General features: G+C 40.7%; 1 long non-coding RNA gene and 1 pseudogene across 1 annotated transcript; one reads left to right on the forward strand and one right to left on the reverse strand.

Moving 5' to 3' along the window:
• Positions 1-17,641: 17,641 nt before the first annotated feature.
• LOC113923483 lies at positions 17,642-102,017 on the reverse strand. The gene is made up of 3 exons (XR_003520341.2): positions 101,930-102,017; positions 89,145-89,233; positions 17,642-18,264 (listed from the first exon to the last, which is right to left on the reverse strand). It is a non-coding gene; the product is annotated as an uncharacterized LOC113923483 (long non-coding RNA).
• A 32,538-nt stretch (positions 102,018-134,555) lies between these two features.
• Positions 134,556-135,276, forward strand: LOC113923480 (annotated as a pseudogene).
• Positions 135,277-144,179: the final 8,903 nt, after the last annotated feature.

Genomic DNA, 144,179 nt, shown 5'->3' on the forward strand with positions numbered 1-144,179 from the left:
TTGGGTAATGTGAGTCTTTCAACCATATTCTTTTTCTCCCCAAAAATTGTTTTGGCTATTCTAGTTGTTTGCTTTATCATACAAGTTTTAGAATTAGTTTTTCAACTCTTATTAAAAATATATATACTTCTGAGGTTTTGATCAGGAATGTATTGAATCTACTCATCAATTTTGAGAGAACTGACATCCTAACATTACTGAGTTCTCAAACCCATGAGAAATTTATCTCCTGATTTACTTCTGTTTGCTTTAATTTCTCTCATGAATATTTTGTGATTTTCAGCCTGTAAGTCATGTACATATTTCTGATTTTGCCCAAGTATTTCACGGTTTTTGTGCTATATTGTACATGGTACTGTTTCTAATTTCAATTTCCAACTGTTCATTTCTATTAAATAGAAATACAATTTTAAAATTTTGATCATGCACTTGAAAAGAATTTTGCTGTTATGTGGATTGTTCCATAAATGTCACTTAGATCAAGTTAGTGGATAGTGATATTTAGGTTTTCTACTTCTTTACTGATTTTCTGTCTACTTGTTCAATTGATTATCGAAGAGGAATGTTGACATCTCCAACTATTAATTTGGATATGTCTATTTCTCTTTTCATTTATATCAATTTGCTTCTAGTATTTGAAGCTAGTTTTAGGTGCATATGTGAGTTTTTATGACTTCTTTGTCATTTGACCTCTTTGTTGTTATGTAACAGCTACCTTTATTCTTGGCAAAATTCTTCATTGTGAAGTCTACTTTGTTTGATATTTATATATCCACTCTGTCGTTTTTTTTTTTACTAGTATTTTCATGGCATCTTTTACCATTATTTTATTCTTAAAACACTGATACATTTACATTTAAAGTGTTTCTTGTAGACAATATATACTAGTTCTTTCTTCTTTATCCTATCAATCTCTTTCTTTTAATTGTAATTGGAGTATTTATATTTAATGTAATTATCCACATGGTCAGATTTAAATCTACTATCTTTTTAGTTATGTTCTATTTCTTCCACACTTTGTCCCTTACTTCTGTGCTTTTCTGTGTTCCTTATTCAAGTGAGCCAGTGCTCACCTCTCCCTAATGGCTCACCTTCTCTATCTCTTTTCTTTTCAAGATTCCCTTTTACTTTCTAGTAGCTGTGATCAACCCAAACCCTTTCCCCAGTAAGACCAGATTTCTCTCCAATATCTAAACTTCCTACACAGAGCTGACTACGGCCTCCCCTCACGATAAGAGCTGTAAAACAAACTTAAACTTCTCCTGAAATCTTTTTCTTCCAAGTAATCAACCTCTCCAGTATGACTGTTTTCGTTCACTCTCTAGTGTCTTCAAGGACTCATCTTGCTTCTTCCAGAGTCTCAGTGGAAATATTGGTCTGACAGAGCTTGCTTGGCCATGACTGGAAGTGGAAGCATATCTAATTCAGACAGGTGCATATGTTCTTTTTTTTTTTAAGGTCTTATTTATTTATTTGACAGAGAGAGACACAGCGAGAGAGGGAACCCAAGCAGGGGGAGTGGGAGAGGGAGAAGCAGACTCCCTACTGAGCAGGGAGCCTGATATGGGGCTCGATCCCAGGACCCTAGGATCATGACCTGAGCCAAAGGAAGATGCTTAATGACTGAGACACCCAGGTGCCCCCACACAGGTGCATATGTTCTTAAACAGCCTGTGTTTTTCATGGAATCTTATTATAGTTGTTAGAATTTATTCATTTTAGGTTATAGTCTTTAAGATCAAGGACTGATACTTTTTACTTGGCACCACCTTAACTGTTGCATGCCCTACAGTGCTTTATAGTGGGTCTTTGGTAAATATTTAAATGAGGAATAATGAGTAAACATAGCATAAATTTTTCCTTACCTATACAGAATACATTCAGAATATATACAAAATATAGTCTTGTTGAGAAAAATTCTTCTATACAGAAACATTTAGTTAATAATTGCTATTTTTTCATAAAAATTGCCATTGGAACTGAAAGAAAACACTGAAATTTCTTTCAAAAACACAGAACCCAACTTTCTTGTATTTTAAAATGGAGTTTTAATTTAATTTATCCAACACTGATTTAATATCTATTAGATGCAAAGCACTGTGGGAAATACTGTTTTAGGATAAAAGGGAAGGATAATTACATAAGACAGATAAGACATGGTCTCTGCCATCCAAGAATCTAAAAGCTAGTAGGGAGACAGACAGATGTAAATAACCTTAATATAAAGCAGACAATGGTAAGGGCTATTTTGAGATTAGAACACAGTGTTATATTGCAATAAGTAGGAGACAATGAAATCAGATAGGTATGGCAGGTGAGTTTCTTGGTAAAGGAAGGCTACCAGCTGGTCTTAGGAGGGTGTAAAGAACTTAATAGGTGTATCTGATAGGAAAATTATACTTTAGGGAAATTTAGGTCATGCTCAGGGAAGAGTAACATGGTGTAAGAGTAAGACTTTGGACTTTGTAGTCACAAAGATACCTGCGACTAGGTTCAACGTCTTAAAGTTCTTAAACCTGAACCTGTTTCATCATCATTGGAAAAAAACGGGAAAGTTGAGTAAAGATCAAACCGTGAAGACGGGCTGATGGAAGTGTGCAGGCTGCTGTGGGGAAGCTGGTGACCAGGTTGTACAATGACCTAAGTGACAAGTACTGGCAATAGCCAGAAACAAAAACCATGTTTTCTGTTTCAAGAAAAATATGAAAAAGAGGTTACAAACATACAGGATTTGGCAACATATTTTATGCAAGAAAGAAGTGAAACACAGGGAGTTTAATGGAAACATCCAGAACCAGATTGTAGAGGACAGTTATTATGTCAGTATGGTATATGCTTTGGGTTCTTTGTTGCTGATATAAAGGCAATTATCTGACATATTATATTTTAATATAATCATAAATGGTAATGGAACTTTAAAGATGCCGAGACAAAAAATAATTTTTGAAGTGTTCTAATTTTTCCCCAACAGGATTTTTTTTTTTAAGATTATTTATTTATTTATTTGACAGAGAGATAGAAGCACTAGTAGGCAGAGAGGCAGGCAGAGGGAGAAGCAGGCTCCCCGCTGAACAGGGAGTCCGATGTAGGGCTCGATCCCAGGACCCTGGGATCATGACCTGAGCCGAAGGCAGCCACTTAACTGACTGAGCCACCCAGGTGCCCCGTCCCCAACAGGATTTTTTAAATTAATTAATTAATTTATATATTTATTTATTGTCCCAATATTATTCTTATGTATGTGGGAATTGGTCGAGTGGGAACACTTGGGGTTTTTTAGGTTTTTATATGAAAGCACACAGTTATAAACTGGTCAATTTCATCCCGGAACCTTTTCCTCTTTTCACTTATGCTAGATGCCCTCTCTCTGTTCCTTTTAATTGTTTTATTCTGATCCTGTTGCTACTTTTATATTCTTCTCCTTGTACTGCAATTATATGTAGCATTGTGAAAATTTGCCATATAAAATTAAAACTGATTTTCCTTTGAATATAGCAGTTTTGGTATCCCTTTGATTGTTTGAAGAATGTGTCCTGAGAGGCAGAGAAAAACTTGCATAATAAGTTACAAAAGGCAGGAATTCCCTCAAAGAAAAAGGAGCTGGCCTTTCTTTAGGGAGTTTCAGCAAGTGGTGTCAGCTGCTTAGAAGCGACCATTGGACTCAAAGTTTTCTGATTTTTTTACTTAAAAAGAAACTCAAGGAACTTTTGTCAAAATTTTGTTTCAAAAAGAATTTCTATATTTTCTTTCTTCTACATTTTTGTCCATTGAAGTCTTATTAACATATGCTTCATACTTTCCCATATATGAAAGCTTTCTTCATGATAACCACCTACTCAGCACCTCCTTAGTACTTCACTGGAATGTTTTCCTCAAATAATACTAGTGTGGTTTTCGGGTGTTGTTTGTTTTGGATAGTGGGAAAATATTCACATAAAGGAGATGGTATTTATGGTTCATAAGCCTGGAAACGCTTACTATTTAAGTGCAAACGAGCTACCACCTTATTTAGTTAAGAGACTGTGAGAGGCAATTTAATACTTAGAAAACTGTGCTGTTGACTTCAAAGGTATGTATGTCTTTTGTCTTTATTGGCATCAACAGCAATAATTCATTAACGCGTGTCTGCAAAACACCTTGTTAAGCACCACATATGCATTCCCTCGCTTAATATAACAAGATGAGATACTTGTATAATCCCTATTTTATATGAAAGGAAATTAAAGTTCAGAAAGGTTATGTGCCCACTATCACATAGCAGAATTGAGATCTGAGCCCCAGGATCACCTCATTTCCAACCTCTTCTCTGTGTTTTCTTCTCTGCCATGTGGCCTCCCCCAGGAAGACCAGGAGGAAGAAGAGAAAGGGGAGAAGAGCATCTAAAAAATGAACAGAGGACTTCCTAAAGGCCAGCACCATTCCAACCACTTTTACACATAGTAACTAATTTAATCATCACAGCAATCGTATGAGATTTGTTACCCTCATTTTGTATATGAGTAAGCTATTCCCCAAAAAGAGAGTAAGTTGTCACATGGGCCAGGAAAGGAAGCAGATCTTCCATATGGCATTCAATAAGTCTACAAGTAAAATATCCCTAATCACCAAGAACTTTGATCTAAGTCACATTACTTGATGGTCCCTGGGAATGTTTACGTGGTCTCTAAATATTTTTGCCAGGAGTTGTCCCACTCAAGATGAAGATAATCTTGGGAGTGAAAATACAGGAAGCTTTATTAGTTAACTGCACAGCTTTGTGACTGAAGGACCAGCTGGTGTCAGGACAGGTGGCTTTCGCAGGGGAAGGAGGACTAGCAGGCCACAGGAGGAAAAGACAGGGCCAGGGGAACAAGGATGGGAGAAGACACTCCTGGGGAAGGTGGAGGCACAGAACACCAGCCTTGCCTACTTCAGGTTTTCCTGGGCTTGGTCTTGTTAAAGCCAAACCCACATTTGTGATCCATAAATGAGACGAGGCAATCGGGTGGAATACACTCTGTTCCAAAGAAGATGCTGCATTAAAGTGCATTTGGTTTTTATTAACTAAAGAACATATGACACTTAGTGTGAGATTAGATGTTAGGAGCTGACCATCTGGCTTTGCCACATACTAACTCAGGCTAACGGCAGGCTGCCCAATCTAGCATTCGTGTGATGGTTTCACAGTGTTAAGTGACACATTAAATTGTTCCTCTAGGTGGATGCTCCTCCCATACTGAATGTCACATGTGCTATGCCATCCTAACTGCTTGGGTGTGTAATGCTGTGAGCGGCCCCGTGGCAAAAAGAGAAGAGCAAACAGAGTGAGGAAGGTTCAGATCTAGCCATGCTACACCCAGGTGTGATACTGAATTAAGTTAATCTGTGAGTGTTTTCTTAACTGTGGACTAAAGATTCTCATTCTCAAGGAGTTGTTTTGACTTTTAAGCAAAGGATACTATAAAAGGGAGACTCTTACAAACTCTCCCGAAGCAAAACACTGTATTTGCTTCATATAAATAGTCTTCTCAAGGTAATCAATAATTAAGGAGACTCAAAATAAAATAATGTATGAAGCTCTGAATTTCTAGCCAAAAAAGACTTCCAAAGATTTACCTTTGGAAACGATCTGTCTTTAGGGAGAAATATTGAAAACACACCAGGCACCCTAAGTCCCAATGCCACTGGGGACAATTAAGGGCAAGAATGGAAAGGAAGCACGCTTTGTTCTGGAGTCACATAGACCTGGGCACTCATTATTTTCTCACAGGCAGGTTGCTCTTGGACCTTAGATACTCTCATCTGTGACACAGGCATAACAGCACCTGCTCTGCCCGCTTCCTCAACCGTCGTGAGGCTCAAGTGCAGAGGCAGCAGCGAATGAAGGACAGCACCCATACCAGTAGGACACTCAGGCATACAAAATATGGCACCGTCTGGTACAAGAACCAGCCTTCAGACCATGCCTGACACTCCTGTGCCTTGCTGTACTGTTTGAAGAAGGCTATTTTGGAAGATGGTAATCACCAGGAGCCACTTAGAGCTAAAGCCAGATAAGAACTTGCTTGAATGTTCTGTTGAGGAAAAAGGGGTTGAAAGAGGCAAAGAGCTCAGCACCTGAAGCTCTAGGAACCCCTCAATTTTACAGGAAGACAGCACATAACATTCTTCAAATGGGTTTAGTCAGAGACGAGGGCAGATGTCCTAGAAACTCTGATTGGAATGCGTTGAAGAGAAACGCAAGACTAGTTATTTTTTTTGCCATCTTGAGGGTACATAAGTACTAAACTTGACTGTAAAAATAGACATGGACACTTAGCTGTGGTTGTCACTGGGTGGTGGGACCATGGGTGGGAACGTGTGTGATTTTTATTCTTTTGTTTTACACTTTCTAATTCTTCCATAATGAAAATGTGTTATTTCTGCAACAAAAATGTTATTTATATAAAAAGGAAATATAGACTTTAAATTTCATATTATATGTTTAAAAAAAACTAGATTATTTTCCCAATTACCAGACACATTATTTTATAGGCACCCTCTGTGAAGAGAGAAAATGTGCTTCTTGACCACCAGCAACTGTCGATGGTAGGTAACCAGTCCCTCGACTCTCTTTTGGTCATTACACTGCCTACTTCACTTGGGGCGTGTTCTGCTAAGAAGGAATTGGTTGCGTGAAGGGGTGTGGCGCAAAGAACCCTCAGAAATATAGGCCACAGAGCTAATGAAGTGCCCCGAGGAAAGAAAGTCTTACCTATAGGCTATGAATTCTCCCTCCGCCCCATGCCAGAAACCTGAGGGCACGTGACCTAGGAATGTGCATCCCAAGATAATACTACCTTCAGAGAACTCTACTTATAGGTAAGTAACTCTCCTTTATAGGAGGTATCTTTGTGTGGCAGACTGTTTATGGGAGCAATTTGAATTGAACTTTAAATGAAAAAGGCATATCTCTGTAAGTGGTAATAATTTTAGTCATCTCGCTGTGGCTAGGGGTTGTGGAATTCATTAGCACAGATTAACATATAAAGTGGGTGAGATATCTAATAGCAAACGGAGAGGTTTAGGGGCCTTAATTCATCACTGAATGAACAGCGTGTACAGTATTAGGGACTATGAAATTTTTAATTTACACAAAGTGTCCAAGAATATAGGGAATAAATTTAAACCCAAAACAGATAATGGAGCTATGCCCTGCCTGGCTGGCAAGTTGAATTGTTTTTACACTGAGTGAAGAAAGCTAATTATCCCAAGCACAAGGAGACTGCTAAAAATAATAAGATTATAAGGAATAATTTGCTGATATAATTACAACAGAATTGGGTACACACAATCGTCAGATACATGTATTGCTTGACCTGGGTGAGAAAGTGAAATAAATCCTTCTTCTATAGCCTTCGTAAATTTGTTTTTATCATCTCCAAGTGCTGTTTGCACAGGCAGCACAATTTGCATGTGTAATGTGGCTGTACAAATTGACAACAAGTAAATTATTCAAGGAAATAGGCTGGTCGCGGGTCTGAACTATCTCGCAAAGCCTATTCATTTTGAAGAATCACTGAGACGTGAAGCTCATACATCAACCGTTTCCTGACAATCCTCAGACTTATTGTCTCCTAAAATGTCATTATGGCTATTATTTATGAAGCTAATTCATTTATTAATATATATTTAACTCTGACTTGTCATGCACCTTAGCAGACATTCTGTGCACTGCATATTTTTGAATAGATGAAAGACTTTGCATGCTTTAATGATTACTGTAAGCTGCTATAGATTTATAGAATGCAGCTTTATTATCTACTTGCATTAATACCTTTATATAACTTTTTTTTTTTTGCTTAAGGCCATCAAATATAAATGGCAAATGACATATTCAAAAGATTGTATGGAATAAGATTTTCCAAGAGTTTGTTGAATTGTAGAACAAAATGGCTTATCTGTCTGTTAAGGCCTAATTCACCTAAAAAGATGGGTATACACCAATTATGTTGAATTTTTCTGAAAAATATAGGTGGCAGTTTTTCAAGAAGAAAGGAAAAGATGCATGATTCTTTGAGCTCTTTCCTTCTGAGAAGACAGCCCACCCTTTTATGTGCTGAGGTTGGGCAACACTTCCCAAGAAAGCTGAATTTTAAGTGTCCCTTATTACCTGGGGCCTTGCACTGTGCGCTTTATATTGTCTTTAATCAATAAATAGGTGTTGCAAGAATGAGTGAGTAGAATGAGCTCCAGGTTTTCTGATAATGCCATGAATGAAATCAGTAGAAACGAGCATCGACTTAGAACACTATTTTATACATTTCTGCTTTCTGCGTTAGCATTTCCAACCTCTACAGAATGCTCTGTGACTCCCACTATGATTTGGAAATAAACCATATGTATATGCGATCAAAATACATGTTATTTTTATAGCATGCGTAAGAATATATCAATACTGGATGTGTATTACTACTTCGGGTTGTCACTGAATAAAGTCACTAGCATCTTCCACCATATATGACCATGGCTACTCACGTGTGTGTGTGTGTGTGTGTGTGTGTGTGTGTGTGTGTGTGTGTTGGGGAAGAATTGGAGAATGAAAAAGAAGAAAAATACAGTAATCTGAGATATTCTTCTCTGAATGTGCCTCATGCTGACTATTTAAGTATTTGCCTTTTTTTTTAACTTAGCATTTCTACATTGGTGCAGGTAGAGATATAGAACTCTTACAGTACCAACCGAGAGGAAGGGCAGCACAGGTAAACTTAATACTACCAACAGATCTGAAATTACCGCAAACCAGACAGAGGCTTTGTTTTAAAGATAAAGATGATAAGAAGATAAAGAAAAATGCCATTAGCTGAGGATTGTGTTGACTGTATGAGCTTTAATAATGTCTCAAAATCAGGTGCCTGGGTGGCTCAGTTGGTTAAGCAACTGCCTTCGGCTCAGGTCATGATCCTGGAGTCCCAGGATCAAGTCCCGCATCGGGCTCCCTGCTCAGCAGGGAGTCTGCTTCTCCCTCTGACCTTATTCCCTCTCATGCTCTCTCTCTACCATTCTCTCTCTCTCTCTCAATAAATAAGTAAAAATCTTTAAAAAAAATAATGCCTCAAAATCACCAAAGTTTTTAGATAATTTCGAGTTGTTCTAAAAAAAAAAATACTACATAATCTATGGAGACAGAAAATAGATTAGTGGTTGCCCAAGGCTCAGGTGAGGTGGAGAAAAGGAGGAGTGACTGCCAGTGAACACAGGATTTCTTTTTTGGGGTGAGGAAAATGTTTTAAAATTGCACAAGTCTGTGAATTGACTAAAAACCACTGGGTTGTGCACTTTAGATGGGCAGACTGTGTGGCATGTAAATCAAATCTCACTAAAAGTGTTTAAAAACTATGGTTTGACATATGCCCAAATTAAATATTTTACTGTATATAACCTACATCATGAACTATAAGTAAGAGGAAGTACCTACTTAGGAGAGTGGCTCACGAAATGAAACTAAACAGAGACATAAAATCAGTTATCTATCCACAAAAGTATGGGAAAGAGGTCTGCAGCCTTCAAAGAGAATGGTATTCACGTCAAGTCATCTGACCAGAGGGAAAGATTCTCTGCATCTCACACGCTGACATAAGCCGCCAAATGTAGTCAAGAAAAATCTTTAGTAAATGCGTAGGGAGATGCTATATTCCATTTAGAATTATTGTATAAAACCAGCAAAGCATCAAGGTCCTACTTTTAAAAGTAATTTTCTTATCTTAAGTGTTCTCTTAAAATATCCTGTTAGATATGGAAACCAAACAACACGCACATATACAAAATGTCTTTCTAACTGCATGACCCTGGCAGGGAAGGTCGATGACATTTTTATTAGTCATATTAATCACATGCTTAAAAGAAAAAAGTCTCACTTTTCCAGGAACCAAAATATTTACCTATTTATACATTTTAAAATTTCAGTAACTCCAACTTAGAACCCGTAACTCCCATAACCTTTGAAAAACAGGGAAAATGAAAATTAATAAATGTTCCCTAGTGTGCTATGAACCATTAATTGTACAGACTGAAAAGCTTTAGCCTAATAAGAAACATGCCTTCCGCAAAAATGTGAAAGTCATCTGTGATGCTCATGATTTAATGATAAAAATGTGCAGTCAATTTTCAATGAAGTTAAGACCTGTAACCCAAGAATATTTTCACTCACAAATTCTCACAGATACCTGAGGAACTTTGAAAGATGAACAACCTGAAGTACTGAAATGTTCTCAGCATGAATTAAATAATTCATCTCGAAAGTGGTCTGAAGATAGAGGCAATAGAATTTCTAGCAATAACAGATGATCAGAGATGGATTTGGCCCATGCTCCAAGAAAGCGCAGACATTTCACTAATCTAGCAACAAAATGATTTTATTAGCAAATTTTTGAAGAAGTATTATAATATTAGGAATAAAGACATGTTAATAACATCATTGACCATAAATCTCACCTAAGTTTTGAAAATCAGCTCTTGGTTTAGCTATAAAAATGCTAAGCATAGGAGTAATCATTCAAATAAATATTTACTCTGTTTTTACTATGAATCGGGCCTGTAGTAGGCATTCTGAAGGATTCTGGGGGATATAGAGATGACTAAAACACAGTCCTTGTCCCTAAGGAACTTAAAATCATAAGAGGATTGTAACATGTTTATAAAAATTTTGCCATTATTGTTTGAGTTATTTACAATGAGCAATGTCTTATTTTTGTAATCAGAACTGAGAGCATTAAGATGGGGTTTTTAAAGGCATTTAAATGCTATTGAATGAGGTACAAAGTTTCACTGGTGTTATTAAGAGAGATCCTTTCTAAGGAAAATTTTCAAGGAAGGGTTGACACACAAGCTAGGCCTGGAAGGATGGCCAGCATTCTGATAGACTGAGTTGGAAAAGGCAATCCAGATGGAAAAGACTGTGCAAGGTAAGGCTGGAAATAAAAGCAATATAAGGTAATGTGTTATAGCTTCAGATAAGAGGAGAAAAAATTGAACCTTATGTTGGGGCTGCATCATGGGAAGTCTCCACCATCACACTTGAGAATTCAGATTCAGTTGTAAGGTCATGTGTGTAAGGTACTTAGCACACAGTACCGGGTGCATTGTGAGTGCTCAGTATATATGAGCTGTTATTATTATTGTCCAAGGTCTCCAAAGGAGCTGGGGCCGAGCAAGGGTTGACGGTCTCTTGGGTAGCCAGTTTAATGTTCTTCTTTCCATCCTGTGGGTAGACTCTAGATGAGTGCTCTTCAAGGGGTAGGTCTATATTGGGGTGCAACCCACTTTCAGATGGCCCCTGACTCATCTCCACCTCACACTCCTCACATCCTTGAGAGGCATGCAGTGACCAGTCAAAAAGTTCATTTAGGCAAAGGCCATGTCCTCTTTCCTATCTCTGTTCCTGAGGCCTTAGCCCATGTTGGGTATTCAAGAAATGATTGTTGAGCCAACTTTCCTCTCCCATTGGGTGTGAATACTCCCAGATAAGTGAATAAATTGACACCTCAGCCTATGTGTCAGAGCAAATGGCCTATTCATTTAGTAGCCGACTTTGTCATCACTGGACATACTAATGATATCTTGTTTCTAGGCGTGCCAGGTTCCCAGGCAAGGTATTGTCCTGAGAGACCCTTGCCTGTAACCATCTGGGTTACAGGACAACCAATAGTTCTCCTCCACCCCAGAATACCACACTTACCCACATAAGGGTATTGTGAGTGAAATAAGCCTTGCCAAGTGCCTAGCTTTGCGCCTGATACATACTAACATGTAGAATTCCCCAAACGTCAGAACTTCTGACTTCTCCACCCACTGGCTCTGGGTGGCTCTAGCCACTCCTTGTAGCTGAGCTCAATTCTTGAAAACCCAGAATTATAGATTTCAGAGCCACAACGTCAGCCAGATTTTTCTATTCCCGCAAAGAACGAAGGGATTGAGACCCAGAGTAGTCAAACAACGTGCCTTTGACGAATACTGTTGTAAGCAGGAGCACGGAAGAACTTCCAGTTTTCATCTGAATCTTTGCCATCGCAAAGGCAGTAGAGCCTGGTGCTTAAGAGTAGGGACGGGTCAACTAAGGCCTGTAGGCCAAATCCTACTTTTATAAAGTTTTATCAGAAGAGAGCCATACCCATATGTTTATATCTTGTCTCTAACTGCGTTCACACTGCAATAGCAGAACTGAGCAGTGGCAACACAGGCTCTATGGCCCACAAAGCCTAAAATATTTACCATGTGGCCCTTTTCAGAAAAAGGGTTCAAACCTTCATAGGGTTATTGTATTACATACCCCAAAGCAATAACACAGGACCTGTAACACGGTAAGCTTATTAAATGTGAGCGGTGATGAGGGTGATGGTGAATATATGGATAAAATCACCATTCACGGAACACTACACCTCAAAAAGTTTTTAAAAGCGGCTTATTGAAAGCCTATGACATAATATGATGTAATATATATAGTATACTATATATACTATTACATATTATATAACAGATTATATATGTATAAAATGTACACACACAATATGTAAAATATATACATATAGGTATGAATGCAAGTAGAACACACACGCACATATGCATGTATATATTACATGTAATATATGAAAAATGGAAAAATAGGTACTAATGAAAATAAAATACATATACATAAACACAAACACACACACACACACACACATAAAATCTGGTGCCAAAGAAAAAACCCACTCTTTCTCAGTTTCTAGGCACCAGACAACCACCCTGTGATGAAATTGCTCCACCTGATTATGTGACCTTGGCCCTAAAGGTAAAAGAAAGATCTCGAGGAGAGTGAGACTAGGTGAAATTTAGCAATCATTGAACACCAGTTCTTCCTTTGCCTTCTGTCCCCTTGCTATCACTCTCTGGCTCCTTTCATTTTTTTCCCACCTGGTGGTGAAGGGGAATCCCTGCGGCAGTTAGCACCAGGTGCCGTTCCTTCAGGGCTCACTGCCTAATTCTTAGTTCTGGCCAAACAACTCAAACAGGTCTGTAAAGTTAAGGGAAATGAAGATGTTGAAATGATTGTGATTCCCAAGAGCCAAAACTGCTTGGGGGTGAGAACTAGGGTGACCACTTACCCCTGCTAACATACTATCCTGCTTATTTATTACATCTATTGCTTATTGTCTGTGTCCCTGTTCATAATGTTACTCCCCCAAGGGTAAGGCTATTTGACTGTTTTGTTTATCAGTGTATCCAAAAGGCCAAAAACAGAGCCTTGCACCTTATAGACACTCAGGAAATATTTGCCGAGTTGAATAAACAGCTCCAGGTCCACAGACTATGCCGCTCTGAAGAAAACACTAAAGTGTGGCCTAAGACAAGGTCATTGATCGCTTATCCTCATCCTGTCTGGCTCCTTGAATTGGATTTGAGCCTCTGGAACTTGAAAGATGAGGTCTGTTGGAACTGTTTCAGGAAAGACTGTGAGACTTTGGACACCAGAAGAGCTGCCCTGGGGCCCAGGGGGAAAAGTGATAAATAATAAAGAAGAAGAAGAAGAAACAACCCATGAGATACAAGCAAACTCAAAGAAATGGAATGGGCTCTGGCTTCTGGTAATCCTCCTGCACATAACAGCTATAAATCTGGACAAAATATAAAAAGCAGCTGTCTAAAGCACTAGAGAGCAACCAAGCAGGCAAATACAGGAGTAGAGTCTGCATTTGGAAGAAGACAATGACCATGGGCAAGTTTCCCATTGTTACTGGGTTTTTTTGTTTTCTTTCTTTTTTGTTTTGTTTTGTTTTGTTTTGTTTTGTTTCGTTTTTACCAGAAAGCAAGACTCAATCTGTGCCAAATAGGGTAACTAAAATTTGGATAGAAACCCTGTTGTCTTACTGTCATGAAGAGCCAGGAGATAGAGTTCAAGGTAATTCTAGTAACTGGAAAGTGAGGGGGAATTGAGCAAAGAAGAGAGCCAAAGAAGGGAGACAATTGGTTCTGTGTATAAATTCTACACAAATCATTGCTGACACCCCAACCAGGCATGCAAGCAGCCCCACTAAGGCTAAAAGAACTGAACAGAGATTTCTGTTGCTGCTAACTACAAGGAAGACAATTTGGAGTTTGAGGTCAGTTAAGAAAGCTGACTCCTTAAAAAAAAAAAAAAAAAATCAGTGCTCTTTGGAGGAACACAACAGAATCCACAGGCTTTGCAATATATCATTCACAATTTCTTGGATGTCATCCAAAACACTTTTGGCTTAGGTCATGATCTCAGGGTTGTGAGATCAAGCCCTGCATCAGGCTCTGCAATCAGTGGGCTGCCTGCTTAAGATTCTCTCTCTCCCTCTCCTTCTGCCCCTCACCCCCCATCTCTCAAATAAAGAAATAAGTCTTTAAAAAAAAAACTTTAAGGAAATTTGGTATATGTAGATGTAATATATATGACAAATGCCATGGGGATATTCTAAAATAGTTTTAAAGATTTCATATATATTACATATGAATGTATATATTCAATTATAGGTTACATATATATTATATCAAGAAGACATACTCTTGTTCAATATATGTGTGTCTTATAAAAGAGTTTCAAAATACATTTTTTTAAAAAAATTAACAAGTTAAAGGGGGAAATAGGCAAATCCACAATCATAGTTGGAAACTTTAACCCTCTCTTCTCAATTATTGATTTTTAAAAACTGATAAAAAAATTAATAAAGATATAGGTGATTGAAATAACACTGTCAACCATCTTGACTTAATTGATGGTTACAGAATGCTATCCCCAATATTAGCAAAATGTACAATTTTTCAAGTGCTTATAGAAAATTCAGCAAGTAAACCATATGTGGATTATACAAGTCTAAATAAATATAAAAAAACTGAAGGCAGTGTATTTGCTCTGACCACAAAGAAATTAAATTAGAAGTCAGTAGCAAAAATACATCTAGATCCCTTCCATCTAATATTTTAAAATTAAACAACACATTCTATGTAATTCATAGGTTAAAGAAGAAAATATAAGGGGAATACAAGGAACATACAGGGAATTAGAAAATATTTTAAACTGAATGATAGTGAAAATATATCAAAATTTGGGGGATATAACTAAAGCAGTGCTTGCAAGGAAATTTATAATTTGGAATGCTTTAATTAGAAAAAAGAATGAAATAAGATTAATGACCTATGCTTTGGCCTATAAAAATAAGAGTAAAGTAAGCCCAAATTAATTAGAAAAAGGGGGGGGGAAGAGCAGAAATTAGTGAAATTAAAAAAAAAACCCACATACAAACAATACAGGAAATTAATAGGGCCAAGAGTTGGTTCCTTGAAAGGATTAACATTCTTGCATACTTTACTGATACCTTGTCTTTGCTATGCTGCTTTTTTTTATTTTTTTAAACCCTAAAGCACTTTTTTCTCCTATCCCCACCTGTCTACAGGCTCAGGGCGAACATCCAACCTATTTCCCAAAATTCTGCTAACTGGAAATAACCTTTTCATTTCAAACAAGTATTTCTGTATTCACTTTAATGTCATTTTGTATGATAAGAATGAAGAACATTTGATATCTTATCATGCACCTGAAATCCCAGCCTGATTCACAGAATGAGCAGAAACTATGATCAGGAATTAAAATTTTAGCCTTTAATTTTTCTTTTCTCAGTGGAACAAAAATATCTGGATATTAATCAGAATCTAAACCAAGAAACTGATCTGTGATACCTTGTTAGGATAACTGTAAAATAAAACAAGATTCTTGTCAATAAGGAAAATTTAAAAATATAAACAAGGAAAAATTGAGGGAGTAGCAATTAATAGAAAAATGACTTGAGGCAAATTTTTTTTCAGCATAAAAAGAACAGAGTAGTTCTTAGAATCAAACATTTTCAGTCACATTCCACTTTAAAAAGTCTGACAAAATTATGGATTTTTTCCCCAGATTAAAAAATTAAAATCATGAACATAAATTTTGTGTATGAATTCAGATGTTTCATGGGTCTCAGTTAAGAATCCCTGGCTTAGAAGTAATGTCTGCCATAGATTTTTTTTCACGGCCAAACAAAATTGAAATGGCTCAAATCTAGTTGTAAATAAGTTGAAAATTCTTATGAGATGGATGAGGCTAGAGAGTACAACAAAGAAATAAAAGATAAACTTAAGAAATATATCTGGAATGTGATAGAAAAGAAAAATTCAGAAAAGATGACTGATATCGAAGGATATTAATGTGGAGACCCAAACTATGTGAAAAATAGGTGTTTGCAGATCAAGCAATAGCAAAGGCACAAAAGATAAAGTCACATAAGAGTAAAACTATCCCCAACTAAAAAAACAATTAAATCATAAAATAAGAAATATTCTCATACCCACTTATCATTAAGACACCAGCTTTTTCAACTTTCAAAGAGAAAGATAAGGTTTGGATTCCTTTTAAAATGTAATATATTTGTTATTTCAAATTTACTTTGAAAATTTTCATATATCAAGAAAAATTTCAAACTAATGTGGCAAACATTTGCATATTATCACTTACCTTACCAAATGCTTAAAGCCTTACCAAATGCTGTTAAACTCCACCATCCGCCCTTCTTTGAATGTATTTCTCTACACATGTCCCCAGTAGTAACAACTATATTGAGGTGGGTTTTTTTTTTATTTTTTATTGTTATGTTAATCACCATACATTACATTTTAGTTCTTGATGTAGTGTTCTATGATTCATTGTTTGTGCATAACACCCAGTGCTCCACGCAGAATGTGCCCCCTTTAATACCCATCACCAGGCTAACCCATCCCCCCACCCCCCTCCCCTCTAGAACCCTCAGTTTGTTTTTCAGAGTCCATCGTCTCTCATGGTTCGTCTCCCCCTCCGACTTACTCCCCTTCATTCTTCCCCTTTTGCTAGCTTCTTCTTTTTTCTTAACATTTGTTGCATTATTTGTTTCAGAAGTACAGATCTGTGATTCAACAGTCTTGCACAATTCACAGTGCTCACCATAGCACATACCCTCCCCGATGTCTATCACCCAGCCACCTCATCCCTCCCACCCCCCATCACTCCAGCAACCCTCAGTTTGTTTCCTGAGATTAAGAATTCCTCATATCAGTGAGGTCATATGATACTTGTCTTTCTCTGATTGACTTATTTCACTCAGCATAACACGCTCCAATTCCATCCACGTCGTTGCAAATGGCAAGATCTCATTCCTTTTGATGGCTGCATAATATTCCATTGTGTATATATACCACCTCTTCTTTATCCATTCATCTGTCGATGGACATCTTGGCTCTTTCCACAGTTTGGCTATTGTGGACATTGCTGCTATAAACATCGGGGTGCACGTACCCCTTCGGATCCCTACATTTGTATCTTTGGGGTAAATACCCAGTAGTGCAATTGCTGGATCCTATGGTAGCTCTATTTGCAACTGTTTGAGGAACCCCCATACTGTTTTCCAGAGTGGTTGCACCAGCTTGCATTCGAGGTGGGGTTTTTTTTTTATTGTGTTATGTTAATCACCATATATTACATCATTAGTTTTTGATGTAGTGTTCCATGATTCATTGTTTACGTATAACACCCAGTGCTCCACGTAGAACGTGCCCTCCTTAATACTCATCACCAGGCTAACCCATCCCCCCACCCCCTCCTCTCTAGAACCCTCAGTTTGTTTTTCAGAGTCCACAGTCTCTCATGGTTCATCTCCCCTTCCAATTTCCCCCCTTCATTCAGACTATATTGAGTTTTATCAACACCTTGACTTTCTAATATAAGTCCACTTACTGTTAAGCAATATATAGCTTAATTTTGTATGCTTTTGAACTCTAATAAATTGTATTACACTATACACTTTCTTCTCCAACTTACATTTTTTACTCAATGTTGTGTTTTCTGATATTCATTCAAATGGAGGCACCTCCCTGCTGTTCATTCACTTTCCCTGCTCCAGAGTATTCTAGAAACATATTTGCAGTTTCTTTTTCATTCTATCTTCCATGACTGTTTGGATTACTATAGTTTTTTGCTTTTACCAAAAAATGCTTCTGTGAACATTCTTGTACATAAATTCTTATTTGCGTGCTTGAGGGTTGCTCTAGAACAGTGGTTCTCAAAGTGTTGTCCTGCATCACATCTTGTGCATCAGAATTTCCTGGAGAGCTCAGTAAACATGGATTGCTGTCCCCATTCCCAGAGTTTCTGATTCAGTAGGTCTGTGATGGGGTCCAAATATTTGCATTGCTAACGAGATCCCAGGAGATACTGAAGCTGCTAGTACAGGACCTCTGTAACTGAAACAAAAAATTTTTATGAAGTTTCAAATAACTTTTGATCAGTTTATTCCTAGATATCTTATATATTTAGTAGCTTTGTCAATAGTATCTTTTAAAAATAAGATTATATATTTTTTCAAATATTTGCTGCTGGAGTAGAAAAACACAACCAATTTTTGTATGGCAGTCTTTTAGAAAGCAACTTTGCTTAATTTCAAAGGGGTAACAGCCGGACTATCTCCATATTTCTCTACTACAGCAAGAATTACAAAATGCTGGAGTATCATCTATGGATGATATGGAACCCTTAGGAAAAGATATGGGCCACTTGGTCAAGTTGTCACTCAGATATAAGAGCCAAAGGAAGGATATTCTCAGATCACAAAGTTTCAGACTCTCTTTTCTGCAGCTTGCTGGAGGCCATACTCCATAATATTAGGACATGAGTTAGAATAAAAAAAATATTGAACGGAGTTGCTACTGCTAAGATGAATCTGAGACAACCACTGTTCAGTAAGAAGTAAATATGAGCTCAAACAAGAAGGCTGCTTCTGCTATCTGGTTCACGTGTCTAAAAAAAATAGTAGTGCACAAAATAGATAAATATTCTGGAATATTTAGAACCTTAGATTTAAGAAATGAGGGAGGAGATGGGGCGCCTGGGAGGCTCAGTTGGTTAAGCATCTGACTCTTGATTTTGGCTCAGGTCATGATCTCACGGTCTTGAGATCGAACCCGCAGTCGGGCTCCGAGCTCAACGGGGAGCCTGCCTGAGAGTCCCTCTTTCTCTCCCTCTTTTTCTCCCTCTGCGCCTCCCACTCCCACCCCCTCGAGCTTTTGCTCTCTAAAAAAAAAAAAAAGGAGGAGGAGGAGGAGGAGGAGGAGGGGAAAGTGGAATCCAGTACGCAAACCCTCTTGTCTTTCATGCAAAGTAACGAGCCTATTGTTTGTAAGAGATACACTTATAATTCTAGAAACCGGGAAATGCTGTTACATTTAACCAATTGAGAAGAAATGTAGGTTTAAATTCAACGTGTTTTAAAGCATCAAAGGAGACAATAATGTACATGGAATAAAAGGTGTATAGAGAAGAGAAGACAAAGAAGTATTTAAAAAGGGGGGAAATAACTATATGCAATGATTATAATGAGTATAGTTATATAAATTCCCCATAGGCTCGTACTGAATTAAAAACTCTAATAATATTTTACTTAGAATTTTTTAAACCAAAGTGCTACAAACGTGATTAGAAATAAAATGATGGTGACTTCATGCACAGAAACTCTACTGAAGAGAACAATTTTACTAGGGAAAATGTTTCTGAAGATTTTGCTTTGTATGGCAGACCACAAAAAGGTATGCTTAAATCGACCACAAAAAAAAAAGTTTCTAAATCTCATTTATTGTATTTATCTATCAAATACTTGTATCGTGCTTATCATGGGCCAGCTATTATTCTAAGTGCTTTACAAAGAGGAACTCACTCTGTTAGTCAGGATCCTGGCAGGAAACAGATGGCACACTCAAATTGGATAAATCGAAGTGAATTGAACAAAAGGAATATTTACAAAGGTGTGAGTGGGATTTAGAAAACTGCAACCGGCTGCACTGGCTCACAGCAGCAGGGAGCCTTTCCACCCCTAGGCCTGCCTGAAGGCACAGGCAGAGAGCATGGTTAGAGGGACCCAGAGAGTAACCCCCCCCAACCATGGGTGGGTTGCAGACAACCATAGCCACCTGGCAGGGAGGGCACGAGAACAAACACCCAGACCTCACATTCCTCCTGCCTCCCATCGGCACACAGGACAGAAAGCCAGAGGGCAAAGAGCTCAGTGTTTCCACCTTTATGGGCCAGCCTCCCAGAGTCAGAAACAGGATGGAGAAGGGTCAGAGAGGGATCTGGGGAGGCAAAGAGAAGACACTCAGAACATTCATAATAACCCTACACATTAGCTACTATTGGTATATTTTTTTTAATATAGTAACTGATGCACAGAGAGGTTAAATAACTTGCTCAAGACTGCACAGCTGGTAAAGAATAGATCCAGGATTTTAACCCAGCCAGTCTGGCTCCACCGTACAAGGCCTATCTCTCTTATCATTATTATACTGTAAGCTTATATATCTTATTATAGTCATGCTCTATTTTTTTTATTTCTCCTAATGCTGTCAGATATACTGGGATTTAAATGGATGAAAAAAAGGCCATTGTAAGAGTCACTTCTGACTTCTTTCTACCACCTGTTAAAGGGCTGGGAGGCATTTTTATGTTATTGTAGACACTTAACTACCAAGACTCCCATTATGATTCATAGATCATTTTGAAAATTGAGCAATTTTCATGATAGGCATACTTCCCAGCAGCTTTTTAGTATACTTGGGAAGATTATAGCCAGAGGAAACACAGGAGGTGAAAATTTGGTCTCATTTATAAGTATTCAGTTGTAAATGTGGATTGTGGTTTCATTAAATTCATATACTTGAAGTCTTTTTAATTTTCCAATAGAATTGTAAGAATCTGGCAATTCTTTTTTTTTTTTTAAAGATTTTATTTATTTGACATAGAGAGACACAGCGAGAGAGGGAACACAAGCAGGGGGAGAGGGAGAGGGAGAGGCAGGCTTCCCACTGAGCAGGCAGCCCAATGCAGGGCTCGATCCCAGGACCCTGGGATCATGACCTGAGCTGAAGGCAGACACTTAATGACTGAGTCACCCAGGCGCCCCAAGAATCTGGCAGTTCTTAATAATCAAGATATAAATCCTTCCTAGGTTTTTTTTGGTAAATAATTTCAAATTAAAATAACAATCATGAGTTTAATATGAAATAAATGTGTTCCAGCAAATAAACTAAAGCATATTCCGGGAGAGAAAAACATGTTTTCCTGCTGATTTCTATCATTAGCTTGGTATTCTCTTGAATAAACTACCTACTAGAAGGTTCAGAATTGGGAGCCAGCACAAGGCTAAAATGATTGCCAGACCCAATACTGTTTTCCTGGAGGTTTTGTGCTGTCAATGCTTTTTTTATTTTTCCCCCCAAATTTTAGTGCTTCTTTATCTACCCAGCTGCCACCTTGTACCGCTGCCTTTTCCTCCACTTGTCTGCCACACACTCTGTGGCCAGGGGCTCTAGCCATCTCCCTCCTCCCTGTTTCTTTTCATTTTGGTCTTTCTTCTGCCTTGAATGACCTCTTATATGTGGTAATTCCTGCTTTCCATTTGGGAGTGCAAATGCTACTTTCTGTGGGATGGCTTTCCCACCTCCCCTGCAAAGAAATCTTCACTCCCTTCTATGAGCTTCTAGGACCTTGTGTCCATGTCTTTTCTAAGTCCTTACTATATCTTATTAACTTTACTTGTTTGTACCTCTCTGTATCCACCAAACTGTGACTTCTCAAAGGCCAAGACTATAGACTGCTAAGTTTTCAAAAAGTTGTTGAATGATCAACTGTTACTGAACTGACTAAGAAGAATTAGTTCCAAGACTCTTGACCATCATACAAGAACCAGAAATCCCTTCAAAGTCTATTTATGCTTTTCTGCATCTGCCATCTGCAGGAAGAAATTTAGAGGATAGCCAAATAGCATGAAAAATCATATCCATCCTGCTTTCCATTTAATAATACTAGGATGTATGGCTGGCACTGAGAGGCGGAGCAAGATGGCGGAGGAGTAGGAGACCTGGATTTTGTCTGGTCTCAGGAATTCAGCTGAATAGGGATCAAACCATTCTGAACACCTACGAACTCAACAGGAGATTGAAGAAAAGAATAGCAACAACTCTCTGAACAGAAAAGCGACCACTTTCTGGAAGGTAGGACGTGCGGAGAAGTGAATCCGAGGCGAAATTCCGGAGGATAGATGGCGGGGGAGGGGGCCTCCGTCGGCCGCTTCTGGCAAGTGCTAGAGCCGCGGAGCACAAAATCGGAACATTTAGAAGTCGGCTCCGCTGAGGGGCGTCGCTCCAGTGGCTAAGTTGGGGGTGAAAACCTTGTGGGACAGTGTGGTCCCAGGACGCTCAGGGTCACAGAAAGACCGGGGGTGCCTGAGTGCGGCAGAGCTCCCAGGCATCGGAGCGAGGAAGCCGGCTGCAGAGACAGAGCCGAGGCGCGGGCTCTCAGCTCGGGGTGGCCATAAACTGTGATTGGTGACAGTCGGGCCACTGCTCCTCCAGTAGGGACCCAACGAGCAGCAGATCCAGGGAGACTCCCCTTCCTCCCCCGGGAGGAGCGGCGCAGGAGTGCACCACAGGGATCTGCTGGGTTTGGTGACTCCACACTGAGTCGGGTGCCAGAGATAGAAACGCTCGGTCACAGGCTGGCTGAGCACGGGGTGCGGCCAGAGACCAGGGAGATGGGAGTGACTGACTGCTTTTCTCTGGGGGCGCACTGAGGAGCGGGGCCCCGAGTTCTCGGCTCCCCCCAGGCAGAGATTGGGAGGCCACCATTTTCACTCTGATCCTCCAAAGCTGTACAGAAAGCTTGCAGGGAACAAAAGCTTCCAAGAGCAAACCCAAGCAGATTACTTAGCCCGGACTCACAAGGGCGGGGCAATTCCGCCTCCGGAAAAGACATTTGGGAACCACGGCAACAGGCCCCTCCCCGAGATCAGCACGAACAGCCAGCAAGCCAAGACCAAGTTTACCAATCAATGAGAATGGGAGAACTCCAGTGCTAGGGGAATACTGCACATAGAATTCATGGCTTTTTTACCATGATTCTTTAGTCTTTCAAAGTTAATCTTTTTTTTGAACTGTTTTTTTTTGAATTTTTCTTTTTCCCTTTTTCAACCAACATCTTATCAATCCCTTTTTTAAAAAAACATTTTTATTTTTCATTTTTAGAGTCATATTCTATCCCTTCATAGTAGTTACCCTTATTTTTGGCACATATATATAAGTTGTTCTCTCTTTAAAATTTTGAGATACAGTTTCTTCTACCAGATCAAAATATACCCTAAATCTCTAGTGTATGGCTTTGTTCTAGTCTCCTGCCTGATGACATTCTCTCCTTTTTTTTTTCTTTTTTTTAATCCTCTTCTTTTTTTTCAAACACCGTATCAATTCCTTTTTTAAAAATTTTTTAAAATTTTCATCTTTACAGTCATATTCCATCCCTTCATTGTATCAACCCTTATTTTATACATATAGAAGTCTTTCTTTCTTTAAAATTTTAGGAGGCACTTTCTTCTAACTGACCAAAATACGCCCAAAATCTAGTGTGTGGCACCAATCTATGCACCAGCCTGATCATATTTGATCATATTCTGGTTTTTTTTGTTGTGTTCTGTTTTTGTTTGTTTTTATCTTTTTCTTTTTTTTTTTTTCTTTCTTTTTTCTTTCTTTCCCTTTCTTTTCCCCTGGTTTCAGGTCTTTTCTAATTTGTTTAGAGTATATTTTCTGGGGACGTTGTTAACCTGTTCACATTTTGTTCTCTCATTCATCTATTCTCCTCTGGACAAAATGACAAGACGAAAAAAATCACCTCAACCAAAAGAACAAGAGGTAGTACCATCTGCCAGTGACCTACTCAATACGGACATTCGTGTAATGTCAGACCTAGAGTTCAGAATTATGATTTTAAAGATACTAGCTGGGCTTGAAAAAAGCCTGGAGGTTATTAGAGAAACCCTTTCTGGAGAAATAAAAGAACTAAAATCTAACCAAGTTGAAATCAAAAAGGCTATTAATGAAGTGCAATCAAAAATGGGGGCACTAACTGCTAGGATAAATGAGGCAGAAGAGAGAATCAGTGATATAGAAGACCAAATGATGGAAAATAAAGAAGCTGAGAAAGAGAGAGATAAACAACTACTGGATCACGAGGGCAGAATTCGAGAGATAAGTGATACCATAAGACAAAACAACATTAGAATAATTGGGATCCCAGAAGAAGAAGAAAGAGAGAGGAGGGCAGAAGGTATATTGGAACACATTACAGCAGAGAACTTCCCTAATGTGGGAAAGGAAACAGGGATCAAAATCCAGGAGGCACAGAGAACCCCTCTCAAAATCAATAAAAATAGGTCAACACCCTGACATCTAATAGTAACACTTACGAGTCTCAGAGACAAGGGAAAATCCTGAAAGAAGCTCGGGACAAGAGATCTGTAACCTATAATGGTAGAAACATTAGATTGCCAACAGACCTATCCACAGAGACCTGGCAGGCCAGAAAGGACTGGCATGATATATTCAGAGCACTAAATGCGAAAATATGCAGCCAAGAATACTATATCCAGCTAGGCTATCATTGAAAATAGAAGGAGAGATAAAAAGCTTCCAGGACAAACAAAAACTAAAGGAATTTGCAAACACGAAACCAGCCCTACAAGAAATATTGAAAGGGGTCCTTGAAGCAAAGAGAGAGCCTAAAAGCAGCATAGACCAGAAAGGAACACAGACAATATACAGTAACAGTCACCTTACAGGCAATACAATGGCACTAAATTCATATCTTTCAATAGTTACCCTGAATGTAAATGGGCTCAATGCCCCAATCAAAAGACACAGGCTATCAGATTGGATTAAAAAACAAGACCCATCAATATGCTGTCTGCAAGAGACTCATTTTAGACCCAAAGACACCCCCAAATTGAAAGTGAGGGGGTGGAAAACCATTTGCCATGCGAATGGACCCCAAAAGAAAGCTGGGGTGGCAATCCTTATATCAGACAAATTAGATTTTAAAAGAAAGACTGTAATAAGAGAGGAGGAAGGACACTATATCCTACTTAACGGGTCTATCCAGCAAAAAGATCTAACAATTGTAAATATCTATGCCCCTAACATGGGAGCAGCCAATTATATAAGGCAATTAATAACAAAAGCGAAGGAACACATTGACAACAATACAATAATAGTGGGGGACTTTAACACCCCCCTGACTGAAATGGACAGATCATCTAAGCAAAAGATCAACAAGGAAATAAAGACTTTAAATGACACACTGGACCAAATGGACTTCACAGACATATTTAGAACATTCCATCCCAAAGCAACAGAATACACATTCTTCTCTAGTGCCCATGGAACATTCTCCAGAATTGATCACATCCTAGGTCACAAATCAGGTCTCAACCGGTACCAAAAGATTGGGATTATTCCCTGAATATTTTCAGACCACAACGCTTTGAAACTAGAACTCAGTCACAAGAGGAAAGTCGGAAAGAACTCTAATACATGGAGGCTAAAGAGCATCCTACTAAAGAATGAATGGGTCAACCAGGAAATTAAAGAAGAATTTAAAAAATTCATGGAAACCAATGAAAATGAAAACACAACTGTTCAAAATCTTTGGGATGCAGCAAAGGCAGTCCTAAGAGGAAAGTATGTAGCAATACAAGCCTTTCTCAAGAAACAAGAAAGGTCTCAAATACACCACCTAACCCTACACCTAAAGGAGCTAGAGAAAAAACAGCAAATAAAGCCTAAACCCAGCAGGAGAAGAGAGAAATAATAAAGATCAGAGCAGAAATCAATGAAATAGAAACCAAAAGAACAGTAGGACAGATCAACGAAACTAGGAGCTGGTTCTTGGAAAGAATTAACAAGATTGATAAACCCCTGGCCAGACTTATCAAAAAGAAAAGAGAAATGACCCAAATCAACAAAATCATGAATGAAAGAGGAGAGGTCACAACGAACACTAGAGAAATACAAACAATTATAAGGACATATTATGAGCAACTCTATGCCAGCAAATTAGCTAACCTGGAAGAAATGGATGCATTCCTAGAGATGTATCAACTACCAAAATTGAACCAGGAGGAAACAGAAAACCTAAACAGACCTATAACCACTAAGGAAATTGAAGCAGTCATCAAATATCTCCCAACCAACAAAAGCCCAGGGCCAGATTGCTTCCCAGGGGAATTCTACCAAACATTTCAAGAATTAATACCTATTCTCCTGAAACTGTTCCAAAAAAAATAGAAATGGAAGGAAAACTTCCAAACTCCTTTTATGAGGCCACCATTACCTTGATCCCCAAACCGGACAAAGACCCCATCAAAAAGGAGAACTACAGACCAATATCTTTGATGAACATGGATGCAAAAATTCTCACCAAAATACTAGCCAATAGGATCCAACAGTACATTAAAAGGATTATTCACCACGACCAAGTGGGATTTATCCCTGGGCTGCAAGTTTGGTTCAACATCTGCAAATCAATCAACGTGATACAATATATTAAGAAAAGAAAGAACAAGAATCATAGGATCCTCTCAATAGATGCAGAAAAAGCATTTGACAAAGTACAGCATCCTTTCTTGATCAAAACTCTTCAGAGTATAGGGATAGAGGGTACATACCTCAATATCATAAAAGCCATCTATTGAAAACCTACAGCGAATATCATTCTCAATGGCGAAAAGCTGAGAGCTTTCCCCCCTGAGGTCAGGAACGCGGCAGGGATGTCCACTCTCACCACTGCTATTCAACATAGTATTAGAAGTCCTAGCCACAGCAATCAGACAACAAAAAGAAATCAAAGGCATCCAAATCGGCAAAGAGGAAGTCAAACTCTCACTCTTTGCAGATGATACGATACTTTATGTGGAAAACCCAAAAGACTCCACCCCAAAAATTCTAGAACTCATACAGGAATTCAGTCAAGTGGCAGGATATAAAATCAATGCACAGAAATCAGTGGCATTCCTATACACCAACAACAAGACAGAAGAGAGACAAATTAAGGAGTCGATCCCGTTTACAATTGCACCCAAAACCATAAGATACCTAGGAATAAATCTAACCAAAGAAGCAAAGGATCTGTGCTCAGAAAACTATAAAATACTCATGAAAGAAATTGAGGAAGATGCAAAGAAATGGAAAAACGTTCCATGCTCATGGATTGGAAGAACAAACATTGTGAAGATGTCAATGCTACCTAGAGCAATCTACACATTCAATGTAATCCCCATCAAAATACCATCCACTTTTTTCAAAGAAATGGAACAAATAATCCTAAAATTTGTATGGAACCAGAAGAGACCCCGAATAGCCGGAGGAATGTTGAAAAAGAAAAGCAAAGCTGGCGGCATCACAATTCCGGACTTCCAGCTCTATTACAAAGCTGTCATCATCAACACAGTATGGTACTGGCACAAAAACAGACACATCGATCAATGGAACAGAATCGAGAGCCCAGAAATGGACCCTCAACTCTATGGTCAACTCATCTTTGACAAAGCAGGAAAGAATGTCCAATGGCAAAAAGACAGTCTCTTCAACAAATGGTGTTGGGAAAATTGGACAGCCACATGCAGAAGAATGAAACTGGACCATTTCCTTACACCACACACAAAAATAGACTCCAAATGGTTGAAAGACCTAAACGTGAGACAGGAGTCCATCAAAATCCTAAAGGAGAACACAGGCAGCAACCTCTTCGACCTCAGCTGCAGCAACTTCTTCGACCTCAGCTGCAGCAACTTCTTCCTAGAAACATCGCCAGAGGCAAGGGAAGCCAGGGCAAAAATGAACTATTGGGATTTCATCAAGATAAAAAGGTTTTGCACAGCAAAAGAAACAGTCAACAAAACCAAAAGACAACCAACAGAATGGGGGAAGATATTTACAAATGACATATCAAATAAAGGGCTAGTATCCAAAATCTATAAAGAACTTATCAAACTCAACACCCAAAGAACAAATAATCCAATCAAGAAATGGGCAGAAGACATGAACAGACATTTTTCCAAAGAAGACATCCAAATGGCCAACAGACACATGAAAAAGTGCTCAACATCGCTCGGCATCAGGGAAATCCAAATCAAAACCTCAATGAGATACCACCTCACAGCAGTCAGAATGGCTAAATTGAACGAGTCAGGAAATAACAGATGTTGGCGGGGATGTGGAGAAAGGGGAACCCTCCTACACGGTTGGCGGGAATGCAAGCTGGTGCAACCACTCTGAAAAACAGTATGGAGGTTCCTCAAAAAGTTGAAAATAGAGCTACCATAGGATCCAGCAATTGCACTACTGGGTATTTACCACAAAGATACAAATGTAGGGATCCGAAGGGGTACGTGCACCCCGATGTTTATAGCAGCAATGTCCACAATAGCCAAACTGTGGAAAGAGCCAAGATGTCCATCGACAGATGAACGGATAAAGAAGAGGTGGTATATATACACAATGGAATATTATGCAGCCATCAAAAGGAATGAGATCTTGCCATTTGCAACGACGTGGATGGAATTGGAGCGTGTTATGCTGAGTGAAATAAGTCAATCAGAGAAAGACAAGTATCACATGACCTCACTGATATGAGGAATTCTTAATCTCAGGAAACAAACGGAGGGTTGCTGGAGTGGTGGGGGGTGGGAGGGATTGGGTGGCTGGGTGATAGACATTGGGGAGGGTATGTGCTATGGTGAGCGCTGTGAATTGTGCAAGACTGTTGAATCACAGATCTGTACCTCTGAAACAAATAATGAAATATATGTTAAGAAAAAAAAAAGAAGAAGATAGCAAAACGGGAAGAATGAAGGGGAGTAAATTGGAGGGGGAGACGAACCATGAGAGACGATGGACTCTGAAAAACAAACTGAGGGTTCTAGAGGGGAGGGGGGTGGGGGGATGGGTTAGCCTGGTGATGGGTATTAAAGAGGGCACGTTCTGTGTGGAGCACTGGGTGTTATGCACAAACAATGAATCATGGAACACTACATCAAAAACTAATGATGTAATGTATGGTGATTAACATAACAATAAAAAATTTAAAAAAATAACACTAGGATGTATGAGTTAAATACATGTCTGATATAGTTCTTCAATAGGTAGATTTAACACTTCTCATGAGAATTGAGATTCCCAAATTATTAATAGCTTCTTAGTGTTCAGCTTCTTATAACGATGCCCTCAGTAAATTCATTTAATTTTAAACACACTAAAAATTAAATTCATGCTCAAAACATTAAAAATGATTAGGTATTATTTCTAATTACCTTCCTCTGAGTAATTTTTAAAATTAGAATATGAGGTGGGCCCCTATCATCACAAATGGGGATGAAATTTTGTTTTAAAAAATATTTTCCACACCCTGAGTGTTGTAACAAACACGTCTTTGTTTTAAATTTGTGTGTGAGAATTGATCTTTTTAAAAGAATGAGTGAGCCTCTTCCTGGATCTCTTTTTGGGTCTCAGGTGCTTCATCAATAGATGTTATTTCAAACTGCTCCATTCTGAGCTTCCTGTGGGGGTCCCCCCACCTACCCACCCAGTTTCTCCAATTATCATTACCCACACTGCTTCCTTTAAGTTCTGCTTATATTGAAGCAATCATTTCTTTCCTTTCATTCCCTCTACCACTGATTCCTGACCATTTCTCCCTCTAGTTTATCTGGGAGTGGAACAGAGTGAGGCCAAGTTGACACACCACTTAGCTTCTGCATGTGGTATTGGAGCTGGAGAAGTAACAGAAAGTACAGCCCTTCCCTTTTCCCATCTCTCCTGAGTGCACCATGGTGGATATGAACTCTCAGCAGTGTAGGATAACTTTAGTCCACTTGAGATGTAGTTCAGTGAAGATCTTTCATTGAGATAGCCTTTTCATCTTTTCTCTCTGTGACCAGACTTGTCCCCAGCATTACTCAGCAGCTGAGATACTGTACATGGAAGAGTATTATTATCTATGGAGCATAGGAGGAAAGCATTGTCCTTACCAAAACTATGAGTAAGCAAGGACATGTGTAAATGTTTTTGAAACTAGAATTAGTTCATTGTAAAGAAAAGTGTTTCATCAAGAGAGCTCAATATGCAATTTAAGGACTTAAAACTCAGTAATATTTTTCTTGGTTTCCAGAACTACATTCTTCTTTCCTGAGAATCTGTGGCTTAAAAAGTGTTATCTAAATCCTCACTTAATTGGGCTGATGAATTGGAATCTTTTGCTAAGTTATGAGTTTGACTTTCTAGTATTTTCTTTCCCCTCATCTGCCATATGGTATACACTTATTTTTAATATTAATGTAAATTAAAATTAATTTTGCTGAGGCAGTTTGGAAGAATTTTATACCATCCCTTGAGGTAGCTGGAAATGCCCTGGAGTGGAACAAACTAGGGCTGGGAGACACTAATCTAGATTAATGTTAAAAGACACCAGGTCAGGGGGCGCCTGGGTGGTTCAGTTGGTTAAGCGTCTGACTCTTCGTTTCGGCTCAGCTCATGATCTCAGGGTCCTGAGATCAAGCCCCATATCAGGCTCCACACTCAGTGTGGAGTCTACTTGAGATTTTTCTCTCCCTCTCCCTCTGCCCCTCCCCCTGCTAGTGCTCGCTCTCCCCCCTCTCTCTCAAATAAATAAATAAATCTTTAAAAAAAAAAATAGACACCAGCTCAGGATTAATCATGTGTCTCTATGCTTTCTATCATAAAATAGAGTGCTACCGGAGATTGGGTTGCAAATAATAGTTAATCCCAATGTACTGAAACTAATATTTCATTCCTTAATATATCTCTGAAGTTAATTCTTGCGATGCAACTATGACTCACTTTTTTCTTCTGGCTTATAGCTTTTATTTGGATGTTAATAGTATATGAATTATAGTTCATTTGGTAGCTTTTTAAATTACAGGGAAAAAAATCTACCTCATGGTTTACTCAAATGAACAGTCCTAATATTTTAAAGAAGTAATTTACAACTAATAATTTACAACAAGATAGGTTTTGCTGTTAAAGAAAAAAGCGTAAGATGAATGATAAGTGCTTGGAGCTTTCCTTTGTTCTTAGCATGTTGGCAATTCCTGTCATTAATAAAAATACTTGGCTTTAATGTGGCAAATTTCATTTTGGACATTTAAAAGACTTTAGAAGCATTTTTTTTCTTCTTCTTCTTTTTTTTTTTTTTTTTTTTGGTTATTCTGCACAGCATTCCAGAACCATGGGTGCTCCACCTCAGAAGGAGAAAGAGAGTTTTATTAGGAATTAAAAGTAGTTTTAGGACCCAATGTAATTCAGCAAGCCTTTTGGAGGGGAAATAAAGATTACATCAAATTGCAGTGGATTCTTCTCTACCAGCTCTCAGGGAAATACTTCTCTTTGAGCCTAGAGGTGAAAGAAACAAAGATGACCCTTTCTTTACTGCTTAGGAATGAGATGAATTATTCCACCATATGCAAACCCTCAAAATCCTTCTGTCTATGAGTCGAGGGTAGGTCAACATATGAACTATGAGCTGGAGATTGTTGCTCAATGAGTCATATTCTCAAAATGGTCTTTTTTTCCCCGTGCTGATAACTTGTGTTCTCTAAGCTACAATTGTCTACTGAGAAAACTGGGCCATCACCTCTGCTTGAATGAGGGCTTCCTGAAGGCTGGAGTTTTACTTTTTCATCTTCATATATTCAAGATCTAGAACCTGGCACAGGGGAATTCTCTCTCTCTCTCTCTCAGATACACACACACACAAACACACACACCAACTAAACCAAATGAATCAATGTCAGTAAGTTGTAGAGAACTATAACCCCTTCAGCCCTGTAAATAACATTTAGTATGCAAAGTACAGCAATAGATTGAATCAGGGCTAGTTACCTGTTTCTTCCTAATGGTTAATGAATGATACTGCTTATCATCTCAAACAGCCTAATTCTTTTTTTTTTTTACTTAGTCTTCAACTCATTTACTTTTCTTCTTCTTTGAAATTTTATTTTATTATGTTAATCACCATACATTACATCATTATTTTTTGATGTAGTGTTCCACGATTCATTGTTTGCGTATAACACCCAGTGCTCCATGCAGTATGTGCCCTCTTTGATACCCATCACCAGGCTAAGCCATCCCCCTATGCCCCCTCCCCTCTAGAACCCTCAGTTTGTTTCTCAGAGTCCATAGTCTCTCATGGTTTGTCTCCCCCTCTGATTTCCCCGCCTTCATTTTTCCCTTCCTACTATCTTCTTTTTTTTTTAACATATAATGTATTATTTGTTTCAGAGGTACATGTCTGTGATTCATCAGTCTTACACAATTCACAGCGCTCACCATAGCACATACCCTCCCCAATGTCTATCACCCAGCCACCCCATCCCTCCCACCCCCCACCACTCCAGCAACCCTCCGTTTGTTTCCTGAGATTAAGAATTCCTCATATCAGTGAGGTCATATGATACTTGTCTTTCTCTGATTGACTTATTCCTCAAACAGCCTAGTTCTTGCTATTACTTGGGAACTCACTCCAATTTTCCCGTACATCTATCTGAACCTTAGCAAGAAAGCAGTCCCTGTGATTTAAGGCACAGTCCCAGGGAGCATGTCCTGTAGAGTCTCTACGCTGGGTTCAGCAAAGACGACTGATACTTTCTCAGTCCCCTTATAGTCAACAATTCTGTGGCTTTCCTACAGCCTTGGCAGACACTGAAAAAATGCTCCAGGACAGAACCTAGTTTTATTTTTCCCCTTGTAGCTAGACATGATCTTGTCATTGTTAGTAGCAGCTTTTGAAAATATCGGGAATGTTGAAGATTAAGGATACATGTGGTGATGAAATGGAGGGTAGGGTTGATCCCACACCTTGCAAGTGGATTAGATGCTAAAATCAGATGTTGCCAGATTATACTGTATCTTGAAGGCATTGAGCTGGCCAAACAAAATAAAAAGAACCCTGCCTCTGCTCTTGCCCATGTAATTTATTCCTGTTTAGTTAACAGAAACATTGCTCTTCCAAATTTCCAGGTTAATCTTCAATTTTGTAATTACATTAGTAATTAGTATAAATTACCATAATTAATTGAGAATTAATTAACACAGCTGAGAATTCTTTATTCAAGAATTTTAAATATTGGGGTGCCTGGGTGGCTCAGTTGGTTAAGCATCAGACTCTTGATTTTGGCTCAGGTCATGATCTCAAGGTCGTGAGATCAAGCCCAGCATGGACCTTGCTTAAGAGTTTCTCTCCCTCCCTCTCTCTAAAAAAAAAAAAAAAAAGGAGAGAGAGAGAGAATTTTAAATATTATAGTGTTCTACATACAAAAGCTAAAGATGATGATCAGACCTGAAATTATCACAAATGGTAGAAACCATTTATCCTTGGATATACCAAGGATATACTATTTTCTTTTATTCCTTTAAGGAGAGACAAAAAGGTTATTTCCAAGCATTATTTTGTCATTCTAAATCTATATTTCTTTCCTACATGACAGGACAATTATTAGTGATTAGAGTCATAGCTAAAAATATTCCCAATAAAAATACATAGAAATCCTAACTATTGCCTTAATTACCTCAAGGAAATGAGACTAAAGATGGCTCTTCTTTAGTAGGATATAATTCTGTGTCATAAGTCCATATCTGGGGTATAACACACAGGCTTAGATTCAGGGTGTAATAGGGATGCAGGACATGAATCCCATTAATGACAACACAGTAAACAATTTGATGTCAGTTATTTTAGGCTCTGGATATGCCCCAGATTGAACATAATTTATTTAGTCTTTCTAAATAGATTTTCTTCGGTTTGGCTATAAAAACCATAGTTTATTAATGGGATTCCTATCTAAAGAGATGTCTTCATATGTATTAGCACACTCTAGAATTGCATCGAGTTACCTTGAAACCTATGCTAAAGATCCATTCTCCTTTTTTTGGTCTACTTGAAAAAGTGGAAGGGATAGTGAGGTCCCGAATGCTGAGACTGGCTAGGGTGTCCCTTTCTCATTGATCCAAGAAAGATATGTTAGCATCCCAGAGAACAATGTTAAGGCAGAAATCACACAGAGGGAATTATAAGGAAAAACCAGACCAGTGAGAGCCTTGTCATCCATCACAAAAGACTGCTCAGCTGCGCTAAGAAACAAGGATGTGGGGGAAGTTCTAGTTGGGTCCTCCTCCAGCCCCCACCCCCAACACACATTCTTTAAATACACAGTAAGTTGGGAGGCTTTGAAATCTGGCTAAGTTGAAGCAAGCAATAGCAGGCTACTCACACCAGGCTCCTAGGTCCTCCAGATCCACACAAAAGCCAGCCAGGTGCCAAGTCCCAGGAACCAGAAGCTTTAGATCTTATAATCCAGTATGTTGACCAGAATGGAGAATGAAAGGGGACAGTCAAAAGAGGGTGACCATTCAGGGTGTCACCGTTATTTCCGATGAGGCTAACAGCTTGGGTTTGGAAGCTGTGTTTAGATCCTAGCTTTACCACATACTAACTATGTAACTTCACCTCTGTAACTTTGAGTTTTATCATCTATACAATGGGCATAATAACAGTACCTAACTCAGAGTTATTCTCAGAATACAAGTAACAATAGCTAACATTTACCAAGCATCTACCGTGTGCCTGGCATTGTGCGACTCTCCTGACGTTTGTTATCTGTCTTCATCCTGTTATTAGTCTCCTCTTATAGACGAGGAAACTAAAGCTTAGAAAGATTGACGACCTTACCCAGACATTTACTTAAAAGGTGGCAGGGCCTCGAGGGGAAAAAAAAAATCCGTGTAGTATGTGACACAGTGCTAGTATCGCTAACCAGTCAAGGAATGACAACCATTATTATGCCCACATATCTACCTAAAAGTGTTATGACATCAAATATTCTGGCAAGAGCAGAGGGAGTGACAAACCTGCCATTGTCTTTGAGAGCCAGCAACCCCAGCTGTGGATAAGACGATACTAGCATTTTGCACTGTGCTGTAGAGATCAGTCCATGGGACCTCTTTAGCACAGATCTCAGGTTTCTGCATTTTGTCCTAATAAATAAAGCACGGGACCGAGATGGAGGAACATTGTGTTCTAGCCCCGTTGTTGAGTACACCTTGATTGCATACCCAAGCGGAGGTATGTCAGCCATGTGACATCCTGGAAGACCAACAATCAGGGCATGGTCCTACCTGATGAATTTTCTCTCAGGGGTGGGCATCACTGGAGATAAGAATCTCTGCTCCAGGACACGCAGGTGAGTGTAGGACACAATGGAGCGGTTCCGGTTCTCCCCCCAGCTGAGACATTATCGGAACTGGTATAGGCACAAAGGGAAAAACCAAGAATATTGATCTTATTTTTAAATTCTCTTCATTTCTTTAATTGAGATGAACAACACGTTCAGCTGAAACAGCCAGTGGAAAAAAGAGATTGCTCTCATAAATTGAAATTATTTTAAACAAATGAAGTGTAGAATGCTCCATTTCCCAGTATGTTATTTTTGCCATCATTTCTTCCTCAGGGGCCGGTCCCCAGAAATTCAAACAGAAAAAAGCATTCTTGTGAAGATGGCTTGTCTCATATCTTCAACAAAATTACTACCACCCTCTCCGAATGATTCCACAGGTGAGCCTTTCATCGATGACAAAAGAAATTCAGGACGCCAAGAGGATGATATTTTCTTATAGAATCTAGCAAGATGATGTGTAAGGATTTCAGATGTGTAGTTCCTATTAAAGTTAACAAGAGTTGTGCTGTTAAAACCTCCTCGTGACACTTTGCATTATATCCTGAGAAGTCTGAAGAAGGTGCCAAAGAATCATCAAAATACCAGCCTCGCTTTGATAAACTTGTCACCAGGTAAAATAAAATACGTGTATATTTGCTTCTTTTTCTCTGAAATATAAAGTAATTATGACTATATAAAAACCTTTTACCATAACTAATTAACTAGAAGCTCCTCATAAACTATGTGTCGACAGCACTGTATGCCTAATTATCTTTTTTCGCTTCAGAATTGTGATGTTGAATAATGAAGAAAACATTACCTGATGAAGTCTTTTATTTTATGATGGTATCTCTGGAGACAGAGGAGACACAAAGGCTTAAATGCCAGCTTCAATTACATCTTGGCCTTGGCAAGCTTTCAGCTGGTTTTGATTTGCATGGAAACCACATTATTTTTAAAATCTTAGAGAAAGGGGGTGGAGGGAAGGGGAAGAAGGGGAAGGAAGGGGAAGAAGGGGAAGGAAGGAAGGAAGGAAGGAAGGAAGGAAGGAAGGAAGGAAGGAAGGAAGGGAGGGAGGGAGGGAGGGAGGGAGGGAGGGAGGGAGGGAGGGAGGGAAGAAAGGAAGGAAGGAAGGAAGGGAGGGAGGGAGGGAGGGAGGGAGGGAGGAAGGGAGGGAGGGAGGGAGGGAGGGAGGGAAGGAAGGGAGGGAGGGAGGGAGGGAGGGAAGGGAGGGAGGGAGGGAGGGAGGGAGGGAGGGAAGGGAGGGAGGGAGGGAGGGAGGAAGGAAGGAAGGAAGGAAGGAAGGAAGGAAGGAAGGAAGGGAGGGAGGGAGGGAGGGAGGGAGGGAGGGAGGGAGGGAGGGAGGGAAGAAAGGAAGGAAGGAAGGAAGGGAGGGAGGGAGGGAGGGAGGGAGGGAGGGAGGGAGGGAAGGAAGGGAGGGGAGGGAGGGAGGGAGGGAGGGAGGGAAGGGAGGGAGGGAGGGAGGGAGGAAGGAAGGAAGGAAGGAAGGAAGGAAGGAAGGGAGGGAGGGAGGGAGGGAGGGAGGGAGGGAGGGAGGGAGGGGGGAAAGGATTGTAGTAATTATAAAATGGTCTCTATAGCCGTTCAAGCGCTCTCAATCCTAGGCCTGAGAAACACTTGTCATATGTAGACAGTCAGACTATAGCTGTTTACTTCCAGTCTATTCTGTTGGGCACTGTGGCTTGGGTTTCGCCAATTCCATTAAAATGTCTCTTCTCTCCCTGCTCCATAATGAACCACTCTAACTAACTCAGACCAGACAAGCATGAACTTATATGACAGAAACAGGAAGGTGGGCATTTTTTTTTTGGCATGTGTGTAATTTTTTTTTTAACTTTTGAAAGTGATGGCTCAAATCCATCCCTGCAGGCCCTTATATGTAGGACCAGACAAGCTAGAGGGCATTTTTAGTCCTTCCATATTCCCAAGGCTGTGCCCACCTTCCAAGTATTTCTCCATTTCTGTCAGAGCTCAGGAGTATATTTCTAGCCAAGGGTTGGCTATTAAACAGCACTTTCCTTGCACATGAGGCCAACCCTGTCTTCGGATACTCCGTGCAAGGTCCATTAAAGTCTAGGAGATCTGCCAGAGGGTGGGATTTCAGGAGTACTCAGCTACAGTTGGGGTTCCTCACAGGCTTGATCTCTTCTCCCAGTGGTCCATTTGTCTGATGTTCTCATGCTTGCATAGTTTGGTTGGAGTCTTCTAACACAGTGTTTCCTACACTATGATGTAAATATGAATCACCGGGTGTCTAGTTAAAAAGCAGATTCTGCTTCAGGATCTCTGAGATGAGACCAGAAGTCCTGCACTTTTATCAAGCTTCCAAGTGATGCTGGTATCACTGGTCCGGTCCATTGCTGGTATTACTCCGAGTAGTGAGGGTTCCACTCCTGCAAGCAAGCTCCAGGACTTTCTCCCCCAAAATAAACCCTTTCTCTTCCTCCTCAGTTCTTCTCTGAAATCTGGCAGCATGGAGCGGCAATACTTGGTATTGATCTTGGTACTTAGGCAGCCTCATTCTTGTCTGATGGATAAATGCTTCCCATGTGTAAGGTTCAACTTCCCAAGTAGATTCCAAGCTCTGCTTCCTCCTTCCTTTGCCTCCTGACAGCTGCAACAAAGATGACACCAAGAGCACAGAGACCATATAACTACTTGTTGAAGAGAACTGAGCTTGATCAGATTGCATTGGCTATGATTTCTTGTGCCATCTCCAAGAATACATTTCTTTCCAAACAGTATTCATAGACTACATCAGAGCTTTATGGGAGCTTTCGTATTTTAAAATGTTTAGAGCAGTAATTCTCAAATAAGCTATCAAGTTCTAGCAGTGGATAGTAGACCTTACCCACCACCCCAATCCCACCTCCCAGCCCTCAAACAAACAAGCCAAAACAGGAACAAAAATACAACCAGCAACTGACTCTTTTTTTTTTTTTGAAGCAGTTTTTCTTTTTAAGATTTTATTTATATATTTATTTGAGAGAGAGCATGCATGTGTGAACAGGAGGAAGGGCAGAGGGAGAAGGAGAGAATCCAAGCTGACTCCACGCTCAGCACAGAGCCTGACATGGGGCTCAATCCCATGTCCCTGAGATCATGAACTGAGCCGAAACCACTAGTTGAACGCTTAACCAACTGAGACACCCAGGTGCCCCTGGCAACTGATGCTTTATTTTCCCCTTCCCTGAAGAACTCTACCAACTTCCGCATCATTGCCTAGCCCATCTTAAGACCCTAAGAAAAATGAAATAGTATCTTTTCCTCATAAAAAGAAAATGGAGAATCTTATTTTGATAAATGTGTAATGAATCCCTACTTATTATCCCTTATTATCCTCTTCCAGCTAAATGGGTTGAATTTAGATGCCTCTCATCCAACTTCAAAGAAAAATAAGTCTTCTACATAAAGTATCATGTCATCTGTGAAGAGAGAGAGTTTGACTTCTCCTTTGCCAATTTGAATACATTTTATTTCTTTTTGTTGTCCGATTGCTATTGCTAAGACTCCTAGTACTATGTTGAACAATAGTGGTGAAAGTGGGCATCCTTGACGTGTTCCTGCTCTTAAGGGAGAGGCTCTCAGCTTTTCCCCATTGAGGATGATATTCACTGTGGGTTTTTCATAGATTTTATGGATTTTATGAACTTGAGGAATGTTGCCTCTATCCCTATACTCTGAAGAGTTTTAATCAGGAAAGGATGCTGTATTTTGTCAAATGCTGTTTCTGCATCAGTTCAGAGGACAGGATATGGTTCTTCTCTCTCCTCTTATTAATGTGTTCTATCACATTGATTGATTTGCAAATGTTGAACCACGCTTGCATCCCGGGGATAAATCCCAGTTTGTCGTGGTGGATGATCCTCTTAATGTGTTGTTGGATCCTATTAGCTGGGATTTTGTTGAGAATTTTGGAATCCATATTCATCAGGGATATCGGTCTGAAATTCTCCTTTTTGGTGGGGTCTTTGCCTGGTTTGAGGATTAAGGTAATGCTGGCCTCATAAAATGAGTCTGGAAGCTTTCCTTCTGTTTCTGTTTTTTGAAACAGCTTCAGGAGAACAGGTATTATTTCTTCTTTGAATGTTTGGTAGAATTCCCCAGGGAATCCATCAGGCCTTGGACTCTTGTTTTTTGGGATGTTTTTGATCACTGCTTCAATCTCATTACTGGTTATTGGCCTATTCGGATTGTCAATTTCTTCCTGTTTCAGTCTTGGCAGTTTATAGGTTTCCAGGAAGGCATCCATTTCTTCCAGGTTATTTAATTTATTGGCATAGAGTTGTTGATAATAATTTCTAATAATTGTTTCTATTTCCTTGGTGTTAGTCGTGATCTCTCCCCCTTCTTTCATAATTTTATTAATTTGGGTCCTTTCTCTTTTCTTTTGGATAAGTCTGGCCAGTGGTTTATCCATCTTATTAATTCTTTCAAAGAACCAGCTTCTAGTTTTGTTGATCTGATCTACTGTGTTTCTGGTTTCTAATTATTTGATCTCTGCCCTAATCTTAATTATTTCTCTTCTAATGCGTGGCTTAGGCATCATTTGTTGCTTTCTCTCTAGTTCTTTAAGGTGTAAAGTTAGTTGGTGAATTCAGGATTTTTCTCTTTTTTTGAGTGAGGCTTGGATGGCTATGTATTTCCTCCTTAGGACCGCTTTTGCAGTATCCCATAGGTTTTGGACCGATGTGTTTTTGTTCTCATTGATTTCCATGAATTGTTTAAGTTCTTCTTTGATTTCCTGGTTGAACCAAACATTCTTGAGCAGAGTGGTCTTTAGCTTCCAACTGTTTGAATTTCTTCCAAATTTTTTCTTGTGATTGAGTTCCAGTTTTAAAGGAACATGGCTGAGAATATGCAGGGAATAATCTCAATCTTTTGGTATCATTGAGACCTGATTTGTGACCCAGTATGTGGTCTATTCTGGAGAAAGTTCCGTATGTGCTGGAGAAGAATGAATATTCTGTTGTTTTAGGGTAGAATGTTCTGTATATATCTATGAGGTCTATCTGGTCGTCATTCAAAGTGTGTCATTCAAAGCTCTTGTTTCTTTGTTGATTTTCTGCTTAGATGATCTATTGCTGAGAATGGAGTATTGAGGTCTCCTACCATTGATGTATTATGATCAATATGACTCTTTATTTTGGTTAACAGTTGGCTTATGTAGATGGCTTCTCCCATGTTGGGGGCATAGATATTTACAATTGTTAGATCTTCTTGTCGGATAGACCCTGTAAGAAAGATATAGTGTCCTTCTGTGTCTCTAACTACAGTCTTTAGCTTAAAATCTATTTGTCTGATATAAGAATTGCTACCCCAGCTTTCTTTTGAGGTCCTTTGGCATGGAAGATGGATCTCCATCCCTTCACTTTTCTCTAACACCGTACACAAAGATAAACTCAAAATAGATGAAAGACCTCAATGTGAGACAGGAATCCATCAAAATCCTAGAGGAGAACATAGGCAGTAACCTCTTTGACATCAGCTACAGCAACTTCTTTCAAGATACATCTCCAAAGGCTAGTGAAGCAAAAGCAAAATTGAATTTTTGGGACTTCATCAAGATAAAAAGCTTCTGCACAGCAAAGGACACAGTCAATAAAACAAAGAGGCAACCCACAAAATGGGAGAAGATATTTGCAAATGACACCACAGACAAACGTCTGATTTCCACGATCTATAAAGAACTTCTCAAACTCAATACCCAAAAAACAAACAATCAAGTCAAAAAATGGGCAGAAGACATGAACAGACATTTCTCAAAAGAAGACATACAAATGGTTAATAGACACATGAAAAAATGTTCATCATCATTAGCCTTCAGGGAAATTCAAATCAAAACCACATTGAGATACCACCCTACACCAGTTAGAATGGCAAAAATTGACAAGGCAAGAGACAACAAATGTGGGAGAGCTTGTGGAGAAAGGGGAACCCTCTTACACTGTTGGTGGGAATGCAAGTTGGTACAGCCACTTTGGAAAACAGTGTGGAGGTTCCTCAAAAATTTAAAAATAGAGCTACGCTATGACTCAGCAATTGCACTCCTGGGTATTTACCCCACAGACACAGATGTAGTGAAAAGAAGGGCCATATGCACCCCAATGTCCATAGCAGCAATGTCCGCAATAGCCAAACTGTGGAAAGAACCGAGATGCCCTTCAACAGATGGATGGATAAAGAAGATGTGGTCCATATATACAATGGAATATGACTCAGCCATCAGAAAGGATGAAAATCAACTTTTACATCAACATGGATGAGACTGGAGGAGATTATGCTAAGTGAAATAAGTCAAGCAGAGAAAGTCAATTATCATATGGTTTCACTTATTTGTGGAACATAAGGAAGAGCATGGAGGACATTAGGGGAAAGAAGGGAAACCTGAAGGGGGGGAATCGGAGGGAGAGATGAACCATGAGAGACTATGGACTCCGAGAAAGAAACTGAGGGTTTTAGAGGAGAGGGGGGATGGGTTAGCCCGGTGATGGGTATTAAGGAGGGCACGTACTTCATGGAGCACTGGGTGTTACACGAAAACAATGAATAATGGATCACTACATCAAAAACTAATGATGTATTGTATGGCGATTAACATAACACAATAAAATTAAATTAAATTTAAAAAAAGAAAAATAAGTCTTCTGATTTTTCCTGCTATCATTCCATCTTTGTGTAATACCTTCCAACCTCCCCACCTCTTCTTTGCCTACCCACTTCTACATGCACACACAATGAAGGGGGTCCAATGTAAACCCCCTTCTCAGTCAGATTTCCCTCCTCACTACCACAGCCTGAGGAGCGTCACTCTCCTCACAGATTGTAGAGCTGCAATTATATGAGGAATGTATTCAGCCATTCATTGTGTAGTATCCTGTGCCATATTTTTCTTTCTTTTCTTGGCCTGCTATTTATATATTTTATTGTTAGTTAACTTTAAACATATTTATACCTTATCAAAAGATGCTAGATTAGGGGCATCTAGGTGGCTCAGTCAGTTAAGTATCTGCCTTCAGCTCAGGTTCTGATTCCAGGTCCTGGTATCGAGTCCCACATCGGGCTCCCTGCTCAGCGGGGAATCTAATTCTCCCTCTCCCTCCTCGCTCCTGCTCTCTGTCTCTCTCTCTCTCTCTCTCTCTCTCTCTCAAATAAATAAATAAAATCTTTAAAAAAAAGATGCAAGATTAAAATTTGCTAAAGAAATTCCATATGACCTATACCTCTGCCCCACTTTGGGTCTAGCATTCATTCATCCACTCGACAATTAATTTTGGAGCAACATAACAGTGGAGTGATTGATTAATAACTAAAATAAGGTGAAATATACATACATAATTGAATATAATGCTGGATATTTCACAATCCAAGTACTTTCACATATAACATCTCATTGCCCTTGTGACACCCTTCTAAAGCAGATGGAAAAAGGTAATGTGTCTTGCAAAGCATTTAATTAGTAAATTCACTCTGACAGTGTTTAAAGTTAAGATGTGGAAAAAAAGATATGAAGTGGAATAATATAAAATTTAACTATGACATGTCAAACAAACTCTTGGAGCAGATACATAAAAATACCAAAGAACAATGATTCAAAAACTAAACAACAGTGGATCAATTTATGGCTTATTTAACCAAATCAGCAATCTGGAAAGAGTACCTCTTAAATTTCAACTGAAAGCTTGACAGAGAGTAAGACAGCCTGGCCTCCATGGTTAATAAATTCCATAAGTAGAGAGCAAACATTAAAAATGCCCCGTAGCTCAATGTCTTCAGCCAAAAAGAACTAATCCAATTGACTGAGACCAAAGAAGACGACAGGGATGTATGGTTCCAGAATGTCTCTGAGGTATTCAAAACCAAGTCAATTTAAGGACTTGTAAGTTAATAACTAGGACTTTACACATAATCCTGTACTTTACAGGTAGCCAGTGAAGGTTTTTTACAACCAGAGTAATGTGATTTTCATGCCTGATGTCAGTCAGAATGTCAGAAACTGAGTTCCAGACCAAGAGAAGTTCCTTGAGCAGTCCATTAGGAGAGTCCCCCAGAATCCCTGCATGTGGGCATAGCACAGAGCCCTAGTAAGACGGGAGGTCCTAAGCACATGTCGAGATGTGAGAGCAGTGGAGATCAGCCACAGGAAAGGCTGGTTTCTAGGGCCTTTAAAAGTGTATTTGGTAAATAATTAAATAAGAAGCCTAAAAGATATGTCAGGACCAAAGATTAAGTGCAAATTCATAATAGAAATCCTGGGAGCTAACAACCTTCAAAGCTACAGTTCTGGGCAATTTACGGATTTGCAGTAATGGTGAGAACCCAGAAGCAGTAAGAGTTTCTTCTTGGTGTGATTCATCATTGGCTTTAATAGTTAGGCAGAGAATATCCGGAGGTTAGGTGGTTGGAGAATGAATTTAAGTTTCAAAGGGTGAGAGTGACTACTTTTTTTCATACTACATAATGTCAGATGAATATTTTAAATGCATTGATTGGATTCCTTTTTTTAAAAAAAATGGTCCAAGAGCTCTGTGTGTGTATTTTAATTTCTAGTGCAAGTATTGTAATGTAATATAAGATCGTTACAGATTTGCTATTGACATGTTTCAAAAAATAAAATAGGAAAAGAAGAAAGCCATTAATTGGACATCTAACCTGTTCCAACAATAGGTACTTAACACACATTCTTTTATTCTCATTTAATATTACAATTTAATATTTTAATATTTAATGGTATTAGCTGCAAGCATAAACCAGGAAAGGGAAGCTCAAGGAACAGAGTATGCTGCGCTAGCTCCCAGCCCCACAAACTTCATCTGCGGACCAGCAACGCCAACATCATTTGGGAAGTGATTGGAAATGTAGAATATACAGCCCCACCCCAGACTTACTGAACTGAATCTGTCTTCATCAGTAACTGTAGAGTTCCGAAAGATCCCTTCTATGTGTCACTTCCATGTGTTCCCATAGAAAACCTGGGGGAGGAAGCAGACCAGTGATGTGGCCAAGCTCAGGGCTTGCCAGCCATCCCTGCCTCACAAATGAGCAGCAGGCGAACGGCCCCAGAAGTGTGTACATACCTGTGTGTGGCATACAGAAGTGCCATGTGGGTGAAAAAGGAAGAAATGAGATGACTTTGCCTGGCTCTGGCAAGGAGCACAGGAGCTCATAGGCTCTCAGGAAGAGTCACTCCACAAAAATTTACTGAACAACAATCATCTACTATGAAAAGAGGTTAAGATGGGAGGTTCTGGAGCCAGACTGCCTGGATTTAACTCCAGGCCTGCTTCATAACCTTGAGTAACTTAATCTCTTTATCCCTCAGTTTCCCCACTTTTAAAATGGGAGCACTAATGGAGCTGTGGGGAGGCATACAGAAAGAGCTCAGTGGATGCTAACGGTCATCATTACCCACATTGTGCTGTGGACCTTGGACAGTGTGGAACAAGACTCATGCGCCTTTGCCCTCCCGTCAGGGAGCTCAGCTTACAGAGGAGGAGGCAGACTCTGTTAGACGCAACCATGAGAAGTGCTTTGCAAGAAAAGTTTGGAGAACTGTGGAAACACAGGTAAGAGAGGAGCCTGATTTTATCAGAGAAACCAGGGAACATTGCTATGTAATTGACCTTTCATCGTGGTCTCAAGTTTTGGTCGGGAGGGTCTTCCCAGTGGCAAGAACAGCGTTAAAACCCCTAGCAAGGAAGTGAACCCCAGAGACCCGAGAGTGGCCTGGAAGGCGAGTGCAGAGAGCCAAGTGCTTCTGGCGCCAGGAGGTGTAGGCAACCTAGCACCACCCCTGCTAAAGCACCGGGAAGTGCTGGATACAGAATAGAAATGTTCTCTTTACTGTAGAGCAGAAGTCATACGAGTGAGAAACCCTCAGTGGCTGGAATTGAAGATGAAACTGGGAAAAGCAGTGAGCTACGCAGAGGTTGCCCCTCTAGGGGTTACTGATCTCAGTAACCCCAAGGTTTGGCTAACAGATGATGAGACCTTGGGCCAGAGGAGGTGAGCTGTTGGAGCTGGAATGCCCTCCGTGAAGCTGAGACATGCAAAGAATGGATAGGAAAACTCATTCACTAGCACACCAACAGAATGAGGAAGTAGTCTGCCTTTTTGGATGGAGAAAAAATGACAGACCAATGGATTCGTATTTCAAAAAGATCATTCTAGCTGCAGGTTGGAGGAGAGCAAAAGCGAGTTAAGAAGCTCAACGTCCAGGTAAGGCAGTCTGGTGGCTTGGACAGGGGCAGTGGCAGGGGAGCCAGTCCACGTGACTGGTAGCATGATTAATTCCAGGTTCAAAATTGTCACCATCAGTGAAGAATAGAACTCAACAAGCAGCTGATAAAATGACTCAGAAAAACAAAAGAGATCAATTACAAGGGTTGGGTTTCCAGAGACCACAACAGTAGAGGCCAATAGGATCCAGGTTGTGCAAAATTTGGCAAAGTCAGTGCAGGATAACCCAGGCCAGGAGAAGAATCACTGGGGTTAGACAGGAGGGATGCTTTGCACTTTGGAGGACAGCCATCATGGCCAACCTTGCACGGGAAAGCACTTCAGAGTAGCCCAGGGTAATGAGGGTGGTCTTTGGGCTCATCGCTGGAGGGTAAGACTTCAAAGAAAATTTTGGAAGGGACTGACAATGCCACCAAAAGTGCAATGTCACTGACACAAAATTGTTTCAGGCTAGGAGACCAAGTAGTTTAGCTGAGCCTCTCATATATCCAGACAGCCGGAAGAAATGAGAGACATAAGACCCCAGTCTGCTCCTCAATGTGTGGTCTGCGGACCAGCAGCATCAGCCTCACCTGGACATCCCACCCAGGCCTCCAGAGTGAGAATCTGCATTGTCACATGTTCCCAGGGATTCCTACACACATTACAGTTTGAGATGTGCTGTTTTGGAAGACCATGTCATTTGAGCCATCTGTGACCGAGGATATGGGATATGTGTTCCAAAATGGAGTATGTGAGGGTAGTTTTGAAATATTCCAATTCACCTGAGGCCAACCAAGAACAGAAGAGGTGTGGCCACATCTAGTCCAAGAGAGCCAGGGGTATTGTAATCTTCCTACGAGTAAGACTGGCTAGGGGTGCCTGAGTGGCTCAGTCAGTTAAGCCTCCGACTCTTGATTTCAGCTCAGGTCATGATCTCAGGGTTGTGAGATCAAGCCCTGCATCTGGCTCCATGCGGAGCCTGCTTAGGATTCTCTCTCTCCCTCTCCCTCTCCCTCTGCCCCTGATCCCCCTCTCTAAAAGAGAGAGAGATTGGCCGAATGCAACAAACAGATCCCCAGAAAACTGAAGGGGAATGAATGGAGAGAGATGTAAACTTGAGAAGTAGTTAGGGTTGTAATTTCTGATTTCTTCCACTCCCAGTTAGATGAGCAGCCAACTTCCAATTTATGATGTAACCCTAGGATGTTTATAGATATTTTAGATTTAAATTTTCATCGCTACAATATTTTTGCCCTGAAGCAACACGTTTTCCCCTGTCAATACATTAAAACTCTCCCATACTACTTTGATGCCACCATCTAGGGTATTTTTTACCAATAATACAATTAGAGTGATCACATGACATCACTAAAGTCAATTAGTGGTATTACCATCACTCCACTCAGTGAAAATACATTGAGCAGCAGTGCTAGACACTGGGATACAATGGCAGACATAACTGATGTGGTCACTGATCCTATGGTGCTTCAAGAGTATAAGGTTAAATATAATCATCACATTTCTAGACACTTTCCTAAGTGTTATTAATATGAGAACTCTGATTTATTTTTGTAATAACACCATATGTGATAGACCAATAAACATTTATATTTGCATGTCTCTTGTTGTTTTGCTATATAAGAACATGATGATTGGATCAGAAACCTCTTCTGTGCTATATTTTTAGGAATATTTCCCTTTAACTTCAATATACTCCTCCCTGTAGTGAAAAACTTTGAGAGTCCTAAGGGATGGCAGTTGAGTGCATAAATATGTAAAATTCTCATTGAATTAATAGACCTGCTTTGTTGTGGTTTTTTGTTTTGTTTTGTTTTGTTTTGTTTTGTTTTTGCTTTTGGGCTTGTTGGAATATAAAAATCTGGCAAGTTATCTAAAACTTTATCACTTGGGTCTCTTGGGGGAAAATGTGAGACCCGAGGAGTACAGCATAAGCTTCAGCCGTCTTTGTGTCTCTAGATAGCTCTGCCCTGTCTCCAAGGGCTGCAAAAGATGATTTGTCTACCTTAACGTCAGCTGTAGGAGCTATGGAAGAAAACTGGCTTCGCTTCTAGCCATAGATGTGCAGAAATAGCATGCGAAGCCAGAGAACAGAGATGAGTGGAAATTTAAGCTCCCCGCCCCCTTCCTCACCAACACCACACACACAACCATCTCCTACTTCCTGCTCCGTCACCATCCTGTCCTGGTCTTACGTTCCCTTCCTTCTCTGCCACAGTCACATGCACTAAGAGGTACTCAGCTATTTTTATGTTATAGTCCACTTGTAAAAGCAACAACAACAAAACCCAGCTCCTTAGCCAAAAGGCAGGTAGAACTTTGAACTTTGTGCCTAGGAAGATAAGATAATAAAACTAGGTGTTAATTACCGCTGGATTAACTCGGGTGGAAAATAGAAAAAATAACATCTTTCGTGTCTTACCTTTGTCTTCTCCCTTCCCCAGTGCCCATTGTGGATTAGTCATTGTCTCTGTGGAAGGGAGATAGTCCACAGAAGGGTTTGTGTTCCTAGCTCCTGGTGCCCAGAAACCAATATTGATGAGCTCACTTTCGTTAGGGCCTCCAGGGTTCATGTGATTGGGAAATGAGAACACATTCCTGAGCACATGAAGATGAGAGGCTTTTTCAAATACCTCGTTTCTGCCAACAGCTGCACTCCACTCTTGTCTTTCCAAGGTTGACCTTTTGTGTCCTTAATTGTCTATTTCCAGGCATTGTCAAATACTCTCTGTTCTTCCCTTGAACTTTATTATCCAAATCACCACCTCCCTTTCCATTCTCATAACCACGCTCCTGGTCCAGACTAGTTCTGTCTCCACTGTATTACAACACTAGCCTTCTAGCTATTTCTTGGGGTCCACTCTTATCCACAATAATCCATCCCATGAGAGTGATCTTCTGCAAAGGCCACCTTGTTCTATTATTTATTGGCTCAAAAATTCTAAATGAAAGATGGTGCTGCACAGTTTAATCTAGCTCTAATATATGTAAGAATACGTAGACCATAGAATCAGAAAGACCTGGATTTGAATCCCAGCTCCACCAATTACAAGTTCTCCAACTTTTCCAATCTTTAGTTTAAAAAATTGTTTTTGCTGTTATTAATATGGTAAAATACATATAACAGAAAATTAGCCATTTTAATCATTTTGAAGTGTTCATCTCAGTGGCTTTTATTGCATTTATCATCACCACGACTCCCAAAATTTTTTGTCACCCTAAACAGAAACTTCATACCCATTAAGCAATAACTCCCCATTCCTTTTCCAGGAGTGCCATTCTCCTTCAATGTGTTGGCCAACTCAGAAGCTCCCTGAATCTCATTGCTCACAAGTTTTTACAGAGTTCAATCTCCAGCTATTCTCCCCTCCCCAGAGATATGAGCATGGGGGTGGGAGGAGGACTGGGGAATGGGATTGAAGTTCCAGTCCTCTAATCATGGCTTAGCCTTTCTGCCACCAGCCCCCATCCTACAGTTGTCTGGGAGCCCCACCCTAAGTCACTTCATTATCATAAACTCAGGTGTGATCAAAAGGGGCTTGTTATGAATAACAAAAGACACACCTCACTCAGGAAACAAGGGTTCAGTTGCCCTGCACCAGGAACTGGGATGAAGACCAAATATTTCTAATTACACCACAGCAACCATCACCACTATCTTTTTCCAAAACGTTTTCATCATCCCAAACAGAAACTCTCTACTCATTAACCAGTAATTCCTCATTCCCTGTCCCACCAAAATCTAATCTACTTTCTGTCTTTATAAATTTACCTATTCTAGATATTTCATATAATTATAATTGTATTATTATATCATAATTATTACATCATAATTATATCACAATTATATTATAACATAATTATAATACAACATGTTATAATATCTGTCCTTTTATGTCTGGCTTATTTTACTTGGTATAATCTTTTCAAGATTCATCCATGTTGAGGGGTGCCTTGGTGGCTCAGTCAGTTGAGCATCCAATTCTTGATTTCGGCTCAGGTCATGACCTCAGGGTCATGAGATCAAGCCCCACGACAGGCTCCACGTTCAGCGGGGAGTCTGCTTTTCTCCCTCTCTCTCTCCCTCTGCCTCCCCCCTACCTGAATCTCACACAGGCGCACGCTCTCTCTCTCAAATAAAAAAATAAATCTTTAAAAAACAAAAAAGATTCATCCATGTTGAATGTTGTACCAGAACTTCATTCATTTTTATGGCTGAATAATATTCCATTATATATATATACATATATATATATATAATGTGATATATATATATATATATATATATATATATATATATATATACCACAAAATTATTTATTCCTTTATCTGTTGATGGATGCTTGGATTGTTTCCATTTTTGGCTATTATGATACAATGAATATTGGCATACAAGTATCTTTGAGTCCCTGTTTTCAATTCTTTTGGGTACATACCTAATAGCAGAATTGCTGGGTCATGTGGTAATGGCATTTTTAGCTTTTTGAGGAACCGCCCAATTGTTTTCCCAGCAGCTGCGCCATTTTGCATTTCCCTTAAGCAATGCACAAGATTGCTTTGGCTATTTGGAGTCTTTTATGGTTCCATACAAATTTTAGGATTATGTCTTCTATTTCTGTGAAAAATGCCATCGGCATTTTGATAGGCATATCACCGAATCTGTAGATTGCTCTATATTCTGGACATTAAATTTTTATTATGTTTATGATTTGCAAGGACTTTCTCCCATTCTGTAGGCTGTCTTTTCACTTTCTTGATGCACAGAAGTTTTAAATTTTGATGAATTCCAATTTAGCTATTTTTTTGTTGTTGTTGTTTGTGCTTTTAGGTCATATCCAAGAATCTATCACTAAATTCAAGGTTATGAAGATTTACCTCTATGTTTTCTCTAAGAGTTTATGGCATTGGTTCTTCTATTTAAGTTGTTGATCCATTTTGAGTTAATTTTTGTATATGGTGTGAGGTGGGGACTCAACTTCATTCTTTTGCATGTGGAAATTCAGTTGCCCATTACCATTTGTTGAAGAAAGTGATCTTTCACCATTGAATGGATTTGACAAAAGTCAATTGGCTATATATGTTTGGGTTTATTTCTGGACCTTTAATTCTATTCCATTGGTTTGTCTATCCTTATGCCAGCAGCCCATTATTTTGATTACTGTAGCTCTGTAGTAAATTTTGAAATTGGGAGATGGGAATACCCTGGCTTTCTTCCCCTTCAAGACCAATTTAGCTTTTAGGGGCCCCTTACAATTCCATATGAATTTGAGGACTTGTCAAAAAAATTAAAAGGCTCTGGAAATTTCATAGGGAGTGCACTGAATCTGTAGATCACTTTAGGGAATATTGTTATCATCAATGTTAAGTCTTCCAATCAATGAACATGGATGTCTTTCCATTTATTTAGGTCTTCTTTAATTTCTTTCAAGAATGTTTTTTAGTTTTTATTGTGCAAGTCATCTGTGAATCTTCTACTTCTTCCTTTCCAATTTGGATGCTTTTTATTTCCTTTTCTTTTCTACGTTTTCTGGCTAGAACTTCTAGTAAAATATTGAAGAGCTATGGTAAAAGTGGACATCATTGTCTTGTTCCTGATCATTTACTTTTAAAATACCTATTAAGTTGATGATTTTAGTGCCCTCATAAGAAGAGACAAGAGAGAGCTTGCTTCCCCTCTTGTTTTCTCTTCCCACCACATGAAGGTGTGATAAGCCACTGTCTACAAATCAGGAAGCAGGCTTTCACCAGAACCAACCAGGCTGGCAAGGTTTTGGGAAGTCCTGGTCTTGGACTCCCCAGCCTCCAGAATTGTGAGACATAAATTCCTGTGAAGCCACACAGCCTATCATATTTTTCTTACAGACCAATTCCTACCCAGATTACCATAAATCCTTACACTAAAGGCCTATTTACCTCAATTCCTATTACCCAATACAGTATGTTCAACTTTTAACAAAAAGGCATGCTAAAGGCAAGAACAGAAACACAGTCTGAGGAGACAAAGCAAGAATCAGAACTAGACTCAGATATGAAACATATTAGAATTATCAGAGAGGGAATTTAAAATAACTATGATTAACATGTCAATGGTTCTAGTGGAAAAAGTAGACAACATGTAAGAACAGATGAGGAATGTAAGCAGAGGAGATTTTTTAAGGTGGTAAAGTTCTATCATATGATACACTAATAGTAGATACACAGCACTGTGCTTTTGTTAAAACCCACAGAACTTTACAGCACAAAGAGTGAATCTTAATGTATGCAAATTTTAAAAAATAATTTAGGAGGTCACAATGAAATATGGAATATGGCCAAACAAATTACAACAGTATGAGACAAACTCACTATCCCAGTAGAAGGTTACAGGTCATCAACGGGAAGAGCCTAGGGCGAGCAATGTAGTAATGGATTAGACATGGAGACGTAAGTGTAAATTCATGTTTAGCTTACTATAGGTACAGATGATTACACATAGAAATATTTACAGGTATACATATATACGTGGTTTAGTATACATACATATTCTGTTGCTCTGGCAACAGAGAGGTGCCAGAAACAATGACACCCCCATAGCAATGAGCTCACCAAGTGCCTGGATTTGTGTTACATTCTCCAATAAAAGGAATCAGGGCTTCTTAGAGAAATGCCTGGTCCTAGACCTGGGGCAGGAAACATACAAGATGACTCCGGAGCATCTCAACATTCTGAAAAGGTCACACACTTCCTCTGCCTAGTATATCTAGGGTCAGCTGTTTCCTCCAGGATAAAGCCAGCGGGAGCACTGGTTTCCTAGTCCCCAGAAAAAGAAGTAGGTTCCACACTCAAGCAATAGATCCATGGGCCCTTTCCCGCTTTCTATATTCTCTTTGGCAAGGATTTACTCTTTTTTTTTTCTCTCTGGGCAGTGTGACCTAACTTTCCATCCTTCCCTGGCTCCATTTAGAAGCTCTCACTGAGACATCTGCTGAGAACGGCCCTCTGAATGTGTTTCAGATTTGGTAGTTGAGCACTTGGATATCTTACTCTCATTGCTGGCTCTATCCACAAGGGGAGTGAGGAACAGGCCTCTCCATCTCAAATGTGAGATGAAAATAACAGTATGTTGGGCAGAGCCTGTGGGAGACTATAATAATAAGCCCCCTCGATTATAAATAAGTAAGTGCCTGGTAGTGTTCTGTGCATTGGCATCATGTCCGTATACAGACTACTTACAAGGGAGAGAAGATTTCAGTTCTAAGGCTCAAAGTCTATTGTAAAGTTCATAAGTGCAAATTTACTTTAAGCTATTTTTCCTACCTGCTGGGAATGATTTATAACCACATGATTTGAGAGTTATTAGGTACAAAATTTTTAATTCTTCACTTTGCAGATAAAGAAACTGACATACAGAGCTGCCTGGTCATTGCATTAACATTATACAAAGATTTCATAAAGATGTCATTTATGCAAGATAAAAAACCTTATTGTAGCTGAGAAGAATTATGTAGTCTTTTAAAAGTCTTAGTAAACACTGGCTTGAATAAAATTGTACTATAGAGCCTTTGGATTAGAAGAGATCTAGAGTGATCTATAGTTTCTCCACAGTTAAGCAAGGAAAGAAAGATATCTTCATCCTTTCGCCATCTCTGTTTAACTGTTGATTATAAAGAACAGGGATGTGATATTGAAGCTTTGTGACATATTTGGGTCATTCTAGGAAAAGATAATCCATGAAAGTCCATCCTTCCAAAAACAGGTACATTAAGGAATGATTCTTTATGCTGCAAATAAATCCTCTGCCTTACAAAATTAATCATTTCAAGACTTATTCGCATAACAATCTATCTGGTGTATATAAAAATTATTTGCATCAAAAAATTCTAGGTAGGCTATATGACTGAATTGAGAAGGGAAGTATGCTGGTACCTGGTTATAAATGTAAACGTTATATGTAAACGAAATTCATTAACTTGATATGATGCAAATTCTCTTCTGATTTATACAAGTTTCCTTGAAGTTTAATTATTTTTTAAGAAATTCTTGAGTTGTTTGCTCAGCAAGTCATACCTGTGAACTTGTTTGGTCTGAGAAAAGAAAGACATAAAACTAGAGTTTCAACAAAGTGTATTCGTGAGCCACAGAGGAAGCTGAAATCTGTATTTTACTGTCAACAGAGTTAAGCAGATGCATGATTTTTACTGTACAGAAACTCTTTCCTCAGATCCTTGTCATCAAACTGTCATGAGACCTGTTTCATGCCATTGTGGGTCAAGACAATTACTGTATGTTTTTCCTGAACTTTGATGAACTAACGGTATTACAGACCTATCAAGTTACATGTATATTATCAGGGGCATTTCTCAAATATTTTATACTTAAAAGAAGCTTCTAGAAGTCCAGAGGTTGACAGCAGAAGGTCAGTACTCTGCTAGACATCTCATTTCCCCGCCGTCTCTCAGAGACCACAAACAGAGGTCTACTCTCCCAGGATTCGGGACAGATGAAGTGATGGGCAACAGGCCCTGTCCCAGATGAGGCGTTTCCTTGTGAGACTCTAGCGTGAAGATGATAAATGGGTGTACCATCTGGCTTCAAGCAAATGACAAAGAAATTTTACAACTCATGAAAGAGTGTGTTCAGTTTTGTTTTTAGGTGTTTACTCTAGACCCTATAGATATATGGATAAAGGAAATTTATACTATTTCTGTCATTTCAAGATAAAAGTTCTGAGGACACTTTCTGTACTGAACTTCCTACTTTTGTAGCCAGATAGGGTGTAGTTTTACAAAACTACGGAAGGCTTGAATGCATGACCCAAACTCTCCACTGCCCTCCTTGTCTATCATAAAGAGTACGTACAACCAGAGTCCAGTGAAGTCACTTCGCTTGGCGATGACTATTTCTCACATCTTCTTAGCAGATTATAGGTATTACTATTTTTGGTTTTGCTCTTCCTCAATTACATTCACCTGTTTGGAGAGGGACGGGGGACATTTTGAATGCATGCAACCAGGTCTGGGGCTGGAGGTCAGAAATGTGCTACTACTCCCACCCCAGTCTGCAAATAGCTGGCAGGCTAGATGGGAGGAATAGCAGCTCTTCATATTTTCATAACTGCATTATGGGAGATGTTCGCTGCTTTCCTCCTCGGTGAGTTTAATTCACACCAATACTTTAAGGAAGATTAGAAAAAGGGGAAAAAAAAAAGGAATGAAAGAAAACATTTATGACAGCCCAGAGCTGGGTTTTCATGCTCCCATCAAACAAAAAAATTCCAAGATAATTATAGCTTATAACAGATCTTTAAGGCTTATTTTGTGAATCAAATCAACTATGTATTATTTTCTGTGCTGAAGCTCAATATGCACCACAAAAATGCTATATTTTTAGCCCAGATATAGGTTTTATGTTTCTCCTCCAAAATGATTTTCATCAGTGTAAGAGGTTTTGTAAAGCCAGCTGAAAATGAAACAACATAGGGGAGCTGCTTTTTCTGTTCAGTGCTATCATTCAGCCTCTCTTGAGATCCTGACATGAAGAGATGTCCTAGCTGTTACGTCACCAAAGCTTTCTAACAGCTGCACTAAGGAGTAATAGCCGTATTTTATTTCCTGCCTCTTCTCTGAGATGATTTTTCTAGACTATTGTCCAGATTTGCACAAGTAAACAAGTCAGGGACTCCCACGCAGACTGTCAGCTCCTGACTGAAAGCAGGCCTCAGGGGGTGAGCCACAGAGTCACTGATCCAAAGCTGGACAAAGCCTAGAGTCACCAGGATAGTCATGTCCATTTGCGGAGGTTGAGTGAGGGGCAGAGTCAGGTCTCACCTCAGGACTAACGATGTTGCGTTCCTAGATCACCTCATGCAAGTGCTGTGAGCAGTAGGGTTTTTGTCCCTTTTGTTGGTTAATGTGTCCATAAGCATCTGGGATAGTGGCTGGCACATAGCGGGCACTCAGTAAATATTTATTGATGAATGAATAAGTATCACTCCCGGCTTCTTGATCAAGATCGTCAGCCAACTAGGAATCATACTTGACTTTCTTGCGCGACCTCCCGTCACCAGGGTGGGCAGCATGAATTAGCGAGAAAAGCACTCAGATCTAGTTCACAACAGTCCTTTTTCTCAGCCTAGTAACTTTATGGCTCTATTTCCAAGACCAAATAACTAAGAGTCTTCGCTTTCTCATCTGTAAACAAAGATAATATTGGACCTACCTATTTCATGGGGCTTAATGCATATCAAAGTAGATGTGTATGGTAAACTCTAAAGTGTTATAGAAATATTGTTGCTGTCAGCAGACAGACTGAGATGTGGCCATTTTACTAACAGAGATGTTGGCTGCAGGAGAGTTTAGGCAGGAACTCTGTGGCAAAAGCAACTACTCCAACGTGATTAAAGGTGCTGGCCAAGGGCATGCTGGGCCGTGACCTGGACTAGCTCCTGCACTAGACCCTGCCTGGCAGAAGCCAGGGAAATTTATGCAACCCAAAGCTTGTTGGGGAGCTGCCTGTAAGAAGTGGAAGAAAACAGTGAGCTTAGAGGAGACGCTGACTCAGGAACAGCCCGCCAGGCCCAGCCATGCCCAACCCTCACATTACCTGGAGTGTTTGACTTTCATTTTTTATTTTCTTTGAAGAATCATCCTTTTGAAATATGCAAACAATTTATGGAAAGTTACAAAATGGTCAGTCATTCCCATTCTACTGCAGTTTTATGCAGTTGTTCGCCTCCCAATATCTAGCACAGAATGGTGATAAGGGTGAATAGGCAGTTCGATGGGATATGGTGGGGGTGGGGGGGCAAAAAAGTCATATAATCAAGACCGTGGAGGCCAGGGGCAACTTTCTTCAAATAGATGGGTGCTCCAGGGGGGAGAGAGGTGAAGCTGTAAGGACACCTGGGCCCTGGACTCAGGGACACCAGGGGGCAGAAGAGAGGTCTAAGGAAGAGAAAAAGCAGTTTCTTGTCACTGCTCCCCCAAATTTTACGTAGGACGGGTTGTGAATCAGGAGGGAAGGTAAAAAGCTCTTCCTTCTTCCTCTCATTTCACTTCCCATTCCTGAGATCACAGCCCAGGAATGATATGATTATTAACATTTGTAAGTGGCCTTTCCTTTTTTTAACTAAAAAATTCAGAATCACAGACCTGTGCCCCTGAAACAAATAATACATGTTAATAAATAAAAGAAAAAAGAAAAAAAATTCAGAATAGATAACATTTCCAATGGTTCAAAATTCAAAAAGTCACAAAAGGCACCAGAAAGCCCACATCCAGTTGACTGGGGATCCTTCTGGAGCTGAATAATCCATATACAAACAAGGACACACTCTCACACAGACTTCCTCTTTTCCTTAGGCTGCTATTTTTAATGTTGAGGAACATTAAATTAAATTGGCTCTGGGGCCTGCCTGGGAATCTGACAACCACTTATGACATTTTTTTTTTTTCCTGAGAGAGACTGTGTTCTCAGATCCACATAATCAACCTAAAGGTAAATTTCTAGAACCAAGCACATTCGTAACTTGGAGACTTCCTGTTTGGATCTATATTAAGCAGTGCTGAATAAGCAGAGATATGAAGACGAGGAGGTGAAACCTGAAAACTGCCTGTCTATGCCAGATTAAAGTTTGCCGTGATTTTTTTTCCTCCCAAAAATACCTTCAAGATGGGCATTTTAGAAGCTGACATTTATTGGGCTAAGGGTTGACAAGAAGTGAGAGCAGGAAGAAACCCTCTTATGTTATCAAAATTCTCCTTCCTTGGGCTAAACAGAAGAGATCTCCATGCAAGGGGTTCTAAGGCTGTCCTCAAAAACCCGTTCCAACTGGCTGACAGGTGTCAACAGTTTCTGCATCCACGGATGGAAATCCATTAATTCCAGGCTCTCATATGGGAAATACCTTAACAAAATAAGGAGCTGAATGTATACATCTTGCTTAATGTCACTAGCTGGTATCTTCCGGGATAAAGTTTGTGTTGATTGTTTCTATGGGACAAAGTCACACAAGCGTGGCCGTGTGGATAATCATTTCCGGAAACATCAAGGACCACATTGCGTTTGCAAACAATCCAGTGTGCCCAGGTTGAAAGTGTCTCGTCTTGGGGGACATTGTGGTAACTCACTACACTTCACCCACACAAATAACCACAGGTTTATTACAAAGCCTGTATATGGACTGTAATGAACACCCTTGAAAGGATAAACATTTAGATTTCTTGCCAATAAGAGGAAGTAGTTCAACAATAAAGGGGAAGTGTGTAAACTCCCCTTTCAAATTTGTTTGGACCTAAAAAACCAACTCTTCCTTTCCTGACCAGAACCTACAGCTCAGTTAGTTTTTGCTGAAAGACAAAACAAAAGAAAAGGAACATTGGTATTGATATCATGGATTGATAGTTTTGTGCATAATTTTCTATCCTAGCAAATTTCTCGAAGGCAGGACTGCTGCATCTCTCAGGCAGAGACACAGAGACAGAATAGACACAGGACATTCACTTACATTTGAGTTTCATACCATGTCATACTCATTATTTTACCCTCCACCACATTTAGAAAATAGATTGCACATGGTAATATTCTCCCAAGTTGTTAAACTGAATTAAAGATCATGTCAACATGCCAATTTATTTTTTATTGTTATTATTGATTCTATTAGCACTAACTACGTGTTAAACTAAGCACTCTTCTAGGGGCTTTACAAATAACTTATTTAATGGGCAGCTGAATAATAAATATTCAAAAACTCAGTATTTTCTCTTTAGAATTTTAGATCCTATGCTATCTTTATTCACAGGGTCAACATGATCTGAATTTGATTGCTGTCAGAGTAAAGTTTTGTTTATATAACTTTTCTTTGATTATGAAAGTAGTACATATCAAGTAAAATAAATAGGACAATACAGAAAAGTATAAAAAAGACAATAATAAAAAGATAACCTCCATTAGCATTTTCATTAGACATACATTTTGAATATCCCAGAAGATAACTAGCTGCAATTTCTGCTCATTCTGTCAAAAGAGCATCCCAGCCCCCGGTCTTTCTCTATCCTGTCATCCTCTTTTTTTTATGGCTGTCATTGCATTGATCACTGTCTAAAATTATTTAGCTTTCATTTCTTCTCTGCCTTCTGCTACTAGAATTGAAGCCCCCTGTACATCCCAGGTGATGGGTATACTGTTGATGCTCAGTAAATGTTTCTTAAATGAATTAATATTCCTCCTCTGTTGTATACAGGATTACTGTGATCAGTTCAGTGTGACATCTCAGCATTGTGTTTTTGGTGCATGCACATCTGAAATTATTTTACTCAAGATTACTTAGCTCAACATTGAAAAAAGTTAGAATTTTGCCTAAAATTTGATGACCACAACATCCAGAAAAATTCTATACAGAGTAAAGTAGTTATAATAATGCCATAAAACATGCTTTCAGAAATGCCAGTGAGGTCTTGTTCATTTAGGATTTTAATGGATTAATCCTTTCCCTCCTGAGAATACTATGGGCAGAAACTTAACAATGTACATCTTTAATGAGAACCTATTTAACAAGTCAATAGAAAGTGTCATCTTCATGTGCCCTATAAAGCCAAAGTTTTGATATTTCCCCCACATGTTTATTTGACAGAACACATTGTTAGGTATGAAAAATTCAATATGCCAAAGGAATTCAGAATACTAAGGGAAAACATAAATAGGAACATCTACTTAATAATAATTTGTTTCTGGAAAAATTCCTTATCATGGCCCTAGGACGTATTGGGACCCCAAAAAAGGGCCTGGTTTGGCATATGGATTTTATTTTTCTTTAAAGGAAATTTAATATCTTCATATATATTATCACAACATGGATATAAAGCAGATAAGTAAGAGGCTTACTTATGCTCCCATACTACAGAGTTGGAAACCTCCAACTCAATCAGTGTTTCTTTCTTTTTTTTTTTTTTTTTAATTTATTTGACAGACAGAGACAGCGAGAGAGGAAACACAAGCAGGGGGAGAGGGAGAGGGAGAAGCAGGCTTCACGCTGAGCAGGGAGCCCAATGCGGGGCTCGATCCCAGGACCCTGGGATCATGACCTGAGCCAAAGGCAGCTGTTTAACAACTGAGCCACCCAGGCGCCCCTCAATCAGTGTTTCTTAAGCATCTATGGCTTACCCAGTTCTGGGCTAAGTAAAATGTGCCTAAGAGAGAGTTTGGCTTAAAGGAGCTTTAGATATAGTTTGTAAGATAAAATGAAATGTCTCAAGCAATTAGAAAAAGAGAGCTAACCAAGCAGCGCTCAATAATTATGGATGTCCGAGTTTGGGGATGCGAGAGGAGGATATGGGGAACCTGGAGAAGTGGCATTTACAAAGATGGAGGGGAACCGGGAAGGTAACAAGAGCAATGACCATTACATTATCACTTGCATTGCATGCTTGCTATGGGCAGGTACTGCTCTAAATGCTTTGCATAACCTCACTTAAAATCCCTACCAACCCTATGAAGTTGATTCTATTATGATCCTTATTTTGCAGATAAGGAAACTGTGAGCTGCAGGATAAAAGAATTGCCAAGTCATGAAGCTAGTAGGACTAGGGAGAGAATGACACAAGCTAATCATGAACCTGGCCTGGAAATCGGGAATGGAGACTCCCTAGACCAGCTGGAAAAAAGATTCCGGTTGAGAATTGTGAGAACAAAGCCATCCGAGTTATGCAGAACTTTGAGTTTTAGTTTGCAGTTCTTAAAGCCTTTGGATTCAGGACCCCTTTATAACTCAGCAATAATTGAGAACCCCAAAGTGCCTTTGTTTACATGGGTTACATTTATTGATATTTAACATGTAGAAATTAAAACTGAGAAATTTTTAAACATTAAAATGTTTAACATTAAAATATTAAATGGCAATAATAAGCCCATTCCCTACAATATAAATAACATTTTTATGAAGAATGTCTGTATTTTCCAAAACAAAAAAAAGAATCTAATGGGAAGGATGACATTATTTTACATGTTTACAGATTTCTTTCATGTCTGTCAATAGAATAGAAGGCAGCTGGATTCTCATATCTGCTTCTGCATATAATCTGCCTTGATATGTTGTTTTGGTTGAAGCATATGAAGTAAGTCTACTCCATATATCTGTATATGTGGTTGGAAAAGGGAGGAGTAATTTTTTTTTAAGTTTATTTATTTTTAAGTAATCTCCACACCCAACAGGGGGCTCGAACTCATGACCCCAAGATCAAGAGTTGCATGTTCTTCCAACTGAGCCAGGCATCCCAAGGCAGGAGTATCTTAATAGCCTTTTCAGATAATTGTGGATAATCTTTGCTACCACCCTAAAACTTGAAAATCTGTAGTTTCTTTTTCTCTTTTTTGTTTGTCAAGACATTATTTATAACCAGAAAAATTAATCAGATTTACATGTCCAGCATGATGAAATTTAGTACTGGTATCAAAATACAGAAAACCTCACCCTAAAAAATTCCTTCATGCCCCTTTGCACTTCCTTCCCCTCATTCCTAGCTTCATGTTACCAGTGATCTGCTTTCTGTCCCCACAGTTTGTCATTTCTAGAATTTCATATAAACAGGATCATTCATAGTCTTTTATCTTTGCCTTCTTTCATTTAGCATAATATTTTTGAGATTTATTCATGTTGTGTATATTACTATGTTGTTCCTTTTTATTGCCAAGTAATATTTTATTGTACAGCTATACAACAATTTGCTTATATATTCACCAACTGCTAAACATTTGGGCTGCTTCCAGTTTGGGGCTATATACAATAATGCTGCTGTGAACATTCACATAGACATTTTTATGTGGATGTGTATTTTTTATTTCTCTTAGGTAAATATCTGTGGGTGGAACTGCTGGATCATATCACCATAAATATATGTTTAATTTTATAAGACACTGACATACTGTTTTCCAAAATGGCTGCACCATTTAGCATTCCAACCCCAATTACATGAGAGTTCCAGTCACTCCACATCCTTACCAATGCTTGGTATGGGCAATCTTTATTACTTTACCGTGCTGTAAAGATCTGTAGTGGTTGCTTGTGGTTTTTAGTTTGCATTTCTTGTATGACTAGTGATGTTGAACATATTCACATATGCTTATTGACTATCTTCTTTTGTGAAGTTTCTATTCCATTCTTTTGCTCATTTTTAAATTGGGTTATTTTACTATTGAGTTCTTAGAGTTTTTTAGATATTCTGGATACAAAGCATTTGTTGGATGTATATGTTGTGAACATTTTTTTTCGCAGTTTGTGACTTTCCTTTTAGCTTTTTTTTTTTAAGATTTTTTTTATTATGTTATGCTAATCACCATACATTACATCATTAGTTTTTGATGTAGTGTTCCATGATTCATTGTTTGTGCATAACACCCAGTGCTCCACGCGGAACGTGCCCTCCTTAATACCCATCACCAGGCTAACCCATTCCCCATCCCCCTCCCCTCTAGAACCCTCAGTTTGTTTTTCAGAGTCCATCGTCTCTCATGGTTCGTCTCCCCCTCCAATTTCGCCCACTTCATCCTTCCCCTCCTGCTATCTTCTTCTTTTTTTTAACATATAATGTATTATTTGTTTCCTTTTAGTTTTCTTAATTATGTCTTTCAAAGAGCAGAAATTTTTAATCTTGATGAAACCCATTTTATCCATTTTTTTCTTTGATAGTATTTGTTTTTGTTGTCCAGTTTAAGAAATCTTGACCTAATCCAACATCACAAAAATTTTCTTATATATTTTTTTCTAGAAGTTTAATCACTTCAGAGCTTACATTTCAATCCATGACCTTCTTTGAGTTAAGTTTTGTATATGGTGTGAGATAATGGTTAAGTTTTGTTTTGTTTTGTTTTTATGCAGATATCCACTCGTTCCAGCACCATTTGTTGAAAAGACTATGTTTTCTCTATTGAATTACCTTGGTATCTTTGATGAAAATCAGTTGACCACGTAATTGTGGGACTATTTCCAAATTCTTTAGTCTGTTCCTTGATCTATTTTTATATTAGTGCCTTGTCTTCATGATTGTAGCTTTGTGGTAAGTCATGAAATCAGGTAGTAGGAGTCTTCCAATTCTGGTCTTCTATTTCTAAATTGTTTTAGCTATTTTAGGTCCTTTGCTTTTTCATATAAATTTTAAAAAAAAACTTATTAATTTCTTTTTAAAAGCCCATTAGGATTTGGTTAGGACTGCATCAAATCTGTAGATCAATTTGGGGAGGACTGCCATTATAACAACATTGAATCTTCCGACCTAGGGGTTAGCACACTATGGTCCGCTGGCCAAATCCAGCCTATTCTTGTATGCCCTCAAGCTAAGAATGGTTCTTACATTTTGGAAGGGTTGTTAAAAAAATAAAAAATAAAAAAGCAAAAGGACTATTCCACAGCGACCTATATGGCCTGAAAAGCCACCAATATTTACTGTCTGGCCCTTTATAGAAAAAGTTTGTCAACCTCTGTTCTAACCTTTGAATATGGCTCATCTGTCCATTTATTTAAGCTGTTTAATTTGCCTTCAAACTGTTTTGTAGTTTTCAGCGCCTGGGTCTTACACATCTTTCTTTAAGTCTAACCCTAAGTATTTCTTATTGTGGACCACCCTCTAAGAACCATTGCCATAAGCAGTAGGGGGCAGAGGGCACTAACAGTTTGCTTTCTTTTTTTTTTTTAAGTCTACATGGTGAAAAATACCAAAGTATTATTTTAAAGACACAGTCAAAGGACCCAGAGAGGCCAGAAGCAGGGAAAACAAGAGGAATCTGCCATATTTAAAAATGAAAGGGGCTAGAGACATGGGTTAGAGTAGAGGGAGAGAAAAGTGAGTAAATTCAAAAAAACATTTCAAAGGGAGGAAAAGCGGGGTTGGTAATGGATTGGATGAAGAGGATGAAAGGAGGGGAAGAGTCAAAGACAACTTCAAGGTTTCTAGCCTGTGATGTTAAATGGCTCGCCCATGGTGATTTTTATTTGCTTTACTTTTATCATCTGGATGCACAAATGGGATTTTCCCACATCTAGCTATTGTTGCTCCCTACATTCAGATTTACCATTGAAATTACCTGCTATCTCTTCACACCCTGTTAGTGAACAGGTAGTATTTTGATGGATGTTATATGATCAGAGAAATCCCGGGGCTTGGTGGCGTGTGGAACACAGCTCTCTCTAAATCCTTGTTTTAATTAATTATTCCTTAATATTCAAAATCTTTCTTAGCTATGCGGTAACCCAAGAGAACATTATTTTTCCCACCTTGTTTGTTCAGAAATCTTCAGCCCTTGAAGATATTTATATTATTTATGACATTTAAATTTGGTTTTTTTCCTCCATCTTCCATCCTTGGGCTTTCTTTTGAAGTCACACTATTAAACCTCCTTAAAAATATTTCTGTGTGTTTAGTTAACAAAAGCTCCTGTAAGTTGAATCCATGCTGGGAAAAGGTTCAGGTAAGCTCTCTATATAAGCTTACAGACAATTGTGTAAATCTTCAGCCATTAAAGAGAAAGGAGAAAAAAGCTACCCTCATTACACTGCTGTCATTTACTCTTCATCTCCTGTCCTCTTTAGCAGCATTAAGATGGGATGTAAATTTGCCAGTTAATGCTGTTAGAAAATGGATGGTTCAAGAAGGGCAGGAATTAGAGATCAGTATTAGGTGCAGATAAGCTCCTTTCCCTCTGCAGTGGCGGCTGTTTAACATTCATGGGAAAATCATCATCAAACAGCGTTATCACAGCTCTGTTGATGGCTGAGGAACTTCATCACTATGATAATTTTTTTTATAGCTGTGAGCCAAAAAGCTCCCTTTTATTTCTGCTGTCTAGAGCTGTGATCGAAGCTTGTTTGTATGGGGAGGATACAGCCAACCCTGGGCTCCTGGGCTGGGTTTGATTTCTCCTCCCTCCTCCCCAGCTCGCTCCTTGTGCTTGTTGCACTAAACAGTCCTACTGATAAATTATATATATATATATATATATATATATATATATATATATATAAATGGAAGTCCTCCAACAATCCTTCAAAGCATAACAGATATTTTTATGATCAGTAATTCAAAGTTTGACAAGTGATGCCCTTCTGTAATGAAACTGTCATCCATTTTATTGGGAGCAAAATGCTAACTTGATAAATGGAACGCAGAGGGGAGGAGAGCAGAGGACTGGGAGCAGGCCAGCGGCGGGAAAGAAATGCCCAAGTCTGAATACCTGGAAAGCAAACTATTCAAAACAGTCAAAGTATCCCTCAATAGCCTATTTCTCATCAATAGGCTGAGTCCTCAAAGCTCCTTGCCTGTAATTATTCCTTCCTGAGTCTCAAGCAAAGCACACTGAAGACGGGGTCCTCCGTAGACTTTTCTTGGCTCCGTTCTATTTTTACTTTTGGAGTGTGTGGGGGACAACATCGGTTGTGTTATTCTAAACTTACTGAGTTTGCTGGAGAACACACAATCTTCGCACGTGATGTTTCCCTGTCATGTTTAGACATCTTCGAGTGTATGAGAGATAAAAGTCAGGGTTGTCACTTGCAGCGTAGACGGGGCAAAGATGTGAGGTATTCTGAGGTAGATAAGGAAACTATTCAAAGAAAATTTAAATTTATTAAGGTGCTCAAGCTGATGCCTCTTTGCAGCTTTGACCTCATTTTTGGAGGCTTAACTGCTCTAAGTGACTTCCTCTGCCTTTTGGGATGCCACTAGAAAGCGTGGTGCTGAAAAGCAGTTTTGTAGTCTGAACAGAAAGGGACTTTAACTTAAATCATTGGGATTTGAATTCAGGATTGATTTAACTACTTCAGTAACTGACTTTCAACCACCCCCCCCCCCCCCCCGCCCCGCTCATTCCTTTTCTTTCCCCAAGAGCAGAATTCCAGGCCTGCCATGACGGGCTGGATGATGCTTGAAGTTTGGAGATAAGGACTTTTGTCCACTGGGCTCAGCTTAGACGACCAAACTCATTTCCCGCAAGACTAGAGTTTGAATCCAGTTAGGATCCTGGAGGTGAAAGGCTGGCGCCTTATCATTTAAGTATAGCTATTTAAACATGAGTTTAAAAGAGCTACTGCAGGATGGTGGGACAGCATTTTTCCTATAAGGATAATCTTTGGGAAAGCTGCCTGACTGTTCTCTAAAGATCAGATAGCCCTCTCCAACCCTAAATAGCTTTGGCCACCTCTGACTTCTCAAGATCAAGAGCCAAAAGATGCTTCCTCACTCTAAGATGTTCTGTCCCATGGTTTCTTTTTTGTTTTTTTTTTTCAAGATTTTATTTACTTATATGAGGGGGAAGAGCCAGAGGGAGAGGGAGAAGGACAAGCAGACCCACCGCTAAGCTCAGAGCCAGAAACGGGGCTCAATCCCAGGACCCTGAGATCATGACCTGAGCCAAAGTCCAATGCTTAACTGACTGAGCCACCCAGGTTCCCCTTCCATGTTTCTTAAAAAGAAAGAGAGAGAGAAAGATCTGAGGAGGTGCTTAATTTCCATGAGCACTCTGCTTCTTGAGCTGACTATATAGGTTTAAGTCTTTACTCTGTGAGCTTCTCTTTGTTGGTGAAAAATAATCACAGGGGCCCTTATGAGGGAGCTATTGGATATGTCTGATGAGCATTGTTCTCACCGGACACCTGAAGCACATGGGCCACGGATGGCCCCTGCCCTGCCTTCTAATGTCTACTCAGCGAGTGAACGCCCTCTGTGAACCCCCTCTCCCCACAAAGGCTACCACATCCAAAAGGAATTCCCAGTCTTTCTCCTCTCAGTTAATGGAAGCTCCACAGCACTTGCCACCACTCTTTACTTACTCATTGCCTATCTCTCTCCACTATAATGGAAGCTCCATAAGGGCAGATATGTGTATCTTTTCTTTCTTGGTTTCTTTTTTGTTTTTGTTTTATTTCCTGCTGTATCTCCAGTGCCTCGACCAGCTTGACGTGTGGGAATTGCTCAAGAGATATTTGAGGAATGAATGCACTCTTGTCTGGAGCTGAAGCAGGACGAGCTTCAAGGCGTTGTAGCACAAACACAAGGGGATAGACCTGGTTGGTCGAGAATTGCCAAGGGCAGCAGAAAGTGATCAGGAAAGCCCTTTGCTTCCCAGGTACTTGAAAGAAAGATGAACATTTGTTCAATTCTGAAAAGAGACCTAGAGAAGCAGACCCATAGAGAAATATGTTTTGCCGTCTCCTATAATGGTACAACTGGGGAGGGAGAGAAAACTAGGAGGTGGGAAGAGGGAGTTTCTTGTTACCAAGAATTTCAGGAAATAATGTTTATTGCCAATGGCCCTTTCTAGCCTTTTCTTTCTGTGGAAACACAGGTAATCAATTCTCCATATTGGTTATAGAGGCTGTGTGACTATAAGCCATGAGTCATAAGGGACCTTCACTCAGAGTAGATGAAGAAAGGGCTCCTGGGGAGGACAGCAAGAGGGAGTAATGGCGCCAGAAACCCCCAGGAGGGGTTGGGGCCATCATCCTGTCAACCCACAAAAGCTTGAGCACAGAACCTACAACCCACATAAAGGGGGCCAGCTACATCCAGCAACCACTGCAATCACACTTTCTCTAATTTAGTTCCTTTTACACTAACAACTACACGAAATGGCCTTAAGTCCACAAGAACAAAAGACAATGATGGTAATTTCATCTGGCTCATCTGCCAAGACAGGAACAAGTCTCTAGTCTTCAACCCCCGCCCCCAATCCTCCCATCTATCTCATTATCTGGAATTCGCCTTATTTTTTCTTGGAAATACAGAAAAAAAATTAATTAACCTTTTAGTAACTAGAACCCATTACAGGGATAGCTGGTATTCACTGTATGTAGGTTATGACTCAGTTATTAATTAAAGTATTTTTTACCTAATTTTGACTTTAGAGCTAAGAATATTTCATCTCATAAGAATTTCATTTCAACTTCACTAAACATACCTGCGTGCGCATGCGTGTGTGTGTGCGTGCGTGCGTGCGTGTGTGTGTGTGTGCGCGATGCGCATGCATTTGGCAGACCTATAGCATGGGTCGGGTTTGACGTCAACCCGAGTTTATATAAATTTTTATATTTTCAGATTTCTTGTGGATATCAGGACTTCCTCTGGAAAGTGTAAAATTAATCTTACTCCATCAGAGCTTATGCCAATTAATAAATAAGAATAATAGCCTCGTTGTTTTCATTGATACTATCTACTATGGTGTGGGGGAGTCCCATCTGAATCTATTTATCAACGTTTTGAATCAGATCAAAACCAGAAAATACCTTATAACACAGAAACCGCTCTTTTGTCTCAGGGGCATGGGGAGGGAAACAGATGATTCTGATAGGAAGGGCTGGTAGTATTTTAGGCCGAAACCCACTTTCCAGAATGCAATGCTACGTGAACCATCTCTTCACCTGCTTCCTTGACGATGCAGTTTTTTAGGAAGAATATCGGCATTAAGGAATCATAGGCGTTCATGCTTGGTTCTTCACCACAGGGTCCTGAGCCAACCGTTTGTTTTGTTAGTCAGGCTAATGGGTATTAACAAAACTAGCTCTGTGGCTCCCCTGATATTATATGAGCATTGCATACCCCCACCTCCCTACCAGCACACACACACACACACACACACACACACACACACACACATACACACACACACAATGATGATACTGCTGAATGAATGCCTTGTAGGAATCTATTCTCTTGGTAGAAGTGATGGATTTGTTCTGGTCTATTTATACTCTCTCCAGCTCCACTAACCCAACACACAGCTGTGAGGTAGGTGACCAACCCATGGAGGCAGCCAGTGGTCAATGACAAGCCAGTCGACCCATTTAGGGTCAGCTCCTGAATGCTGGTGCTAAGTCAATTAGCCACAGACTCCAGGGGCCACACAGCGATGACACAGGAAAGTACACAGGTTCTCTTGCATCTCAGAGCTGCTGGCTCCCCCACCTGTTACCTACTGGGGCCAGTATGAGGTTGCCTGCCCTTCACACTGCACCTCATTAGTCATAGACCAGCCGGGCCATGAGAAAACATCAGAACCTATCTGTCTCATCTAACAATTCACCAAACAGATTTTTCATTGCCTTTGTTATGCTATGAATATTCTGCAGCTTCTCCGGTTTTATTAAGAAGCCTTTCCTCCGGTTTCTCTTTGTTCTTCTCATCTAATCTCTTAATGGAAGTTGCTAATTAAATTCCTATAGCCATTTTTTAACAGTGTTTTGAATAGCAAAGTCTGTCAACTGCAGAAAGTGTATATTCTTATCAACACGCCTGTTGCCTGGAGGAGTGAAGGCCTCGCTGACAGATGGCTGCCGAAGAAGGCCCAGCAGGGCTCACATCTGCAGCACCTGTCAGCAGGAGCATACACAAGAGTGGGGCTGCACAGAAGGGCCCGTTTGGGTTCAATAAATAGAATCCAGGTTGCCAGAGTGTTTCCATGAATCTCAAGTGGAACTTGGCAAATTTAAGCCAAGTGTTCTGGGCATGTACTTGTTTTTAAGCATTCTTTGATGCTGTCCCATTCACGGTCACATATCCCTTTAAATTTCAGTGGGATCAACTCTCTAAAGGAAAATTTCAAAGCAGCTGTGTGCATGACATGTATGTCAACCGTCTTTTATCGGACACAAGTCATCAAACTGAGTCCCGCTAAAATTACCTGTTGCTGTCCAGTAGGAGGTTTCAAGGCCTTTATGAACAACATGGCATAGCCTTTTATGCTAAATTTATATGAAAATTAAAGATGCAAATGCTTTCCCTAAAACGAATCCCACTTTGACTCACATACAGGTAGTTAGCCACACAATAACTTATAGTTGTGAGGGGCTAACTGAAGGGTAATCCACCAACACAGAAATCAGTACCTTTGAGGAGACATTTGTCCTTGATCAAATGTTGGTACCTGCCTAAAGCAAAAATTCATTTGTTCTCTCAACGTGGACTTTGTCCACGCAAAGCAGGTATCAAGTCGTGGGCGTGGGAAATAAGGTAGTTATCATAACCTGGTTCAAAATCACGGGCTAAGCACACGTGTCTATGCCCTCCCATCCCAAATGCCACAAGTCAGAAAAGGTGTGTGTGTGTGTGTGTGTGTGTGTGTGTGTGTGTGTGTGTCTTCATAAACAGCGCTGAAAAATAAAGGCTAACCAGAGATCTTGAGGCATTTCTGAAAAATAGAAAGAAGGGATCAAATAAAAGGAGAAATAGACCTGGGACCTAGCAGAAACTACAGCTCAGAAAGGGAACGTTACCGCTGACACGGAAGCGACTCTGGGCGAGCTCCAGCTACAGGGGCAAAGGACAGAGGGAGGAAGAATCACCGGTATGCTTGAAACTTAACTGAGGACTTTATCTATCTATCTAAGAAATACTTCCATGTGTGTACCAGTCCATATGAACGAGGAGGGGCCTTGCTGCCTGACTCATGGCAGTGAAAAAACCTAATGGTCCCTCTACAGGTGAATGGGCTACCGTGGCATTGTGTGGATTGCTATGTCCTGACATGAAAAGATCTCCAAGACATGATGTTAAAGGAAAAAGCAAGTTGTATAAAAACACAGAATAAAACTCAAGATTACGTAGGTAGGTAGATGATGGATTGATGGATGGACAGATGGATGGATGGGTGGGTGGATGGTGGGTGGATGGATGGACAGATGGATGGATGGATGGGTGGATGGTGGGTGGATGGATGGACAGATGGATGGATGGGTGGGTGGATGGTGGGTGGATGGATGGATGGATGGATGGATGGTGGGTGGATGGATGGACAGATGGACAGATGGATGGATGGATGGGTGGATGGATGGACGGATGGATGGGTGGGTGGGTGGGTGGGTGGGTGGGTGGATGGATGGACGGATGGATAGAGTACGCGCACTCATGTTTGTGAATGCCACGATAAAGGTCTGGGAGAAGACTTGCCAAATGGTTATCAGAATGTACCTTTGGGACAGAGAGTGATGTGATGGTACAGTTAAGGTGAGGGGCATGTTCACTTTGTATCATGTTCATGTAGTGCCTGAAAAACTCTTATGGGGCCATATTAACATGTCATGTATATGATTATAGACACATAAAACAAAACGAAACAAAATGATAAAAGCACATGTACTTGAGAAGCTTATGTGGGAGATAAAGGCAGGGAGGAAAAATATGTTGGCATTTCAATGAAACAGGTGCCTTGATAGAGAAATTTCACGGTGGCTTAGCAACCTCCCCCAAAAGGCACATAACCCAGTCTAAATCACAGAGGGCTTCCCCAAAGCAGTGGTTCCTAAGCTGAACTCTGAAGGGAGGGTAGCCTGGTCAGATGGATGAGATCCCCATGGGCTGTGAGGGTCTGTGTCAAGGTTCCCCACCTCCCTTCTGGGTCTGCTGGGCAACAAAGCAGTCAGCCTCTCACTTGAAGAAGTGGGGTGTCACAACTCCAGACCTGAGGGTGAGGAGCCATGGGAGGAAGTGGCCCCTCCAACTAATTCATCCCTCCCAGTCTCCCTTCTTCCAGTAAGATCCTGGGAGTTAGGAGAATTGGTAAATTGTGTGGAAGTGACTATAAAAAACCTCTCTAAAGATTGGGTCACCAACCAGAACTCTTCCCTCCCAGGCTGGCCTGTTGAGCAGCCCCATGACACCTTCACTTTTCCCGTCTGAGCAGATACCCAGATGCTCCTGGCAGGTGGCCGAGAAGACACAGGTAACAAGAACAGAGTGGGCATTCCTTTCTTCATCCTTTTTCTCTGCTTTCCACAGAGATCAGCTAATATCAGCCCCCGCCCAGAAACCTTCACCTCCTGAGGTCTAAAACCTTTCTGAAAATTCATAAGTGGGGGGCGCCTGGCTGACTCAGTCAGTAGAGCACGTGACTCTTAATCTCAGAGTCACCAGTTCAAACCCCACATTGGGTGTAGAGCTTACTTTAAAAGAAAAAGTGCAAGTGGGCCGGTCATTCCTTCAAGTAACATGGACTTGAAGCCACATGCGTGAGGTTGGCAGGCTGCAGTGGGAAGGGAAAACATGGCAGTAGAGGCAGGAGAGATGATTTGCTTTCTCTGGAAGTAGTAGCTCATACATACCCAGAAGCAGTATGACTTTCCTATATGCTGCTCTTTCCTGAGTCAAACACTGGCATCCAAGGAGAAGGGATGAGGCCCTCTGTGCCTGGCACAGCCCTGCGGAATACAGACGGCCCGTGCCTGCGGCCCCTCAAGAGAAAACGGGGAAAAGCCCCTCTGGTGTATGTTAGTTTCCTAGAGCTGCCATCAAAGTTACCACAAACCAGTGGCTTAAAATGATGGCGAGTTATTCTCTCCCAGTTCTGGAGGACACAAGTCCTACGTCAAGGTGTCTACTTCGTACTTGGCACTTTCTCGATTGTGTCCCAGCTTGTCCTAATTCTAGGGCAGAATTCTTCCCTGTGTCTTCCAGCCTCTGGTGGCTCCAGACATTCCCTGGCTCATGGCTACATTGCTCCGATCCCTGCTTCTGTCTTCATCTTGCCTTCCCCTGTTGTTTGTGTCTTCTCCTTTTCTGTCTCTCCTAAGGACATTTGTCATTGGATTTGGAGCCCACTTAGATAATCCAGGATGATCTCATCTCAAGAGCCTTAGCTTAATTATATCTGCAAAGACTCTTTTTCTAAATAAAGTCACAGTCGTAGGTTCTGGGCGTTAAGATGTGGACATATCTTTGGGTGGGGGCATAATTCAACCTAGTACAGATGCTCAGCCAGCTTCCTTGGTTTGCCCAAGTCCTTCGTTCTCAAATGTTTCCACCAGGTTTGAAGTCAATCTTAAACCTCCCACGTGCCTTGCCATCTAGCTAGAATGTTGTTTTGGGTAGAAGGGGAATGGTGGAGATAATAAAATGGTGTGGTTTTAGAGATGAGATTCAGTATCCTCATTATTTTGATGGAAAAAATGGCCAGAAGAATTCAGTTGCTTGTCCAAGGTCATGGTTAGTGACATGCTGGGACTAAAATCTGGAGGCTCTTTCCATTACTCCATGCTCTTTGTATAAGGTTCTAGGTAATTATGTTTGACCTCGGTTACACATTGGGTATCAGGCTGATCATAGGTGCTTTGAGGAGGAAATGTTAAAAGTAGGTATCATTCATCTTGCAACCCCCTATCCAGTAGCAGGACCTTGGAAATCCACTCCTGTTAGATAGTACATAACCAGACTTCCTTCCTTCCTTCCTTCCTTCCTTCCTTCCTTCCTTCCTTCCATCTTTCCTTCTTTCCCTTCTTCCTTCCAGGGTTAATCTAACTACATAGTACTTTCTCCTTAGGTCTTAGCTTGTCCCAAAAAAATGAATCTGTCTCCTTATTTCAGTTTAGCTTTGGTGTACTAAGCTGTGCTTTGCACCAATGAGAGAAAAAAACCACCCCAAAGGCTGTGAAAACAAAACATTTTAGCTCAGTTAGTTCACCTGAAGAAGTGTTACTGAGGCCTTTAGTTCAGCCTGGTAAGCCAAGGAATAAGATAGCACACTTCAAAGACTGGGCACTATTTTTCTTGGGACCTGAATTAGGGAAGAATGGAGGTGGGTGGGGAGGGGGGGTGCTCCCTTTGGACTCACTTACAAGGTTTGGCTTGATAGGAGCACTGGGTGCCTGTGAATATCTGTTATGTAATACATACCCCAAGCAGTTGTAAAGTCATTCAGACAATTGTCAAACTTGAGAAGTTCCCAACTCATGAATATTGCAGATAGCCCATTTTCTTCACCTTCAGTTGAATCTGATACTTTTGAATAGGCTGTGAGGTGTTCAGGACTTTATCTGAGCCAGTACCCCTAAGCTGAAAGGAGGTTTGAATGGGTGAGGGAGTCATTCAAAAAATGCTTTTATTTGGTTTCAGAAACACTTTCTTTGTTTTGATGTGCTCAGAACATCATCTATTTGAAGTCTGGCTCCACTAGAGTTTTTATCTCCAAAGCAAGAAAAATATGGTAATTTTAAATAAATAAGCCACCACAACAAAATGCATTTTCTTTAAAAAAAAAATGTTTCCAAGAGATATGTGCATTTCGAACATGGGTAATACTTATATAAAAGTCTAAACGAATGACTCTAAGCCATAGTCCCTCTCTCTCTTTGTTCTTTATGAAAATATTCACATCTATCCAACCAAATTAACATATATTATCACAAATGTGTCATTCTCAAATTTCCTGAGCTCGGCTTATCACTCGCCGTTCTTTTTTTTGCTCATGACTGTCTTTCTGAAAACAAAACAACATTATTCACACCAATAAGTGTAACAGGCACAATGGGAGAAAGCACTGGAAGCAACTTTTTTGTACTTATCGGGGGTGACCTCTCACTCTTGGCTTTTCCTTTCTTTGCTTCCCCAGAGTCACCTCTCTGAGAAGGAACTGTAGGACTCTATGTTCCATTAGTGAACCCCACACTCATTTGTCCTCTGCAGCCCCTTTGTGCTCCAGAATTCAGCGTCCAGGAAAAACCTAACTCCTGCCTTTATTCTGCAGTTGAAAACAATATATCTTGTTTAAAGGGAAATACTCAATTCTCTTCGCTATCTTAATTCATATGTGGTCAAAATGGCTAGGGGGGGGAAAAGCCTCAGTAGATGGTGTCCTGATACTTAAATAAAAAATAAAACAAACTATTTACTTCAAGTCCATTTGAAGCCAAGCCCCTTCAGAGAATTTGGCCAGACTGAAGAATCATGTGTAAGATTGGAGATAATTGTATTTGCATGCATTCCCGTATCTGGGAATGAATGTGTATAATAAACACCCTGATGTATACCAGTGAGAAACACAAGATGGGGGTGTCTGGAGAGATAGGGGGAAAATATCTCAGCCCACTCTGAATTCTAATTCAGGCCAGGAAGACAGTCTCCTGGAAAGATTCCTGTTATGTCCAAATTTAGGACTCAGAACCAACTGCAAAGAGATATGTTTCAGAATGTTCTAATGTCAGTGGGATACTAAGAGTCCAGACCTTCCTCAACTTATAATGGGGTTATATCCCAATAAGCCCATGTAAGTTAAAAATATCATAAGTCAAAAATGCACTTAACACACCTAGCCTCATAGTTTAGCCTAGCCTACCTTAAACATGCTCAGAACACTTACATTAGCCAACATTTGGGTGAAATCACCTAACACAAAGCCCATCTTAAAATCAAGTGTTGAATATCTCACATAATTTATTGACTACTGTATACTGAAAGTGAATTAGAGAATGGCTGGATGGATCCAGGATGGTTCTAAGTCTGTCGGTTGTTTACCCGGGAGATTGTGTGGCTGACTAGGAGCTGTGGTTCCCAGCTGCTAACCAGCAACACAGAGTATCATCCAGCATATTGCTGACCCCAGAAAAGATCAAACTTCAAAATTTGAAGTACAGATTCTACTGAATGCATATCGTTTTTGTTCCATTGTGAAGTCAAAAAATTGTAAGTCGAACCATCATAAGTTGGGGACTGTCTGTATTACTTTTAGACTCACAATTTAAGGCAACTCATTGCTAAAAATATCTTCTGATTTAAATGAGACCTCTACCAGGACATTAGGAAAAATACAGGAACAGGTTACAGTTTTCTGTCTTACTATGACAGATTGCTTTGTGTTACTCAAGTGGCAAATACCATTTATATAAGTTGTCAACCACTCAACCTACTCAACCCACTATTGGATTACAATAGTGACATGGAATAGCTTGACCCTTGCCATTTTTGCAATAGAAAAACTTAGGTCCGCAACAACTTACTCATCTTTGCCTGCTGCTTACATTTCTTAAAACTTTTCAGTAAGTTCATTTTTTAAATCAATATATTACCAAGACTTGGAGGCTGTCCAGGCCAAAAATACATTTTAAACATGACTATCATAGACGTATCAGTGACCAAAAATCCATTTTCACCATGACTACCAGAAACCTGAGCTTTGTCAAGTATGACTGAAACAGGAACTTTGATGTGCACTGGATTTTTATTTTGGGTTTAAACAAACTCCCTCTTTCTCCAGCATCTTAACAATATGTGCAGATTACTTACCATGAGCCTTGCATACTCATTTCTGTTCTAAGAGAAATTCAAGATTTCATCATCCATTTTGGCTAGGATATTCTGGTCCATTCCTATCTTTGCTAGAGGTTGGCTTATAAATCATCTATGATGAAGAGAAGGTGTGTGCAAACTCCCTCCAGAGCAAGCAGGTAAATTATCTCTTAATTCTGCTCAGTCACCACGGATCAACATTTATTACTCTTGCTCAGAATTACAAAGTTAGTTCATGCCTGGATGCTTGTTAAGCCCGTGGTGACTCAAGAACCCTAAACCCCACCAGGCATTGACAGGCAGAATGTCTGTAAAATTACTCTGAGAACATTAAATCTTCATGGCTTGGAGATTAAGACTCCCCCGTTAGTGGAGGCATTTTCTAGTACAGAGTGTTAAAATCGAATTGCCTTTGTTAAAGCATCAATGTTCCTACGTTTTCCATCTAAGCTATCAAGGAGACAAACAGACACAGGGATATATTTTTGTTTGCAAGAACATTGTACAGATTGTACCCATATCAGGCAAACACAGAACTTTTTTTGAAAAAGACTTTCGGTGTAAGCCTTCTGAAATAAGGCTTTGGGGAAAACAAGAAGAAAAAAAAAAGCTACCTACTCTGATTAAGCTCACAAAGAGACTACAGTACTTCACATTATCTTAAGCAAAACAAAAGCCCAAAAGCACAGCCCACAGCCTTTCCAGTCAAGTAGACAGACATTAAAGTACATTAGCACTATCATTTGTATGTCTATAAATATCAATAAAGTATGTGATTTGGCTTCACTTTCACACAAAGAAGAAGGACTATCCTTTTCAGGAAATTTCATGGAGACACTCACCAACAAAAGTTCGGTAATGTAATCTTTGGAAAGCTCAATAATGCTAAGTTCAAAATTGCAGGTTTTAAACTAATGTACCCGATAAGTGACCCATTACTGGGTAACCCGAACTTCCCAGTCCCGGTTATCTGTAACAGAGAAGAGTCTCCCTAAAACAGAACTAATGTGTTCACATCTACATTAATCTCTGAAGTCAAAAAGAGGCATTCTTTATAGGCTTTATCTGTTTCCAAATGTCTGCCTCCACCAGAAGCGATTTCGCACTCCCGAGGCAGCTATGCAGATGATTCCAATATCTTTGTCCGGTAGGTGCTATTTCTTACGAATCCATGGGATACTGTCCCGCAGACTACACTTTCACAGCTAACTCACTTTGACATGTAACAGGACTTACAGACCCTGAGCCAAATGGGGGCTGTGCCTCTGTTTCTCCTAGACTGTGAGGTACCTGAAGGCTTGAATTGGTGTGTGTGTCTGTGTGTCTGTGTGTGTCTGTGGGGCGGGGGAGATGTATGTGTTGGTCTGTCTGTCTGTCAGGGGTGCAGGCCGTCCGTCAGATATTTTCCCCTTCTGTGTCACACTGCTTCCAACTTTCTCTCAAGCACAAGTTTCTTCTTGCAAGGTGTCATGATGCTAATAGACAGGATTTGTAGAGCCTCCCTCTGTCAAATTTATGTGCGCAGGGCCACTTATCACTGCTACTGGTTTGAAACCTCTCTTTTTTCTCCTTCTGAGTTGCAGACCTTATTTCCAGAGCTGAAATAAACATGCTCCCCAAACCATTCATTATTCAGTAACGTTAGGAGATAATGTGAAAAAGGTAAAACGTATTCAAGGTGACGCGCTTTCCCGCCTCCCTCCTATGGCAATGTGAAGAGCAACTCCAGTAAATACATTCTTACTCGGCACAGCTTTGTATGTTCCAATTTGGACTTAAGTAATTTTCCTTTTGGAATAGTATTTTTTTAAACCTGAATTAAGATGATCTCCATGGGATCCAGCAGGTAGGATGGCAAGTGGCTACCTTGGACCGAGGCTACCACTTCTTTCTATGGCAATCCTGACTGGTTCTGGCCTAGAAATACACATTTCCGTGAATGAGTCTATTGACGCACATGAATTTGCATGTTGGAACTTACAAGCCCAACAGAATTAAGTTAAAAAGTACAACCTTTGACAAATACATTCAAGGCAAGTCTTTAATGTCCCTGCAGGGGGGTGTGACAGTAGCCTGCTTCGTGGAACATTGGTTTTCTTTCGACAACCTCTCCACCTGGGAGAGTTCCCAAGAGACCACATAGGGCAAAAAGGGATAAAAAAAACTCTCTCTCAAAAACAGGGGCTATAATTTTTTTATGAGACACTTTTAGTCCTACAATTTCTCGAATTCAGAGGTTGTGTCTATGAAACAAGAATTCTCCAAGATTCAGCAAGTTTTTCCTCTATATAATGACCAAAAGAGGCACTTTGTTATTAAAAGTTTGGCTAGCTCCAGAGTTTAAAAAAAAGTAAATAGCAATGGTTTAAACTATTCTACATTAAGAGTGATCGTATATGTCAAATATGGATTACTAATTTTTTAAAAGAACTTTAGTCAACCTAAAGACATCAAATTCTAAAACTATCCAGAATAAAAGTCACCTAAATTCAGGAATTTGTGAATGCTGTGTCCATCAGTTAACATCCCATAATCCTATAGTTGTAGAAAATGTATGAGATTAAGCTGAACACGTGTTGAATTTATTAGGATACACCTGGGGAAGTCGGCCTTTTAAACAAATCTGAGATTTGGGCTTATTATTATCAACTCTTTCTTTCCAATAAAAGTGGAGCACAGAATGTGAAAAAAATCAAATGAAAGTCCTGGGGATGTAACAGTGTGGAGGTGATGAGCACAGGTCACCTCCAGAGCAGAGGCTCCCAAATATGATGCCCATCAGGAAGCCGGAGGCCATGTTGAAACACAGAGTGTGGACTCCACCCTTAGGTATTCTGATTTAGTAGGTTTTCGGTGGGATCCAAGAATTTGGTTTTCTAACAAATTCCCAGGTGATGTTGCTGTTGCTGGTCTGGAGACCACCTTTTGAGAACTACTGCTCTAGAGTCAAGTGAAGGGTTTGCTTGCTTGCTTGTTTCTCAGTTAACTCGATCAGGTTAATGTAAACTCAAATAATTCTGTCCCTCAAAATCCACTTTATTCCTTCAGAAATACAAGTTGGCCAGCCTGATCAGATTAACAGATTTTTATTTTGTTTTATACCACCTTGATATGGAATCATAAAATTTTACCCTACGACCATATAGGGCATTTGAGTATTTCAACAAATACATGCTGTGTTTAAGCCAGATAGACTTGGATTCATATATAGCTTTGTGCTTTCCAGCTATGTAACTCTAGGCAAGTCATTTAGTGGCTCTAAGCCTCAATCCCCAGATGTATGAAATGGGGCTAATAATATAAACCCCAATCGATTGTTGTGAGGGTTTTAAATGTAAACCCCTTACTTAATGCACATAGCATAGTTGGAACATAATATTATCTACTTGTTTCAAAAGATTCAATTCAGTAAAATTCTACCAACTATGGGAAACTGAAGATAACTCAGAGAACTATAGTTTTCTCAGAAAAAGCCATGGAGTTTGCTATAAAGGTTAAACTCCTCAGTATAAAATATTACAATATTCCTAAAGTATTGATTAATTAAAATATGAAGGTTGACTTAATTTTCTGATTAACAGAAGCTTTTTGAAACTTTCTCTTGCTTCTACCCTGGCTGAAATTCCCTTTAACTCCCCCGCCTTATAAAGTAATGTATTATCTCCAAATAATCTTTTATGGTTGTGTTAGGTCCATACACTGCTACAGAATCATCATTGACATCAACTTGTCATTGTAGTCAAAGAAGGCAATGGAAAGTATACTGAGTGAGTTGTGAGTCTAGAATATGATGTGGATCTTAAATATGTATATATATAATTCCTATTTTAATTAAACTTCTTATGGTGCCTTCCTCACCACAAAAAAAAATATCTAGAGCACAGGAAAAAATTCTAGTAAATAAGCTATTTAATTAGGGAGGGCTTTGTAAACTGATAATGTAGTGATATTTCACAGGGCATCGGGGAGTACAAAAGGTACAGTTCAACTGACATATATGGGTTGCTCGAGCAATGAATGGTTATGCTGATCATGTAGGAAGAGGTGTTTTGATACCTCTTCCTCCAAATTCATTGACTTAATGTGCTTCAAAGACTAATACTCTTTGATGTACCTCTTTATGCTGAAGCTTAAATTCCATTGATCTCTTCATAGTTGGGGTTATTTGGTCACCATTACGTATGATCCAAATGTCAAGGCAAGAAGCCATCTGCACTGTGGAGACTGCCAATGAAGAAGGCCTGCCTTTAAAAAGTCTTTCTCAACAGTGGTTCCACTGACCTTTGGGGCCAGATAATTCTTTTTTGGCAAGGACTATTCCTGTGTACTGAAGGGTGTTTAGCACCTCCCTGGTTTCTACCTACAAGATGCCAGTAACAACTTCCTCCCTAAGTTAAACAAATCAAAAATGTCTCCAGAAATTGCCAAATGTTCCCAGAGGGGCAAAATTGGCCTCCCCTCCCACCAGTTGAGAACCCCAGCCTTAAAGGCCAGTCCTGAGTTTGAATAACAATGGGACATTTCTTCCTGCTGTTCCCTCTGTTGTTAATCGGTGTGGAAATGACCCCGGACTCCTCTGGGAGTCTGGCCCTTTCTCTCTTCCTACTAATTCTTTTGATTAGTCAAGCAAAGCAGAGACATTTCTTCATCCCAACAGTCTTATGGAGTAAGTATGTCAGATACAAACATTCATAGTAGAGTTTTTAAAGCTAGTCACTTAGGTGATAGATGATAAACAGATGGATGGATGGATAGATAGACAGATAATTTTCAGGATTTTCTTTTTGACAACAAATTTCTGAGAAGGGTTTACATTTCTACCATGCACAGTCTAGGCAAACCTTACCTCCCTGGATGTTCAGAGAATGACTTTACCAGTTCCGTGAAGTCCTTCATTAACTAGAAGTCAACAAGAGAGACTTACTAAGCACTTAGATATGAAACATCTTCATAAAACACTTTTTATATTGAGAATAATGAAAAAATGAATTATGGGTTACACTATCAAAGTGACTCAAGGTATTAATTCTGATTATGAATTTTCATTGTCATTTGGTGGCATAAGAAATAGAGCTGGCAATGAATGCTCTTTTTTTAAATGTGTGAGTGTATATTGTAAAGCAAAATTCCTGATTGGACATTTTTTTATGATTGTTTTCCACCAAGTATTATTCAAAAAATATGAAGAAATACACATTCATGCCTGAAGGTATTATGTAGTACGTCAAAGACGTGTCAGAGGGACTGCTACCCTTGGAGGGCTTACTCACAATCTATTTGAGCAGATTAACAGACACTGATACCCACGAAGGAATGAGAAAACTACTATGAAACAGACTAGTGTGAGCTCAGTGTGTGATAGAGGACAAGGGATTTGGAGAAGGGAGCTCCTCGAAGGCCAGAGTCCTCAGGAAAGGTTTCACGAGGGGCATTGCCCCTGGACCCATGTGGGTGGCTGTACGGGTGCGGCTTCTCACTGTGGAGAAGCCGGGACTTAGCAGTGGGGAGTGGCAAAGGGCAGCTGGACCCAGAGTTCGGCGCATTTATGACCACAACCAAAGGGGTGTTTGTATGTAGCCAACTACCACAGAATTGTAAAGGTATTAAAATATGCTATGTTCTTGGGGAGCCTGGATGGCTCAGTCATTAAGTGTTTGCCTTCGGCTCAGGTCATGATCCCGGGGTCCTGGGATCGAGCCCCGCATCCGGCTCCCTGCTCGGTGGGAAGCCTCCCTCTCCCTCTCTCACTCCCCCTGCTTGTGATCCCTCTCTCGCTGTCTCTCTCTCTCTCTCTCTCTGTCAAATAAATAAACAAAATATTTAAATATATATATATATGCTATGTTCTGGTTAACTGTCATTTTCCTTATCATAGTAAAATCGGAAAGGAATCTATGAACAGAAATAGTGACATAAACCAGAAGTAACCAGAAGTTTGAGTTATTCATGTCAATAATACATTGCTATAAGGTAAGTCAGACATGCTGAAGGAACCATGAGCATTCTCATCCCTTGGGTAGGTTATGGATCGTGTCTCTTCAGTTTGGTGGTAAGATCTGGATTCACTCATTAGTCACCAAATATCAAATGAGTGTCTACCACTCACCCGGTGTACTCCTGCTATTCCAAGAGCTGGGGATACAGAGGCAAACCCAACAGATAAGGCCTCTCTTCTCATGGACCTTGCTTTTCTCATGCAGGCAGACTGATAATCAAGCAGCAAACAATCAGAAGGTGATTCTAGAGAGTAATGCAGCCAGTGGAGAAAATTAAATGGAACAACGTGCTCGAGCAAAAGCCCACGGACTAGCCTGCGACCAAACCCAGCCCCCTGTCTGTTTTTATTAGCACTGTGAGCTAAAGTGGTTTTTACATTGGGACCCCAACCAAGTGAAATGCTATCCTCCCAAAAAAGAATGCTATTCTTCTCATTAGTACACCTACATTACAAGATATTATACTCAATTGTTTTATTCTATTTTGAATTTCATCAATAAAAAATGGTGCAAATTTGTCCTCCTTCCTGCCATTCAAGTACGTATGTCGCATCATCAGTTTTGCCTCTTGGCTTCCTATGCATCTCTTTAAATAAAAAGTTCAGCCTTAAAAAAAAAAAGAAATCCTAGCATTCGTTACAACATAGATGAATGCGGAAGACATTATGCTAAATGAAATAAGGCAGACACCAAACAAAGGCTGCATGATTTCATATACATGAGGCATCTGAAATAGTCAAACCCACAGAAGCAGAACATAGAGTGGTGGTTGCCTCGGGCTGGGGGGAGGGGGAAATAGGTAGTTGTTGCTCAACAGGTATAAAGTTTTATCTGTGCAAAATGAGTAAGTTCTAGAGATCTGTTGTACAAAATAGTGTGTATGTGTGTGTGTATAGCAATATGATATTGTGCACTTTAAAATATGATAGTTCTTGTGTTAAGTGTCCTCACAAAATACACGCACAAAAGAACACAAGGACATTCTGGAGGTGAAATACGTTCCATACCTTGATTGTGGTGATGGTTTCACAGGGATATGCATGTGTCTCAACTCATCAAAAAGTATACATTACACATTTGAAGCTTTTGTCTATTAATTATATCACAATGAAGCTTAAAAAAGCAGTTTGCCCACCCGCGAGTTACAGAACAACAGTGGCGGTGGGGAAGAAGGACAAGCTTGGGGTGGGGGTTCAAGCAGTGAGGGGAGCCTCCGCCAGGCATTGACACTGGAGCTGAGACCTGAATGACTACTCCTGCCACCAGCCCTGTGACCTAGGGATCTCCCCTTCCTTGCTTACAAAACTTCTGGGGTGAGCTAGACCATCTTTCTTCCCTAACCCCCGGCAGCGCTGTTTCTCCATTGACCAACATGGTGCACGCCCCTCCGCTCTTGGCCTTCCATCGCCCACCTCCAACCACTTTGGGAGTATGGAGAAGAAAGCAGTCCCAGCAGAAGAGACGTTTTCAGTTCTCCCTTTTTGCACCCGTCATACCATTTGGCAAAACTCACAAAAAAGCCCCATAAGTCTGAGTTCTACAATTAACCTGCAATACCTTGACAAGACATTCAGGAAGTGGGTGGAAAGTTTCTCAGAGCACAAGGCAAATGCCTTACAATCTTCAAAACACTACTGAAAAACAGCCCACACTTGCTCTGAATTATTGTGGTCTTTCAAAGTCTATACAAAGTAATATGCAAGGAGACAAAGCTATTTTACCAGGCAGACAGATATTCCAAATTACTGGTTCTTAACAAGCATGGTAATACATCAGTCAAAAGCAATAAATTTAAACTTAATGAAATCTCAATTTGCCTACAGTGCATTTCACTTTGACATTTTCTATATTGCTACGGTGCTTTGATAAAGTTTTTTAAAATGCAAAGAAAGTGTCTGTAAGGCTAAAGACCAGACTTGGTGCCATTGTGGCCAAGCCAACATGATAGTACTTAAGTTCCATCACTCCATGCCCCCTGGCAGGCAAAGCCCCGGTGCTAACACAGGTTCAGTTTTCATTATCATTGTATGATTATGCATTTTACTGCATTTAACTGATAATACAACTACCAGCTCACCTTAAAAGAATTAGCTTGGAGGTTTCATTGCTTCCCAAATGGAATTCATTTGACAAACAAATGACAATTAGCCTGGTCTCCCTGTTCTGTCAGGATGCTTTTTGATTGAACCTAGACCAATTTACAATTTTTAAATGAGTTTAGACATTTACATTTAAAATGTCTAGAGGAAATTAGCCCTGGGACATCCAACAGCCAAAATGCTTTTTGAAGTTGATTATTATTTGATCTAGTACCCTCTACCTGTACATTTTGTTCCAACTTCAAAGTTTGGGAATGTAAATGCCACCTCACCTCAAAGCACAGGGAGAAACTTAAAAGCGGTTTTGCTCATTATGTTATGCAAAGGAGCCCATATTTTAATATTCGTTTAATATGGTTAGTTAGCTTTAATGACACCAGTGTGACAGTGTCATAGTTTTGGAATCTGAAAGACTGATCGAAGTTTCTGGCTGCTGCTTCTATTTTTCCTCACAGAAAGGAAGCGTGCCCTTTCAAGGACAGACCGGCTCCTGGGCACGTCCATTCGGGTAAAGACTAAACTAAACGTGATAACTTCTAGATGAAGAGTTCACCTGTCCTGGTGAAGAAAGCAACAAATCAGGATATCAGGGACCCCAGAGACACTCGATTATCGTGTTTCAGTTCTGCGTGTTTTGTGAGGGCATGCCCTTGCCACCACAGCTGCTGAGGAAACTGCTGGAAGTTCCATTATGAATATGCCATGCTGATAACCCAGCCATGGAAACTGGCACTGCTCTGAAGCTAAGCCCACTAATTTCTGGTTGAGAGCATATTCTATTTATTTATTGTTGTTAATATTGCCACATTGTTGCCAAAATGACAAAATGACAGCCCTTGACCCACTCCACATTGTTGAATGGCAAAAATAAACTATGATGAGGGGAAAGGCCACAAATACGTATTACAGTATCATCATCGGGTTCTGGCTATTGCCTTCAGAGGCCTGAAAGTCAGTATCATCCACAACACATTCAAAGAGACTCTCTGGAAAAAGGGCCATGTGACCCGGCACCGAGGAGTTGGCCAGTCTATATCTGTGTGGAATCATCACGGCTTCCCCCACGTCATCCTCGGGAGTTCCCCACAACAGTCTGAATCTCTAGTTTTGTCTCACGCTATAGGACGCACACCACATGTTTTCAAAATAACTTTGAATTCAAACGAACTCCCAAATGATAACACTGTATACACCCCGCACAGAATTGATGGTTTTGAAACCTGTTTTCTGCGGAAATATTAGATCTGAATTAAGTGGCCCAGCCTCTCAGGAGACTTGCCAACACGGTCAGGAGGCAAGAACGTCAGGGAAGAGTGAACTAGCCCAGGCGGCCAACGTACAAAATGGCGGCAGAGGGCACTAAACACGCTCTCCTGACTCTGGATCCCCTGGTCTGACCACCACATATGGTGAAAGTGGGGACAAACAGAAAACAAAATAGGTCATTTATTTTTCATGTAGAATGGCTTGAGTGAGCTGCAGAAAAGATGAAACTTCCTCCAGGTCCCTGTACTGCTAAACTCGGATTTCCTGTCAGCTCCCCTCCCCCGCCCACCCTCAATTTCCTTCATGAGAACAGAGTCAGAGTGTCCTTGGAGTAAACTCTGTTTTCATTCCAAATTTAACAAACCAGCAACACATTTTTCTCCCATGCACGAGGTCGGGACCAGGCTAGAGACGAGCCAAGTCCCTCTCTCAAAGGTTTTTCATTTTCCATTTCTTCCTGTACACATAGGAATGTTTATTCCTGTACCAAGGGCCTGGCAACAAGCGCCTCACACCGGCAGCCTCCCCAGGCTGTGGCCCGGAGGGCACCCCGCTGCCCACAGTCCAGGAAGCACAATCGGAAACCTGGAGACTTTTGTTACCTCGTGCGCCCTCTGCTGGCCGGACCGCCGCCTGCGTGCACGGGAGCCTGAAAACCCCGGGGAAGGTTTTGCTTTTAGGGTAGGGTGGGGTTCTCACTAAACCACCGTGAAGCATTTTGGTGTGTTAAGAAATAAAACAGTCCTTTCTGCAGCTTCTGGGAAATGCACTTTTCTCTGTCTAGTTGTCCTGCTGCATTTTTTAAAATGTCCTGCCTCCCGTTTTTTAAGCATAGCTACGTGTTTTTTAAACACGGAGATCATTTGTCAGAGTGAAAACCCTGAAGAATCCTAACATCTCTCTCTGATGCTCAAGTGCTATACGAGCCCTTGCCCCGGTACCAATGAACTCACAACGAGGGGGAAAATGATACCAAGACGGGGCCATTCCCATAACATGCTCACAGCTTCAAATAGCAGAATGCCTCGGGGGTTAAGACCCTAGGAGAGACTGCAAAGCTTCCTCTGATACTTAATAACTGTGTGACATTGGCAAGTTAAATAACCTCTTCAAGTGTCCATTTCCTCCTCTGTAATATGAAGTTATGATAATATTTTTGCCTCCTAAGGTGTTGTAAGGAGGTAATGCATATAAATAACTTAGACTAGTCCTTGGCACCTAGAAGGCACTACGTCAGTGTTGGATGGTATCATATGCCTGGCACAACACAAGACTTCTGAGTTAAATGCCCATAACTCGAATAGACAGGAGTAGAGATTTTCCAGATCTTTGTTTTAACGATATTTTTTTTACAATTACTCAGAGAGGACGAGTGTTACAGTTTCTAAATTGAAAGACAAGAAATAGAACTTTCAGTGAAACCTTTCTTAGAAAGTGTCTTCTCTGCCAACAAAATATTGAAGTATGCAACTGACAATACTCTTTATGTTATAATTCTTGAGAAAACAAAAAGGGGAGCTTCTCAGGAAATACTGATCTTTGCAGGACTTTGTAAAGGAAGGTTAAAAGTTGAAATGACTTTAATGTATTAAGCACATGTTAAGGAATAGACTATATCCATCCATTCAGTTCTTTTTACAAATACTTATTGGGTGCCTACTGTGTCCCTACAGGCCCTGGGCTAAGTAGAGAAGATGTAGATGTAAATAAGACAGACACGGACCCTTCAGTACAGAGTTTACAGACGAATGAAAAATACAGACCATAAACAAGTAATGAAATATGAAGAATGGCCTAAAAGGAGAAAGACCAGGAGCCACAGAACACAAAACCTCCTCTTGGAGGTTTCACTTTCTAATTTTATAAGAGATTCCTTTGCATGGAGAGATCTCTATGCTAGAAAATGTCATCATATTTCTCAAAAGCAATAGAAGAGCGATGAAGTCCTCATTGTCCAGGGTGGGGGAGCTTTTATATTTAGGAAAACTAACAATTTGCCCCCACAAAAAAAAAAATAATAATAACATGAGATTTGCAAAACCAATTCAGGAACACACCAGAGCAAAACACTGCACCCTTATGCTCAAGGTTTCATCTATATGAAGTAGAATTGCATTTTCCATGCTCGATAAAACCACATGCCACTGCAGTGTGGAATATTCTTGAAGGGTCCTCAGAATTAAAGTGGGCTGGTAGGCTCATGCAGGTGCTAACTCAAACACTCTTAAGGATTGCTGAAGAGTAACTAGGGATATTGCAGATCTGCCAGCAGATACGTTTTCTCTGCTAAGAAATGGAGCATCTGTAGGTATAAGATACAGATATGTACAATGTATACTATATAAGTGAATCCCCTCTCTTATCAAATTTTCCAAACAACTGAAGTGATATAAGAAGGAAATAATTGCCTATGGTTCATCGGGCCAAGAAAAATCATAGCTGTATGAAACCTCAAGTTAAATTATATTAGAATATACTCTATATTGGATTGTGGTTTTTTTTCTGTATTTAATGAGTTTCCATGGAAGAAAACAACTTGCAGTTAACATTCTTGTGTCACAAAACAAGCCCACGGTGGCCAATTTTTCATCAGTCTGTGTGAAACCCCTATATTTAGTAAGCCACCTTCTGCTCTTACTGATTTTTCTCACTTCCTTCTTCTCCTTCCTTAATAACTAATCATTTTCAGGTCAAAGCTACAAACACACAGTCAAGTAGGGATGAGATACATAGGAGAATATTACTGCTCAAGCATCTAAATCATTGGATTAAATGATGTAGAAGTAACATCCTGCTTATATATAGAAAGAGAGAGAATCTCAAACAGGTCAATGAAACACTGCCTGGCCTGATTGTTGGTGTGCAGAGAAAGAAGGGGAAAGTTGATTCAAACTCAAAGAAAATGTATTTCAGAGACGTTTTCTTCCAGAAAAATTTCACAGAACCCAGAAGACCCCTGGAGTTAGGCAGAACTATTACCCTGCTAAAACTGACTGGGAACCTAGGATATATGGGTCACTTGATGGCTTTAATTTAATGTAATTTAGTGAGGAGAAAAATGTAAGTTCTTATCAGGTTAGCACATTACCCATTTTGGTAAGTGTTTGTGTTACATTTCCCCAGAAAATGTTTTAATTAGAACCAAAAGGAAATACTTATTTTTCTATAAAAGTTGTTATATATACATACATAGCAGACACACACATACACATCCCTAGACACACATGCATGCACACTCACGTACATTTATCCTATAGAAAGCCAACTGCCCATGTACCAAATGGATCCAGAGAAAATGGCTCAAGGCTATTGCCTTTGATGTCAACGTAATAAAATAAGCAAACTTCTCTTAACACAAAAATCTCCCTTTCGTCACCTTTCAAAGCCACAATCTGAAAAATTTTAAGAGCCTAAAATCTCACAATTAACATGTGCTCATTACTAGTGAAACTTGACATTTGCAGTAAAATATTAAACATCTTTTGAGTATATATTAATTTTTTGATTGTATCGAATACTCTCTAATGATTCACTGCAGTTAGTTTGCTGATTGGTGCCCTTCCCTGGAAACAAGTAGGTTTCTTCATCCACATGCATAAATTACACCTGGTGATGTCGTAGTCGAGATTAGCGGAGCTAAGGTTTAGCAAAACGAATTCTTAAGCATAGATAAAAAGCCATTCCATTCACTTGGGAAAGACTCACAATGAAAGTAGCCATTCATGGGCCTGAAGCAGACATCAGCCACCTCCTTCTCAGTGTGGCTGCAGGCCCCCACTCTCAAGATGGAGTGTAAGTGAGACCTGGGATCTCTCATTTGACAAATGCTTTTTTCATGTGAAAATCCATGAACTCCATTTCCTCCTAGACTAAGTTGTTTCAGATCATTGTCTCCTCCGTAGTACAGGAAGAGAAGCTAATCTGTAAACAATGAGACTTCACTCTGGATGCCAAAATCTGCAATTATATTGTACAGAGGGGCTTCATGAATAATTCCTGGGGTATGATCTGACATTAATCTGGAGAGTTAATACAGAGATGGGTCAGTGCTAGCAGAAAGCTGACTGATTTCTTTATAACAGGGCACTTTCAAAGTGAGGATACAGCCTTTTCTCTAAGTTAGATTCTCTAACCAAACTGAGCACTAAGCTAGCACCTTTATGTCTTATGCTTCTTCCTGAGTTGGATGTCTAGCTATTGGCAACAGGGTACCATCTTAGAAAGAAGGCACTTCAGTTAGGCGAGACAGTGCCAAGATTTTAGGTATTGCTCACATATTGGTTTGTTTTAAATGCCCTTATTGTAAGAAAATCACCTAATGTACCATAACTGTATAACTATATTTGTCACTGTTTCTGTCCAGGGCATAAATCAAGGCACCAGTTCACTCACTTATGGAAGTAGTGCAGGGAACATAACTTCAGAAAATCTCCTTTGGGGGTTCTTGATGGAGTGATTTTGATACCGCTTCTTGAAGTAACCTGGAATTATGACAAATAAATGGTCTTTTAGTTAAAATGTTCAACTTATTCAAGTACTGTTCTTTTTGTCTTAAGATTTTATTTATGAGAGAGAGAGAGAAAGCATGAACAGGGTGAGGGGCAGAGGGAGAAGCAGGCTTCCGGCTGAGCAGGGAGCCCGATGCGGGGCTTGATCTGAGGACCCGGGGATCATGATCTGAGCCAAAGGCAGACGCTTCACTGACTGAACCACCCAGGCACCCCTGTGAGAAATTCTTAAGAATAAACAACCAACCAACCAAATGACAACAGCAGCATGTTTTCTGTTCTGAGGATCTTCCTGCCAAGTTAGAGAAATATGAATAGAAACAGATAATCATGTCAGGGAGAGCAGAAGTGAGTGGGATTGACTGCTAGAGGAGGTATCTTGCAGAGGGTTGAGTTTGGGTTGAGCTCTGAAGGATGGTAAGGTTTGGGATGGGTGCCGAAGACTGGAGACATGTTTTTAACAAGAGTCATAACCAAACAGAAGTGTGGACATGACACCACTTTTTAAATTTTAAATATTTTAAATATTTAACAGCAGGTGTGATGTTTAAACTATTTAACAAGAGGTACGGCACAGGTACCAACGCATCAGAGTTGACCCCACCTGCCATTAACAACCCGCACGACTGTAATAGTGCGGAACAACAGAATATCAGTCTGGCTTGGGAATTTGGAAATTTTCTTATTCTTCTAGAACAAGATGGGCAGAACGATGGTGGCCTTTAGTCGTCAGGATTGAAATTTGAGCAATTTTCTGAGAATAGTGGAAGAACCACTGGAAATACACAAACAGGGATTCGGCGACACCACCATTCCCAACATCATCGTTTCCAAAGTCAGTTACTCTCCACCTCAGTACTTCAGGGAGCATTTACTCAGGGCCAGGCCCTCCGAGTTCATGTTTGACCCGCATTACCTCATTCAACTCTCGTAACAGCTCCGTGAAGTGGATCCTATTATTATCTCCTCCTTACAAGGAACAAACTGAAGCTTAAAAATCTCCAGTAAACTGTTCAAGGTCATATAATTACTAACCACTGTACCATATGCCTACACACACACACCACACACCCATACTGATTAAAATGGTTTTCTTAACAAAATTAAATAACACTTTAATAAAGAAAAATGACCCATAATTTCAGCATAATACTACTCTTATAATTTCTTCTTGCTTTTGGGGGGAGCTGCTGTCCTCATTTTATTATAGCTATAACTACAGCTATTTACAATTTTATGATATGCTTTTTAAATTTAGTGTTATCAAGTAAAACTTGTCTCTGTTGTTGTGTAATATTTACCATAATTTGTAATGGTTGTTGTTTTAGTTCCTTTTTATTTCCCTTTGCAGGCTTCGTGTGTGTGTGTGTGTGTGTGTGTGTGTGTGTGTGTGTGTGTGTGCGCACGCATGCTATTTTAAATGATGCTTTAGTAAACATGTTTCTCCATATATCATATTTGTTTTCTAATTTTTCCTCTGAATTAATTCACAAGAGTGGTTGTACTGTGTCAAAGAGTACAAGTATTTTGTAGGTGCTGAATTGTATTACCAAATTGGTTTCCATTTTTGTCACTAGCTAATTTAAATGTTTTTAAAACAAATGATGTGTATTTATCATACTTAAATTGTCAGAGCAAGGCTTTGGTCCATATAGTTATTGAAATCTTAATATTACTCTTACAGGACACCTGGGTGGCTCAGTCAGGTAAGTGGCTGCCTTTGGTTGGGGTCATGATCCCAGGGTTCTTGGATCGAGCCCCGCATCGGGGAGCCTGCTTCTCCCTCTCCTGCGCCCCCTGCTTGTGCTCTCGCTCTCTGTCAAAAGAAATAAATAAAATCTTTAATATATACTCTTACAAAGCTGATTGAGATCTTTACATACTATACGTAGTACTACAGTTTGTCATTTTTGACATAAATACATTTTATAACAGGCTGCTTTATTTTTAGTTTCTGTATTTTCACCCAGAGGCATTTTGAAATTTTTTTTGCAATCTATTATTTTGTATTTTCTTTAGTTGCTTCAAATTTTAGAAAGTTCTCCTCCTTCCAGGGGTGCCTGGGTGGCTCAGTCGGTTGTGCATCCGCCTTCGGCTCAGGCCATGATCTCAGGGTCCTAGAATCAAGTCCCACATCGGGCTCCCTGCTCAGTGGGGAGTCTGGTTCCCCCTCTGCCTCTGATCCTCCCCCCTGCTTATGCTCTCTCTCCCTCTCACTCTCTCTCAAATAAATAAATAAAATCTTAAAAAAAAAAGGTTCTCATCCTTCCAAATATCTGAGATTCTATTTTATTTTTAGCTAATTTTCATTGATTTTTCAGGTTAATTTTTTTTCCATATGGAGATGAGTTTTGGTCTATAGGAAGGAAGGAATAAGAAAAGCAATTCTCCTCCCTCTCAATATTTATTAAATAATTCATTTCCTTTTTGCTTATGATGCTTTATTACATACTAAATTTTTCTATTTAATTTATGGGCTTCTATCCTGTTCCACTGAGCTTTTTGTTAGTATTCCAGTCTTATCTTTTGTATTGCTGTTATTTTATAGTATGATTTCATATTTGATAGGACTGGCTTCTTCTTTTAAATGACATTTTTGAGAGCCATACCCATTTATTTTTCAAAATCAAGTTGTGAATTATTTTTGTTTTCTTTTTCTAAAATCACCTAGAATTCCAAGTGAGATCGCTTTAGCCTATGTGTGACCTTAGGACAAATTAACCCTATTGTATATCTCATTAATATCACCTCTTCTAGGTCATTTATTCATGTTTTATATTTCGCATTAAAGATTTCTTTACATAAGGCATTCATACCTTTTATTATGCTATTCATTAGGTTTTTATATTTTTTAATGCTATTGTCGATAAGACCCTGTGTAACTTTGGATTACTTTTTTTGCTGGTACGAAAGAATGCAACTTATTTTGAATGTTTAATTTGTAATTAGCTAAATATATATAGAGTGTATATATAGTATATATACATTTATATATTTTATATGTATATATCCCATCTTATGTCCATATAATATATACTGTAAATATATATTTATATATTTTATATATATATATATATAGCTATTGCTAGGAATAAAGATTGTGGATTAACTATTATAAAACCTAAGCCTCAGCCATCATCTTAATGGACATTTCTCAATTTTAACTTGTGTATAGCCAAAAGTTTCCCATAGCAAATTATCTTATTGTGGTATCTGATTTGGAAAATATTTTGAAAAATATAAAGAGGATTAGTTTTTAAGTAGCTAGTGTGGATATTAAGCTTCTCCTCCTTTAAAAATTAAGCTAGAAGTGTAATGGTCTAGACTTTAGGACCCAGATCATTTATTTACTTGTACATTAAAGTCAATTCAATATTATTTCTTGAGAATGCTATCATTTAGAGTAAGATTCCAGTGTGAGTACTAGTGACCCAGAAAACCATGGCTAAAGCAACATAGTCCCACAGATTCATAGCGCTCAAGGCCAGGCTTCTCCAAGCTGAGAGTCCCTGATGGAAAAGCTTTCTGCTTCACCCTACAAGGGAATATGACTCTATCTGCATGCTCCAAAATGGTCACTGGAGCACCAACCATCACGACCATATTCCAAGCTACTATAGGAAGGAAGAAAGGGGAAAGAATGGTATACCATGTCTAATTTAATTAGGCTACCCAAAGTTTTCACAGCTCACTGGCCACAACTTAGGTGCATGATCATATCTAGTTGCTATAGTGGAGCCTGAAAGATGTAATCTTTTTACTCAGCAGCGATGTGTCCAGCTAAAAACGGGGAGAGGAGGGGATATGACTCTAGCAGGTAACTGTCTCTGCCACAGAATCTCATCGCTGACCAAATGAAATTCTTTGGCCCAAAGTGAGCAGCCTTCCCTCCCCTCACGTTGTCTTCACCAGCTTATCAGTAGTTATCAGATGTCAGTCCTACTGTCCACAGAGCTTTTTTTATTTGTTGAGAGTAGTTAACCAACACTGCAGACTCTCTGACCCTAGGTACCTCTTAGATCTTATTATTTTGAGCTCAATCCTGGACAATGTCTATCAATACTTGTCATTTATATTTTAAATTGTTTCTCTTAATCATATTAAGAAAATACTCTATCGGGATGCCTAGGTGGCTCAGTCAGTTAAGCGTCTGCCTTTGGATCAGGTCATGATCCCAGGGTCCTGGGATTGAGTCCCACATCAGGCTCCTTGCTCACCAGGGAGCCTGCTTCTCCCTCTGCCTGCCGCTCCCCCTACTTGTGCTCTCTCTCTCTCTGACAAATAAATAAAATCTTAAAAAAAAAAAAAAGAAAGAAAGAAAATACTCTATCCAATTGATTTTTTTTAGCTTGATGATAAATTTTGTCAAATTCCTTTTTTTTGCTATATTTAAAAAGAATGATATGGGTCTTTTTCTTATTTAGCCTACAGGTGTGAAATATTTCATTACTAATTTCTCAGTAATTATATTCTTAGTTCTTAGTTTGGACTTTCTTTGCATTCCAGGAATAAACTTATGGAGTGCAGACTGTTATTTGTTTAAAGTAATGCTGAATTATTCATACTGCTCTTTATTTCAGAATTTCACATCTGTAACTTTTCTGTTATCTTTATCCTGTTTGGTCTGACAGATATATTGAAATTAAATTATATTCGTCATGTAGATTAAATTAGGTAATTTACCATATTTTTCTGTGTTCAAAACTGGTTTTATATAACAAGAATTTTCTGGGTGCCTTGGTGGCTCAGTCACTTAAGCATCAGACTCTTAATTTTGGCTCAGCTTATGATCTCAAGGTCACGAGATCGAGCCCCACATTGGGCTCTGTGCTGAGTGCGGATTCTGCTTAAGATTCTCTCTCTCCCTCTCTCTCTGTCCCATCCCCCCATCTCATGCCTGTACTCTCTCTCTCTCTAAAATATATTATGTGTGTGTGTGTGTGTGTGTGTGTGTGTGTGTGTGTGTGTGTAACAAGAATTTTCTATTGCTTAATCTATTGGTTCTCTTTGCCTTCTGGTGTTGGTGGGAGAGGAGTAATATCATTTGATAGTTTTTCAATCTCTTCTTCATGTATTGCTCAGTTCAAGACTTCCTCTGCTCATTTTCGACATTTGAGTTTTTATTTTTATATTTTTTAAGGAATTTATTTATTTGCAAGAGAGAGAGAGAGCACATGAGCTGGAAGAAGAGGGAGAGGAAAAGAGAATCTGAAGCAGACTCCATGCTGAGCTCAGAGCCGGACTCAGGGCTGGATCTCACAACCGTGAGATCATGCCCTGCGCTGAAACCACCAGTCAGCCGCTGAACTGACTGAGCCACCCAGGCGCCCTGGCATTTGAGTTTTTAGAACGTTATTCATCTCAAAAGCATTCAGAACTGTCCACACCCGAGCTCACATCTCTATTGTAATATCACCCTTATTTTTATTGTTATATTTGCCTCATTTATAAATTTATTTCTGGGTTTTTCTTTCCAGTTCCATGTTCTAGAGGTTTTCCTAATATATTCATCTTTTGAAAGAATCAGCTCTTGAATTTATCAATTATTCCATTTTGTCTTCATAATCTATTCATACCTGCCTGTGTCTTTATTATTTCCTTCTACTTACATGTTTGGGTTTATTGTTTTCTCTCTTTCCTAAGATCTTAAAAGTACATGCTGTGTCTATCTTTTTTTAGAATAAGAACAGGTAAAGGAAAAAAGTCTAAATTCTGCTGTTAGAACTTGTACCTGTTTATTTCTATATAGATTTTTAAACTCTAATTTTCTTACTTGCTCTGAAGATTGTATAATTCATATATACCTACTTAATGAGATATTGAGTAGTTTGTTGGAGTCCATTTCATATAGTTTTAATGAATTGTACTCTGGGGGTTTAAAGTTTGTGGAGATTTTCCTTGTGAAATTATTTTGTGATCAGTTTTTAAGTATTCTGAGGATATATAAACAGGAATGCATTAATTGCACTATCATTTCTCTTTTCAACCTTCTCAATGTCTTTATTTTGTCCACTTGATTTCATATTTGGGAAGAGAATATGAAGCCTAAATCTTCCCTGGTGGTATTCTGTGCTTTCTGTTTATAATTTTAGATCTTTTTCTTAAAAATATTTTATATTTTTAGAATTCTTGTGCCTTTATTAGTCTGTCTTTTGTCATTATACAATGGCCTTTTTTTTAAGTTTTATTTATTTTATTTATTTAAGTAACCTCTACACCCAGCATTGTGCTCAAACTCATGACCCTGAGATCTAGAATCGCATGCTCTTCCGATTGGAAGAGATGCGGCACTCAGCCAGGTGCCCCATACAATGGACGATCTTGTGTCAATTCACACTTTCTTATATGGTATCCTATTTACTCTTATTAATCATTTACATCCTCCTTCCTTTCCCTTCTGTTTCAACAACACTCTCCCCATGCTTTTCTTAACTACATTTTATACATATATATAAAAATATATACACATATTGTATACAATATATACATATACACATATATATACTATATATATATTCCTTTCAAGTGTGTCTCCTCTATTGAATTATGTATGTGATTTTGATGTTCTTTTTTTTTTTTTTTTTTTAGTAGGTTCCACATCCAGTGTGGAGCCCAACGCGGGGCCTGAACTCACAACCTGAGATCAAGACCTGAGCTGAGACCAAGAGTCAGAGGCTTAACCGACTGAGCCACCCAGGCGCCTGATATTTTGATCTTTCTTTTAATGAGAGCAATTTTAAGCACTTATATTTATTGTTTTAAATAATTGGCTAATCCATCAATTAATCCGGTCATATGGAAAAGGTTCACTTGAAGGCCTACTATGTGCAGACAGTATCTAAGTGCCCAGGACAGTCATAATTGCACAAGAGTATAATAATTACCACTACACTTGATCTGTCTTTTGTTTTATCATTTGGTTCTTATAAAAATGATAAACCATGGGAAGGTCATTGGGCTTAAAATCAAGAATGTCATCAAATCTCATTGCCTCACTGAGTCTCAGTTTCCTATCTGTAAAATGAGGATATCAATAACACCTATCACAAGACAAGGCCCTGCTTTAATTTGTGGATATCTAGGTATATTAGGGTTACACTATAATTGGAGATTTCTCTTTGCCTCTTTGGCCTGTAGGCTGACACCTTGTGGATGAGTACAGTTTTTACTGTAAAACACTTGATAATCACTCTTAATGCTATATTTCACTATATGTGCCATAAATACCTTTAGACTACGTTTTAGGACAGGAAAAACTGTTATCACTCTGGGATTCCCTCTTTTCCCTTCATCCATTCATTGTAACCTAAAATTCTGAAACATCTCTATTTTTTCCCTTCAATTTTTTTAATGCCTTTTTTAAGTAAACTCTACGCCCAATGTGGAGCTCAAATTCATGACCCCAAGATTAAAAGTCTTGTGGACTCTACTGACTGCACTAGCCCGGCACCCCACTCTTTCAGTTTTTTTTATTTGAAATTATTTTAGTCTAATAGTAGCTCTGATTAGTTAGATCTGTCAGCAACAACACTTCCTCAATATTTATTACTTATTGGTCATTGCATCTTTCAATATTCTTTGATGAAAAAATGGTACCTGGCTTCTAAATGTTCTAAAGTAACTATTCTGAAAATATCTTTTGGTTTCAATTCATTCTATATATGCACTCTGGTCACTTGCATCTACTCCTAGGACATAATCACCTTCTTCATACCAAGGTCACTAAAATCTGTATCTCCAGTCCAAACTTACAGATCCTGCCCCCTGCCTTCAGGTATGGCCCCCAAAGTTCCCCCAAACCTGCTCCTTCCTCTGAATTCCCCAGTCCACTTGCTCCAGCAGAAACATCAAGGTCATCTTCAATTTCACCCTCTCCCATTCCTTGTTTGCCTCTCACCCACATTGTAAATATCTCTCAAATACATTGACTTCTGTCTACACCCGTTGCCACCCCGAACACTGCCTTCATTTGTTGTCTGAACAACTACAACAATGTCCTTACTCATCACTCCCCACCAAACTTTATTCATCTTTGATTCATTCCCGCCCCGCTTCATCCAGAGGAGTTTTGAAAATGCAAAATTGTTGTATTCTCTTGGCTGAAACATTTCAGTAGTTCCCCAGTGCCTTTAGGGTAAAGTCATAAGGTCCTTAACACGGTTTGTCTATCTACCATGTGCACCAGCAGCCTCTCCCCACCATCCCTTTCCACACACCTACACCATCTCTTTGGATGGTTCCTTCTCATCCTGCAGACCTCTGGGGAGCTGCCCTCACTGCTCACACAGAAACCTTCCATGTTTCCTTACAGCTCTGTAAGTATCGAGAGACAGAGAGAGAGAGAAAGAGAGAAACAGAGACAGACAGAGAGGGAATTTTTTTGTTGTTGTTCATCAAATAAGTGAACTACTGACTCAGTTGTCTTTATGAATGAAAAGCATTCTTTAGTCTCATATTTTCTTCTTGAAATGTTGTTTCATTGTTTCTGGCTTTGGTCATTGAAGGGGGAAGGGATAAAAAGCCTCTCCAATCTGTTCTCTCTGGTGGGTAACCTTAGTTTTTGACTTGTAAACTAACAATGTCCTTTCCATGAGGCTGTGTTTTGGTGTTAGTCTCTGTCTCTCTTACATCAGCTCCACAAGCCTTCTCAACTTCCAACCTCCTGTGCATACATATCGTGTCTTCTTCAAGAATTTACTACTCACCTGTTGGATCTATTCTTTGTCCTTCAGTTTGGTCAAATTTTTTTTTACTATATATTCAGCTTATATGATTCAAGTTCCTCTTCAATTTTACTGATCTAGTTTTAGTATTTTCATTCTGAATTTTGCTACTGCCAATGATGAGCGGGGGCTGCGTTGCTAATCTTTTAGTTATTTTTTTTCTTTCTTCTTCTTTCCCCCTCCTTCCTTCTCTGCCTCTTCCTCTCTCTCTCACCACATCAGGCCACACAGGCTTCATGGCAATGCATCCTCTATTATCTCTTTAAATATAAATTCCAGCCATTATCAGAAATATGTTGGGTCTTTTGATCAAAATTCATTTGAGGTTGTAGTATCTTTTTCACATTTCAAACTTTTTTTCAAAGCTACATTTAATCCTGTCTATTCATGCATTCTTAAATTCCGCCCACCAAACTTTGTTGAAACTTCCGAACGTGACTTATGATTCAGGAAATGTTGAAGATTTGTTGATGGAATTTAAATGGAGGAGATTCCTGTTGTTCCTGTCTGATCACCATTCCAAATGTGGCCCCTCTGAAGGAGACGTGTTCAAGGGATTGGTTAGGAGTCAATACATAGGATGGATGAGAAGTGACTAGAGGTAACAGAGGAGGCTTTGTAGCAAACCATGTCTGTAGCAATCTAAGACCCTAGATTATGATAACAGCGGAAGGGGAAACAAACAAACAAAAAAGCTGGCCATGAGGTACGTTCTAACTGATTTCATCTAAATCAGATGTTCTGTAGCATAAACTGAACACACTTATCAATCTGTCACTTAACCCACTTGACATTGTACAAATCCAAAATGCTGAATAACATCGATCACTTTTCTTGGGCAGTAATAACAAGCAGTATTAGTTTTGAGCACAAGTAAGGAGAACACATTTCCCCCAAAGAAAAATCTAGAAGAGCTGCCTTTTCATCAACTTTCTCCGTGCAAGCACCCCTGTCATCTAGGCAGCTCAAATCGACATGACAATCCAGTTGGGACCTTGAGCTGCAGGAGGGTAAGGCAGCCACACTCTCCAGCCCTAGTCAATTGCAAGCCCACTGTTCACCTCTCATCCCTATGTGACTATTAAAAGTGAGCTACACTAATAAAGCTAATTCTTCCTTTCACGTTGCCCCAAAGTTACTGACACCATTATTGGAGAAGTTGGATCTCCTGAGATGTGTTCTGGAAAGATCTTGCAGAGAGGAGTAAAATCCTGCCTGCACTGAAGAGTGACGAAAATGTAAATTTCAGTAACCTTACTAGTGAAGCAGACATATTTCATCAAGGCCAGATTAATTTAACAGCTACATTTCCATTCCTGCGTGCTCTTAAGTAAAAACAGACCTACAAACCAGTCAAACAGGCAGAGTGATTCTCTAAACACACAGTGTGCAGAGGCTCCAGCCCACGAAAAGGATCCCAACAGGGACTCTAAAGTGTATGTGATGACACATTGCAGAAGAAAAGAAGACTTTCCATGTTGCAATTATTTACATAAATATTGTGTAGGAATGCCTGAATGTAATATATCAGATATGTTTGGGGGTAACTAGAAGGAATGGCCCCAAGATAGTGTAATTTAGACAGAACTGGAAATTATGTGTAACCACTTTTTCCTGCCTCTACCAATTTGATGAGTGACCATAAATTCCAAAGCTGTGACCTTTAATTGTTGGTCAGCAACTGACTTGTGCTCTAGTCCTATAAAAGCCACATCAGCCCTACTTTAAAAAGCACATCGATGTCTCACCCCGCAAATACTTTTGAGGACCTTCATTGGGCCAGAGATGCTGAGGCAGGCAAAATACAAAGAATCCTGTGCCTGCTCTCAGGTAATTTATAGAGTACGTGCCAGGCAGGTACCATGCGTCAGAAGGCAACTGATGAGTCAGTGGGAAATTGTCTAAAGCTGAGCCAATGGGAAAGAATAGATTTGGACAGGAGAAGAGAAGAGCAGCCATACAAGATGAGTGACATTTGTGTCCCTGGTAAATGCAGAGGGCCCCTTCTCTGGTGATATGTTGGGCTGCCCATTTGTCTATTACTATTGATAGCACTGTAATATAATCATTTGTTTTTAGGTCATCTCTGCAACTCTTCAAAGGCAGGTACCATGTCTTACTCATTTTTTTCCCCACAGCACCTATCATATAGTAGGTGCTTAATCACTGTTTGTCCAATGAATAAATGAGAGAACATTTCATCATCAGAGTGGGAATAAATCAGCCATGTCCATTAGTATAGGAGAAATTGTTTTTCCTCCCCCATGCCAGAGAGAACTGTCTGTGAGGGCAAGGCCTGCCAGAGAAGGACTGGAAAGGGGTATATGTGTGTGTGTGTGTGTGTGTGTGTGTGTGTGTGTGTGTGTGTGTGTGCGCACGCACATGCCCGTGCGCATGTGTAGGGCGAGTTTCTGGTGGATCTCTGTCCTTAAGAAAGAGCCAAAGTTTAAAAGATGGAAGTCATCAGTTAGGCACCAGAATTGGAGGAGCTGAGCAAATGTGGGAACAAAAAACCAATGAAAGATGGTGAAGATGGGAAAATAAAGCAAAGCGGGGAGATTGCTTGGGATCCAGTACCTGAATTACAAAGGGCTTTATGGAGTGACCTGCCACAAACTCTCTTGGCTAAGGACAGAGCCTTAAAGTCGCCAGATAAAAAATGTCCCAAATATTCCATGGGATACTGTACACCAAATATTCCATGTGATATACTTACACTAAAAAAAAATCTTCTTTGGAGATACCAGCCAATTAAACATGAGGGTTTTCTCCTATTTAGAAAATATATTCCTTCTATTAGGTACATATTTTCATTAAGTTCCAGATTATGTACATTTTAAGTCTACTACATATTTGCAATTCAAAACACGACTAAAACAGTGACTTTGGGTTGTCCTGATTAACCATGGCCAATTACACACTCATGTCATTAGCGGAAACCAGAAAGTGTTACAAAAAGACACTTCTGTAGACATTCAGGTTTGGGACAATGCCCTGATATTTGCAAATTGTTGTTTCTTTCTTAAATTACATGAAAAGAATTTTTGATTCAAGGAATGTTTAGTCCTACATGAAAGGAGTAAGGGCCATCTTGAAAGCCCCCCCCCTTTTTTTTTGAAGATTTTATTTCTTTATTTGAGAGAGAGAGAGCACTACCAGAGGGTATGGGTAGAGGGAGAGGGACAAGCAGACTCCCCGCCAAGTGGCAAGCTAGACACAGGGCTCGATCCCAGGACCCCAGGATCATGACCTGAGTGAAAGGCAGACACTTAAGTGACTGAGCCACCCAGGCGCCCCAAAAGCCCTTCCTTTTAAAACATATTTTATATTCAGGTTCCCACTGAAAGGAAACTATAGACCCAAGGCAAGCAAAATGGCTTCAAGAGCCGAACAACAGGACATACAGACTCACTGTGATGATCATCTATAAAGGGTCCTCGAGGGCTATCAACATTTACTCTATTTGGCCATTGAAGCTCAATGAACCCCTCCTAAGGATGAAAGAGAATCATATATGTTATCACACTATTTGGATATTAAAAATTCTAAATATGGGCTAGAGAAATTAGGATAAACTATTATTACACCCACAGATGTTTAAATTTTACTGGTAATGAACTCACACACCATTCTGGCATTGAGAAAAATGAAAGAAGAAATAGCATTAAAATTCTTTGTTATTTGTTAAAACATCTTCTAGGCAAGCCAATTTAATGCAGACAGTGCAAATAGCAATGACTTGTCCAAGGAAATATTGAAATCCATTCGGATTGCACGTGCACAATCTGATTCAACAAGTCAGTGTATTTTTCTCAAAAACATAATATCTTTTCTGCATTGTGTGAGATGAAGGTTAGATTACATTTCTTGCCTGTGCAGTAATTCCCACATCATAAATTCTGATGAAATTATATCAATCTATAAAGCAAATGGATGTCTGACCTACCATCGCTTTCTACTTCTCAGCGAGAGAGGCTGCCATACGAGCAAATCCCCAGCTGCTCGGAACGATGCTATTGCAGCATGCCTTTGCCTGGGAACTGTTATTAACTATCCTGACCAGGAGCGGCTGCTCGAGTTTGTGGTTTCTGCTCTGAATATTAAACTTGGGCATACAAGAGTCCTTATTGTGGGGAGCACTTGGAAATGGTAATACAAAATTGCTTTATATTTGCGGGATTTGATTGCTTTAGATGATACAGCCCTAGCTGGTGGGCCTCTCCTGTTGCTTGTATTCCCAGATTATAAATCATTCCTTTGACAGGGTATCTGCCACAACCAGGTCTCCGTTTCTGCGGTATCATTTTTTATATTACAACTGGCAACTGCTCTTCTGGGCTCTTCATATAAGTGACACATTTTGCATAATTTATGAGAAGGGGGTCAAAATCAAAGCTAATAAAAGCCTCCCCAACTTTTCTTGTACATGTCAAGGCATCTCGGGCTTTGAATCTTGAGAGGAGTGGCTCGTGGATAGAGGATGTTTTTGTAGGGCGTTGGTAGGCACTGTGTTGACCAATATTGAAATTCAGTATCGCAACATGAAGCAAAGCTACATCTGCAATTAGCCAATCAGTTACGGATCACCAACCTTCAAGAGCAAAATAAGATCTCCTTAAAATTTATGGAAAGAGGCAAAAACACTTAATGCATCTTCACATAGAAAAGGTAGCTAAAAGCGGTGCCTCGTTTTTCCTCTTCTGAGAACAAGAGCATTTAACAAGATGGTCTGCAGGCTTCCTTCCAGTTCTGACATTTCGGCGAGGCTACAGAGTTTACCGGTGGAATTAAAGCACCATGAATGCAGATGACAGTCAAAAGCCTATACTGCTTCTCTGTTGCAAACAGTTTGGCTTCGGATCTATGATTTAAGGACCTGAAGCTGTCTCTCGTTCCTGGAACCCACATACCAGCTATATAGTAGAACCCATATTCCTAAAGTTGCCCGTTTTAACTCCCTGAACACAGCTGACTTGTGGTTGTGCCCAAGATGCTCTAGTTTTTCTCCATGTGAATTTAGGGAGACATTGATTTGAAAGATGATACCCGATAAGCATAATGAGATCCAAGCAATATTGTGAGATGCCTTCCAAATTATGCTCTAATGAATTTATGAACGAAAGAATCAATAGTTTAAAAGACTGTTTGGAAAACACCTCAGCCCAGAAATAATAAGCTCTCAGTCACTCCCCAGAGGAGGCCCAGCTTACTCTGGGTCTCCTTGGTTGCTCTTAGTAGATCAATGCTTCTTTGACATTCCATTAGTCATAATACAAAGCAGGAACTGTGAGTGGCCCAAGACTCAACATTAGCTGGAAGTGGTTTCCAAATTAACCAAGTTCAGCATTTCCTGAGCAATTACTTGCATTTCCCCAACCGTCCTCCTCTCCCATCCAAAAGAGAATTTGTATATATTTTCAAATACAGCCAAAACATAATTGTAGTGTAACCAGAGAAATCTAGTACAAAACTTCTGTTAGAAACCCACAGATACCGTTCCTGGGCTCAGTTAATGTATTGAAGTAACTTCCATCCTAATGGACTGTGTTCATATACGTGGTCTGTCCATTTCAGAGCTCTTTGGGAAATCATCTCTTTCCAAAATGTGGAAAATAGAAGTTAACTGTGCAGAATAATTTTTTTATTGGCTGAATGCTGAAATTGATTCCTTTGAGAATTTTACTTAATCATTGGATTTTAGAACTGAGAAGACTTCATAGACAATTTCAGTTTTCAGTTGAGAAACTGAGACCCCAAAGAGTAAAAGGTCTTGCCCAAGTTCATAGAGGCAGCAGCAGAATTAGGACTAGAACCTGGAGACTCCTGGCTCCTATCCACAAACTGTAATTTTCAACCTTTCTTGACGATGAACTGCTGTACGCAACATATTTTCCATCGTAATTCAGTCAAGTTTACATCCAACCAACTAAGGCAAAATTTCAAGAAATGATTCTGACCCTTATTATGTGTGATGTGCTCTGATCCATTCTGTTTTGTTCTTTTTCACTTGCCTTTTTCTTAACACAGGTCATGAACTACTTATGGTTATAACTTACCATTTCTAAAACAATGTTCTAGATTACTTTTGCTCAAAAATGACTTATTAGATTTCCTTTAATAAAGACTTCCTACAAATAAGCTCCTATTCTACCTCCCCATCTGAGACACAAGTAGAATGGCATTCCTCATCCAACCAAGCCCAGGATTCTGCAGACCTGCTACATTTGATGGAAACAAAATGGACTCCTTCAATAAGTCATGTTTTTCCTTAATACTAGTGGCCAGAAGAGCTTAAATGTCTGGAAATAGACAACCCAAATAATAGAAGATCCAGAAGCAATCAAAAGCAACAACTCTACTGAAATATGCGTTGTTCAGCCAATAGGAGGACACTGCTCTGCAGCGATGCTTATTCAGGCTCTTGGCTGAATTTTAGGGCTCTTTGGCCTGGAATCAATGGCTTTTGTTAATAACTGCTCCATAAAACTAGTGTGGTTGTTGGCTTATTTGGTGACAGGAAACATCCAAGTTCATCAGTCCAGTTTCACTAGCAGAGGAAAGAGTGGGTTTTGCTAAGAAGCTAAGCCAGGCTGCTAAGCTACCAAAGAGCAAGGAGGGGCCACCTCTTCTGAAGTGGTTTTTAGGGATTTGCTTGTGGGGTGTTCCTGCAATGCTCTCAGGTGATCAGTACCTCCAATCTTCTCTCTAGCAAAGCACACCAAATCCTAGTTGCAACATATCCACCATTGAACATGTGGTGAGTATTCCTCCCTTGCCAGGAGAAAGCACAGAGCCAGCGAGTCTGAATGGCAGTAGAAAACTGCAAGTCCCCCAGATGCCAGCAACAGGAAACGTGGAAGCAGTTCTCAGAAGACAGATCCTCAACGTGGGCCAACTCCTGGCCCATGATGATATGCACACTCCCCATCTGAAATGGCTGCTTGCCAGGTGCGTGACCACAATAAGCAGGAACTCCTTTTGTCCACTTCCTCCATGGGACAAGGCATGGACCTGCATCTCATCAGTTCACAGGATGCTTGATTCCAACCCTGGGTTCATCCTTACAGACTGAGGATGGAACAGCTTAGCTTCTTTTACTGGAAATTCCCATGCCTCCATCCCATGGTAATATGGAGCCAGCCAAACCTTGTTTTTCACTCAGGGCTGATTTCTGGCAAAATTCCCACTGCAGAACTCCAGCACTGACAGAGGTTAATAGGTACCATTTAGCCACTCTCGGCAGCAGTGGTTTGATCTTCTTGGCTCTGATACTCTTCCTCCTTTTGGCACAAGAAAATTCAGCTTTTGCCCTTTATCTTGTTATCCAAGAGCCTGAATGCCCATGACAGCCGTGGATGCAGATGCTGCCCCTTCTAAGTCCTTGGCAGAGCAGTGAAATTCAGACCAATGCAGGCAATGTGCAGTGAGCTCTTTCTTTTTCCCTGAACAGCCAGCTGGCCTGTTGCTGAAACCAAGACCAATCAGAAAAGACACACATGCATATGTGGCTGGTATTGCCTTGTTTTCTCTGCTGCCACGAAAGACAGAGGAACAGGCAAGGGCTTGAGGAAGCAGTTTCTCACCCGCAGTAAAGCCAAGATGATTAAATATGCCCTGCATCCAAACAACCCTCGACTCCCTTGAGTTCCTAAATCCTTAGAGGTGTATCAGCCCACGTAATTACACATGACCATGACTTTGGAAGAAAAATGCCAATGTAAACTTGACTGCCTCTTGGAAAACAAGTGCACATCGGTTCCAATTACAAACAATGGATCACTCTCTTCTGGAGCACGTACTACTTCTTTAAATCCACTCAGAACACTCCTGACTCAGCCGAAGACCCCACAGCAGAGAAGTAGGAACGAGAGGGGCACATAGAGGTTGGGGCCTGCAGTCAGCATGGATCCTACACCGTGGGCCGTCATCTAACTCCTGAAGATGCCTCAGCTCCCTGTGGAGCACAGCACTGTTCCAAGACTCCACTGAGTGCACGTGAGCTTCTTGAGCACTTAGCACAGGCAGTTTCTCCTCCAGCCCTGGAACAAGCTGTCGTGACTTCAGTTGAGCACCCAATAGAGTAGTTGGTTTGCATTTAGGAACAGAAAATGCTTCTTTTCACCCAAGACTCACACTCAAAGAAGCAAGAACAATGCGACCCACCACGGACATGTGTCACTCTGGCAGGTGCCATGCGAGTGGAGTGGCGCACAGAATTGCTAAATCAGGCAAACAGATTCGTGACTCAATTTCCCTAGGAGCACCCTCCTGCCACCCTCCTCTCTTCTGCCTTGTCTCCCCAAGCACAGAGCTGAACGGGCCCATCTTTGGCAATGAATGTTTATTCCCAAATACAGCTGGGAAGATGGCTCAACTTCCTGTTTAGAATTCCTGCCCCTTTCCCCAACGTGAAGATCCCAAAATCATTTCCAAATAATTCCTATTTCTACCTACATGTTAGTTCCAAAAGTTCAAAAAGGTCTGGATGAGGATATTCAGAGATCCCAATTGTACTCCTGGAATGCACAGGGATGGACTGGGAGCAAAAGGGTTCCCTGGGCAGCTCGGGGCCTCAGTTTAACACCTCTGAAATGGGCATAGTAGCACCCTTCTCCGTGGAAAGGGTGGAATCAGGTTAATTAATTGGCTTCCTCAGAGCAGAAAATGTGTCATCCTCTTCAAAACCTTAAGATGAAAGGTGTGAAACGGTGTCACTGTTTCATAAATTGCTACATCAAACATGGGACGCCCTATAAACCTGCAACAGGTAATTATCATAAAAACAGCACACTGTTAAAACTCCCAGAAGGGCAGGGCATATTTGATGGAAGAGGAACTCACGTGGTCCTGAGCAAAGAGCCCCACCTCCAATCCACCTCCCAGGACCCAGCTGCCACTACCTCTCCTCGAATTTCTGTACCAGCCTCCCAGAGGCTCTCCCTGACTCCACTTTGCCCTCTGTGATATTGTGAGTTCTCATATGAAACGTATATTTGGTCTTCATCTCCATTTGTGGCCTTAAAACCCTTGGAATGTCCTGAGGGACAAGAGCCACAGAGATGTCTTTTGCCATGCTAATGAGGTGACTTTGGGATAACACCTAAAGGTGGGGGCTGGTTGCTGGGGGGAATGAACCATGAGATTAGAGGGTTGGAACTCTCAGTCCCACACCCCAGCCTCTGGAGGGTGAATCAATCTCCAATGGCCAGTGATGTAATCAATCATGCCTACGTAATGAGGCCTCTGTCACAACCCAAAAGAACAGGCTGGAGAGCTTCCAGGTTGGTGAGCATGCGGAGACTAGGGCAAATGGCATGCTTGGAGAGGACATAGAAACTCTGTGCCCTTTCCCCCATACCCTGCCCTCTGCATCTCTTCCATCTGGCCATTCCTGAGTTCTATCCTTTCATAATAAATAGGTAGTCTAGTAAGTAAAATGTGTCTCTGGGTTCTGTGAGCTGCTCTAGCAAATTAATCAAAGAGCGGGTGGTGGGAACCTCAGGTCTATAGCAAGTTGAGTAGTCAGGGGCCCAGGTGACAATGTGGACTTGTGATTGGTGTCTGGAGAGGGAGGACAGTCTTGGGGGACTATGCCCTTAAACTGTGGGATCTGACACCATCTCCGGGTGATGAATGTAGGACACCGAGCTGGTGTTGGAGAGTTGTTTGGTGTGGGAAACCCTACACCCAGACATCTCCGTGGCTTGCTCCTTCTCCTCCTCTGGGTCCTTGCTCAAGTGCTATTTTCTCAGTGATGCCTTCCCTGACCACCTTATTTAAAACTGTAACCCTCAGGGCGCCTGGGTGGCTCAGTTGTTAAGTGTCTGCCTTCGGCTCAGGTCATGATCCCAGGGTCCTGGGATCGAGCCCTGCATCAGGCTCTCTGCTCCGCGGGAGGCCTGCTTCTCCCTCTCCCACTCCCCCTGCTGTGTTCCCTCTCTCACTGTCTCTCTCTCTGTCAAAATAAATACATAAATAAAATCTTTAAAAAAACAAAAAATAAACTGTAACCCTCACTCCACACATAATCTCCCTGCCCCTTTTCTGGTTTATTATTCTCTGTAATTCTTATCCATCTAACCTACTATTTTTTGCTTCTTTTCTGCTTCCCATAGGACGACGCTATCTTTATAAAGGCCAGGGTTTTGTTCTGGTTTGCTCACCGCTCCCTCCCCGGTGCCTATATCAGTGCCTGATACATGAAGGTGTTTGATAAATATTTGTTGGATGAATAGATGAATGACAAGTTCTTCCAAATGTAAGGACATCTTGCACTTCCCATAAGATTATCCCTAGTCAGACCCTCTTATCATTTCTGCAGCTGACCTTTTGACTATTTTTAGATGTTCAAACTGCCTTAGAGGGAATTACCTGGTAGAGAAAGGAAGAGACAAAAAGACAATGCCATGGATTAAGCTTAATTTGTTTCCCAAAATTGGGGACTATGCTTTCTATTCTTTTATGTTCCTTTTTTTTTTTTTTTTTTTTAATCTGACGCAGCGCTGGGCACTAATTAGGAGCTTCTCTGATGACTAAATGAGTCAACAAGTCAGAGGTTAGACTCTGGCTTTCCACCACTTTGTGTTGAGATTCAGGGGACCCCTTTCATGAAGATGGCATTGGGAGAGAAGTCCCATATGTGTGGCTTATTAAAGGCCTTTCAGTTGCAAGTAGCAGAAATCCATTCCAGCTGGCTAAAGTAATTGAGTGGGTTTTACTGGAAAAACACAGGGGATAGCTCAATGAACCTTAAAAAAGGAAGGACTCGTGAGTGATTGAAATTATAAACTGGAACACCGACCTAAGCAGTGTTTATTTTTGGGTTCCAGTCCCATGATCTCTCCTCACAGCTGGCCTTTTTGTACCTGTTTCATGTGCCTCTCTGTCTCTCCATGCATCTGAGTGGGACATTGCTGGCCCAGGTGACTTGATGGTCACGTGCCGTGCAAGCCCCTTCAGCAGCCATAGTCTTACTCCTAACTGCAGGGAGAGAAAATAGGATCAGCTGGCTTGGGACAGAAATTCACCTGCTGTAATTTTCAGTGGTAAAGGGGGTGAAGTCTTTTACAGATCTGTAATTCCTTATCTGAACTTTGTAGGTCCAAAAGTATTTCAGATTTTACAGCTTTTCATATTTTAAGATGGTGATCTCCACTGTATATTACATGACATCATCACTGGGTCTGAGGCCACATTCTACAATGAAAGATATGAACACTTCTGAAGGAAAATGAATGAATATTCATAATAAATGGAAAAAGTAAAAAGTATTCACAGCTCCATCTTAGACCAGGTCAGCCTTTGCTATCAAGTGAGTTCAGATCGGGTTTGGAATTGACCCAAATGAATTGGAAAACCTTTCAATTTTAAGAATTATTTGGATTTCTGATTTAGGATAAGCAAGACAACCATGCAATTTATTGTGCAAACTTCACTTCTGAGACTAAAGGGGTTGCTATCAAGGATTGCATTGGGAGGGAATGTTGAGAAAATGCACGTGGCAATGTCATTTCCTAATCTCTCTAATCTTCACATAATTACAGACAGAGCCACCAAGACAGCAAAACCAAAACCCATGAACAGCATCTCCTGAAAAAAACTAAGTAACAGGATTCCCCATAAACTCCAAAAGCCATTAAATATTTAAGAGCTACCAGACCTATGCAGCATCTGTGTAGGAAGAAGCACAAGGAATCCGCTCTGGGGCATTGAATGGACTGACTTGAGGACAGAAGAATCCTGAAATCCCACTAAGTCTGTACCAGAAATGGGGCAGGTCAGTTTGAAACAACTGAATCTGGGAGAGACTTTTGTACCATCTAATTCTCGGGTGAGTACAAAGGTTTAGGTTTATGAAAATATCTTAAAGGACTGCCATAGCCTGGGCCCTAGGAACGCCCCAAAAAACAAAGCAAAGTTTCCTTCTAGGATCAAGCACCTCTTTGCAAGTAGAATACAGAGTAGGACAGGGACAGAAAAAAAAAAAAAAAGATCCAGATAAAACTGTGGGTAGGCAGCACTAGGGGCAGTTCTCTGAATTATAAAGCCATATTTTTTTTAATTGCTTTATAAAAAAAGGAGGAGGAAGAAGAGGGAGCTCTAAAGCCATGAAGCTAGAAAAAAATATTCTAACTCCCCCACCCCCACGTAAAAGTAAGGGAAAACTCATTTTACATGATAATAACCAACAAAATATGATCACAGTTGAACCTACACAGAGTGTATTTTTTAAAAAGAGATTAAGGAAAAGAATAAATGGTTGTCAGAAAGACACACTCACAAAATATATAAGAATGCAACCAATATTTCAAAATGAGATAAAAGTGATAAAGATGACATAAAATTATGGAAAATATGGGGCACCTGGGTGACTCTGTTGGTTGGGCATGTGACTCTTGATTTCGGCTCAGGTCATGGTCTCAGGGTTGTGGGACTGAGCCCCACATTGGGCTCCATGCTCAGCTGGGAGTCTGCTTTTCTCCCGCTCTCCCTCTGCCCCTCCCCCTGTGCACACACTCTGCTTCTCTCTCTCTCTCTCTCTAAGATGGGTATACAAACCTTTCTTAAAAACTAAAATTACGGAAAATATGAAAGAAAATCATAAGTTGGAATTTTTTTAAATTCAGACACAAAGTTATAGAACCCAGGGAAAATCTAGGAAAAAAATAAGAAACCATTTCATAAGTGAAGACCAAACTGTAAAAAACAAATAAGTCAACAACATATAATGCCTTGCAGAAGGGCCAAAAAAATTTTCAACTAAAAAAAAAAAATAAATAAAGAGACAAAAAGGAATATAAAGAAAATGGTAGATACAGGAGAGAGCTCAAAAAGAACAAGAAGAAACATATGTATAATAAGAGGTCCTCCTCCACCTCAAAGAAGGAAACCAAAGAAGGAGAGCAGAATAAATGCTGAAAACTAGAATTCTAGAAAAAATTCCTGAAATAAAAAGTTGCTTGAAATGACAGTTGACCCCGAACAACACGGGCCAGTGTTCAGGTCCACTCGTACATGGATTTTTTACAGTACAGGACTTTAAATGTATTTTCTCTTCCTCATGATTTTCTTAACAACATTTTCTTTTCTCTAGCTCACTTTATTGTGAGAATACAGTATATAATACATAATGTACAAAATATGTGTTAATCTATTATGTTATCAGTAAGGCTTCTGATCAACAGTAGGCTATTACAAGTTACATCTTTAGGAGAATTAAACATTATGCACAAATTTTCAACTGCATGTGGGGATGGTGCCCCAACCCCCAAGGTGTTCAAGGGTTAACTGTACATATTAAAGGGACACATCATGGACCTGAAAAAAAAAACAAAAACAGAATGACAAACATTGAAATGTAGTCTTGATAATCAACTGGACTTTAAGATAAGGGGGAAAAAAAAGTCCTTTGGGCACCCAAAAAAGACAAAGCCACTTAGAAAGAAACTAAGATTATCATGAGATTGCTCAATAGCCATAGTTTATGCCACAAGAAAATGGACTATCTTTGACATAATCAAGGGAAAATGTGATTTCATATTTTTTTATCCAAATTGACGTTAAAGTCTAAATACCACAGATAAACTGTGATGAACATGGAAGTACCCCAAATATTTTCCTCATGAGCTCTTTCTGAGGAATTTACTAGATAACAAGCTTTGTGGGACAAATGGCAGGAGACATTGCCACAAGGATTGGTGATTCAGTATTCCTGGCAGGAGAACACAGAGACACAAATTTAAGACAAGAGTTTCAAGTAAAAACCCTGTAATCCTGAACTTGAATTGAAAGTATCAGCATATACTCATGATATGCTTCACCTTTAAAATTATCTTAGCCATATCCACTGAAAAGGCCTAGAAACATGACCGAACTGTAGAAATAAGCACCCCAGTGCCCCAAATGTGGTCTCTAAATACTATGTCCTGCTGAAAGGACACAGGGCTTCTTGGAGCAAGAACTGAGTCCCACACTTCAGAGGGGGGTTTACAAGATGAACTTGATACCTCTTGTTATATTAGAAGCAAGGGAGTTATCAAAAGCTATTGGGATCTTGTCAAAGAACTCAAAAGCCAAGTTGAAGACATTCCCACTGACCAAAACGTGGGGCAATTTGAGAACCGATAAGCATAATAACTCTAAAGAATTAAAACATATAAAATATACTTAAATCCATGAATTAATAATGATGTCAAAATAACCAGTTGGAAAAAAAAAAGGGATAGAGAGGAAACCTACAATGGAAGGAAACTCAAAAGATCTGTCAAAATATTGCAGCGCATGTCCTTATTTGAATCTTAGTTCAAACAAACAAAAGGCTTTAAAAAACACACATTTATAATAGTTATGAGAAAAGTAGAAATTTCGACACTGCCTTGATATTTGATTATATTAGGGAATTACAGTTCATTATTTCAGGTGTGATAATGGCATCGTGAAGATGCTTTTCATTAAGTTTTTATCTTCTATAATTATGGTGACTGGGATTTGTTTAAAAATAGTACAAGAGAGAAAATGAGGATACCTGGACCTTTATTATTCTATCCTGTGTGATTTTGTAGATTTTGGAAATTTTCTATAAGAAAAGTTGTCTTTTTTTTTTTTTTTTCATTTTACACCAGGAGAACAGACCTAAATTGAGACTGGTCCAGGCAAAACAGGCTATAGTTCACCTTCTGGATAAGGGATTATGAGTATATGGTCCAAATGTGGCTACAGGGACCCAGAGAGCTGGTGACAGTCCTGTCAAACACCGCAAAAGTTGTCCTGCATGATTATATTCGGTACATCTAGCATTCTCTATGTCATTAGCTAATCTATTTTTGTTTTCATTTTTACCTGCATTAATCCACATTTAATTTGTGTAATGACAATTCCTTATTTGTGTAATAACAGTTCTGCCAGGCGCTTTTTTTTCTTTTTTTAATGTGGCTCAGTTTCTCCAAAAGAGCCTCTAGCAAACAGGCCACTAAAATTTGGCAGCTTTATTGTTGAATGCATTCTATTATCATTTTTTAAGGCTAGGGCCACATTAAAGGAATTTAATGATTTAGGACCTTGCAAGGTTTTAAATGTCTCCCAAACTTTCATTGTAAATTGTGTGAAACATCAAAGGAGGTAAGTGATGCCCAGATGCTGTTTACCTCTGTGAAATTCTTTGCGCTAAATAGGATGGGTAGTGCTCAGCAGATTCAGAATGGGGCGGGGGGAGTAGGAAAGAAGTAACCCTCATTTTTGGATGCCAATCCAAAGCCTCGCTCTGAGTATGAAAAACCGCATTAGAAAATATTTTGAAAAGTCAGCCGTCTGCAAAGACTCCTCTGCTTTTATTTCAAGTCCCATCAAGAAACACAGCGACTATTCCCATGTCCACAGGGGCAGAGAGTTCCCATGAGGCTGCGGCTGACTTAGGGCATTTGTTTAAACAGGGCCCCTACATCAGAAGCCTAGAAAAGTCCTCCTTATTCCTTAAGAACTGTTTTTAAAACAAAGGCAAAACAGCATCGAGACACATCCCTGCTCTCCTCTCTGCACTGTCCCACTGGGGGAATACTGTCCCAAGTCTGGTTCTGTTGCTGATGCTTCCATTCACATCATTTGATGATGTTGGGATGTGTGTGTCATTCTTAAGAAGGGTATTCGAAGGAAATATCTTTTATGCCCCCAGGCCCTATGTTTTAAGGAAAAACAAAAAAGCAATTTCTGCTCATCCCCCACCACCATGCCATCTTTGCAAACTTTTGACAGCTTTGTGTCTCTCTGAACGGCTGGTTATTTTGTGACCTGAAACCCTAGTATTGGCCTGTCCACTCTGGAATTTGTCAGTGGGAAAATTTCAATTGCACGGTTGAAGAGAGAGCCCTGCTTTTCTCCTCTGGTGCTGACATTTATTCGCTTCCCAGTGGATACCCGTGTCTGCCTGTCTGTCTGTCCCCAGATGTTTACTAAGGACCCGCCACGCTCCAGAATGGTTTTACGCACTGGGGACACCGTCATGCCTGAGGACCCTCCTTTATTTCCTTCCAAAAGGCTTGTTTGGTGCAGACTGTCCCTGGGTCCCATTCTCTGCAACCGCACGACGGGGTTACATAGGGGAAGAGCTTGGGCTCTGGGGCCAAGCTGCCTGCTTCTGAGTTCTGGCTTTGTGACCTCAGACAAGTCATTTAGATCTGCTGTGCCTCAGTAGACTCATCTGTATTATGGGGATGCTGAAGTTCCTATGTCCGTGGTTGTTGTAAGAATTAAATAAATCGATATGCATCATGGGGCCTGGAACGGTGATGAAGGCTCCATACGTGTCAGCTATTTCTGCAGAATGCTGGAGGTGCAACTCCCTGGAACTGTTCTCCCTCTTCTTCTGTCCTTGGCCACCCCCAACCCCCAGTGCTCCCCGTCGGCTCCTTCTGTCACCTTCTAGCCCCTAGCCCACTGTTTTCCTATATTTCCTCTTCAGTCTCCAGAAAAGAAACCATAAACTCTAATACCCTAACCTCCTGCTTATAAATGATGTCTATCAAGCCTAAAGCTTGATAGTGCTTCACAGACAAAAATAAATAGGAAAGCATGAGCACTGTTAACTTCTCTGCTCTTCTAACGAGGAGAGTGTCCTCGGCACTTGGCTCCTGGGGCTGGCTTTGCTGATCTGAGGCAGTGGGGGGAAACGCAGATCAGAAGAAGCCGAGACCCCGGGAGCCCTCCTGCATCAGGGAGGGCTCAGAGCTTCTCCTGGAGAAAAGAAAGCCCCCGGGAGGCTGGAAGAGGGAGCCCTAGGGAGCATGGGGGCAGCGAGGGACTGGGATGGGCTGGGATTTTTGGAGAGAAAGAGAGAAAAATGAATTGGGGTACTTCAGGGAGAGAGAGAAATAAAGAAGGTATTTAAGAAGTTTGGCTATGTGCTGTGTGTGCGATCTTTCCTCTGCTGCCCTCTCAAGAAAGGGTCCTGTAGGGACACACAAATTATTGATAAGGGTTTGGAGTCTGATTGGAGCTTCTTTTGGATTCTGTGCACAAGAAGGCCTGAATTTATTTGGGTTACAACTGCAACAGCTGCTAGCACTTAACTCCGTACCTACTGTGCCCCAGTCACCGCGCTGGGGCCTCATCTGCAACATTTCTCCTTCTCGCAGCCACTCAGCAAAGCAAGTGGGATTCTTCATTTGTTACTGGAACTTAGTTCCAATGAAGTTAACCAACTTGCGGCAGGCTAATGAGAGGCAGAGCTGGGATTTGAACCCAAGTCTTGGCTTCCAAAGCCTGGAGTCTTTCCAGCACTCTGCTGAATCCAAACATAAGCTTTTCAAGCACATGTTTAAAATTTTGTATTATTATTATTACTACTATTATTCGAAATTTCAGAGGTGTGCCTAATGTAATACTGGACGCATGCCAAAATGTGTTGTCTTTAGCTCCTCTGAATGAAGATACCATTCAGAGTTAATAGACGCTTCTGACTATATAGTTATTAGAACTCCATATCAAAACTTCCTATCCATGTGTCAAAGATGAGACTAAAGGAAATTGATCATTTTTCAAGTATTTTAGTGTGTGTGTGTGTGTGTGTGTGTGTACATTCTGGCAGAGAAAGAAAGGCTCTAAGGAGGCTGTTTAAGATTTTAGTGCAGCTACTTAAAAATAAGTACATAATGTTGTTTGATTTCTGCGAGGCCTAAAAGAATAGTAAACAAATCGTGAAGCCAGTCCTTTACAGCACACTACCTGGGAAAAGCATTGTTTGTTCACAGCAAATATGTAACTACAAAACACATTAAAATGCAGAAAAATCATCTGACCAAACAAAATAACGATAAATCAGCTTGAAACTTGTTGCCATTACAGGATATTAAATATGCTCATCTAGGGAAGAATGTGCCTTAGTCACCTATTTAATTGTGCACATAATTAAAGGGGTTGCCGCACTATGATTTATAGGTTGGATCGTCTAATTACTTAGCTGTAGCAATTAGGATTTTCTTTGTATTACACTTCTTCAGGCCAAAGATGCCTTCTATCACTCAGGCCAGATTTAGGAGGGCAAATTCTGGCTTCTGTCCCATTCCCCAGTGATGCCCCCCAGTTGACGTTGTTCCCCACTGGGTTTCTTAAAGGCGAGTCTAATGCTAATAAAAGGGGAGCACTTGTATTATTTATCTAATGTGTTCCATGCACCAGGAACTCTGCTTTATGTGCAGGGGTTAAAAACACTGGCTCCAGTGTCAAAACACCCGGGTTCAAATCTTGGCTCAGAAACTTAGTAACTGTGTGGCATTGGGAGACTTACTTAACCTCTCTGAGCTTTAGTTTTCTTGGCTGTAAAATAGAACTCCCAGGAGTACTTAGCTTAAAGAATTTTGAAGAGGAAATGCGATAAAAATTTAAAGCAAGCGCTTGACAGAGCTCTTGGCAAGTAGTAAGTACTTAATGCATGCATTATTTTTAGTGTATTTCATATTTTCAACCTTATGAATCATTTATTCATTCATTTTTGCATTCATGCAGCCAGTATTTGAGTACCTATTTGCTGACCCAGAAAGCCATGTTCTTTTCATTACTCTTCCTTGCCCTTCCAGAACATAAACCTTATACTCCTGGGCACCGGAAAGCCATTTATTATGTTGAATGAGAAAAACTCAACTTTTTGAAGTGTCAAAAGGCTTGGATTTAAGCTAGTGTAAATCAGTTTTCAGATATCACAGAGCCCTGGAGAACACGCACAACCAGACTGTCAGCCTGGGGCTGAGCCATGTGGCCGAAGCTCCTAGCATCGAAACGGCATGTTGGGTTTCACCAGGATGGTTAAGTGAAAGCTCGGAGATGCCTTCCAAAGATTATGCATGAGGGCTGGGAGAAAGTACTGACCTTCTCCTCAATTCAACAAACATTGGCTGCCTTGTGCTGTGTGCACAGCTCTGTGCGTGTGCTTGGGACCCAAAGATGAGCAGTAGCCCAACAGGGACAATGAAGATGCAAACCAGCATTAACCGTACCAGGGGTAAGAGGAAGGGAAACTGAGGGAAAGAGTAGCTGATTTTGCCTGATGAGGTCTCAGGAAGCATCCCAGAGGAGGAGACTTTCGAGCTGAGGTTCCAGCTAGTGTTGGCCATGAGGACAAATATGAAAGAATTTCATGGAGAACCAAAAGAAAGCCTCTACCAAGAAGTTTTAACCTAAATAAGATAATAATAATAATAATAATAAACATAACTACTGTATATTTAGTCAAATCCAAGATTCATATTAAGCATCTTTTTTTCATTTAAATGATCGTCTCCTTTAGCTCTATGAATGACTTCCCCAATTTGAGGACATCTTTCCAAAATGAGATTCAGTTGATTAAAAGCAAGCCAGTGGCCCCCACGATGCCTCCAACAATGAAGAATGACTAACAAGCATTCAGCAAGACCTGCTGAACTGAAGGTACACCCCCACAGAAGGCCTGGCGTCTCTTTCCCTCGACATAGCCCGAATGGAAAAACTATATTAGCATCATGGCTTCTGTATTCTTTCTATTTATAAAAAAAATCAGTACTCTAGAAAAGCATACTATTTGTGTTGGCAATACAAAAAACGTGGACTGGTTGCCACCAAATAATGCCCAGGCCATGAAATATACACCCATCACCTTTCAATTAAATAAATAGGACAGTTTATCAGCTGAAACAGAATAGTGTGGTCAGCTAGAAAATTGCCCCGTTGGAAACATTACCCTATTTCATTTGGTGGGTCACTTGACTTTCCATTAGGGTGTTCGAGATTCTGATAAGTGGTTGGAGGGGGGTTTTCCTTTCTAACTTCATTAAACAGCATTTCCTTGTGACAAAAGTCAAAGTTTTGATCTCAAGAATTAGGAAGTAAGTTTCTCTTTCACTGTGCTGGGGGAAAAAAATACTTCAACTTAGATAAGACCATCAGGAAATGCCATTTTGAATAGCAGCTGAAAAACATCTCTCTCCCAAAAAAAAGTTTGTACCTGCTCAACACACTGAACACGCCAAAGTCCTAGTGGGAACTGATGAAGATTTACTTTCCTCTGCCCCAGGAAGCCAGTGGGACTCTCATGCTCATTCTGCCCTCTGGTGGCTGGTTTTGTGAAATGCATCTAGAAGGCTGCATTGTAAGCAGGCACGACTTTCTTCGTTTTTCATATGATTTCATGTAATTCTTATCTACAATTACAGTGCCCCAAAGCTTCTATCTTCTGACCTGTAGACATCATGTTCAGTTTCCTAATCAAATTGACTGAAACCCTGACTTTTATTTAATTAAACACAGAATGAGGGTTTAAAAATGTGTCTCAACATTCAGGTTTAAGCTAGTTCGAGTTGTAGATGAATTGTTTCAATGAATGAATTCACCTGGTGGGTGAAACCCACTACACTATTATGAGCAAACCCTTGAACATCGCAAAGATCAGTGAATTTAATTCATCAGACAAGTTCATTTTTTAGTAAATTATTGGCATGCTGAGGCTAAAATCCATATGACTAAGAAAAACAAATACCATTTGAAGAATAAATAAGCATGACTTGCTTATTATAAAGGTACATTAACTAAATCAGTATTGGCACAGGAAAAGACAAAGTTCAGAAACAAATCCACATATGCATGGAAATTTGATATAGGAGAGAAGGCTATTATAAATTAGAGTAAAAAGATGCACTCATAGGAAATGCTACTGGGAGAACTGGTTATTCTTTGGCATAAAAATAAATTTAGACTGTACCTTGAACTATAGAAAATGTAACATTATATACCAGAGGTACTATATGCCCAAGTGTAAAAACAAAAACTTAAAAGTTTAGAATAAAATATAGAAGACTATCTATAAATAATATGCAAAAATACCTGCCCCCCACCAAAAAAAGCAAAGACAGTTGTACACAATTACATAGCATAAAACTCTTGTCAAAGTCACCTTGAAATTAATGGAGAAGATTAGAGGAAAATATTTGCAGCATACATAACAGGTGAAATCTTAGTATCCAGCCTATATAAAGAATTCTTATAAATCCATTTTTTTAACAGGCAAATAACCCAACAGGAAAAAGAAAAAAGAAAAAGAAAAATACATGAACAGGCAATTCACAGAAAAGAAAACCCAAATGGCTAATATAACGCACAACCTATTAGCAGTGAAGGAAATGAAAACCAAAACCTCAGTGAGATAGAATTCAGGTTCCGTCGTATCAACCATCTAAAAAAAGCTGGTGGGGCACCTGGGTGGCTCACTTGGTTAAGCAACTGCCTTCAGTTCAGGTCACGATCCCAGGGTCCTGGGATCGAGCCCCACATTGGGCTCCCTGCTCAGCGGGAAGCCTGCTTCTCCCTCTCCCACTCCCCCTGCTTGTGTTCCCTCTCTCGCTGTCTCTCTCTCTCTGTCAAATAAATAAATAAAATCTTATAAAATAAAAATTAAAAAAGCTGGCAATACCAGATCCAGATGTAGACAAAGATGTGGAGAAAGTGGAAATTCTCTACATTTTTGATGAAATTTTAAACGGGCACAATCACTTCCAAATATTTAATAAATAACTAATCAGTAATAAATAGCCAACAGGTATCTAATTGGCATTGGACAATAATTGATGAATATCTTATAAATACATAATGAACATATATTAAACACCCAAGTAATATCTAATCAGGCTGATGATAAACCCTTCTGGGTCCGGAGAGTTTTTCCACACACATGCTTCAGGACACAAACAACCCTCGTACCACAGAGCTCCTACCATGCTCTGACAGAGTTCAGCATGGCACATGCAAGCATGGGCTATGGGGTTGCACAGACCTGGAGGCTCCTACATGTCATAGCTGTGTGACCTCCAACAATTGCATAATCTCTCTAGACACCAGTTCCCTCATTTTCAGTGGGAAGAGTAATGTCTGTACCCTTATAAAAAGTATTAAATGGCAGATCTATGAAGTCTTTTGCACAGTGCCTCGCACATAGAAGATGCTCAATAAAGGGTTGCTATTGCTTTCGTCATCATTATGACTATCTCACTGGGGATTATTGATAATTTATGAGTAAGAGGAAATTACTGTCTCTGACCAGGAAGACAGGTATCAAGAAAGAATATTCAGGAACATATTCTTAGAGTAGTAAGAATGGGAGTCAGGGCGTTCCACTGGGGAAATAACCAAAGTGGCATGAACAGTTGTACCATCTAGTAGATGACAAACCAAAGAATCTCATCAACCCTGAATCATTCATCTATTGGAGGCTTTGCCATGTGCTGACATTGGCAGTGGAGACCAGGGGAACGTGGTAATCGCCATATTTCCTCACTCACTTACAGGCTTGGTTTCTAATCATCAAGAAGACAACTGCACTAAGTTTGTGAGGCATCCCATTATTCACTAAGGAAAGAAGTAAGATTTGGTTCTGATGCTGAATTCCTGACTGGGCCAAAGGGAAGACCCAGATGTCCAATGCACCAAATGGAGCACTTGGGCTGGCCCATGCCCCCCAGGGTTGAGATCTGAATCGTGTTCGGCCGTATTCAAAGAAATAAGACTAAAGATGGTTTCCCAATGTCAAGTACATTCCAGCTAAGGAGCAGGCCAGTGCATGGGAAAGGCAGGTAAAATTCTTCTGGTCACATCATTTTCTGTGAGCTGAGGTTCTTTTAAAATCAATTTGCTAAATTGATACACACACACACACACACACACACACACACACACACACACAACCTTATGTTTTGGTCTTGGTTTTGTTTGTCTGTGGCTATCCTCAGAGGTCATAGCTCAAAAGCCTCTCCGAATTTGAAAGCAACATAGAAATAGCATAATGGACTATACCTTACACTCTAGGAAGAATTTTCCCTCCAGAGATCACATATATATTTACATAAGAAATCCAAATTAAAGGACTCGCTCATGTATCTTTACCAGAAAGTTCATCTAGGACATAAACTGAACCTAACAATATTTCACATAATTCGCTCTCTCTGGGTCTCCAAAATGCTCACTCTCCCCTTTATGGTTAAGGCAAATTAGAAATGGAAACATCTAGTAAAATTGCTCTAAGTTGAGCTTTCATTAGGAATTAATCATCAGCTGATTGCCTTGGGTATGAAGACATACACATTCCAGAACTCTATCCTTAAGGTGAAGTCATTTTTATTCCTCAAAACCCACATGCATTTTTTTTTCCCTTCCAGCAAGGTTCAGATACAAGGTCATCCCTGGGGGGGAAAGATGCTTGAGGTCCTTATCCTTCCACAAACAAAGGCACTTCCTGTACTATTGGTCATTGTTTCTGAAATTCATCTGTGGGACAGTTGGAGTAGATTGTAAGAGCAGATTGACAAAAAGAATGTAAAATTGTACATGGCATGCCAACTGTAACAGGGGAAGGCTTGACAAGCAAAGAAATCAGTACCAAGTCAGATAACTTTACATATATGTAAATCGGCTGGAAACATGCCTGTCAGCCATCGCTTTCTGTCGCAGGGGCCTGCGAGCCTCTGAAAGGTATTCAGAGCTGTAGACGGGATCAGGCGCGGCAAAACCAACCCGGTTCTTCCCCAGCCACGGGTACCCACCATCCCCAAGAGCCTGGATGGTGCCAACCTCCCCTGCCCCTCCGGAGTCACACTTGAACATTGATATGTTCACATATGTGTTCTTCCGTAGTTCACTAATCACCTGCTACGTGCAAACACATAGCTACGGGGCCTGGATGAGATGCTTCGGCTTAACCAGGGAGGGGGTACTCAGGCTATTGCCGGGACTTAACCTCTGGCACTTCGATCTCTTTGCTGGTCCCTCTTTCCAGACAGGTGAGACGAAGCAGCTGCCCTCTCACCTGTGGGCTCCAGATTGTCCGTACCCTGACATGACATGCTGCTCCAGGGAGCACATTAGGAGCACTACTGGTCTAGTTTGACGGCTAATCAGCCCATCTGGCTACCCTCACCTTGTCCTGTCTCCCAAACCCTCCCGAAGGCTGCCTGCTCTCCCACCAGCAGAGGCCTGTGGGTTCCTCTATTCTGCTGCCACCAAACTGGAAGCACCTGTTGTCTACAAAGCTTCCTTGTTCTCCCTCTTGGCATTCATCTCCTTTCCTGCCAGTGTGGAAGTGGAGTTTTCTGGAAGGTGAGGGGTGATGGGGCTCGGGCTGCCAAATGTTTGCTGGGGATCAAGCCCTCCCTGTGAAAGGAAAGGGAGGAATTGGGACCGGGCCGAGGGGTAAGGCACACGGGTCTCACAGAACTGCCACCCTGGGAGTTCTGGAGCTGTTACTGCCTGGCAGAACTGTCCCTTGTTGAGGTGAAATGGCCCAGCCTTTAGACTCCTGCCCGGATGACCCCGTCCCCGGATGTGGGCTTTCCTGAGGAAGGGTGTGACCCTGGGCAGGGGTGGTCTATGGCTCAGAGGCCCCAAAGGAGCTCACATTTGGAGGCTTTCTGCTGACCCCAGTCCCCACAGCTGGGCAGCAAATCCTTCCTTGATGGGGGGTCTGGGTGGCAGGTTTCATGCCTATTACACCTGTCATCTTCGGCACAGAGCCCTGCTGGCCTTGACCTCACAAATCTGCCTGCCCAGGGCTCTGACCTGTTCTGGTCTTTGTCTACAGACTCTCTTTGGACTTCTGGTGCAGAAACCTTGTCTTTTAGTTCAACTCCTTAGAACTTACGAACTGCCATGTCAACACCTGGGAGACACGTTCAGGGATACCCTTGGTGACCATGGATATTGGGAAGCTCAGCTCATCAATTCCACTGCCCCTCGATGTGGTCCATCCCTGCCCCTCTGAGGCACCCTGTCTACACCGGGGGTCCTGGCATGTGTTGATATTCCTGAAGAACTCCGGGTGCAGAAGTGGAGATCGGCAGAGGGAGATTGCTGGCGTGCCAAGTTAGACTCCTCGGTACAAAGGCAGAGCAGACGCATTGTGGGGTAACACTACAAGAAAGAGGGTTGGGTTCTGTGCACCGATATCAACTCCTTGCAAGTGATGCTGAAAGAAATCATTTGATCTGGGGGCTCAGGGGCCTATGGTACAGTTGAAGCTTTAAGGCCATGGGAAGTCAGTGGGGGCGGGGGAGCCTGCTTCCTGAATGCTTGGTAAATCCTGCTCCTCCTCCACCATCGTTCTCCTTTCTCAGCGCAAGACCTCACCCCCACATCTCGGAGTCCTTGGCCTTTAACCCCAGCCAGGCTTCCTCCTTCCCCCAACAGATCGCGGGCCCCTCTTTCCCCCGTGACTTTCATTTTTCCCGCCTTTGTGCAGACACAACGTTCGCAGTCTCAATTTTCCTCCCCTTCTTAAAAAATAAAAAAATAAAAACCGCCTCCACCTGAGAGCCTTCTCTGATTAACCTCTCCTAATTCTGATGATGAGTTTACTCTGCATGTTTCCAGTATTAGGTTTATATTAAAACCAAATGGCATTGTATAAAATTTCAAAGCATTACCCAAGCTCTTGCTTTCATTGCATCAGCTCCTTTCTTAAATCAATTAACCAGCAAATAAGGCTAGGGAGCGTTTTAGTGCCATTAGGGACACGTTAGATGGTTGTTCTTTGCTTTTTATAAACTGGGTTGGTTGTAATGAGATCTGACCTGGTGCCTATTTACATGTGGTTATTTGCTGAACGTTTGCAATTGTTCCTAGCAAGGAATCTGTATGAAACTGGTCTGTTTCAGTCACAATCAAAAGTCCCCATCATGAGGTAACAGGATTTCCTGTAACCCTATAGGGGCTGTATTACAACACTAGCTCTCATTAGGGACCTTGAGGATGAAACTGTGCCAACGTGTTCCGAATATTTGTCCCTCGTCTATGGATGGCCTTCTCAACCAAATGGCAAGTACCTCAGGGCTGTGGCCACTCTTTCGATAGACACTTGGTAGCACTAGGAACCAGGCATCGGACATCCTGTGTGGACTAATTTAATCCTTCCAGGAACCCCAGGAGAAAACAAAGATGAGTGAGGTTTGGAATTCTGAGGTCACGGAGGTGATGAGACAGGGTAGGAGTCTGGATAGAACTTTTCTTTCTAAATCCCACTCCTTTCCCACCCCACCCCACCCCACCCCCAGTTCTTTGTTACTGCCCACACAGCGTCTCCGAAACTCGGCAACTCAGCGTTGGCTACCTGCACGGTTCGGCAGCAGCCCACTCCCCAGGAAGTCAGGACTTGAAGAAGTTTGGGCAAGACACAGGATGGCACTTTCCTAAAGAACCAGGAATTAAGGGGATCCCACCTCTCTCGAGCAAGAAAGCCGGGTTGAATAAGGTGATTTGCAACATGTAGCTTTTCTCGGCATTGTTCGTCAACATTTTCTTGAGGTCTTCCTGCCATACACATGTCACACCCGAATAAGATGAAGAGCAGTATCAGAAACACCGTGCAATCTGCCTGGGTCTTGGACTGGAGCTTTCGGGAAGTCCACAGGGACTTGTCACGAGGTGAACCCTGGCAAGTAATCAGCACGTCGCCTTTCAAAACGCATTCAGTAAGCAGATGGGAATTTGCCTGAAGTGACCATTCCTAAGAACGACAGGCATTGTTTCACCAAATTATCTCCCTGGGAATCTGTGGTATTCGGCACCATGCAATAACCAAGGTCTTCTCTTAATAAAAAATTCCGCTAAATAAAATAGGAGTAAAGGATGCCTCCGCTCCCCACCCCACCCCCCACCAACATATGATGGAACGAACACTTTGGTCATGAATAAAAATCCAGCCTCCTGCCTAATGCATTTCCCTTGTGGAGGGGCTGTGTGGCTTAGCGGCGCTGCACTACATAGGCAAAAAATGCAGAGTTTGTCTCTTTTGTCAGTCTGGAGATAAAATCCCCTTCTTTGTAATCCCTGAAGAAACAAATCAAATAAACTCAGGCTGAGCTAACCATTTTCAATCCATCAAAGCAATCAAATTCTGTTTACCTGAATCACAATGATTTCTAAAATGTTATTAAAAAGTAAAATGGAGTTTAACTATTCCAAAAAACCGAAAATGATGTGCAAACACAAAAGGGATAAGATTTCTGTAATTATGTAGACATAAAGTCGGTGCCATCATTTGAGCCACAATACATTGTAGCTATGGCATATAAAGATAAAGAGCCCTTTGTCTAACACAGCAGCTCCAAGTGAAGCATAAACATAATTAATGGAAGAAGTCTTCAAAGAGGTGACTATTCATTTAGTTAGTTTTATTGCTCTTGCGGGCAAACAATGGTTTTATAATTTAATAAACCAATTAACTGATTATGTCTCACCCAAAATATTTGTATATCACCCATTCTATCATCTCCAAAGTCCTCATCCCATTTCTTAGCCAGAGAGTGTTGTTGTAAATGTGACTAATTAGTACATTTGGCAAACGTTTGGCTGGCAGGTTATTTTGAAGCAAGTTCTCCGGGATTTTGTCTCAGTGTGCTTTTGCAAATATTTGTGACAACAGAAAGCCCTCTTTTTCAGTGTCATTAAAAGTTCAGATACCACATTACTAGGACTGTTTAGAGCCACTTGGAAAGAAATAATGATCGTGGCCCTGCTTCCTTATCATAATTCTTTAACTATTCTGTCAAGGGAACGATGCAGCCCTTCAGTGTCGCGTGCTTTATCATCCCCTCAAAATTGCTTCTTCTGTTCGGCTGGGAGTCATTCTGTGGGCTTCAGGTACCCATCACCAGCTGTATCATAATGGGGATGTTCACCACATTGCAGCTGATGGATCTGGCGGCATTTCTATTATAACCCTCCATTATCAGGTAGAGAAAAGCCAGCTGAGGGAAAAGAATGCATCTGGGAATAAAACTTGACATCCTGGCAAACAGCAGAAAGTTTCAACCTGGGCACATTCTTTCAGCACTTTGAAATGTGAAATTGTCATGACAGGTTTTCAGGTGCAAGAAGAGAGGTCAATAGAGGCACAGAAATGGAGTCATTTAAGGGGATCTGCTGAAACCCTCAGTAAAAGATATGATTATGGGTACAAATGGCAAGCCCAGAAGCTACTAATGCTCTGCAGCAGGGACTTGACATACAAGAAGTAGTCCATAGAGTGTGCTATGCTCACCTGCGAGGCCCTGGTTCCCACCTTTTCAGCCAAGTACTCATTTATTTGTGGAACCAAAAATTGAGAGCCCCCAACCTACCCACCATGAACCAGAAATGGTCCCTGCCCTCAGGGAGCACATTGTCTAGGGAGACCAAAGCAAGTACAATAAATGGGCAAAGTGACAGGGGTTGTCTGTGGCACGACTAGACCACACGGAAGGCACTTAACTCAGACACAGAGCATCTGGGAGGCCCTTTTCTGCAACAGGTGATGCAGAAGCACCGACATTCTGGAACAAGGACCAAGTGACAGAAGAGAGGAGGGAAGCTGACAGATGTGAAGAGAAGATCTTGCTTGAAGGTGCCGTGGTGAGAGAAAATGTCCATTTGAGGCCCCTGGGAACTCCTGAGTCTGGTAGGAGCCCGGACCATGAAGGCCACAGGGTGGAAGAAAGTGGGCAAACCCAGACCGTGCACAGCTTAAAACCATAAGCAGGAGTTTGAACTTTATCAGAGGAGAAATACTGAGCCATTGAAGGTTTTAAGCAGAGGAGTCCTATGATCAGATTTAGATCTGGAAATATACACCTATACCTTCAACAAACCCCTCTCTCCTATATCAAAAAAAAAAAAGAGAGAGAAAGTCCTAATGATTTACTGTTAATATGGTTCATATTAGCAGGCCCATGATTTATGGCTTAGTTTTCCTGTGAAGAATAAATCTGGGCCATGGGTATAATGCTTGCCAAAGCTGCAGTGGGCTATCAACCTTCCAGGTTACCATGAACTGGCCCCACAGTCTCCACCTCCATCTTACCCTCAGGCTCCCCAAACCCAGAACATTCCGAAGCACTGCAGATTCTGGCTTCATGCCTCTCCATGTGCCACCCTCGCCTGCTTGGCAAATCCTTACCTCTAAGACCCAGGCTTCCTCTTCTCTGCGAAGCCCCGCCTAGCCACCCCACTGCCCATGCTGGCCGTCCTCCACGCCCACTGCTGCAGGGAAATGCTCAGTCTAGGACTTGGTTTCATTGACCATTTGTTTACTTGTCCTAGTCAACGTCTAGTCTGGGAACCTGAGCTCAGTGTCTGGTGGGAACCCCCAAGAACGGCTAGGACAGCACCAGAATGCAGAACTCCGTTAACACCTGACGAATGTCAGGCTGCATGAATAAACTCAGGGAGAGAGGAGACCCCGTCACATCCACCCGCCAACTCCAGTGATCCCTCTACGTGCACATCATAAAAGCTCGAATGTTGAGGGGATTGTATTGTTCAAGCTCCAGAAACCTACGGTGGCTCCCAAAAGAATTTTCACATCAAGGGTGTTACTGTTTAAAACAGGACTTTGGCCTGTATCCCTATGGCCCCCTGAGCAACCATTCAATGCAGACACTGGACAAAAAAAATAAAGTTAATTCAGAGAGGGGGGAAAAAGTCAACTCGAGTGGTTGTTTGATTTCTTTGGCCTTCCAACTCAATCGGAAAGGTCACTCGTGGAGCCCCGTGTACATAGAGCCTGGTTCTGAGTGTCTTCAATCGTGTAACAATGTTATTTCATTAATCCCTGCAAAATCCTATGAGTAAGATGACAAGTATTACCCAGAGGGGAGCATCTGAATCACCTGTGAATGCATCAGAGCACCAGCGATTCTTAAATTTCAGGGAACATCAGAAGCACCTGGAAGGCTTATTCCAACACAGCCCCTGGACCCCACCTCTGGAATCTCTGATTCAGTAGGCCTAGATGGGACTCACAAATTCATAAGTTACCAGGTGACGTTCCCAGGGGATGCCGATGCTATGGGTCAGGGACCACACTTTGAGAACCACTGCCCTCGGCTACAGATTATAACCTTGCCTAAGAACTCATTTAATCAGCTGTTAGACGCTTGGTGCCAGACTGAAGGACTTTGGCTTAGCAATATGCCCAGGTAGCAAAATTAAGCAAAATCGGTGTGCTCACCTGGCCCAGTCGCTGCTCCTGTAGTTGATGAACGGCATGACCACTGCCTGCTCCCGTCGGTTCCCAGGGCTGGAGGCCAGGCCCCAGGGTATGATTTTTTTCAAACGGGAATCCCCGATATCAACTACGTGCAAATGACACCAGTTCTCTCTCGGAGATTCTCATGGTAGGGATTTGAAACGAAGGTCAAAGGAAAACGGAGTTCTGACTCAGATTTCACAAAAATGGGTTTTCAAATCAAATCAGATGAAACCTCTAGGTGCAGGGGACGGCTTTCCCCCTACCCAAATGTGACCTCTCCAATTAAGAAGGGGGGGAATGCTTGAAAAACCTCTTAACATCAAATAGCAACCTAAGAGCATTTTCTGGTGATTTAAACTTAAACGAATCAGAAACATCTGGATTAAATTTTACTCAAATTCTACACAATCTAAAAAATTAAAGTGGGGGAGAAAGACTTGGCAAACCGTGCCTTGGGTTTAATCAAGCCTGGAGCATTCGAAAATTGGTCTGAGGTGTTGATGAGCTCTGAGTGAAGCCCTAAGGCTCAGCATTACCACTCCAAGGGCTCAAGAGTAACACCGGCATCGCCTTCCCCTCCCAGCGCTCCGTGAGGGGGGACTCCCTCATATCCACTTTCTGCCTGGCCCGGCTTGGACAGCTGGTTCACGATTTGATGCTCTGGACAAATCTGGATGCCTGATGACCAGCGGCAAGCAGGAATCATGAGGAGCGCAGTGAGTGGTTGAGTCTGATGGTGCTTGTCAGGCTAATAAACACTAGCTGCTTACCGGACGAGTCCTAGGCTCTCCTGGCTTTGTACACCGAAGCGCATTTCTTGCTCATCCCATCGGGCCGGGCGACTCTGCGGGCTACCTCTCCTCCAAATAGCCACTCAGGAATATAGGCTGTTCCTGTCTTCCCACTCTGCCGTGCATCCGCCTCCTGGCTGCACCCCGGAGGGAAGAGAAGGATGGAAGGCCTGGGTTCCAGCCTCAGACCCGTCATTTAAGAGCTGTGAGACATCCTGCAAGACCCTTGACCTCTTTACGTGTCCATTTACAGCTTCCTCTGTAGAACAGCATTCATAATAGCACCCAGCTTGTGGGGTTCGTGTGAGAATCCAATGAGGCTGGGCACTGGACCCTTGCCACTCCAAGTGTGGTCTGCTGACCAGTAGCATTGGCACCACCAGGATCCTACTAGAAATGTGGACCCTCGGGCCCCACCCCAGACCTACTGAATCAGAATCTGCATTTTAACAAGCTCCCTGGGTGATGCGTGTCTGCATCACAGTTTTGGGAAGCACTGCACCAAAGCACCCAGGACATAGTAAATGCTCAGCGAACTAGTTAGCGACCCTTATTATGACCTAAACTCCAGCTGCCTTTCCAAGCCAAACAGTCACCGAGCCCATTAACCCCGCACCCACTCCCAATGAGCAGGGACATCAGTGGAGATTATCGGGTTAGGGGACTGGCCTCTCCCCCTGTGAACAGGGACACTGCCTACTGATGTCCTTTCATGAGAGGGCGGAGACAGGGCCTTTATTTAAACTGACAAATCAAAGCAAGTCAGGACTAAGACTGCAATCATTTCATCCTCATTATCTCAAGGAATTTCAGCCCATATGGTACACTGCCCTCATCATTACACGCTGATCACAGACCCTGTGTGTTACCTGGGATCAACCCAAAAACATAAAAGGTAGGGAACAGACCCAGATTTCTAGACAAGCTGTCACGGAAAATTTCCTTCCTGCGGGGGGTTGGGGAGGCGGTGCAGGAGGGCGGATTAGGACCAATGTCAAGTAAATCATTTCCCTCCTCCTGGTAAAACACATTTCCACGGCTAGCCCAGCTTTCTAAAACAAGTCCTGTCCAGCTCACTTAGCTGATGGCGCTGGTGCTCTAGGATGTTGAGGGATTCTCTTGGCTGGCTGCCTGCATGCCTAATTTCCGTGATTACACCAAATCGTCATCCAGAAAGTGCCCTCTGCAAAATGACTAAACTCATATCAGGTGTCTCTCCTCCACCCCGTTCCCTGCTTCCACCGCCCTCTACAAAGGCCCTGTCTGAAACACATGACACCTGAGTGCTTGCTCTTGGTAATGGATCACACAACTTCTGAATCTCAATTTCCTTTGCTCAGCGCTGTGTCACCGCAACCACATTGATCAATAGGAAGCCAAGTAATGCTCATAGCAGCTTGCGGGCTGCCTCACCCTCCCTCCCTCCCTTCTCTCTCCTCTCTCTCCTTCTTCCCTCTCTCACACACACACACCTCACACTCACACACACAGACGAGCGCACACACAAAATACTCAGAACATTAAAGAAAGCTGTTAAGCTAATCTGGTGCATCTAAATGGGCAATATATATTGAATCCATGCTCCATTGATCATAATTATTGCAGTGCCCTTTATCAAGTAGCCATCTTAAACCATTATTTAGAGATCATTTTGCTTTCCATTACTGTCACTATATTGCAAAATTCGCTGGGAATTGGATGCTGGGTGATAGAGGGGTGTGCACAGTATTAGCTGGGAATCTGCCCATTGCATCCAGGAGTGTTTCCAAATGGAGAGACTTAGCGCCACAGTCAGTGAACTTTTGAAGAGCCCCCCATCAGCTTTATGGAGGAAAAATAAATCCTCCACCCGGGTCTGATTTTCCTCCTTGGCTCTGCAAACAATATCACCATTATTCTTGCCTTACGATAATCCCCAGTAAGACCCTCAACATACAAAGCCCCCGACTCGCACTGGGCATTCTGCAGACAAAGTGCAGTTGCTGCAAAGGGACTGAATAAAGGCATCTGGCCTGTGGGAAGGAAAACAAGGGCACCTTATCTGTAATGCCCCAGCCTCCTCAATGGAAACTTGTATGCCACAACCATGGCTCCCTTTCTTCCCCATCCGAAGGATGCCCGTGGTAGACGAGCTCCTCCAAAGCCCTGGTCCTACATCATCAGCACCATCTCTTCTCCATCCACCCTTTGCTGAAGACACTCCGCAGAGAATGAGGCACCACAGGCTTCACGTGATGAGCAGAGGTGGCTGAACACAGTGGTGAAGGCCATCAGCTCTTTCTGAAGGGCTGGGTTCGAACCCAGACTCAACCGTCTGCTCCCTGCAGAGCCTCAGGCAATCCATTCACCCTCTGCCCCACGCCAATGCTTCCTCTGCAGAAGTAGGAATTATGCTGATCATAACCCCCTACCTTGTAGGGACTCCCAGACGGGTTCGGATCTGGTGCAGAGCGAGTTCTCAGTACCCGTTAGCAGTCATTACGGTTACCCAGGGTAGTGGTTCTCAAATGTTAGCTTGCATCACAATCACCCAGAGGGCTTCTTAAGACCGCTGGCCCCACCCACTGGAGTTTCTAATTCAGGAGGTCTGTGGGGGGGGGGGTGAGAATTGGCGTTTCTAACAAGTTCCCAGGTGATGCTGCGGGTCGGCAGACCACATTTGGAAAGCCCCTGCTCCACAGAGTGGAAGCTATCAAATTTCCACAGTGCACGCACCCCTTTCCCGTCAGGGACTGGAATGAGCGGACTTTACTCCCCCTCTGGGCCAGTGTGCCACCAGGGAGAACCAGTAAATGAAGCAGACCTAAGACCGTCCTGTTGTCAAAGAGAAAGAGAAAGATTTGGGGTCAGACTGACCTGAATCTGCCTCCTGGCTCTACCACTTACTTGCTGTGTGACTTTAAAGGACTTTCTTAACTTCTCTGAGCTTGTTTTCTCATCTGTAGATTGGGATGATAGCCCCTACCTCACAGAGCTGTTATAGAAACAAAACAAAATGGCCTGTAGAAACTACAGATACAATTGCTGATATAGAATAGATAATAAATGGTCATTATTAATTACATTAGGTCAGATCATATAGTTGACCATGCTTTGCCGATAAAAATGGCAGTTTTCTATGGATCAACCTCCTAATTATAGCAATGATAATAATAGTAACATCCCTGAGCAACCTTGAACCGCCCCAATTTGGTAAAATAACTAGCTAACAGCACACCCTGCAGGGACGCTGAGGACATCGTCCGTTCAATTGCACCATCATTTTAGCCACTGTGGCTATCCACCCAGATGCCTGATTTACACCCCCTGCCCCCCAACACACAAACACACACACACACAGTCTTATTAGGCTCAAGCTTTGTTTTGTTTTAAGAGATCCTTCAAGAGATCTTAGTGAGGACCGAGGATGTGAACAGCAGAGATACAGGGTCTGTGTGGATCCTTTGGCATTTCCTGACCATGGCTACATGACCACACCCGAGTCTCTCCAGCCATCCCTTCTTTCTCTTTGGCAGCTCCTATCTGCTCAGATCTGGGGAACCAAACAACTTAGCTCTTCTGATGTGTCTCTGTGTCTATGTTTTTTTGTTTTTGTTTTTGTTTTTGTTTTTAGTAAAATGGTAACATAGTAGATGCTCAATTAATGTTAATTTGACAATAATTGTGAAATAAGGCCATGAAAGAAAAATACATTATCATCTTGAGAGATCCTGAAGGGACGTTTGATAAAATGTAATGTCTATGTTTAAAAAAAACCTTAGGTGCGCCTGGGTGGCTCAGTCGGTTAAGCGTCTGCCTTCGGCTCAAGTCATGGTCCCAGGGTCCTGGGATGGAGCCCCCATCAGGGTCCCTGCTCAGTGGGGAGTCTGCTTCTCCCTCTGCCTGCCACTCTCCCTGCTTGTGCTCTTTCCCTCTCTCTCTCTGACAAATTAAAAAATAAAATCTTTAAAAAATAATGAAATAAAAAAAGTCTTAGTAAACCAAGAATGTAGGCCACTAACAGATGTGATGGATGGATGGATGGATGTGTATATATGTGTATGTGTATGTATATATATGCAGATATATAAAATAAAATATGCTTTTTTAAACTAACAGCCATCATCATGATTAACTGTAAAATGGAAGACATTGCCATGAAAAGGCAGGAAGAGATCAAAGATGCCTACTTGTAATGACTGTTTAACATTGTTCTGGAAGCACCAGCTAATACGATAGAAAAGAGTATGAAACAGCAGGAATAAAGGCTGGAGACTGCAGAGAAAAAAATCATCATCACTGTCCTACTTGGAAAACCCATGAGAAAATCTTAGAACTGATAAGAGGCTTCAATGAGGTGGATGGTTATAAAATTAGTTTACAGAAATCAATAATGTGTCCATAACCACTTAGAAAATATGTGCTTCATAGCAGTCATAAATATATAATGCCTAGAAATGAACTTCTCATGAAATGACTATAATCTATATGAAAAGAACTATATACTCTACTCAGGAAGACAAAAGGATGTCTAGGGCGCCTGGCTGGTTCAGTCAGTGAAGCGTGTGACTTGACCTCGAGATTGTGAGTTTAAGGCCCACTTGGGGTTTAGAGCTTAAATAAATAAATAAATAAATCTTTAAACAAAAGACAAAAAGATATCTGAAAAATTGTGGAAAACATAACATGTTCCACAATAGAAAGACGTTCTCTTTAAAGATATTGACAGTGACAAATCATGCTGTGAATTTAATGTAATTTAAATCAAAATTCTAATACTCCTTTCCAAACTTGACTAAAGTGTATTTGAAGACTATGTGATATGTGAGAATAACCAGGAAAAAAGTCTGGAGGAAGGAAAAAAAAAATGAAGAGAGAGTATTTGTCCTTCCAATTATTAAAATGTATTAGAATTCTGATAATCAAAACTGACTCCAAGAGAAACAGATTAATTAAATAGACCAAGAAATTCAAAAGCAGACCCAAGCCATTAAAAAATGTATATATAATAAGGTTAGAATTTCAGATCAAGCAGGAAAATTAGGACTAGTCAATAAAGAATCTAGGGACAACCATTTGGAAACAAAAGACAATTTACAGCAACATAAATTCCATATGGATTAAACAATTTAATGTAAAAGTACTAAGAAAAGATATGTAAATATTTATATAAAACCAGATGGGAAATCCTTCCAAAGAATGTCACCAAAATAAAATTTTATGATATTAAAATTTTAAGCTCATTCTAAACAGAAAAAAAAAAAAAAACTAGGAAAGTTAAAAGGCAAGTAAACCAGAAAATGTATTTTCAACATACGTGATATTCAGGGGTTAGTATTCTTACTACTTGACAATGTATTAAATTCTACCAGAAATATATATATATATATATATATGTATACATATGTATACATATATATATATATGAAAAATTCCATAGAAATTTGGGCAATAGGCTTAAGATATTCACAAATGAAGAAATATAGTCAATAATCACATACAAAGGTTCAGTATTACCAGTAATCAAAGAAATATAAGCTAAAACCCAATGGCCTATCTTTTTACTTCTTGTACTATGATGGATTTAAAAAAAGAATGGCCAGAATTGTCAAAAATATACGCATTCTCTTATTTGGAAGTAGGGATGTAAATTAAGAAGGTTTTTTTGAGAGCAATTTGAAAATAAATATCTAAAGCCTTAGACTTTGACCCAGTGCATACACTTCTGGGAATGTGTCAGAGGAAATTAATTAAAGTGTGCAAGGAGAGACCAGAGATCTTGCAACTGGAGCAGCATGGTCAAGCCTTGCGGGGTGCACCTGAGCAGGGAAGCCCACAAGCAGGTGGATGTCTTCAGGTAAAGTCTTTTCCAGGAGGCAGAGGAATTCCTCTACAGTTTCTTGCCACAGAAAATCATATACCCGAATCAACTCTTGCAAGAGGACTCACTCAATGTTGCTGACCTGACCTCTCTCCAGACCCCACTGGACATCCCCATCCCAGACCCTCCAACCCAAGGATGATGAGATGGAAACAGATAAGCAGGAAAAGAAAGAATTTCCCAAGTGTGGCTTTCTCCCTGGAAATGAGAAGGTTTCTCACCCTACTTGCCCTGGTTAAGCCAGAAGTCTCGACTCTCAAAGAAAAATGCATTCTGGTGATCACACGGATCCAGCATCTGATCCCCAAGATTGAGGATGGAAATGACTTTGGGGTGGCAATCCAGGAGAAGGTGCTGGAGAGGGTAAATGCAATCAAGACAAAAGTAGACGCTTCCAGACAACCATTTCCAAGTACTTCTCTGAACTTGGGGATGCTGTGGCCAAGGCCTCTAAGGAGACTCATGTAATGGATTACCGGGCCCTGGTGCATGAGCGAGATGAGGCAGCCTATGGCGAGCTCAGGGCCATGGTGCTGGACCTGAGGGCCTCCTATGCTGAGCTTTATCGTATCATCAGCAGCAACCTAGAGAAAATTATCAACCCAAAGGGCGAAGAGAAGCCATCTATGTACTAGTCGGGGGCCAAAAAATTATAATAATGATAATAATAAATGACCTATGCTTTGTGTGGAAAAAAAAAGTGTGCAAGGATAGCACAAGGATGATCTTTGCAGCATTACTTACAGTAGCCAAAAATTGGAATATCAATCGTTAAAAATTATGACAGAAATCCACATGTATTTACATGCACACACAGTTAAGGCAGGGCAGGGGTTTTCACACTTGACCGTGTATCAGAATCGCCTGGAAGGCTCACTAAAGCAAGACTCATGGCCCCACTCCCAGAGCTTCTCATTTGGGAAGCCTGGGCTGGGCCTCTAGATTTCACATTTCAGGGTCCCCAGATGATAACTGATGCCAATGGCAGGCATCGCATTTGGAGAACCTCTGTGACAGAGTGTTGTTTAATGAGAAGAGCAAATTACAATAGGGGTAGCATGATCTGGTGTCTCCATGTACCTTATAAAGGCATAGAAAAAGTTCTCAAGGATAAACCCAAAAATGTTAACAATGATTATGTCTAAGTGTCAAGATTGTGGGTGTTTTAAATTTTTTATGATCAACATAAATTATTTATATACGTTTAATTATTCGGCCATTTCTGCCCCCTAATAAGCAAATTTTATGAAATCCGCATGTGCCCCTGTCTTCTCAAGCCACCTCTGCCTGGAGACAGTTGGGGTCAGACTCAACACTCCGTGAGTTTTTTATTATTAATAACTACTTTATTAAGATATAACTCACATACCATACAATTCACCCATTTAAAGTGTACACTTCAATGGCTTTTAGTATATTTACAGAGTTGAGCAACCATCACCACAGTCAATGCTAGAGTATTTTCATCACCCCCAAAAGAAACTGCTAGCCTCCAGCAGTCATTCCCGCTTCCCCATCTGCCCCTCCCCCAAGGCCCTGGCAACCGCTAATGTCCTTCCTGTCTCCGTGGATTGCCTATTCTGGACATTTCCTATAAATGGAATCATGCAATATGTGGTCTTTAAGAGTGGCTTCTTTCACGTACATGTCATTTCCATACAAAATCCCTGCCTTTGCAGGGCAATCCTGCAATCTACCTTGTCTTGCTTCGTCTACTCCCGCAAAGTACAAGCTTCCACTTGAGGAAGATCCTGTGGACATGGAATAAAGTGCATGAAGTTTAATATACTCTATGGACCACCTCTCCTCTCACCTGAGGCAATTTGAGCATCCAGTTGGGTTCTTGCCTCTGTCTTGGACTAGCTGAATTTTGAGACACAAGTCGCCTCCTAACACAATGGTGAAGAGGCCGTATAACCTCGCAGTGAGAGGGCAGGCCCAGGGCTCTGCCCATGCTTGCTCTGTGACCCCAAGCAAGCTGCTTGCTTGCTCTGAGCCTCTGTTCCTCTTCTGGGACCAGGTCACACTAGCACCTCAGAGTCGTTGGAGAACTCAATAAATTAATGAACATCTGATGCTCAGAGCAATGCCTGCTACCACATAAATGCTCAGCACACGTTAGTTATTAGCATTATTATAACAGTTAATTGGATATCAATATCTGGCAAAGTTTCTTTGTTGTGAAGCTCTGATATGGTCACAGAAGCAGATGCCTGGAATATATTTAGCAAAATCTCCTCTTAATGAAACTACCCTGCCTCCTTCTCTTCGGGTTGAGGAGAAGACTGGTGGCTGAGTCTACCCCCAAGTGGTTGCCCCATGCTAGGAAATTAACACTGTGGGGGTGCTTTGGGAAGTTATTAGACCATATTCAAAGGAAAAACCATAATAATAATCACAATACCAATACAATAAAAATGAATGTCAAAATCAACCCCCCTTATATTTGTATGTCTCCCAAAAACATGCCTGAAATCATTACTTGCAATGCAAGACAATTTGTAGGACACCAGTAATGTCTGTGGGCTCCTGGCATAGGAGGATTCATTCTGAGGCCTGGGAAAAGCCAAGGACAAGTATGAGAGACAAGAAGAAATACATGGCCAAGCATCCCAGAGCAACGATCAAGCCTTACCAAGTTGGCCTTGCTAACTAAACGTCGCGGGTGGAACGCAACAAGATTAGTTGCCCAGAATTTTTCTTAAAATTACTGAGAGCCCTTCGCCATTTCTCTGTTGTTTTTGTTTCTTCTCTAGCTCAAAGGCATCACTGCCTTCAACTTCTAAAATTCAGCCCGATCAATAAATAACTTTAGTGAGCAGCCATGTTAGACTGATTGGGAAAATTTGAAATTCTCGAGCAAGTTTATTATTTTTGTGAAAACATCAAAAATGTTTTCAATAGTTTGGATCCTCCTCCAGAGGGAGGGAGAAGCCTGGGTCATTTTCCTAACCTGGATGGTGTCTCCGGAGAAGGCCCTCGTGTGTGCACCCACCAGCACCCAGAATGTGTTCTCTGGAACCGAGTCTATGCCCTCTGGCTCCAGTGTTTCCAGAACACTTCATTGCATCCATCAGCCCTCCCCACTCTGGGCAGGCTCAGCCTCCATCTTACACCAGTCTCAGGTGAGAAAGAAAACTTCCTGGATGCCCTCTGGCTCTCTTCCTCCTACCGACCCCCTCTCCCTTCCTTTTAATCACTAACAACACCTGCTCTTAGTCTTGAGTAGATGGTTATAGGTATAAAACTTTATAATGCCTGTTGGACAACTGCACTACTGGGTATTTACCCCAAAGATACAAATGTAGGGATCCGAAGGGGTACGTGCACCCCAATGTTCATAGCAGCAATGTCCACAATAGCCAAACTGTGGAAAGAGCCAAGATGTCCATCGACAGATGAATGGATAAAGAAGATGTGGTATATATACACAATGGAATATTATGCAGCCATCAAAAGGTATGAGATCGGGGGCGGAGCAAGATGGCAGAGGAGTAGGAGACCTAGATTTCGGCTGGTCTCATGAATTCAGCTGAATAGGGATCAAACCATTCTGAACACCTACGAACTCAACAGGAGATCGAAGATAAGAATAGTAACAACACTCTGAACAGAAAAGCGACCACTTTCTGGAAGGTAGGACGTGCGGAGAAGTGAATCCGAGGCGATATTCGGGAGGATAGACGGCGGGGGAGGGGGCCTCCGTCGGCCGCTTCTGGCGAGTGATAGAGCCGCGGAGCACAAAATCAGAACTTTTAGAAGTCGGCTCCGCTGAGGGACGTCGCTCCAGTGGCTAAGCTGGGGGTGGAACCCTCGCGGGACAGTGTGGTCTTAGGACCCTCGGGGTCACAGAAAGACCAGGGGTGCCTGAGTGCGGCAGAGCTCCCAGGCATTGGAGCGGGGAAGCCGGCTGCAGAGACGAAGCCGAGGCTCGGGCTCTCAGCTCGGGGTGGCCATAAACTGTGATCGGTGACAGTCAGGCCACTGCTCCTCCAGCAGGGACCCAACAAGTGGCAGAGCCGGGGAGACTCCCCTTCCTCCCCTGGGAGGAGCGGCGTGGAAGCGCACCGCAGGGATCTGCTGGGTTTGGAGACTCCACACAGGGTCGGGTGCCAGACATAGAAACGCTCGATCACAGGCCGGGTGAGCACGGAGTGCGGCCGGAGACCAGGGAGATGGGAGTGACTGCTTTTCTCTGGGGGCGCACTGAGGAGCGGGGCCCAGAGTTCTCAGCTCCTCCGGGTGGAGATTGGGAGGCCACCATTTTCACCCTGGTCCTCCAAAGCTGTATCGAGAGCTTGCAGGGAACAAAAGCTCCTGAGAGCAAACCTGAGCAGTTTGCTTAGCCCGGACTCACAAGGGCGGGGCAATTCCGCCTCCGGCAAAGACATTTGGGAACCACGGCAACAGGCCCCTCCCCCAGAAGATCAGCAAGAACAGCCAGCAAGCCAAGACCAAGTTTACCGATCAAGGAGAACGGGAGAACTCCAGCTAAGGGAAATACTGCAAATAGAATTCATGGCTTTTTTACCATAATTCATTAGTTTTTCAAAGTTAATTTTTTTAACTGGTTTTTTTTTTAATTTTTCTTTTTCCCTTTTTCAAACATCTTATCAATCCCTTTTTTTAAAAAAAACATTTTTTATTTTTCATTTTTAGAGTCATATTTTTATCTCGTCATAGTAGTTACCCTTATTTTTGGCATATATATATATAAGTTGTTCTCTCTTTAAAATTTTGAGATACAAATTCGTCTAACAGATCAAAATATACCCTAAATCACTAGTGTATGGCTTTGTTCTATTCTCCTGCCTAATCAGATTCTCTCCCTTTTTTTTCTTTTTTTCTTTTTTCTTTTTCTTTTTAAATCTTCTTCTTTCTTTTTAAAAAGCAACTTCTTATCAATTCCTTTTATAAAATCTTTTATAATTTTCATCTTTACAGTTATCTGCCGTCCCTTCATTGTATCAACCCTTATTTTGTACATATATAAGTCTTTCTTCCTTTAAAATTTTAGCAGGCACTTTCTTCTAACACAACAAAATATGCCCAAAAGTTAGTGTGTGGCACTGATCTATGCACTAGCCTGATCATATTTGATCATATTCTGGTTTTTTTTGTTTTGTTCTGTTTTTGTTTGTTTTTATCTTTTTCTTTTTCCTTTTTTTTTTCCTCTTCTTTCTTTCCCTTTCTTGTCCCCTGGTTTCAGGTCTTTTCTGATTTGTATAGAGTATATTTGCTGAAGACATTGTTAACCTGTTAGCATTCTGTTCTCTCATTCATCTGTTCTCCTCTGGACAAAATGACAAGACGAAAAAAATCACCTCAGCAAAAAGAACAAGAGGTAGTACCATCTGCCAGGGACCTACTCAATACTGACATTAGTACGACGTCGGACCTAGAGTTCAGAATCATGACTTTAAAGATACTAGCTGGGCTTGAAAAAGTGTGGAAGTTATTAGAAGAAATGCTTTCTGGAGAAATAAAAGAACTAAAATCTAACCAAGTTGAAATCAAAATGGCTATTAATGAGGTGCAATAAAAAATGGGGGCACTAACTGCTAGGATAAATGAGGCAGAAGAAAGAATCAGCGATATAGAAGACCAAATGATGGAAAATAAAGAGGCTGAGAAAAAGAGAGATAAACAACGACAGGATCACGAGGGCAGAATTCGAGAGATAAGCGATACAATAAGATGAAACAACATTAGAATAATTGGGATCCCAGAAGAAGAAGAAAGAGAGAGGGGGGCAGAAGGTATATTGGAGCAAATAATAGCAGAGAACTTCCCTAATGTGGGGAAGGAAACAGGCATCAAATTCCAGGAGGCACAGAGAACCCCTCTCAAAATCAATAAAAATAGGTGAACACCCCAACATCTAATAGTAAAACTTACGAGTCTCAGAGACAAAGAGAAAATCCTGAAAGCAGCTCGGGAGAAGAGATATGTAACCTACAATGGTAGAAACATTAGACTGGCAACAGACCTATCCACAGAGACCTGGCAGGCCAGAAAGGACTGGTATGATATCTTCAGAGCACTAAACGAGAAAAATATGCAGCCAAGAATACTATATCCAGCTAGGCTATCATTGAAAATAGAAGGAGAGATAAAAAGCTTCCAGGACAAACAAAAACTAAAGGAATTTGCAAACACGAAACCAGCCCTACAAGAAATATTGAAAGAGGTCCTCTAAGCAAAAAGAGAGCCTAAAAGCAGCATAGATCAGAAAGGAACACAGACAATATACAGTAACAGTCACCTTATAGGCAATACAATGACACTAAATTCATACCTTTCAATAGTTACCCTGAATGTAAATGGGCTAAATGCCCCAATCAAAAGACACAGGCTATCAGATTAGATTAAAAAACAAGACCCATCAATATGCTGTCTGCAAGAGACTCATTTTAGACCCAAAGACACCCACACATTGAAAGTGAGGGGGTGGAAAACCATTTACCATGCTAATGGACACCAAAAGAAAGCTGGGTGGCAATCCTTATATCAGACAAATTAGATTTTAAAACAAAGACTGTAATAGATGAAGAAGGACACCATATCCTACTTAAAGGGTCTATCCAACAAGAAAATCTAACAATTGTAAATATCTATGCCCCTAACGTGAGAGCAGCCAATTATATAAGGCAATTAATAACAAAAGCAAAGAAACACATTGACAACAATACAATAATAGTGGGGGACTTTAACACCCCCCCTAACTGAAATGGACAGATCATCTAAGCAAAAGATCAACAAGGAAATAAAGACTTTAAATGAAACACTGGACCAAATGGACTTTACAGACATATTCAGAACATTCCATCCCAAAGCAACAGAATACACATTCTTCTCTAGTGCCCATGGAACATTCTCCAGAATTGATCACATCCTAGGTCACAAATCAGGTCTCAACCGGTACCAAAAGTTTGGGATTATTCCCTGCATATTTTCAGACCACAATGCTTTGAAACTAGAACTCAATCATAAGAGGAAAGTCGGAAACAACTCAAATACATGGAAGCTAAAGAGCATCCTACTAAAGAATGAATGGGTCAACCAGGAAATTAAAGAAGTATTAAAAAAATTCATGGAAATCAATGAAAATGAAAACACAACTGTTCAAAATCTTTGGGATGCAGCAAAGGCAGTCCTAAGAGGAAAGTATATAGCAATACAAGCCTTTCTCAAGAAACCAGAAAGGTCTCAAATACACAACCTAACCCTACACCTAAAGGAGCTGGAGAAAGAACAGCAAATAAAGCGTAAACCCAGCAGGAGAAGAGAAGTAATAAAGATCAGAGCAGAAATCAATGAAATAGAAACCAAAAGAACAGTAGAACAGATCAACAAAACTAGGAGCTGGTTCTTTGAAAGAATTAACAAGATTGATAAACCCCTAGCCAGACTTATCAAAAAGAAAAGAGAAATGACCCAAATCAACAAAATCATGAATGAAAGAGGAGAGGTCACAACCAACACCAAAGAAATACAAACAATTCTAAGAACATATTATGAGCAACTCTATGCCAGCAAATTAGATAACCTGGAAGAAATGGGTGCATTCCTAGAGATGTATCAACTACCAAAATTGAACCAGGAAGAAATAGAAAACCTGAACAGACCTATAACCACTAAGGAAATTGAAGCAGTCATCAAAAATCTCCCAACAACAAAAGCCCAGGGCCAGATGGCTTCCCAGGGGAATTCTATCAGACATTTAAAGAAGAATTAATACCTATTACCTATTCTCCTGAAACTGTTCCAAAAAATAGAAATGGAAGGAAAACTTCCAAACTCATTTTATGAGGCCACCATTACCTGGATCCCAAAACCAGACAAAGACCCCATCAAAAAGGAGAATTACAGACCAATATCCTTGATGAACATGGATGCAAAAATTCTCACCAAAATACTAGCCAATAGGATCCAACAGTACATTGAAAGGATTATTCACCATGACCAAGTGGGATTTATCCCTGGGCTGCAAGGCTGGTTCAACATCCACAAATCAATCAACGTGATACAATACATTAACAAAAGAAAGAACAAGAATCATATGATCCTCTCAATAGACGCAGAAAAAGCATTTGACAAAGTACAGCATCCTTTCTTGATCAAAACTCTTCAGAGTATAGGGATAGAGGGTACCTACCTCAATATCATAAAAGCCATCTATGAAAAACCTACAGCGAATATCATTCTCAATGGGGAAAAGCTGAGAGCTTTTCCCCTAAGGTCAGGAACGCGGCAGGGATGTCCACTCTCACCACTGCTATTCAACATAGTATTAGAAGTCCTAGCCACAGCAATCAGACAACAAAAAGAAATCAAAGGCATCCAAATCGGCAAAGAGGAAGTCAAACTCTCACTCTTTGCAGATGATAGGACACTGTATGTGGAAAACCCAAAAAACTCCACCCCAAAACTGCTAGAACTCATACAGGAATTCAGTAAAGTGGCAGGATATAAAATCAATGCACAGAAATCAGTGGCATTCCTATACACCAACAACAAGACAGAAGAGAGACAAATCAAGGAGTCAATCCCATTTACAATTGCACCCAAAACCATAAGATACCTAGGAATAAATTTAACCAAAGAGGCAAAGGATCTATACTCAGAAAACTATAAAATCCTCATGAAAGAAATTGAAGAAGACACAAAGAAATGGAAAAACGTTCCATGCTCATGGATTGGAAGAACAAACATTGTGAAGATGTCAGTGCTACCTAGAGCAATCTACACATTCAATGCAATCCCCATCAAAATACCAACCACCTTTTTTCAAAGAAATGGAACAAATAATCCTAAAATTTGTATGGAACCAGAAGAGACCCCAAATAGCCAAAGGAATCTTAAAAAGAAAAGCAAAGCTGGCGGCATCACAATTCCGGACTTCCAGCTCTATTACAAAGCTGTCATCATCAAGACAGTATGGTACTGGCACAAAAATAGACACATAGATCAATGGAACAGAATAGGAAGCCCAGAAATGGACCCTCAACTCTATGGTCAACTCATCTTTGACAAAGCAGGAAAGAATGTCCAATGGAAAAAAAACAGTCTCTTCAACAAATGGTGTTGGGAAAATTGGACAGCCACATGCAGAAGAATGAAACTGGACCATTTCCTTACACCACACACAAAAATAGACTCCAAATGGTTGAAAGACCTAAACGTGAGACACGAGTCCATCAAAATCCTAAAGGAGAACACAGGCAGCAACCTCTTCGACCTCAGCCGCAGCAACTTCTTCCTAGAAACATCACCAAAGGCAAGGGAAGCCAGGGCAAAAATGAACTATTGGGATTTCATCAAGATAAAAAGCTTTTGCACAGCAAAAGAAACAGTCCACAAAACCAAAAGACAACCGACAGAATGGGAGAAAATATTTGCAAATGACATATCAGATAAAGGGCTAGTATCCAAAATCTATAAAGAACTTATCAAACTCAACACCCAAAGAACAAATAATCCAATCAAGAAATGGGCAGAAGACATGAACAGACATTTTTCCAAAGAAGACATCCAA

The sequence above is a fragment of the Zalophus californianus genome, chromosome 15, assembly GCF_009762305.2.
Source record: "Zalophus californianus isolate mZalCal1 chromosome 15, mZalCal1.pri.v2, whole genome shotgun sequence".
In the NCBI taxonomy this organism is placed as follows: domain Eukaryota; kingdom Metazoa; phylum Chordata; class Mammalia; order Carnivora; family Otariidae; genus Zalophus; species Zalophus californianus.